Raw genomic sequence first — 129,423 nt, 5'->3', positions numbered from 1 at the left:
AAATACCCCAAATTCCGCGTCTTATCTTGCGGCCACGTTGAATCCCACACTAGTGACCAAAACTAGAGCAAACATAATTTCTCCATTTCACCCTCCATTATGTTTTTGTTGTCTAGTGTAGCTGCGGCAGTTGTTGCTCCTCATGGCGTAACGGTGAACAAAGAAAGGGGAGAAAAAAAAAAGTCAAAGAGACGTATATACAGACTCGTTAGTGACAGATGCGGGGGAACGTTATCGATTAGCTCTCAGAGGTCATTTGGAATTGATGTTGGCTGAAGCATAAAAATAGAGATCTACAAGCGTGAAACCTCACATCTGTCCATCATCATTCTGATCCCCCAATGGAAATGGATTATCGGAATCATATTGCTGATGGTGATGTGACGCACATTTTGGTAACTATGGGACAATTTTTATGACTATTGCAGATCCATTGGGAGGTGTTTGCGATGTACTTAGGGCTGTATAAAGGTATTCTCGTTATTGTTTGAAGATGAATGTGAAATAGGTGTTTCCAAATTGCTGTCATATCATGGAATTTTCGGGGGAAAATTGGTTCCAATGGGGAACTAAACTTTATGGAATAGTACTCACTCGTAATAGTTGTTGTGTAGGGGTTTGATTTTTAATGGAAGAGGATGATAGAGTGGGGTACTACAAAATTTAATAGGAATGTCTAGCGAATTTAGTGCACAACTCTAGTGAACTATTCAATCCGGGATATTTCGATTTTTCTTCTCGATTAAAAGGGTCGTAGTGAGGGTTGTGAAGAGCGAAATACCGGTCACAAGGTTTAAAATACAGATCAGGTCGGGAACTTTCTCATTATGTCATAAATTAAGGCTTCAAAGGGGATGATCGAAAACAAAATCTTACTAGGGGTGAAATATCGGTCCAAATAAGGGTCGGGAAGGGGAAAATAAGGGTCACTTTCTCATTATGTTATAACTTAAGGCTCCAACATGAAGAATGAGAAATTAAGGGCCAGAATATTCGTCCAAACAAAGGTCATAGACTCCGTGTGGTAAACGGTGAATTCCGCACCATGCCGCCCTCGTTTTTTAACCCTCAGACTCGTCAAAAAATAATTACCACCCTTGTGATGTAATATAGTGTTCCGTAGGGCTACATCCATTACTCACTGATGAACTAAATAGTCATTTTCTGGGCTCGCTAATCCTCATTCCAGTGTTGAATGTTCCATAAAAGGACCTTCAGCCTCTTGTTCATCCTGACAACCCCATGACAGTGACGACCGCGTGTATCACTGAATACGTTTTATGGATATTTTACTAAAGTTTAATATCTTCACGTTTGTACAGGTCAAGGCATATTGCTGATGTACTTTAACAGGAAATCCAATGCACCGTAGACTTGGGCATTATGCGACGTTAACTCTGCGTATAGACATTGGGTTTCAGGTCAGTGCATGTTGGTGCACAAAGGTCGGCAATTCACTAAGTCGTAAAACTGGTGTTAGTGGACGAAAGCAAATTCAGGGAGAGAATTAGTTGGATGGAGTGTTACCATTCGTATTCGTATTTCCACTGTTGTGGCTCGTTTTGACGAGAGAGAGGCGGACGAGAGCAGTAAAGGGGACGTTTATGGGGCCAACTCCTCATATGTGATGATGACGAGTGTGTATAGTTTAATAAATGCATTGGAATAGAATAAATTTAAGCTTGATGGCCAGGATTATACTTTGAAAATTGAGAATTTTCTTAATTTTTTGGCGCTGACATAGAATTTGAAATATAAATTATTTTGGATGGGACTATCAAGTTAATAATCGTGATCATATGTATATTATAGTGATCAATAATTATGATAATTAAGATGAACGACTCATTGAGGGGGGAATTAAGAACTGAAGGAGTTGTAGGAGAATATTTCGATAAAATAAAAAATTATGCAAATAGTTGCAAAATAAAAAATGTCAAAGAGAGAAAACGCATGTGGAGGCAACGCATTGCCAGCAATTTATTTGAACAATGAACAGTTTCCTGTACGAGAAGAAAAACTACGGGCAGTTTTTTTCGTAATTTAGCCGTCAATTAATAGAGTTAAAAAATAACAGTCATTTTGCAACTCTACATTGACCCAATTCTCGTCTCCAATGTCACCAGATGTTTCTCCGCAGATTTTTAGGGATTGATGGGTTGTTGGCCAACTGTCGAGGAAACCCCCCTCAGTCATCAAAATTCATTGGATTATGAATTTAAACTAATGAATACTTTGTATTCCAAATTATATTATTTATGAGATCCTGACAATTACTACACCGGAAGAAATTCTGGATAAAAATTATACAATATTCGGTAAAAATTACCAAACAGATACGCATTGTTTCAGTGAACTTTCAGGAAAAAGTCCAGAACGTTCCAGAAAAACAGGGGAATCCGTAATTTTTATTGAATATTATTTAAACTGGCAGATCACAGAACAGGTACGTCATTTTTAAAGAATTTTTTGAGAGATGGAAACTGAAAGATTAGCAAAGTAAATTTTTTTTGTATTTGGAGGAAACCTGAGGGATCAACAAAATTAAGGGGGATCGAATACTGCTATTGGCGGCATCAGGGGTATTCATTTAGTACTTATTATCATTCATTCATCGTTCTCATCCACAATTTTTACAAGGCAATGGTCGGCGTGTCCACATGCCCTGGAGAATCCTCTAGCATATGAAAAGGCGAAACTGAGACAGACAGAATGGCAACCAGCCGCTTGCTCTTGGCTATTCGTGCCACGTGTCGGCTGCGTGCCATTTTCCTCAGCATGACGCTCACCACTCAGCTCTCTATTTCTCTCTCACTCTTGCTGTCGCTCTTACACCCCTCGTTATGCTAATTTTTATGCAGCCCCGTAGAATTGGCGAGAACATGTGCAAACGACAGCCACTGAAAGGCGTGTACTCTGCGCAGAAGCTTTGCATGAGTTTGCGAATTCTCAGTGCGGTAAAGTATGTGCGGATGTATAAACACTTTTGTGAATCTAGATACATGTTTCGATGGCTATCGATGCCGGTAGTTAATGAATTGGATTTTATGGGGTTTTGAGAATGCAAATAGTTGAATTATGGTCATGATTTATGAATATTCATGCAATTAAAGAGGAGGCTCTAGCACTGGGAAAAAAATTATTCGTTAAAACCTTTTTTTTGAAAACGCCGGGTTTTTTTGAAATTTCATTTTTTTTGGTGTAATTTCTCATGACCATTGGGAACAGAGAAATTAACTGTTTGATTGCACTGGAAAGAAAAATTTATTAAAGAAAAATTCCCGATTTATTGATTTTCGAAACAATTCGAAATCGTTTCTGATGGAGTCAGAAATTTTTGGTTGTTACATTTTCAGAAACTTTCAGGAAAAAGTCCAGAACGTTCAGTAAAAAAATGAGTAACTGTTCCCTCATTTTTACTGAATACTGTTTTGACTGGCAGATTACGGAACAGACACGTAATTTTTCGAGCATTTTTTTCTCCGTGTAATTACGATAATTACACCAGAAGATCTGTTTTGTTATTCATATTTAGGGGTGAATTTGATGGATCCCATGGAGACAAAAATCTGAGATAAATTGCTCTGTTAACATAAAAAAACTGTTTTCCAAAAAATTTTCAAAGACTCTTTTTAAGTCATGACGACCATCTTCCGAAGATCTATCGATGATTCTTCTGAAGAGTTTTGGAAGTTCTTTGAGAGACAATAATTTTTCTACGCAGGAGCAAAACTTATATGCGAATAAATTATTTTTCACACGAATTTTGTCAATCGTTTCTCCACAATTTGATTGAAAAAAATCGTGAAAAAGGAGAAGATATCGGCACTAACCCCTTAATTCCATAATTTTATTCTCGTCTGGCTCGAAAATTTCGACCCGTGCCGGCTAGTTTCACGACTGTGTCTCGTGCACACACCAACAACAGGTTTCTAACCATGGTTCCGGTAACGACACATGAGGGGGCTCGTTTTACAACCCTGAAAAAACCGTAAGAGCCACCAATGGCCGAACGAAGCGAGCGAGAAAGATGATATCGAGTGAAGTAATACACAGAGGCAACATTTTTCGGCAGCTGTTGGCTGTTGTAGCCCATACCATCTGCTGTGCGGTGCCTACACACATCTTCGTCAGAGTAGAGGAGAAATAAAAAATACGAAGTGGAACGAGGGGCCCACCGAGATGTGCCGGGTGTCTTCCATCCACGCCCTGGCAACTACATTCGACTTTTCTGACGACCTCGTAAAGTTTGAAATTGAGATGTTTTTTTTATGAGTTGTAATTAATTTAGGAATTTTTCTTCTGTATCTTGTCGGAAATGTTTAAAAAGAGATTCGTCCTGACATAACTCTACTGAATAAACCTTTCAATAGAGTCTTTAATGGGTCGTCTGAGAAATTACTGGACGATCTTCACTTCCTTTAGAAGATCCTCAATTCCGAATTTTTCCATTGGGGGAGAGTGATCCGCAATGAGAAATTATGCTCCGGTGATTTTTATAAGATTTTATTACGATAAAAATGGAAGAGACCAAATCTGAAACGTTGAGTCAATTCCCACGTTTATCTGGGAATAAAATGCGAAATTGTCGTGTAATTTTTGCGGCAGAAGTGAAATTCAACAGAAAAATCGTGATTTATTTATTGTGTCTCCAAAACCAAAGATTCTTGAACGTTTAATAATTTTTATGGAGATCGCGAGTTATTTTCGCGTTCTGTTCTACAAAATTTTTCAATTATTGAGGAGCAATTACGAAAGTGCTAGAAAAAAATTAAGTTTCATGGACTATTACTTTTGAGAATTGACTAATAACAGTAAAAAGTAATAATTGTCTATTAATTTTCAGTTCAGATTTTACCTAAAAATTCGTAAAATTCCGAATTTCAGGGGACGTGAAGATGCAAATTCTGTAATTTATTTGAATCAACCGATGTAATACCAATATTCAATGTCAAATTACATTGAAATACCATTAATAAAATCGGAAATTTCACGATTTTTTCCACGGCAATAATCTCCCAGCGTTCGATAAAATGAAAAGAATTCGAGAGAATTTTTTATCGGCAATCAAATGCGCCGTAAAATAGCGTTCAAATGACCACACATTTTATCCCCCCGTCTTTATTATTCCCTTCATTTCGAGAAAAAAAACCGACAATTTGAACTTCTCCATAGAATTATATCAAGCCAAAGTTCAAACTAATTATGCAGTGGACAGTGGAAGACTATGAATATGACGTGCTCAAACATTTTCCCAAGTTCTTGATTAAATTAAAGTAAACTCATTATCAATTTACCCGGGATTTTAACAGTCACTTGGAATTCCGGTAGTTTTCATATTATTAAAGGTATACGTAGAGGTACTGGCAGCTGTGAAAGCACAGCAGCTGCCAGCAATGGCAATCCTCTCTTCCCCGGAATATTCACATGTTTATGATATTTCCTTTTTTTCATCTGGACCTATCGCCAGTTGAAATAATTTAATTGCGGCAATGGGTGAGTGATACTGTCCATGCAGAAGTAATAGGTTCCCCTGTGTGAGAGAGTGATTATCAAAGTTGTTCAAGTTAACGAGGATATTAATGAAATATTGTGATGTTAAAAGATATTAAATTTTGAAGGTAACCCCGAATGTCAATTTCAATTAATTCACGCACAATATGAAGGTTCATAATATTTCCACGACATTATGCAGAGAATAATAGGTGTTTTGTATCCTGGGTTAATCACGAGTATCGATGATTTTCCCACCAATCGACTATTATGTCGTCCGAGAATTCAGCATTAAAATTTTATCTGCGATCGTAATTCACAATGCGCTGTAATGACACTTGCTGGCTGTTGCTATGAATAGATTTAGTTAGTCATCGGCCAATATTAGTTTATCAAATAACTATTACTTTTCTGTGAAAATTTGGGTTTATATTTAGCTTATTTTATCTGAATTTATTCGGCATTTTTCAACGAAAAATTCCCTCCTGAAGCACTCGGTAGAATCACGGGAATTGGGTTAATGTGTTCATTATTATTTTCATTATTTTTATTATTTTTCATTCATGGATAGCGCACCCGCTAAAAGTAAATATTTAATTGAGTGCTCCAGAGCTAAACATAGTTAGGATGGAGATCCTGGGGATGAATGTAGATTATTTTCACTGTAATCATATATTACGACATTAGAGAATTAATATACAGACATTTTATCGACGATTGTAATTTCTAATATGGTACTATACCACTACTAACGCTCAATTTATTTGGATAGATTTAGTTATGCTCGATAAAGCGTGGACGATCCCAGCAACATGTTGCATTTTTTTTTCATTTAACCGCACGAACTTTGGATTAAAACCGAAATACCTGGTATACGGCACTACATTTAGGACACACGAGCGCTCATTTCCATTGATTTTAAACCATCGGAATTTGTTATTCAGAATTGCTATGATGGAGTGTAACAATTTATGGAACAGTAATTTATGTAACAACCTCAATAAGAGTGATCGCCACTGAGTTTTGAAATGTGAATGATTTTTATGGGATAATTTAATCGTAAATTGAAATGTCAAAATTTACATTCATTAAATCTGGTCAGCACTCATGACGTACAGTATTTTAAATATTTTTAGTGATTTATTCCCTCAATTTCATGTCACTGTACTGCAGAGGTGCATTCAGTGATAATTATTTTGTTATATAAACGATAATTACACTAAATATATATAATATAATGTAGTATATGAGGATAAAGTCAATGATATATTGATCGAGTATTCAGTTGACCACATGTTATCTCAATGCAAATATATCCGGAGTTGTGAATGAATAATTCGTTTATTATCTGAAAATGCTAAAAAATAAAAATAATCCAATGAAATTTCTCACATTAAAATTTTATATATCAATAGCGATTAGCACCGACGAACCTCTGATAATTTTAATTCCAAAACTCCCTTTGAACTCCCTCAAATTATTTTGACAATAATTAAATCTAAAATCAAGATCTTCCAAGTTCAGTCAAAATTTTACAAAAAATCCCTCATCAAATTTCAATAAAACTCGTCATTGTCGTTTCATCTTCCCTTAAATAAAGCTGCATCTGATAAATTCACATGACCACGCTGATCGCATGAATGATGAGAAGGGGAGAGAGGGGAGGGTAAGGGTTGTAAACCGGGATTTGCAAATTGCATGCAGAAAAAATAACAAGAGCTACATGTTTATTGTTCGCTGTGAGCACTGACAATGGCTCGTGGCAGGCAGCTGTTGCGATTTTTGACCCCCTCTCATTTCACTTTTTTTTCATTAATCCATCGCCCATAGGCCAGTTTAGCATGCAGACGTGTGCCCCATAGGAAATCATCAAAGGAAAAATCATTCATGGTTTTTGTTGTACTCAACTTGGCTGTTCAGGGACAAATCGTAGTATCAGAAATGCCGGCTTACCTTCTCATCGAAATATCGAATGGTGTGACCCTGAATTACTGGGGGTTGAACAACAATGAAGGGGTGGGAATGAGGGAGAGACCTCCTGGAGGCACGTGCCACCTATGGGAATAATGCGGCAACGGTCCACGTGCCCCGGCTGTGCTCATTGGGCATTGATGCTGGAAAAAAAAGGGGACCACTGGCGGCTGGCTCGATTCACTCGTTTCATTATTCGATAAATTCCACTTTTTTATTCACTAGTGGATTCTCTCCATTGGTTGAGTCTCCCGTGACGAGCATTATTGAGTTATTTGTTGTTAAATAATTACCTGAAATTTTTGAGTGGTACTTTTTGAGCGATTGATCAGTTCGGAAAAAATCCTAAATATAGGATTATATTTAGGATTGACAAATATTTTCTAGAGATGGTATTTTAATGGGCATAGTCATAAGCATTTCATTCTCTCAGCATCTCATTAATTTGATTTTCACACTCATTAACATTGATAATCCAATAATTTTGACTTACATTATTTTTTTCTCTTAAACAAAATTATTAAAACAATTATTAGGCGTATGTAACATCACAATTTCTCCGCATATGGCTCTGGTTTTCAGTGTTGAACCAGGACCTCGTATTCTCTGAAAGGAATCTCTCGTCCACTGTAAGGGATGTAGAGACTGCCATGGCTAGGGTGTACCTGCCACAGGAAGAGAACGGGATGTTATATTACAATGTCAAGACGTATCATGTTTTTTCGGGGACTTGTTATCAATTTTTTTACTCCGCCTGGGGACCTCTGTATCAACGACCCTCGTGCGAGTATGATATTACCTTTCCCACACATGGCACCCCATTGTGGATGGTTCGACCCACGTAGAGGGTCTCTCCTGTACTGGTTCGTCCACCCTCAACAGCGCCATGAGGAACCTGACCGTGTCTTGATGGTACCCATCTGAACTCCACTGGCATCAACACCTGATTCCCATGAGGACAAAAACCATTAATTCAGTAATTAGCAGCAATTATTCGTTTAATTTTCAACTACCAAATAGACGAATTAATTTGTCCTAACATTTATTTTCTCCTATTCCTTCAATTTAATTTCACATTAATTGAACTTTAAATATTCCAATGACTCCATAAATTTTCTTAAACGTGAAATTTCAATTTCTTCACATGAAAAGACTTAATTCCATATTAAAGTTGAATTGTTCCTTTAATCATAAAAAATGTAAGAAAAGGTGGAGGTAATAAAAGTCAGATATCACAGTACGGAAATAATAGAATTCACCGACAATGAAAATTATCTCACTTTCCCAGTGTTAATTAAATTCAATAAATCACCTCAAAATCGTGTTTCATAATTTCATTGCCTCCATAGGGAACATAAGCGATTCCGTGTTCAGGTTTAGCCTTGGCCGGTAGAATATCACCTTGATGATGTGCTCTGCCGACAACAAGACAGCTACCATCGAGGTCATGGCCCACTGTTACCATCCCAGGTACGACATAACGTGCACCTGAGTATCTCACCCACCTGTAACCACCTATCAGAGAAGACATCCAACCGATCCTTTGATTTTGGCATTACAATTCCATGCGGTGAATTTATATGAGGATGGGGAAATGGATGAATCCAAAGCGCTGTACTGTGAAACCAATTGTGACAAGCAGTGTGTAACTGGAAATGGATTTGCTCGGTGGATTACGTTTGCGGTGAGACAGTAAACTTGTGCATGAGAAATACCAACAGTTCACTGCTTATCAGTACTTGGCCACAATTATATTCTGAGGTTGAACATTAATATTCGAAACTGAGAAATTTAAGTTTTATTAAAATTACGTTTTCTTTTTCGTGATTCTGGAGCAAAGTGCTGGGTTTTTTAATTAATTAAAGTGTTGAAATGTGCACATAAGATTCACTTACACTGTCAATTTAATACTAAATTCATAACTTACGTTCCTTTGAATATTGACAAATTAGTTCTATGAACTCTATGAAAAGTCTGTTTCATCTGCAAATTTGTTCACTGTATATTCGAGCCGACATATTTGTCTTCGATTGGACCTCAAACTGAGTTTTAACGAGAGGCCTATGAGGCTATTGTGAGATCTGGGTATCGAGAAAATGCATTAGTTTTTGGGCCTCAGGAAGACCTGGAAATAGTGGGTATTTCCGTTCAATCATTCAAGAGGTCTAAGAGAGGCGATCGATTTTTACGGTCATTTTTACGGAATATTTCTCCCCGTAGAGAAGATGTTTTGTTGATCTCCATTCCAGAACGATTTCCGGCTGCCAGAGAGAGACGTATTCCGTAAAAATTACGGAAGTTCTGCAATTCCCGAGTGAAGATATAAAGATCCGATAAAAAAAGGCGAATATTGTCCGTTATTTTAGTGACAATTTACTGTAATTTCTAATACAAATTTAACCGAATCGTCGAAATAACGGAAAATCGTTCACAATTTTGGAGAAGAAAAAGATATAAAATTTACCGTTAATATCATTCGATCAAAAAGTTCTGCTGTTTGGGACATGACTGAGTAATAGAACCATCGAAGCACCAGATAAGGAACTGATACTAACCGCAATGTTATCGATTCCCAGACACAACAAACAATTCTATTCTCTGAACGAAACGACGACATTGCGTACTCCGAGTAAATATGAATCACTTTTCCACACTTTTTATCCAATTGGCATTCGTCAAATACAAACTTCTGAACATATTGACCGAACAATATTTACGATCCCCTGCATCGTATCTGTGTGCATTAATCGAGATTATTGACATTTTCGGCGCTTTTATTCGGCCTTTTGTGCTCGGTGAGCTTCTGAGCCCGTTAGGGGGCCCTAACTACGCTAGATTTTCATATTTAGATCGGAGTACCACCGTGATTACCATATATATCGCCGCATATCTCTACATAGGGTCCAGATTTATGTACACGAGAAAATAACTGGAGAATATTTCTGGCAACTGAGTATGACGGCGCTTATCGTTTTCCGATATCCGGAGCATTTTTATCAGTAAAGCCTCTTATCTAGCTCAGGTGGCGTCCTTCCTCGACTGTCGACTTACGGAATCGAACCGAATCGCGGCTTATTAGCGGGCTCTTGTGTTTTTTCCTCGGAATATTTAAAAAATGAGGACAAATCGGGGCGGAACAGCTGTCTAATGAATTCACTGTTTTTGCTGTTATTGTAGTATTTCCGCGGAAAACTCCGCTCATAAAACTAAATTTTCATTTGAATAAAATCATTTTTCAATTTTTCTTTGTTTTTATAATTTTTGAGAATTTTTGGGAAATAATTTAATGGAAAATTAATAGAATATTCGGATGATTCGTTACGTTTTTGTGAATAAAAATGTGGAATGAAAAATATTTTATCGGAAAAAGCAATAACTTTTAATTTCTCATTAAAATTTGATGGTGAAATAAAAAAAAATACTGGTTCATGAAATACTTCAACGAACAAAGTGAAATTTTTATTAGAATTTTGTGACCAATGAATTGCGACGAAAAATGTTAGGGGAAATGAGGTGAAAAATTTTTGAAGAAAATTGTTACAGACAACGTGTCAGTAAATAAAGTTGTCCTGAAAACTACAATTGTCACTGACATGTGTGGAAAATATTTTATAGTGTATAGATTCTGTAAAAGAAAAGACGCAGTAAAGCTTTGAAATTTTCTAACAAAATCGGTTTAAAATCGATTTTTCTATCGAATTTACGAGAATTTCTTCAATTTTAGAAGCATCACTGCTCTCCGCTCCGTCAGGAAAGTTACGTTTCAATACATAATAAAAACGTTTCACACCATAAAATTCTCAGAACTGAAGAGGGAAAATTTATTTTGCACTCGACATTTCTTTCGTGGTTTCACATAAGAATTCCCGAAAGAGCTTCTCACCTCTCTTTTACGTTCTGTAACGTAATTTTTTAAGTGAAAATTCCTGGGTATTTTCATTCGCAATCCTGATCAACGTTTTACAATTTAAACAATTGGAAAAATTATTGTTGGCTACCAGGAAAATTAAACTGCTGCGGAATAACTGTTCTGAGGATGTGTTGCTATATGAATTTTTCGAGAAGTTTTCCTCCACGCGGTTGCTGAAGGTTCTGCACTTCCGGATGCTCCAACCTCACACATCGCAATGAAAAATAATTGGAATTAGGCTATTCAATTATTATAATCAAAATTAATTACTGCCCAGAAATACCAGGCACAATTGCCATTTCTAAAAAATAAAAGAGTTGATTTTAAGATTTTCATTAGCTGATTAAATTATGTGAGGAAAATTATAAACAAACGAAGGTTAAATTCTTTGAATATGCTCTCTCCTAATTTAATAATAGAATTGATGATTAATTGTTCCTAAATTATTCCTGCCATTTTTTCACTAATGTTGTTTTTCAGTTTTTTCCACTGCACTTGCAATATTTCATTAAAACCTTCCGTTAAAATTTAAATAACAAAGTCACAGTGAAACGATAAAATTGTCAAAGAACTTTTGTTGTGGAGCGCAAAAAAAATTGTTTGCAAAAATATATTCTTGTCCAGATATTTTTCTCATGAATATATGTTTGAATGATATATTTATGGGAAATATTATCGCCCTCAACCGTATATTTCAGCTTCGACCCTATCAATTCCCTTCAGACATGCAGATCATACATTAAAATAACTCCGACAAGCCCAAAACTTTCTCCCGAAACTATAATCACGGGTTAATACACCAATTTGAATCAATTAAAAATGGCAATGATTGAGACGATTGAGTTTGAAGAGGGTTGGCCCACCAATCACGATCGATTATATCATTATGGGATGATTTAGTGAGGAAAAAATTTCTACCTGGCATTTTTGATTTTGAAATATTGCTGAGCCACCGAATCCCAAGGTTCTTCCTCTTCGATCTACTTCCTCGTCAGTGACCTGATCGCGGCGCAACTGCCAACTGCCAAGTGCTCGGTTATCGGTATATCCACTCGACACCGCCCACTGTGACGTAATTTTGATAACCAGGTGAAACAAGCGGAGGTGGTGAGTGAATAACATCCTTCATCGCAATTTTTCATCTTTCATCCCGTTTAATTTTTTAAATCTTTCATCGCTGACAGTCAATTAATGACAGGATTCTGAATTAAAAAAAAAAACACTGAAAGGCCTTGCCAGCACTGAAACAAAATTCTACCATTTAGTAAATATATTTTTTACAAAAAACCGATTTCACACAATCCAATTTCGGTTTCATTCAAACGCCTCGGATTTGGTAAGAAAAATCGCCCCAAATCCGAAGGGTTGAAATGAAAACAAATTGGATGGGATGAAATCCATTGGATCGCAAAAAACATTCACTAAATGATAGATTTTTTTTCTCAGTCTACTTTCATTTCTTGAAAAACTAATGTTTATGGACAGTTGACTATTGACTTTTTGTAATTATTTCTCAGAAACAAAGCGGTTCATCGATGCAATTTTTTTACGGTATCTAATAATGCGGTTTCTTCCCTGAATAACTTTTATTTTAAAAACTATCCAACCTCTGATTAACAAAACAATCTATTCCCTAACGTTCTATTTAAGCGCTGAAAAAGTGACTGGATATTTGAAAATTTCATTAAAAAATTTCTACAAAAACTGTCGACTAAATAATTTGCAGGAAAATCACTTTAAGTGAACTCATGAATGTCGTCATTTTTACCAAAGATTTCCCTCCCTGCAGTTGGATATTTATTCAAATAAAAAATTCTCAGATCGATTTTATCCACAACTAATAAAATATTCCTCCCGCCCACCTACAACTGTTGAACAAAATCTCTTTCTCCCCCCTCCCCTCGCTAGTTCGAGGTTTCAGGACAACAATGTCCTTTGTTCCACTTCACTGCAAACTAAATCGAGAGAATAAATATCAATCAGTGAATTTAATGGTAGGATTTACGCCCGGAATTACATTCTATCTTTACAGCAAACAGTTTACGACAATGTTCGGAAATGAAGTCTGAGGTTGTGAACAATTGCGTAATTATCCTGCTCAGCACAAAGGAAGAGCGTGGCATAGGGCAAAGCGTTGTTTGGTGTAAATAGTCAATTCCCCTCTAGCCACCCCCGTTAAAGCACTAGTGCGAAGCGAGTTTCATTCACACCACGGAGAAACGATAAATTACTTTTTCACGGACACTGATCAAATTTGCTCCGGGAAAAGCTGTTCCTGGAATTCTAGCCGGACAGATATCCAGAAGAAGTGTGTGAATGATAGTTTATGGAGTGTAGTATTTCTTTTAGAGAGCCATAAGGACATGCCAGATATTCAGACATTTTTTTATTGAAATTTTTACTGCGGTGACACGTATTTTTTGTGTAATAAAATTTTAACGAGGAAATTAGGAAAAAAAAATCGAAAGATATTTTTTGCGATGGGAATTTTTTCTCCGAAAAATATTGCGTTGACAATTTCCCTTTAGAAATGATTTATTGACATTGAAAAAAATTACATCCATCAGTTTTTTAGAAAATAATAATCAAGTTAGAAAAGTATAATATATGTCATTTTATTTTATAGCCCATATGTATCCCCTCTCGGTTTTTTATATTTTGTTTCTCTTCCCTCTAACCCCTTTTAGTACACATGTCGTGACATAGAATTAGAATTGTTTGCACCCATTATATCTCATTACTACTGACTGTCAGTCTTAATGTTAACTTGACATTGGCATGTATTTCTTTAGCATCACAGACAACAGATGAATAGAAAAAAGCAACCAAAAATTTTTGAACCTCATTTGGACAGCAGAAGTCAACTGAAGTTTACAATAAAGACCCCAGCTCATGGAATTTTTCACGAGAAGATTCAGAGACTTTGTTTGGGGTTGAGAGCGTGTCCATCATGGTTTCCACCACTCCCTTCACTGCTTCTCTACTGAAGACCCGTATATTCCATCCTACATTGTCTGATATTAATAAAATATCTTGACAAATATTGATAATGCCACATCTGGAATTGTTCTAAAGTTCAACTGATTATTTTTACAATCAATATCCCTAGCCAATGCTTTGACAAATTTCTGTCTGATGAATTCTGAAAGGGCTTTGACAGACAGTAAATATTCAATACAGGATTCTGATATAAAAAATCTGCTGCCCCTCATTATTGAATGAAGCGAAGATACTGTAAACTTCACACTTTCTGTCTGACGCAGAATCACATGAGTTGATATGAATGACGTACAATTTTTATTAATTGTTATCATCGATAACAGTTATCACCGCTATGGAATCGAGCGTCGAAGAGATGTTTTTTATGACGAAGTGGATTATTAATCGTCTGGAATTGATTAAAAACTTCGTATTCGAAAAATAGTTGTTTTGTTCCAATTAGGCATCCAGTGGTCGGCCGTCTTCAGATGTAATCCCACCATGGAAGGAAGATCTTAATTCTTTTCGACTAAGATCTCATAGCTCCTGGTGATATACTCCGTGTGGTAATAAGGATAATGCAGAAAACCTGTGCTATGAGGCACCTAATAAAAAACAGATAAAGCTCTTTGTCATTGACATTGATGACGTAATCCTAGTGTGCGCGTTCACGAGTTGAGAATATCAAAGTATTTTTCAGACTTCCAATTTTTAATCTATGAAATGAAATTTTTACGAAAAATTTTGTGAAATTATGAAAATTTTAGTTCAAAAATACGAAAAAACAAAATGAAGAATCTTTCAAAGAGTATACTGGAGGGCTTTTCGGTGGCCTAAACAGATCTTCTGAAAACACCGTATTTTGATGTTCGGGAGACATTTTTTCCATATCTATTCAAACCTGTTTTAATTTGAAGTTCTTGAAAATAATCTGTCGAAAATAATTGAGAAATAAATTGCCTCCGAGCGATTTTGTTTCCTGAAGATCTTGTTGGATGATCAAAATTTTTTTAAAAATCTTCAGAACATTTGTGCAAGATATTCCGGAGTGAGATTTTTTTCTAGGCGGGTCGCCTCGGCCCTTATCAGTGTAACCCAACTATTTTCTAAAAATAACATATTATTTGTTTATACTTCATCATTTGGTCAACATAATCCAGTAACGTTGGCTAGCCGGTACATCCCATATATACAACAATCACGCAATTATTAAATTTTTTGGAAATCATTTGGGGAATAAATTATTAACAATAAAAAAAATAGATAATTGTATGACGAAGGGTTAACAATTATTAATAGAATCATTACCTTTCCTGCAACATCAACGTCATTGTGAATGGTTCGACCAACGTAGAGGGGGTCGCTTTCTTTGGTTCGACCTACCACAATCGCGTTGTCCGGAATTTGGAGATTTTTCACTTTCACCCATTCGTAGTCATCCCTGTCCATCAGCAACACCTGGAGTAATTTGACTATTTGATAATGCTTCTCGATGAGGTAAATGTGCCCGCACAGAAATTTTATTTTGCGAAATATTCTGAAACAATTTGTTGTACACATACATTCAATCAAAAATAGCCTTCCAAGATCTTTCAAAGAATCTTTTCTTGGTCACCACGATCTTCCGAGGATCTTTCGCTGCTGTTTTGGAGGCTTCTAAGATTTTTGAAAATTTATCTAGTCAGTGGGTTCATAGAAAATCACTAATTACCTTATAACTATATTTGTTGATTTCCCTGTTGTTGTAAGCGCAGAAAGCGATCCCTTGAGTGGGTCTAGTCTTGCAGGGAATGATACTGTCTTCAACCCAACATCTACCAACGACGAGGGTTGATCCGTCGCTGTCAGAGCCCACTTTGACCATCTTACGTGTGATGGTACGTTTGTCGGACCAGTCCTCCCAACCTATGACCCAAATAAAAATACTGTAAACACGAGGTTGAATTTTAAAAAACGCGATAATTCTCAAAAAAGTTCCCGTGGCGCCCAACGAAATCGTTTGCTAAGAATTATTTTTAAAAAAATGTTGGTAACAAAATTCGGAAGTGTGTGTGTTTCCAATACTGGAAATTTTTATGGTAAAAGTGAAAGTAGATTTTGAAAAAAAATGTTATCTCCTATGTAAACAAAACATGAGAATTTTGTCAACTATTTCTTTGTTATTCACTGCAAATTAATGGCGATCTGTTCTAAGATAATTTTTTAAAAGGTGGTGTATCATTTTCGTTCAGTGATAGGATTTTTTTTTGTTAATTTAATTATTATCTAGCATTATAAATTACTATTAATATTATTGGTAATTATTAATACTAATTTTTTCTAGATGGAAAGATGAAAATGATGAAACCCTCGCTTATGATATTCTTTGATAGACCGACACGATAAATTGCGGCAATTTTTTAATAAAAAATTCCTTCTCTCCCGGTGGAATCAGAATATAATAAGTAAAATGTACATACGCATTATTTATCGCGAATAAATGCAACGGTCAGAATGCTTTAACAATTCTCGACTGACTGCACTTCACCCAGGCGTATCTGACTTCATGATTCTAAATTTAGCTATCTCCATTTACAATGACATTCTTATCATCATTCAACGGAGCTGTTCGGGTAACAGAAACGGTGAATCCCGAGAAAGAGAGACGTCAATGTGTGGCGGGAAAATACAAATCGATCGTGCGGTCATTTTATCTGAGTTTATCAGGAATTTTCTTCAATTTTTCGGTTCGCGAGGAAGCTATTGTGATAATTCTGTAGATAAGGAATGAATCAGCTTCAGGTGATTATACTTTTTTTAAAATTATTATTTGAAGTGTTGAAATCTGCACATAAGATTTATTTATACTGTCGATTTAATACTAAATTCTTAACTTACATTCCTTCAAATACTGATAAATTATTTCTATTCACTTAAAGTCTGTTCCATTTGCAAATTCGTTGCAAGTTATCAGAAGACACAGTTTTTTATTTAAAAACTAGATGTAAATTGTTATTGTCATCCTCCATTTCTTATTTATTCTCCCCATGACAATAATTTTCAAAGGAAAGATAAAATTAAATGGTAATCAACCCATTAACAATTTTTGAAAATAAACATTTACCAAGCGAAAGGGTACTTTTTACCAAATAGATAATCCTCAGCCCCCCCCCCCTCCCCTTCCATCAACCCTAGACATTGTCAACTATGAATAAAGCGCCCCTGCGTTACGCAAAATCTGCTCCGGAATAACCACCGTAACACAAAGATACACGAAATTAGAGTACCCCCCCCCCGGGCTTATATCACAGAGATGGGGATTAAACCGTGGAACACGTTTAGCAATGTCCACGTGCAAACAATTTGTTCAGCTCATTATTCTGTTCAAATACGAAGCGAAATTCGTAATTAACAAAAATCCATGAAATACAGTATCACCAGGGTAATTCAGATGTCAGCCATATTCACCAAAAATTGTTGCATATTGTTGCATTTCTACATCGTGTCAACAAATTTATCATGAAATGCATCTGGCACTCGCTTGCTATCGCATAATTAGCAAAACTTTTTCCCATGAGCAAACCAAACAATAACAACACAACGACAAAAACATATCTGACATTATATTCTACCACTGGGAATTCAATTAGCATGAAATTATCCGATATAGCTCATGGCATTCAATGAAAAGTTAACACGAGATAAAACACTGACACAGGAGTAATTACCACTTGGTGGATAAGGTTTACATAGTAAATCAGTTTTTATCGAGTTAAGATGTATGAATAATTCATTAAATTTGGGTAATTAGTAGTTCTCGGAGTTGTTTTAATACGATACAGAATGTGATTGTTTTATTTTGGAGGAATGTGGGAGGTCTCGAAGGGGATGAAAGCTTAAGCTATCTTCAACTGTTCAGTAAATTCAAATTCAAAGATTGAAATGTAAATTTTTAATCACTAGACGTAAGAAAATCGATAGAATCTACTCTTTGGGAGCCACATTTTGCTATTTCTTTATGAGACGAAAATGTACAAAAGATATCTACTCTTTTCGGAATTTAATTTGGATGATACTGACTGTGAAAAAAATAGTTGATAACAAAATATTCATCGAATATAACTTATAAAAAAATAGTCAGAGCCACCGTCAAGAGATACCTCCATCGTGCTCATATCGCATAACAAATTGTTAAATTTTTATTCTCCGGTTAATACACAATTTTATGATGTCGCGGTAATGAATCTCGAATTATTTAGCACGCGATGAGGTTTGAAGACCAGGGTCTCGTTGCAATTATACCATTTCTCCGTAGGTATAATTTTAACTTGCGTGCCAGGGAAACGTTCCTTCATTAGTCAAGAAAGGAAAATAAATGAAACGAATGAGACGTGATTAAAGAAAGAATTGTTGGGATATTGTTGTGGGGCTTTTGCAATACCGCAATGCGACATCCTCACTGCTTTCAACGATTTTACTGCATTCAATATGCATGAGATTTTGAGTAGATCACTACTTTGACGAATATTTGGATAGAGTGAATTGTAATTACGTAATGAAAATATTTTTTGATGGACGAGTTATCGCGCTTTGGATAATTGTACGATCATCCTTCTCGTATTCGTCCGTTACACGAAGACAAATAATGAATAAAACTAACTTATTGGTTTCTCTAACTCAGGGGCAAAATGGGGGTTGAGGAATGCAACAAAATTGTTACGGAATTTTTTTGGAATTTTGATTCGCATATTTTTCAATTTTTTAAATTGCAGTATAATATTATTGAGTTAAGAAAACATTTTCGACTGGTTAATTTCCTTGTTAATATTTATAATTAAATATCTGCTGTGTACTTATATAATCGTAATTTACTTTTCATTACAAATAAAAATAATGAGGATAAACATTCTCATTAAATTATTTAACTGCAGAAATCACATTTAGTACAGGAATAATCCTCTACTTGTCAAAATTAAAATTTCATAGCTGACAACAGCTGAATCTCTTCGGGGTCAGTATTTTCATTAGATTCAAACTAGAAAAATCCCAAAGACATAATTTTTCAATGGCCCATTCAGCAGCAGGTGCTCTCCCACTCTTCAATGCCAAAGTGGATGGCGTAACTCGGAATGTTTCAAGGTAAAAGCCGAGTTATTACACTGGATATCACATTGATTTAGACGTGGGGTAAATCGTAAAATTTTCTCGGGGAAAGTACATTGACGACATTGAGAGGCTCTGGGATACAGTGAGCCCCTGGATGTCCTAAGCTATGAAGCCAATTTATATGGGGTAGGTTGTAAACGAGGATGGAACATCGACCCGGTAATTCTTCGTGTTGATGACTTGTCCAGTGGTGACGGTTATCACGGTGTAAAAGGACAGTTAAAATATCCGAATTGGAGACAGTGAAAGGGTGGTTTAACAGTGAGATTTATGAATGCGAGGGAGATGGAGAAAAAAAATTGTTGGAGTTTCAGTTGGGGTTTAATATTTCAAGGATCAGGGAAATAGAGCGGAGAGGACTGGGCGCATGCATCAATGTCTCTCGGAGTGGATTCTCTTGCAATTCGAGAAATTGAAAATCATTGATTTCTTTACAGTTGATAAAATTTGACTGAATGTTTCGGAAAACGTTTTAAATTCGATTTAAACGACAGGGGTCAAAAGAATTTCGAATATCTTTGGAATTTTTGAGGGAAAGTTCAGTTTTTATCGATGGGCAGACGTGAAGAGCAATTTTTGAAAAAAGTTATCGTATCTTTTGTATTTTTTAAAAATGAAGATGAGTCATTGTAAAAAATCCTTAAATTTCGCGTCAATATTAATGTTTTTTTTTAATTATAAGTAAGTTGGTTAATGAAAACATGATGTGCCTTTATTTATGTCTTAATAGAAATGATTCGGCTCAAATAATAACGAGAGGCGTCTCAATAAATTCGAAAAAATGACTTAACAAAGATAATTTCACCAAAAGATCTTGAAAATAATATCGCAACAGTAGTTTAATCCTGATCACCCGATCCATTCTCACTCTTCCCCCAAAACATTGAAATCCTTCCCCCATATGTCCTTATGTAACCGCATTCATTCCTGGAAACCTGTCTATCCCCCTGAAATTTCATAATTAATGTTCAGTTTCCCCTGAATGAGTTGCGTTACACATTCTCTGACACGAGAAATTGATGAAATGAATTGGTTTTACGTGTCGTGTCTTTGTTAACAGGGGTTTCAAAAATATTATCGTTGAATTTTCCACGACTACCGGTAAGAAAACAGAAGAGTTGAGTGGCTCGTCGGTTCATGAACAGTTATTATTACATTATTTTGCTTTGTAAAGTTGTTTCAGGGGTTTTCCGCACCAAAGTATCATGTTAATTGGTGAATATCGCAGGAAAAAAATTTAGACCAGTGTAAACTATATCCTATTTTGTTTCCTCAATCATTACGGACAAATTAATGGCAAATTAATTAATGGACAAATTATTATGAAATTGTATTTCGATAATAATGAAAATTACTGGATTGAACATAATTGATCACATGTCAGACTAAAACTTTTCTAACATATGAGAAAAATAAATGATCGTTTATTGATTTTTGCCACAGCTGCCACGTTTAGCGCATTTTGAAACTTTTGTCAAAATTTCCGTGAGTCTCTCAACTTGAAGCCAACGTTCCCAAGCCAGTTTGCGACACTGAAATTAATTTAGCCACTGTACATGTATCAACTCGCCCCTCAATGAACGTAACATCATAACAAAAAATATAGTTTGTATACACGTGCGACGGAGAGTTTTAACTCATGTGATTGGTAGCCCTGGGCGTCGCCTCAAGCCACTACCTTCACCTTCATTATCACCCCGTCTCACTTAGATCAAAATATATTATTTTACCAGATGATCGACTTTATAAAACGGTAGTGTAATTAACAAAAAATCTCTCTATCCCATTCTCAAGTAATTTATTTTCTCACTGAAACAACAAAGTTTGAAAAATCCAAAAATCATATTTTTTTATGGTCCTCCGTAACATCTGCCAGCTCATGATAATTATGACGGGGAATAATGCCAGTACTGGCACTGGAAATTTTACTGAACGGAAAGAAATTTTACGCCTAAGTTGAACCTCCGGGGGATGAAATGTAAGATTTCGGTCACGTGCCATGACATTGTCCAAGATACTACTGGGAGCGTTCACAATTAATAGCTATAGTTTAACAAAATTCAACTGCTTGAAACCATGGGCTGCGAAAAAATTTGCAGACCAGTTGACCATAAAGTACATCGAAGAGATATGTAAATACCTAAAAGCTTGTAATTAAAAAACTTGATATACTTTATATTTTAAACTAAAATAATATACAATAATGTTATAAAATGAAGATAGTGTAAATAACCCAACTCTGGGGTTTCAGCACTTTAAACAAATACAAAAAACCAAATACAGAATACGAAAACAAATTTTTATAGAAAATGTGTACCTCGTGAAAATCTCCCTAAGTCAATCCACGAAATACCGAAACTCGAGGCCGAGTTTAGGGAGACTTCCCGTTATAATTATGAAATTAATTGGAATACCACAGCATCCCTTAACTGAAGCGAAATATCGAACCGATCCATCGAAGTACCACGTGGAACGTAGGTAATTGGGACAATAGTGTCATCAGGGCAGCTCAGAGTTGGTCCAATCAAACTTTGACGAGGAAAGGGTCTCTCCTTTGATGTATGAGATTCACCAGAACAAATACCCGTTCCTGCGTGAAACCTTCTAACGTGAGAAGCCCTTTGGACCGATACCCGCTTATTATTTCGTTGCATTTCACGTGCACACCAGACCTGTGTTATCCATGGTGTACATAAACCGGTGAAAACTTTTCCAAAAGTTTTCCAGCTGTGACGTCAGGGAGCAATGGAGAACTGGGAAAGTGATTTACTCGGATGATGGAGGGATGGCTTAAGTCGGCTTCGTGTTTAATCTCTGCTGCCAAAGTTGAGTGGCTGAATGGAGTTTTTCAATAACTTTTTTTCATTTTTAATTAGTGATTGGAATTTTCACAATTTAAGGAGAAATTTTCTGAATCCATAAATTGTCATGAATACTATTATTAATGATTAATCAATGATTAGTGATTTCAGGATGATTGAAGATATTTATTGTTTGAAAACAAGACATTTTATGTTTGTTATTTTTTTATTTATCGGCCAGGTTTACTACCCAAAAAATTCTTTGGGAGATTTTCGGAAGAAAATTCTTTTGTCTGTAGATCTTCTGAATCTGAATTTAGAAAATATTTTCTAGAAACTCTCTTCCGAAGATTTTTCAAAGAATCTTTTGGGGTCACCAGGGAGATCTTTTGGAGAACTTGCGATATCTTTTATGAAGCTTTCTGAAAGATCTTCGACAAACAGAAATTTTTCTCTCCGAGAGTGGTGAAGAAATTAGAGAAATCAGTGAAGTACGAAGAGCGAAATCTTTGGTAATAATTATCCTTCCGTTTGTAAACGTGTATTTAAAAACAATTATAATATCCAGAAATAATCGCTATAGATTTTCCGACTCAAATCTTGTCCTGGTGAGGATGAATAAAATTCTGGATCTACGATTATTACGAGGATCACCATTTTTTCCAGCGTTCCCGAGTCGACAAATTTGTCTTCGATTGGGCCCAAACTGAGTTCTAACGAGAGGCCTATGAAACTGTTGTGAGAGCGGAGCATCGAAGAAATATATTAATTTTGGAGCCTCAAATAGCCTGGAAATAGTCGTCATTTCCCTTTGATCATTCAAAATTCTAAATGGACTCTGAGGTCTGAACGAGAGTATTGAGGCCTAGTTAGAGGGAGTGATGTCGACTCAGGTTCATTCGGGAATTTTTTCAGAAAAATTCTCTTCGTGAGGAATATCCGACTTTGAACGATCAGAGTACTTCCGTTTGGAAGCGAAAAAATCGGTGAAAATAAAATGACAACACGAAAGTGAATGATTTCGTCACATCTTTGTGGATAAGAGTTGGGAATAAAAAATGAAGGGTCGAATGGATTGTGTATAAACCATGGGCCAAAATCCTGCACCACATCCTGCAGCACTTGGAAAGTTCACCGGGTGTTTCCCGTACATCACTTGTGAATAAATGTTTTACGATATACAATGTCGTAACGACACCGAGGGAAAGCCAAAGAGCCAGAACGTATTGCGACCTTCCGACCGGAAATTCGTGGTTGACTTCATACGTTGGACACGGAAATCCGATTTGGCTCGATTTCTCTTCACTCTTATTGTCACCAGATGCATCATGTGGTCTTGGTCACACTGTTGGATATTTCATTAGGTTTTCCATTTCACGGATATTTCACGAGAGAAGATTCAATTTCTGTTGAGAATTTGAAGAAAATTCTAGTTGTGGTTGAAGACGTAAAAAATTGATAGTTTGTTGGTAAATTATTAGTCATTTTAAAGAAAGCGGGATAAGATTTAATTCACAAGGAGCAATTTCTCGAATTTTAGTCGATTTCATTCATTTTTACGGACTTATTTTAGTAATTTTCATATTTTTTCTGTTTCTCTTCTGAAATTATCGTTCCACCGAAAAAAAAGGTGAAAAAAAATGTGGATCAGGTACGAACATACGACCAATTATTACCGAATTCTACGTCAAATTCACATAACAAAATTAATGAAATTTCTCTCTCTCTCTCTCGTAATTTTTGATAAACAATGGAAGTGCAAACTCCAATAATTTTGATGGAACATTCCTCTCCTTGTCGTATACCTGTACTTTCAATAAACAATGTGACAGTGTATTTTGAACACATGTCACATTGATGTTGAAACAAAATGAAGATTCGGAAACTAATGCTGATTAAAATCCCCCCGAGCAGCCCAGGTCAACCAGCTGTCACCCAATCCTTCAATGACAGCTATCTTCAAAAGAGAATACCTGGGAGCCTCCAGCATCCACCGACTGATTCCCGTAATGCATTTCCCTTGGGCGTCAGAATGGTTCATTGAAAACACGCAAATCCATTGTCAACGTCAAATCAAACAGAAAATCCTTCACTCGATTCAAGTTGATTAGCCAGTGTACCATGAATTCCTCTCCGCATCTACCTCGCATTACCCAGTTAGGCTGGTGTATGATCCAATTAGGATAGCCATTCCACTGTTGCATACTGAAATCATTGGTACTTGCGCATGTGCACCAGTTAAATTACCATTATCAAATCCAACGATGAGTGTCAGCCCCTGTTGATCCCACCCCTGGAGATAGGAACTGGCTCCATTACCATAAAATGCCAAATAGAAAAGTTATTGTCGTCGAAGATCCTTACGAAGGGTTTCCAACGATCATCTAAAGATCTTGGGAAGATGTCCCTGCTGATCACAAGATCGTTTCCTAAATCATTCCCAAAATAAAATTTTGTAAGGAAGTCATGAAAAGAGATAAATTGACATAACTTGGAGCCTAGTTTTTGAGTAATAACTCCGAATCTAAGAGAGATAGCAGAATTTTTATAATAACATTTGTTGTAGCACTTAAGTTGCTTCACAAATCTTGTTGGCTGACCAGAGAGATTTTCCGAAATTCTCTCGATGATTCGTGTGAAAATTTCTGGAAAATTTCACAGTACACAAATTTTCCTGCGCGGAAACACCAAAAGATTCTTTGGACGACCTTTGGATGACCTTTTTTGGTTGAAGTTATGTTCGGACAAAAGTTTTTTGACGTTTTTTTCCAAAGTCAAATTCAGAATCTCTTCAGAACAAAATATTATCTTCCGAAACTTTTCCAAAGAATTTTCGTGGTCACCAGAGAAATCTTCCGAAGATTTTCCATGACTCTTCTCAAAAATTCTGGTGAATCTTCAGTACACAGTAATTTTTCTGCGTGGGAGCTTTCACCCCACCACCTACTCACTGACAGCACCTCTGTTATTTGATATTCATCAAATCCAACCAAATTCCACCGAGAAGTTTTTTTTCCTCTCCACTTTTTCATTTTCCTGTGGAAAGGATTGTTACATTCACACGGTGAATGGGGCATGGCCAGCGGGTATTTCAGGAATGAAAAAAAAATCACTGTGGAAAATATCGTATAGGAGTTCACTGTACACTCAATAAAACCGGGAAACCTTTTAACAAGAGTTTCGAAATGTTTTTTAACTGGGAACTGAAAAACTGTTGGCGATGATTTGGATACAACAATGTATGCTGATTGCCAATACCCCAGGGTGGGGGGCGGGGGGTAGGAAGGGGGTGGAGAGTTTTTTTTGGGAGATTAAAATGGAAATTGACACACAATAATAGAGCTCGAAATGGGAGAGAGTAACTGAATTTAAATGAATGAATTCAATTCTAGTTTGATAATTTCAAATGGAACGTGAGGATCTTTGAAATCATTATGATGTCAAAGGGTAGCTTTTAATGGGGGTGACAATATCCTATAATAATAGAATAATTATTGAAATTTTTGCTCGTTTGACAGTTACCGTGAAATTTTGGAAAAATGTTTTGGTCAATTTCACGAGGTGAACGGGGGATGAGAACTCATTTCGAGAATTCATTTTTTTTCAACTCAGGGGTAAAAAGGTGGTAATGATGATTGAGGTAAAATACTGAATGCTGGCTGCCGACAGTCGAGGGAAAAATCATTGTTCGAAAATTCACGAAAATCATTCCTTTTTGGAAGTAAATGGTTATTTTTCGTGAGTTAAAAATAACAAAGATAATTACAAACACTGTAATAGGCTCCATTACCCAGCTGTAAACAAGTAATTATTTGGAAGAACATTGGGCACACATTGTGTGGAATACACTATACAATCGATTAGGCAGGATAGCTGATTATTGGTTTCAGATTTATATAATTAGGCTTTCGATGTGCGGTGGAACATTAATCGGAGGATTTGTAATTCATCCCCGAAGAAATTAAATGCCCGTGGGTTCATTACAATGCGCATGAATTAGACTAACTATCTGCATAATTATGCTTGGGGATGGGGACAATAGCACCTGGTCAATTACCGGTTCAGCTCGATTAGAATTATTAGGTGATCAACAAGCAACAATTGTATTCATTCATTGGCTAGGGGAAAAATTTGTTTGTAGCCGTAAATTTTCCGCTGAATTTCCATTTTACCGATGGCAATGCAACGTCACGATGTCGAAACAAGAGATATTATTCTCATTATTTCGATTTTACAAATGAGTTGGGGAAGATTTTCGGAAGATCCCTTTGGTACCCCAAAAAATCTTTTCGAAGACAACATTTTCTTCTGAAGATTTTCGGATTTCGACTCTCAAAAATATTTTTAAAATTATCTCTTCTGAACATACCGAACAATAATTATCCTCCGCAGATTTTGCAAATAATCTTTTAGGCCACCAAACAGTAAAAATTGGTATTTTGTAATAATTATTATCCATAAAAAAAAATTATCCGACTGTCGGGTAATTTTTCTCAACCGAGTAGATTAACTTCACCGCACTCGACAAATTTTACCGAGCGGTATGATAATTTCACCCCAAAGTAATCGTTGGTAAATTTTTCTCTCTGTGCCGAGAGATCCTCCGAAGATCCCTCGATGACTCTTCGGTTGATTTTCGGAAGAGCGACAGACCGAAATATTTCCACGTGTCATCCATTCCCCAAAACTACTCAAAGATGATCTTATCATGTTGATGCCCTCAGGGACTATGATTACTACCACTTCCGTTTATGATCTAAGTACGGTGGAGATGAAATTTTCAAGTGGTACGATAACCGTGAATAATGCGGATAGACCGTACGTTGAATCCCCAGGGAGTTCATGGGGTTTTGCAGAGAGCATAGGTGGGTGGGATCGAAGCGAAGCGGCTGTTTTTTTTTTCTTCCGTCAGTGAAATAGGTATATGTGTGGAAAGACGAGCATACACATCTCGGAATATGGACCGTAACTTTATTCGCCCCGGCATTCTGATTTTCACCCCGGTAAGCGCTATGACATTCCGAGTCTATATCGATTTTCAGAGATATGAATTAATATCGTGTTTCCGGGAAATTGCCATGGACTATTTGTCTGGGAATTCGTGGGGCTTGGGTCAGCACGAGAAATTCCATGGCTTTCGAATATTCAAGGAAGAGTTGTTTTTTAAGGAGTTATTTCCAGCGATGAATACCGAGGGGAAAAATACCATGAAAGAGTGGAAAATTCTTGGAGGAAAAGTGGTGAAGACATTGGAATTTTTCGGACAGTTTAGTACGTGGTGTGATACTTGGTGGAGAATTTTTTAGTAAAAAATTAACCCCTGTTTGGGTAACCGCACGGAGGGGTATTCAGTAAAAAATACGAAATGTCCAGGAAAACTAGCGAACGCTCCGTAAATATTGCACAACGAGTTACGTTATTTTTACGTACCTTCATTATTGGACCCTTCGTAATTTTCGTCAGACCTCAGTTCTCCCTCGGGAATGACGGAACTTCCGGGTAATTTTTATTGAACTATTTCCCCCTCCGTATCATCATCTTTCATCCTATATTTCACCCCGAAATTTAATGTTTCAGGAGCTTTTTAAGAACATTTTCTGTCGCGTTCAGAGCATCTTCAGAAGAAAATATTTCAAAGAATTTTTTCGAATCATCAGGGAGATCCTCCAGAGATCGTCCTCCAGAGAAAAATTCTGGACAATCTTTGGTAAAAAATAGCTTTTTCACGCAGGAGTCTGAGGCCACTTCCAAATTCATTCAAAAGACCCTCAATATTTTTTCCCCACTACCTTATCTAGTCACAACCACTCACAACAATCAATTCAAAATATCTAACAATATTATTCTCAACGAATTGACTGCAATAGTGCTACACGGAGAGAAAAATTCTTTAAAAATTACGTGTTCGTCCCGTAATCTGTCAGCCAAAACAATATTCCATCAAAATTACCGAACAGTTATGCACTTTTTCCGAAAATCCAAAACATGCCCCAGAAAGTATCAAACGTTCAGGGACAAAGTGCGTGACTCTTCCGTAATTTTTACTGAATACTATTTTAGCCGTCAGATTACTGAACAGGCGCGTAATTTTTAATCACCTTTTCCGCCCGCATAAGTACGATTTGACAAAAAAATTGTTTTTTCACCCAAGAGCCTGATCCCGTTTCTAAATCCCTTCAATATTTTTTTTCCCCACTATTTTATCTAATCCCAGCCACCCATAATGACCAATTCAAAGTAGCTAACTATATTGCTCTCAGTGAATTGAGTGGAATAGTGCTAAGCACGAGTTTCGTGCGATATCATTTGCGGAAATGGCCCTGGGTCGCCCCGTGTCTCCGGCCAATGAATGCTTTACGAATGGCTTTCCTATAGCTTTCTGATAAATTGCACTGTCGGCTGCAAACTCCATTGCTTTAGATATATATGTACAGCAGGGATATATCCCTTGCATCATCCAGATGTGTGCTCAGTGCAAGCCGCAAATTCGTGATTAAATTTTCCATACTGAATTATGTTTCCTACACGTTTATATAAATTTCAAGGGGATGGGGGAGGAGGGGGAGGGCCTTCTGTGTTGAATAATCAGTGCAACAGCTCGAGATACGTGAAACTGAATAAATTCCACTCAATTCAGGCTTTATTCGGCCATTGTTAAGAGAGTAATTTATATTCGAGTGAAATTAATAATAAAATTCAATGCCCCGAGTGGCTCTAGTGACCACAAAGTATTTCTTTCACACGATAATAAATTAATTGGAAAACAATAGACGCGAAAAAAATTCATAGAAATGACTCGCGTTTTTGTGGAAATACTCTGTACGCAGATATAAATGGTCGGTAGAAAATACGGAAATTAGGGGTAGTTCAGCGATTACGGAATCAACTCGAGGAATTTAGGGGATGATTCTGAAAACATTATTCTGTAAAAATTACGGAACAATTGCCCACATTTTCGAAAAAATGCGTAACTTTTCCGTAATTATTACTGAATACTATTTTCACCTGCAGATTACGGAAGGGGAATGTAATTTTTCCCTCCCTGTGATAACCCTAATTCAGAAATGTCATTACCTGCTTCTTGCGCATTACTCGTTCAATTGTTGATAAAATTTATGCTCCTGACGTGTAATCTACACGAACTAATAATAGACCGGAGATACGAGACAAAAAAAATAGAGATAGTGGAGTGAGCCTATAGTACTCTTCACAGAAACTACGAAGTGTGCTTTACGTTCTCGAAGCGATTACGAGGAAAAGGACTTTGGGTCCATGCCTGTGGTCTCGCACGGCACTTTGCACGAGAATATGCTTTCAAAGATAATGGCAGCACAAGCTACCTTCTAACTGTATATACTATGGGTGTTATTAAAGCCCAGTGGAACTAGGTGGTGCTCTCGTTCATTTGATACCATCGTCTCCCCACCCCCGTCGCATTCTCCACGGCCGTCTTTGCCCCGGTGTGTGTCGACTTAATAACCCCTGGACCCAGTGGGTTTTCCACATACGAAGTTGATTTCGTACTTTGCTCTGTTGTAAATTTGAAGATTTTCTATTCTTATCGTTAGAGAAAAGCTTCATAATCGCTCCTTCGGCACGAAGTGAAATTTTCGAAGAAGATTACCCGTCCGGTCTATGAAAGAATATCATGAGTCATCGTTATGTCATTTCTATCGTGATTTTTGTAAAGAATAATAGATGATGGGCACATTTTTTTTAGGTTAGAGAAGTTTTAGGTGGATTAACAAGAAAATGCTGATACCGGTAGAGTAACGGTTACTGTATTAACAGGGGATAATGTGCTATATGTGTAGCAAATTTTCCTACCCCCCACACGGGGAGAAATACTCAGTGAAAATTAGGGAACTTAAGTTCGGTTATCAATCACAAAATTGGCTGCGAAAATTTACGTAACATTATCGCAATGTTTCACAGAATTATCATGTGAAGTTATTAGCACTCCTCACAACCCTCCACCTCTCGTCCTGATGTCATAATCTGCTGTAAAATTTACTCGACCCTTGACCCTTTAATGTATCGCATAATTTGTATCGTATTATTTTCGCAACATCAGTCTATGAAACACTGTACTGGCACCTGGTACAAGCTGAGCAGGTGACACCTTGAATCATTTATTCCCGATTAATTACAACAATACCATCACAGTGATAAGATCTAGAGGTAGACGAGTTGAATGAACGACAGTGACACTGAGTGACGATCAATGTTTATGTACTCTGGCAAGAGAAATGACTCTTGACTGGTGTAATTGAGCGAATGGAACCAAATACCCTGGATGTTAACCTTTGGATCAACAAACGCCTGGAGTGACACATGTTACTTCAGTATCTCTCAAGCCATTCATGGACAATCACGGGAACACCTGAAACCACCACACGAGTCTTACGATGTGAAATAGATTGAGTGAGCATAAGGTTATGGTGGGATATCTGTACGTAACTCCATAAGAGCCACTAGAAGAATGCAATGTTAAGCCACTTGTTGCTGGGGTGCTTCGAAACGCGATTAAAAATTCAAGCCCTTTCCCACGCTCGATCACTCGCCCAGCTCGAGATTGTTATCGAACTGCGATGCATATATATTCCTCATTGATTGCCTTCCCCTTCCCTTCCCACCCTACGGGGTTACTATACTTTTCCTATTTCATTGGACGAATGGGAGTGGTCGGGGAGTGGATGGCATTGCTAAATTCTAGTGTATTTGTCTTCCGATATTTATTTGAAATTATTTTTGCCGACTTTCTCGAGTAGAACATGATCTTTCACGTTTGGAATATCTTTCAGAGGTTCTCAGAAAAAATTCCCAATGAAAATTCCGAAGGAGCTTTTTGGTGACAATTTATTCTTCGACTATTACCGGAAGACCGTTTTTTGAGGTCTTCAAGAGAGTAAATGGCGGTTTAGAAGTATTAGACTTTACATTTCAAACGATTTATCAAAAATTAATTTAGTCGGACTGAATAAGTCTTCGTATGATTTGTATTTCTTTTAATCTCGTGTTTCCACTTGAGATTGGAAAACTTTTTTATGGGGGAAAATTGTAAGAAATTTGGGGTATGATGTGTATCCTCTGTTTTCTAGGGTCATCAGGTCCAGGTCCAGGTCCATCTAGAGTCATCAGGTCATCAGGTCCAGGGTGTTGTGGCCCTTTAGTCTTTTTAATTAGTTCCTCTAAGGAAACGAACCAGAGCGGTTCTGCCGTTCAAGAGTATAGAATAAAACGGAATAAATGTGGGATGTGTGGGCCAAAGGAACTTTGTCACAAAGACACAAACGTTTAACAGATATATATTTTTATTAGCACTACTATAACGATTAAACACTTCTAAATACTACGTTTAAGTAATTATTATAAACACACGACTTGACACTACGTTTCTCTTTCCACACCTCGTCTATACTCTAACTATCTGATCTCAACTCTGACTACCTTCCACTCTGAACTCTGAACTCTGACTAACTAGGCCCTAGCAGCGTCACGTGATCCAAGCGTCTCTGGACCTCGCCGGCTGGGAACGATTTTCCTCTGTCACATCTGTAAACTCTCATAAACCCACAAAATATGACTGCCTAGGTGCTCTTATTGTACAGGCTCGCATCCCTGTATCATGTATGTCTATTTGCGGGGTTGCCCCATAAATAGTACCTATTTCTACATCTACAATGAAATCTTATAGCTACACTTGGGAGAACTTCATCTCCCGGTTCTTAATTCCACTCTAAAATACAACCATTCAGCTCGATAAAAATTCTCAATACTCCATAATTAACATTCACACGTTTAGAATCACTATAACTATCCCATTTCCAATAAGAAGTATTTGAAAAACAAATTGAGAAAATATTGTTCTAGACATCTATTAATTATTTCTTTATATGAAGTAATTTGTTTAGGGAATTGAATGACATTTTCTTTCGAATGAAGATAAGTTTCATTAATTTGATTTTAAAATCTTGAAGGGAGTAGGAAAAAGGGAAATAAAAGTTTCAGTTTGGGCCGGAGAAAAACCTGAAATATTAAGGATCCGGTGAACTCACCCTTTTCTTATTTGAATAAACTGAAACTAATAGATGACCCCGTGAATACGAATCTCCAGTTAACTGATAAATTGAAAAGTTGGCGAAGGAAACCCAAGAACTTTCCAATATGATACAAAGTTTGCCCAGCTATTGGCCCTCAGGAAGATGAGAATTTGAAACCCAATGGGAGGTTTCAAATTATCAGTTAATTGATTTTGTCAAAGGTTCGACAACTTCCGAGTCGAGTTTCATAACTCGTTGGACTTGAATTATATGTCCCCTGTCCCCGGAAATGGGTGAAGTGTCATGAGTGCTATGTAACACCGGTTTCAGTGCCTCTCAAACGTCTGCTTTCACTCTCGAACGTGATTTTAACCAGCGTAACAACTCCCTCAAAGTGCGATGATAGACCATCAGAAAATAAGAAAATTGATACCAGAGGCGTTTTGTAATCAGTGGAGTGTAAGACCTGGGAACATTCAGGGAAAATGGTCGCAACCTGGTGAAGTTTCGCGTAGAAAAATTCCTGTTGGTCGAAGATCATTCAGAAGAATAAATGAAAAAGCTTCGAAAGAACTTCCTGGTGATGCCAAAATATTTTTTAGAGGATCTTAGCAAGACTTTTCGATTTTCCAAAGACAAATACAAATTCAGAACATCTTCAGAAAATAAAATTATTGTCTTCGAAAGTTTTCAGAAAAATCTTTTTGGGTTCGAAGATCTTCCGAAGAAATTATTGGTAATTTTTACGGAACATTCAATACTTTTTTTTATTAGACTCTTCTTAATTTTTATGGTCGTTAGGTCAAGTTTGGTTGGAAAAAAAAATTTGGGAGGCATATTTTCCTGAAAAAACTAACCTTCGTCCCTCGTTCACCCCCTGGAGGTCTAATTTTTACCTAAAATTTCTTTCCATGCACCCAAACTAGAATTTTTATAGGAAATTTCTGGGTAATACTCTCAATCAAATTCAGAGCATCTTCAGAAGCAAATATTCTCTTCCAAAAACCTCCAACGAATCGTCTGGATCATCACAGAAAATTTCCACAGATCGTTCGACGATTCACCCCTCAAAATTCTGAAAGATCTTCGGCAGCTAATTATCCTACACGTAATCTGCCCAAAAAATCGCCCCTTTTTCTAAATTTCCTCCAAATCAATAAAGAAAATCCTAAAATACTATTTTTTCCAACTTCTCCTCCTCCATTTCTTCCATCACCCATCAAAAGCGAAACGCGAACGTTCGTGTTCCTCACAAAGGAGGGAAAATGTCATAATTTGAGTCAATAGTTTTTCGAGTACGTCTAGACAAATATATCTCGTTTCTCGTTGTGAGTCGCATTCCGCCGCAACTGCAGACTGTGGCTTTAGTCTGCAGGCTCACTCTGCCGCAGGTAGGTGGGCTCGATCGATCGTAATAACATCGATGCAGTTTCCCCGGCGAAGTGGGCCGGGGTCGGGAAAACAGAAATGAGAGAGGGCGGACGGATGGAAAAGTGGAAATTGAAATAAAAGAATGAGAGTGACAAACTAATTCCAGTTGTCCTTGGTTCTCTGGTGCTTATCATTCTACGTCTCTCACTTTATTCACCCAGTGGTTTTGTTACCAATTTTCCTGGAGCGGCTCATATGCATACCCATTTTCGCAATATCTCGGAGGAGAACAATGGCATTTCCGGGATTTTCCTGGGATATGAGGGTAAATTGCCGATGGAAAAATTTTATCTTTGCTGTGTCTATTCATTCAACTTTGCGGGATGTAAATCACGAGTGTTATTTGATGAGGGAGATAAGCGAGGATTTCGGATAAGATAATCAATCGGTGGACAAATGTTATGGATATGGGCTCAATGAAAGTACTGAAGTAGTACATTTCGGTTGTCTAGACAAATTGTTAAGGTAGTTGAACGACTGCAGGTTTAGAGATTATCTAATGATTCTTTAATGACGCGACTTTGGTATTGTTTTATTTGTAGTTGCGTTGATAATGAGAGCGGGGGGGACTATTGACAAATATCAAGAACACTTACAAATAAATATATGGATTAAAATATTTAGAGGGAGATAAATGGCGGGGTAAAATTCTGGTGCTAACATAGGGAAAGATGTGTCAAGTGGTGGTGAGAAGAAAATACTTTAGCTGGCACCGGAAATTTAGTGACTTAAGGATGAATTTTTCGCGGATTTCTGAACTTTTTTTAGATATTCTCGGAAATTTAGGCGGGAAACCCGCAAATTTGACTTTTTTCACTAAATTGTTCCACAACCGAGGGGTTGCAATTTTTTTTAATATTCAATAGCACGATATTGTGGGGCCAAAGTCTCCGACTATTGCCAATTATCATAATTGAATAAACGATGATCGTCAATATCAAATCTCCCAACATCCTCTCCCCTCTCTTTAGGTCCTCTAATAGCCCTCCAGTACACCTTAAACACCAAGTGCTTTCCTCCATTACAAAACTCATTTAATTGTAACAAGTCTTCGCCAGAAATGCTGAAGCGCTGAGTTCAGAGGTTCAGCCCCGAGTGATCTGCCCCCAAAAGTTTTCCCGAAATTCTAGAAAATCCGAAATAAGTCTAATTACAAGTTGACATAAGGTGAGATTTCCTGATGCATCCAACACCATTAAACAATTCCTCACGAAAGTTTGGTTTAACGTGAATTTACTTCGAGTGGATTTAATGGTTTTGGTAGCAATAAATCCACTGGATTTGGGAGAATTAATATTTCGTGTCCCACAAATCTGCTATGGAAGATGGATTGTACGTGGTATATCGCTCCCAATGGTGGACAATAAGAACGTTGAGAGGATTCCAGGGAGACATTAGACCAGTTTACGATGTATCGTAAAGGCGAAATAACTTTGAGAGAGGATAGAAGGGATCGTATAATTCCTAGGATATTTCTGCCTTGTTCGTTATCTCGGTACAATACAACGTCAACGAGAAGCTTCTGTGAATCATCCACTGCTCCAGAGAAATTATGTATTTGAAATTGAAAAAAAATTAACTGAAAGTTTCTCATACAATCCAAAAATGTTTGTGGCTGATCTATGGGAATTTAATGAATTTCTGTCCATCGAAGATCATTCAGAAATGTTCAGAAGAATGTCGACCCTACAATATTTTTTGGAAGATCTTCAAAGAGAATTACTGATCGAAAATTCATTCGGACGAGTTTTTTAACAATATTTTCTAAACATATGGACTTCCAATGAATCTTTTTGGGTCACCACGTCGACCTTCTGAAGATCTTTCGAAGATTCTTCTGAAGAATCCCAGAAGATCTTCGGAAGAGTTTCATAACTTGAGTGTATAAGACTGATTTAATTAATCATCATTAATCAATTTCATATGAAATATATTATTGATGCAACTGAAAATACGATAAAACATCTACACTAACTAGATGACAATTGACAAACTGACGTCTATTGGCAGTCGCTATCCAATTACGGAATTCATCTGGTGCAAGAGATATTGGGAACAGGGGTGTGAGCTCAAGACAATTACGATAGAGCTACTTTGAAGAGTTCGTCTTGTTTCTTCTGACATCCGATACTCGGAAAAGCAGCGGGAGAGAGCAATTTTTCTCGTAGTGGAAAATTGAAACGTGAGATCACGACGGAAGAATTAAGAGAAAAATAAAATGAAAGAATCCCGTAAACCGTATAACTCTGGCCTCTTAGCTTTCCGCCAGTGTAAAATGAATAAACAAATGAATGAGTGAATCCATTTCATTTTATCTGGGGTTTCAGGGACTTTTTTGCTGCCAGCTAGTCCCTGTTGTTTGGTCTTCCACTGCTTTTTTTTCTTGAGAGCCTCTTTCCCTTTAACGTGGGGGTAATACGAGCGATGGCAAATGGGTTCACGGGGGGATGCGCCTTGAGATGTGCCGGCATATTTCATTTGCGTTTCAACCCCCGCAACAGATGTCTATAGGACTTTGTTGTCTCCATTAAAGGAAAGAGATGAACTATTATCCGTGAGAATTGTGGGCCAATATTTGTCATCATCGCCGTTTCAACCGTCAAATTTGTTAGAGATTAACATATCGACATTTAGAACTGAATTTGCATTGATGAAATTAACGCTTCCGATGACCTAATGTGGAATTACAGGAGCGGAAGGGGATGCAGAGGATGTGCATATTCGTTGAAAAATTGATATTTAAGAAAGGCACAACCGCTCTGGTTCGTTTCCTTAGAGGAACTAACTAACTAAAAAGACTAAAGGGCCACAACACCCTGTACCTGATGACTCACATTATCACTCATGCACCTCTGTTTAGACTCAACAAAACAGAGCATCCACATCATACCCCAAACTTCTTAGAATTTTCACCCTAAAAAATGTTTTCCAATCTCAAGTGGCAACACGAGATTAAAAGAAATACAAATCGTACAAAAACTTGTTCAGTCCGACTGTAAATTAATTTTTAATAAATAGTTTGAAATGTAAAGTCTAATATAATTTGTAGTCACATTGTGATGTCCATCATATCTGATATCGATAGTTGTGTACTGAGTGCGATGCATCCAGGCACGAATTTCATTTTGTAAGCATATAGTGATAACCTGCTTTGATGATCTTAGAGGGGATGGGAAATGAGAACAACGAATCCGTATCGAAAGTTCAATCGTACAAACACGAGTTGAAAGCTGAACTTATCACGTACTTTATCAACTGAGTTGATAGTTTCGGGTTATTTTGTTGGTACACGGAAATAAATGTTCAGTAAAAATGATGGAACTTTTCGAGAAATTTTACGTGACAGTATCGTGATTCTCCGGAGATGATTAAGATACACATTACGGCGCCTTTCCGCTATTTCAATTACAAATTTATCGTCGATTTCAATCGGTTTGCCGAACTTGACGGCCATCTTGAGGGGAAAAAATGAGATTGTTGGTGAAATTGACTGGGGATTGGGATGTGTATCATGACGTCAATATGTCATGTATCTAGAACATGTCAACAGATGTGAAGCCCGGGTGACCGTACCCTGAGAGGTATAATCCGAGACTAGTGGCCATTCCATCGTCCATAAACGGAGTATACAATCAGCGAGAACCTCTCGAGGAACACACTATTAGGTCAAGCATTAATAAAGGAGATGATCATCCACTAGGGTCTTATCTACTAAGTTTTGGATTACTATTCAATATTGGGGTAGTTCAATTCAAACGGCGGTGATTAGTTCGAATGTTATCGGTGATTTTTCAAAACATTTGGAATATTGTCTGCAAACGTTTGCTTCAAGAGGAATGATTTTATTCGATACATAACTTAGGATACATTCTGTTGAATGGTAGCAGGATCAAACTGTTCTCACAGGTGATATGAATCTGAGTATAATTATTTCATGGCACTAAAGATTCGTCAACGGAGTCTCGTTAACTGGTGTTTTCACCCTCTGTTGATCCGTTTATTGGTCCTGGTCCCAATCGATCTTTCCGCTCACACCAATATGCCCTTCAGCACCACCTCCTTTACCCTTCGAGACTCCGGCTTCTGCGCCGACGCTTCCGTGAACATCACGGGGTTCAGGTTGGTCCCAGTCAATCTTGCCATGTACACCAACATGTCCTTCAGCACGACTGCCTTCACCCTTAGAGACTCCAGCTTCAGCGCCAACGCTTCCGTGAACATCACGAGGCTCAGGTTGGTCCCACTCGATCTTTCCGCTCACACCAACATGTCCTTTAGCACCACCGCCTTTACCCTTAGAGACTCCAGCCTCTGCACCGACGCTTCCGTGAACCTTACGGGGTTCAGGCTGGTCCCAATCGATCTTTCCGCTCACACCAACATGCCCTTCAACACCACTGCCTTCGCCCTTAGAGACTCCAGCCTCTGCACCGACGCTTCCGTGAACATCACGGGGTTCAGGTTGGTCCCAATCGATCTTTCCGCTCACACCAACATGCCCTTCAACACCACTGCCTTCACCCTTTGATACTCCAGCTTCAGCGCCGACGCTTCCGTGAACATCGCGGGCCTCTGGCTCATCCCAGTCGATCTTTCCATTGATGCCAACATGTCCTTCACCACGACTTCCCTTACCCTTTGATGCTCCGGCATTAACACTAACGCTTCCATGAACTTTACGTGGCTCTGGCTTAGCCTCGTCCCACTCAATCTTCCCCTTGACACCAACAAGGCCTTCAGTCTTGTTTCCTTCCACACAGATGATTCCGTGAACTTTGCGAGATTCAATGCATTTGACTCCATTGAGCTCCAGTTCGTCTTCATCCCAATCGATCTTGCCGTTGACACCAACATGTCCTTCGGCACGGCTTCCTTCCCCTTTCGACACACCAGCTGATGCACTGACGCTTCCGTGGACATCGCGGGCTTCGGGCTCATCTTCATCCCACTCGATGTGTCCACTGACATGAGGTTTGCCGTGTTTTCCAATGCCAATCTTGACATGTCCGTGAATCTTTCGGGCTTCGATCTCGTCGGCGGACTCCATCTCTGAGGCGTCATCTTCAGCAACACGGCCGAAACCATGGCCAGAGCTTGGCGGACGTGGACGATTCTGACGGAAACAATTTTTTTTAATGAATTCAGAAAAATATGAGAAAGTTGGTTGACGGCAGGTGCCAAATCATTGAAGCAGTCAATAATATCAGGAATGTATACTTACAATGTATTTAGGGGGGTCGTTGCGTCCCCTAGTCAGTACTGGTACAGCAGCTGCCACTGCCAAAAGCATGGCAAAAAGTGCAAGACTCTTCATTTTAATTTTTTCTTGTTGTCTGGAGCAGAAAGCTTTGACGACTGTGACTGACAGAACTCACCGCCGGTTTATATATCCGAATGTTTAAACACTCAAGCAGTTGAATATTGCTGGGGGAATCACCAATCTGCCAATGTTCGTTCGAGAAAGTGACGATCATCAGAGATATGACTGCAGGAATTAACAAGTGTCTCGTGCTCACTGGTGCGATATGGATACACTGATTTTCAGAAATCGATATCAGGAAAAAATCGTAAGGGCAGGAGAGTTAAAGGTCTTCATAGCTCGGATTGTATATCTCTAATTACCCGCGTTAAGGTACAGTTGATTATGCAAATGTCTACTCATGTGATCGGCAAAATTAGGGCATTGGGGATTTACCCAAATTTAAACACGACCTTGAGGACACCTGATAGCAGTATCAGTTGATGAAATCGGATTATCGCATCGATCTTTTGTGGATATAAACTCGCCGAAGAGCGAATCACAAAAGTTGCCGATGAATATTCTGATAATTATGAAGTGTTTTTTATGCAAAGCTGTTATTTTGTTATAATCTTAGTATTGATCGATACTTGGACAATATATCTGAATCCACAGATTCACTGGTGAATGGGGACTTAATTTGTATTCAGATTCTCATGTTGATTATGTCTGGTGTCGATGATTGTGTAGTGAACGCGATGCATCCAGGCAGAAATTTCACTCCGATACCCGAGTAACCTGTTTAAGTTTCTTGGAGAATGAGGAATGAGAACAAAGACGACCCAAATTGAAAATACAATCGAACAAACAAGCGTTGATAGGTGGAGTTGCCATGCACTTTGCAACAGTTTAATTATACAAACGATAACGGCCGAAGAAATTGCATCCAAAGTCGTCATAATGTCGAGTAAGTCGAGTAATTGTGACTATGTGGATTAATAGATTAATCGTATCATTTGTTGGAGTTCTAATGATCGATATTTACCTACACGAAGAAAAATATTGAATAAAAATTCATTGAATTTTCTGGAATTTCAAAGTGATAAGTGCAATGTAGTTTTATGGAATTGTCAAGGAGGTTTTCCTGAAACTTCCGTAATTTTTATCTGAATCGTCGGTAAAAATTACGACACGGTCACATCAAATTTGGCAGTCGATTCCGTAACCGGTGAGAGAATTGCGAATTCTGTAATTTTGCATTTTTGAACAATGCAATGCTGGAAAGACTGACTCACTAGTGTTTCAGCACTTGTGACGATATCTGAACTTGATTATAATTTATAGTGAACGATAAAATATCGGGTAGTTGATAAAAATAAATAAAAACGTTGAAATTGGCTGTATCGACGTATTAAAAAAAATATCTCAAGACTGAGATGAGAAATCAAAAATCTTCTAGGGAACTTTTTAAAGATAATCATTAGGGTTGTCTATGAAAAAAATTTTAGCAGTAAATATCGTAAATTCTCTTCACTCGACATGACCTTAAGGAAATTGATAGTTCCAGCATAAAGGGGCGGTATACGTAACTCATCTACGTGGATGAGTATTGAATTTGTCATACATTTTGGCAGGCAAAAAGGGAATGCGACTGATAACGAGATTGACTGACGATTGAATGTCCATCATGACATCAAAGTGTATCTGGAACATGTTAACAGGTATGAAGTTCAGTTGACCGTCCCTAAGAGATAGAATCCAATACTAGTTGCGATTCCATCGTGCATAAATGGGGTTGGCAGTTAGCAGGAACCTCACGAGAAACACCCCCGGGTCAAGCATTAATAATCGAGTTGGTTATCCGCTCAGGTCGAAGATACTCAGCTTTCGATTACTATTCAGTATTGGGAGTATTTGGATTTAAGAAGGTTTGTAGGGGTGGAGAGATTGTTATTGTTATTGAACTACGGTTCAATGGCTGAGTCCAAAATTTTTCAACTTTTCGTGGAACTCGTTAGAGAAAAACGTAACAACATTAGTGGAGTATTATTTCTATTAAAGAAAAATTATCGGATGTTTCTATATTTGATATTGAACAGTATCATACTGAACTAGGCAGTATTGGTAAATAGGTACATGGAGGAGTATCTATCAGCCTCGAGCTACATAATTTTCCACATGATTTGTTCCAATACGTTTCTTGGAAAATTTGAAAACAATATTCTGTAAACTCTCAAGAAAGATTTTAATTGTCATCCATTGGTTCTTCCTCAAGATTCTGGTTGTTTCTTCAGGTCATGAATATTTGTTGAGCTTGGGAAGGACTAGGGTGAGGGATTCGATCTGAAGAAGTTGTAAAATTATCTGAATCTAATCATTTTTTGGTTCAGATTGAGATATTAAAAAAAATGTATAAACATTCTCCATCATGCATTTTCAAATTTTTCGCTTCTTGAATGAAACAACTCAGGTCGGTAGGGGATCAACGAAGGGTTAATCAACAGAATTCGGAGTGGGGCAGACATATAGTTGTTTCCAAAGTAATGATTTTATTTCAAGAAATAAATTAGGGTACATTCTATAGAATATTGGCAGGAGCGAATTATTAAGTGCAACATTAAGTGCAAATGTCACATACATGAGTATAATTATTTTATGACACCAGAGATTTATCAATCTGAACACTTCACTGCGATCAGATCTACTATTTTAGTTCTAATTCAGATCTAGTTCTAATTCAGATCTAGTTTTATGGCAGTTCAATACCAACAGCTGCTTATTGCTCGGATTCAGCGGAACGACGGAATCTCCACGTTCCTTGGATTCCGACCTGTGGTTGAACCCTGGAACCGTGCTGACTTCCCACACCACCTGATGCACTGACATGCCCATTTTTACCCTCATAAATTTTGTGCTCGTAACCCAAGTTCCATGATCCATGACGATCAGGTCCACTCAGGGGTTTCTGTCCTTGAAGTACAATAGATCCTTGAGGTTCAGGTTCAGGGGAACGACGGAATCTCCACGTTCCTTGGATTCCAACATGTGGTTCTACTCTGGAACCGTGCTGACTTCCCATACCACCCGATGCGCTAACATGTCCATTTCTACCCTCATAAATTTTGTGTTGGTAATCCAAGTTCCACGAGCCATGACGATCAGGTCCACTCAGGGGTTTCTGTCCTTGAAGTACGATAGATCCTTGTGGCTCGGGTTCAGGAGAACGGCGGAATCTCCACGTTCCTTGGATTCCGACCTGTGGTTCCACCCTGGAACCGCGCTGACTTCCCATACCACCTGATGCGCTGATATGTCCATTTTTACCTTCATAAATTTTGTGTTGGTAACCCAAGTTCCATGATCCATGACGATCAGGTCCACTCAGGGGTTTCTGTCCTTGAAGTACAATAGATCCTTGAGGTTCAGGTTCAGGGGAACGACGGAATCTCCACGTTCCCTGGATTCCAACATGCGGTTCTACCCTGGAACCGTGCTGACTTCCCATACCACCTGATGCACTGACATGCCCATTTTTACCCTCATAAATTCTGTGTTGGTAATCCAAGTTCCACGATCCATGACGATCAGGTCCACTCAGGGGTTTCTGTCCTTGAAGTACGATAGATCCTTGAGGTTCAGGTTCAGGAGAACGGCGGAATCGCCACTCTCCTTGAATTTGAGCCTGGGGTCCAATCCTCTGACCGCGCTCACTGCCAACTCCACCTGATGCACTGACGTGTCCATTCTTACCCTCGTAGATTTTGTGTTGGTAACCCAAATTCCATGATGAGCGACGGTCAGGTCCATCCAGGGGCTTTTTTCCTTGGAAAACGATAGATCCTTGTGGCTCGGGTTCAGGAGAACGACGGAATCTCCACGTTCCCTGGATTCCAACATGCGGTTCCACTCTGGAACCGTGCTGACTTCCCATACCACCAGATGCGCTCACCTGTCCATTCTTACCCTCGTAGATATTGTGCTTGTAGTCCAAGCTCCACGATCCATGACGATCAGGTCCACTCAAGGGTTTCTCTCCTTGAAGTACGATAGATCCTTGTGGTTCAGGTTCGGGAGATCGACGGAAACGACTGCCGGTTCCAGTGGGGGGACGTGGGCGATTCTAGTCACCAAAAATTCAAAATTAATCATCACATCCAATCGTCGAAAAATATATTTCCGGACTAATTAGAGAATCATAGAAATACTCAACAGTCCCATGAATATTTACTCACAATGTATGGAGGAGGCCCAGCGTTTCCCCGACTGAGGCCCGGTTCGGCAGCTGTCACTGCCAAAATAATGGCAAATAATGCAATAGTCTTCATTGTACTTTTTCCTTGTTCTCTGCTCCAAGAGCTTTTCTCGACTGTGAATGACAGAGTCCATCGTCACTTTATATATACAAATTTTTAATGCACCGGAGCTATACAATATTCAAACGGGGAATCACCGAACTGCCAACTATCGTTCGAGAAACTGATGACATAGTGAATGGAAAGATATAGTCGTAGGAATCCCCAGCTGTCTCGCACTCGGCTGCGCTGAATTAACACAGTGACTTTCACAAGATTCGTATCGAGGAAATAGTGTGTTGGTGTGTGAATTATAGGTCGTGAGGTTAACGCTCCATTACCATACCACTAGTCATTGTATTTGAATTTTCATGCGTACGGCAAACATTGACTTTTTCGGTAATTAAAATTGGGACAAGGGGAATACCAGAACGGCTGAAGATGACCTTGACAACGGGTGGAATCATCAGTCGATTAAATGGTACTATCTCAGTGCTCTTGAGTGCATAAACTCGTTGGATTGCAGAATCACAGAAATCGCTGATTAATATTCCGATAATTATCGAGTGGTTTTGATGTTTAGATGTCATTGTATGATAATTACAGCATCGATTGAGAACTGAACCATCAGACCTGTGACATCAGCACCCACACGCACACAATCACCATCATAAAACATCTTTCATACCGCAAAACACAGCTGGGGATGCCCCGAGGCCTTATCATTCATCCGTTCGTGTGTAAAAGAATTTTATGACGCTGCGATAAGCTATTGACTCGGTAATTATTAGTCTGTTCCAGAGTAAAAATTATCTCGCGTGTCTTTTACAAATTCAAGTTGATGAAAACTTTGTCTTCACATTTTTCGCTGATGATTCAAATTATTTATAAATTGCTGAGAGGCCCTTGGGCTGTGGAAAATCGAGTAGGTATGTGATCCTGAACGAGTCACCGATGCGCAACCAAGTGGGGTTGCCGAGGTCAAGGTAACGGAGGGCGTTCACCAAGAACATTATCCTCTCCTGGGATCTTACTCCAATCTCGCTATCTCGATGGGAATGTACTTCAGGAAATCTGAAGACAAAATTACTACTTAATGTTTTTGTCTATCATGAGATGCTCCAGGTAATTCTAGGATAATTTATGAGCTTGCGGTCATCATTCCGTGAGCTCCATGATTTTTCCTGATTGATATGATAAAAGTGATGTCAATGGGGAATTATATTTTTTCGCGGATTTTTATTTATTCTTCCAAATAATATTTCGGCGAAAACGACTCATCGACGCAGTTTAATTCGCGTATTTTCTTTGAAATTGGCGCCTCGAAAGATAATCGCGAATGGGATTGTGACAGTAACTTGTAATGCATTATCGGTTATCACACGATCGATTATGAGGAACAGGAGATAATCGATTATCTCTGTGAATTTGATAGGTTCGATATATGAGCCATGTCTTTTTTGAACTAAAAAGTTCATAAACGGCCGACTATTTGTTCTGTCGCTGACCATATATCGATTATGGTCACCATTTTCGATTAATCGATTTTAGATGTCATGTTTTTTATCTAAGGACTAGCATAAGAAGGCACACGTCGCGTGTTAAGGACTTTGAAGATTCGACCAGATATGACGTTCATAAAGATCCATTATTTTCATAAATCGATCATAAAATAATCGATTCTCGAATATCGGAATTCGATAATTGGAGAAGACCGCATCTTCTTCTTTAGTAATATGGATTTTAGGTTAGACCACATTCGATATATTCTAGGTTAGACCGGATATGACGCGCACAGAAATCGATTATTTCCATAAATCGATAAAATGAAAATAGATTCTCGCAACTTCGAGAAAAACGATAACACCGTACCATCTCCACTAGCAATACAGAGACTGTAATTTATTTTATTAAAATATTAATATGTTATGTTTTAGCGACTTTGATTGTGTTGGATTTATTTGATTTATGATTTATTTATTAAAATGCCGAGTTGCAACATGAGTGAATTCTTATCCCGAGATATTTTTTTATTAAATTTTTTCGTCCACGCCTTCAAGAGAAATATTGTCAAAGTACTTTGATATTCTCAACACACATATGAGGGTAAAACTTCTCTCATGAGTTTGTAAAAGTCGATTAGAGTGGATGACGAGTGTATCATCAGTGACAGGGATTGATGTAGCCATCAGATTGTTTACACCGGGGAGTGATATTGACGGATATCGATGAAGTCCCTGAATATTGCGGTGGAATAATATCGAGTGGCAGGTGGAATACACGGGGAGTAGTATTTCTGAGTGATAAAATTCAGTGTTGCGCTTTCTATTCGGTCCTCTGTGTTGGCGTGTCTTTCGTTATTCATGGAAAAAATTGAGATTGAAACTTCACGTCTTGTCGCGATCTGGAGTAAATACAATGGAATGGAAAAATCAGGGAAAATAGGGAGGTGACTTTTCCACGATTTTTATATTTTTTTCTGTCGATTTTCTAGAGACGCAACGGCTTGGGTGATGGTATTGAGAGAATGTGGGCGGTGGAGGAGAAATATTGACAGATATTTTCATGGATTTTAGTTGATTGGTTTTTTTTAATGAAGTCATTACTCGTTTAGTCTATGTTTCAACGAATTTTAAACAATTTTAGTAATTCTTGGAAAGGTCTAAGAGGAGAAATCTCATCGAAAAATATAGGAAATTCTTGTTTAAAATTTAATTTTGTTTGAGTGCTCTTTTTCATAAAAATAAACATCTATCAGAATGAGAAAAATATGTGGAAAATTTCAGGTGAGAAATACTAATAAAAAATAATTGACTAAAATTGAATTTTGGGCCATTTGGGGAATTCATTCGGAATTGTAATAAATTTCTTCATATTCGGTATTTTAATAACAACCGATGACATACTTTAAACAACAATGTTTCTTAATGTTCAATTATTACAGTGGTTTATTTATCAGTAGAAAAAAATTATGTCTAACCGTGAAATTCCCCAGGTTTTTATAGGATATTTTTGAAAAAAAATACGAATTACATTTTTTTCATCCATAAAAACGTAAAATTTTCTCCATGCAAACTATTTTCAACTGAATTCCATCGGGCTCTGTGCAATCTCGGGTAAAAACACGTCTTCGTATTCTCAAATGGAACGGAGAAGATGCTATTATGGATTTATATGAAGTAACAAGGTGGAATGGTAGCGTCAGCAACGAGAAAATGCGAGGAAAACATTGTACACTCTCAGCGCATGGAAGAGAAACCCTCGGTACATTTGAGTGTCGCTCTTGTGTCGATAACATCTGTCGTGATAAGGCGAGGGGGAGAGTTCGGTGTTATCACGACCCACCGACGTTTTAATAATGACACCCTTATTCCGTGCCATTCTTTCTTTACTCGTCTTGTTTGCGCATCACCTGCCTCAGACAGACGATACTATTTTGTACGTCAGACGATTTTTCTCTTGTTCTTGATGTTGATTTTTATACTATCTCGAAAGGAACTCCAAGAAATTATGACAAACGAAATGGAGACAATTTTTGGTAACAATTACCCTCCTGCGAGGTAAACATTTATTTTCCAGAATTTATTACATACAAATAGAAAATTTTATTTTTTATACGAGTAACATTGCTCTGGTGAGAATAAATATTATATCCCCTACGTCAAATTTTAATCATCCAGTACAGTAACTTTTATCTAAATTTTAATAACAATTTTAGATCCCCTTACGGAGCGAAAAGGTTCAATAAAAATTCCGAGAAAGTTCCATAAATTGCAAGCGCGAATGAAGATCCGTTAAAAATTACGGAAAATTCAGTAAAAAGTACCCAACGCTCCGTAAATAATCCCAGCGACTTACGTAATTTTTCTCAGACCTTTGTTTTCACGTGAAACTTACAGAACTTTCACATAATTTTGTTCCCCGCAACTCTCAAGCGCAAAATAAATAAAGAGTCGATTTTTGTCCAAGAGTTTTGGAAAAATCGTTTCAATTATTTCTATCTTTAAAAAATATCATTTATCCATCACAAAATGAATAAGATATTATTTAACATCCCCCAGATGTCACCCCCATCGCACATATCATTTTTTATATTCCTTCAAGGGTGAGATACGAAATGAGTTATTTTAGAAATTCACATCTAAGTCGTAGGGATTTGGAAACGGAAACCTCTCAACTCTATATACGTTAATAATACATGTACTTCCGCATATTCCTTTGGGACACTGAAGCACTTAGGCCACGAGGGTTTCCAACCCTCGTGTAAAAGAGGAGGGAAAAAGAATAGGGGGTGGTGGCTGGTGAGGGGGAAAGAGGGGGTGAGTTGGCAGGGCAAAAGACAAAAGAAAAACGACAACCCGGAAACGAGGTACTCATTCCCTGTGGTTGAAAAATGGGACTAATAAGAAAGCCATGGATAGAAAAAGAAATATTACGGAAAAGTGAAGATGTGAGCTTTTTTTTTTTTGCATGAAATTCACGGTGTACTCCAGTGATTCATCATCCTTACTCGTACTTCTTCAATATTCTTTTTTTTTTGGTTTAATAAATTGAGATGATTGATCGTGGGACGTATCATGTGTAACTGCTGGATTTCGTCTTATTTAGTTGTCTTTATACATAATTGATGATTTCCCCATTTTCCAGTGATGATCATGATTTCTTATTGATTTTTTTTTTATTCAAAGTTGTATCGAGCTCCTGACTAAAATCCAAGATCCGTAATTTTTACTGAATATTTCTCGCCATACATTCATTTCCAGTCAACTCCAACAAACATCTATTGCACTCAAACGAATTAAAAAAAAATCAATCGAATTCATTCGCAACCACTATCCGAATTTTTTCATAACTGTAGAAACTCCGGGGACTCGTATCGAAAAAATTATGTGAAAAATTCACTAACAGTTTATTTGTTCCGCCATATTTCCGCGTGAGTGGAGCAATCTTCTGTATCATAACGTGAGAGGTGCAATCTGCAATTCTCAAACGCTTCACTTTCACCATCCACTGACCGCTTTCAAATGTAATTGCTATTATTTTTTCAATTGCCACGAAGAGGCTATCCCTCACACATTCAGCAATAATCAACGAGTGGAATTACCTAACACTCGAGGACTGTTGTTGAGACTGACAAATAAAGATTCATTCAAACTGTTCATTTCCACAATTTCCTCCAATACGAGTTCACCATAATATTTTTTTTTCCATTCTCCCTGAAATATTCTGGGAAGTAATGACTTTCTATTTCACCTTGGGCGCAGGGGGGGAGGGGGGGGGTGTTTGTGGTTGTTATTTGCACTTGTCCTGTTGAGGTAGGAGAAACATTTACCCCGGAAATCCTCGATCAATTATTATGACCCAGTCATCAAGGAGAACGTGGTTCAGACGCAGGTCATCTACTTTGTATAACCATCACCGACTGCTCATGTCCACAGTAACTTACCCGAATCTACTCAGTCACGTTTCATAAGGGGTGAGGGTGAGAGGGAGGTGGGCCACCTCAGGCTGCTTCCAAACCATTCCCCGAAATCCGTAGTTGGTATCACTTGATTATTCAGGATTGCGGTCACTCGATAACATGGACATCTGGTTTTCCGAAGAGATGTGGACATGCGACTCAAGACACAGAGGATAGTTGTTTGATGAACAATTAATGATGATCGATCCCTTGTGGGTGAATATTCATCGAATCCGATGGGAGGTGAGAGTTTTGGAAGTTGATTGGTAAATGCGAGAAAATTTCAATATTTTTTTTTAGGTATGAAGGTACAGTGAGATGGTAAATTCTGAGGAATTGAAATTCTGTGATTGATTTAAAATTGTATATCGATTGAATATATTGGCACCATAATTGGAAATTGAAAATGAAAATGGTGGTGTGGAATGTGAAGTAAGATTCGAGAAAAAATTACCACTATATGATAATGAAAGAATTGAGTTAAACCGAAAATTGGGACTTAAACAAGTCTTTCCACTGTAAAAAGTCTTTATTCTGTAAAAAAATTAAGATTAATGTATGACATACTCACCCATGTTAATTACGTATAGAGCAGGTAAGTGTCTAAAACAAATGAGAATTGGAAATTTTATAGCAGAGTAAACCAATTGGATTAAAAATGATTAAATAAATAAAATTTTTTTAAAAACTCTACTTTTGGGTTCCAGCACTGAAACAAATTTTTTCAAAACTAGTCTCTTATATTCTCCAAATTCTCAATTTTTTTAAATACTCCATGTTGAATTCCCTTTGTCACTCACTCCAGAATTAATTAGCACCGCGACCGTGACAAACAACTCAATTAATAACTTCCACTAAAGGTCACGCGGCTGTAATTCCCAAACCATTCCCTTTGTGATTTTCCTCCTTTGATGTTTAGAAAATCATGCTATCACTGAATAACATCTAGTTGCATAACAAGAGATGTCTAATTAGAGAATAACGAAGTGGTCTGACTGTGGACCATTGGTCCAGTCCCCTGGGCAGTATCACCCACCTCATCAATACTCAACATCACGAAAATCAACAATTTCGATGGAATATAATAAGGGCTTGAGTGTCATTATGCTGTATGTCTCAGTTCAATTGAGTCATTCCACTGGGATTTCTCATTACTCTCTTTATTCTCCACGACATAATTGGACTCGACGAGAGGGAATCCCAGCTGAGAGGTGGCTCTCCCGTACCGATGCTCTTTGTGTTCTTTGTGTATCCAGTGTCTTTCTCACTTGGCATTTCTCATCGTACACTTCACTTCATGGTTCACGAAGCATTCTCGGAACTGTGAGTTGTATCAATTGACTTGTTTACTTTGTTCATGTTGTCGGTGGGTGTAATTGTGATAATATTGGGGACGAAAGTCAGTGGGTGGAATTGTATTGCTGGAAAATGAAGAGAAATTTTTGGTAAACATTACCCTTCCCTTAGGTAATGTCATTTCATCTAATTTATGTCATTTGCATGAGAGTGGCCATTAGAAGTAGTTGATTACGTCGGAAAATTTATCTATTTTATTTTCGCATTTCAAAAAATTGTGTTGCACGCACAAAATTTTTGTTTAAATTAATTCAGTTCAATCAGGAAAAACCTTATACCTATATAAATTGGGTGATGCCAAATGGTATGACCGTTGTGGTATTTTATACGGAGAGAAAAATTATTGAAAAATTACGTGTCTGTTGTAATTTGTCAGTCAGAAAAATATTCAGTAAAAATTACGGAATAGTTACGCATTTTTTCACTGAACTTTCCGGAGTTTTTCGAACGTTTAGGACTTTTTCCTGAAAATTCATTGAAAATGTACGTAACTGTTCCCTAATTATTACCAAATATTATTTTAACTCGCAGATTACGGACCAGGGACGTAATTTTGAAAGAACTTTTCTCTCTGTGTAGAATTATATCGAGTCCTTGACTAGAAAGTAAATGTTAAAAACTGAATAAAGGTCTAGAAGTGAAATTAAATTGAAGGAGATAATTGTTTCCAATATACTTCCTTTAGGTACTACTTGTATATTTAAATCAACAAAACAGTCATGAATATTTATCGTTTTATTCAGCTGTTATAACTGAGAAGTTTCAGGACAAATCTCCGGAGGTCATGTCTGATAAATCGCCCCAGTCTGTGTCATTTCTCCACCTACCATCCCACCACACCATTCTGGCCTCCCTAAGTTCGCGATGTTAACCTCCAGTTATGCTTATAAATCATCAAGTTACTAGAGTTTCACGGTGACCCCGAGCTTCGCCGGAGGACTCCTCAAACGCTCATGTTTGACATTTACGCACTCAGTGTTTATTTACATCAACCACCCGGTGAATTTACCTTACTCGGTCAGTTTACACCCCTCTTTCCCTTTCAATAATGAAATTGCAGGTGGGATCCTGAGAGAAACATTCATAATAAATCAATAAACTCGAGAGCTCCGATGGTCACAATTTCCGTTGGCATAAAATCTCTATTTGAACTCTTCGCCGAATAAAAAAAATTTTGCGAACAAGTAAAACACCCCTGATAACAATTTTGAACGCTATTTATCGTTTTAATCTTGTCAAGCTGATGCAAAATACGATTCCTTTGTAAATATCATGAGTGGTTGAAAAATAGAGATGAGATATTTGAGTAAAATTACTCTTTAGATGAATATATTCATTGAAATATATCCGAATGAACCTTTTCCCCGAATTTAATTTAATTTTGAAATGTAATTTCATAAGTAGATATTTTTTAATAAATGATCTCTCCTTTATTCAAATGAATATTTAATGAGTCGGATATTACCTTGTTGTTGAGACAGCAAAGAGAACAGATTTAATCACAGCATACAATAATCCTTCGTTTGGGATTAATGTATCATTCATTTCACGAGAGTTAAATCTGTTTATGTGAATAAATCTGTGCATTTACTACTTTCAAGTAAAATTTTGATGAAAGGACTTAGAAAAACGCCAGATAAAATATTTTATTTCATGAAAAATAAAAATCTGCTGCATCATTCACACACACAATTTCTCATAGAAAAATATGACGAGATTTACAATAAATTATGGGCAAAGAAAAGCTGCTTTTCTGGTCATTTCTATTTGCAACACAGGAAAAATCGAAGAAAAAACCAAATAATAAATTGTTTATTTTTCGAAAACTACTTCATTTTCAGGTCATTTTTAATAACATAATATAATACAAATTGTATTATATTTTTTTACATTTTTCGAGAGACTTTATATCCATCTCTTTTCTCCTACAAATTCCGTGAATTCTGACTTTTCCAAAGTCTCCGAATCCTCCCACAATTTCATATTTTCCACCTATCCAACCCACCCCTTCATAAACGGTCGAGAACAAAGGAAAAATAATTCTGAACGCAATTCTGATGAATTACTCAACGACATAAAACACAGAGATATCACTTGGATCAGGGAAATCGTCTAGCGTCTTCGTAATAGCATTCAAATCAGGCAAAGGGAGGCACTCCCACGTCTTTCCTCAAGCTCAAGTTAAAAAACAAATTCAAAATAAAGTGCTTTACATCATCCAAATGGCCGACAGTTCAACCCACATTCTCAAAATTCTAGAAATTCAACATTTCCAGGTCTTCCAAATCCCTCGACAATTCCAGTTTCTTTTTTTTTTTGTTCATCCGGACCAGCAGTGAGCTGGAGGTCAAAGACAATGGAGGAATAATCCTGCAGGTGAAGGTAGCTCCAATGAATTACTCAGTGGCATAAAATACAGAGATATAACTCGGATTGAGCAAAACGTTTGAGTAATATCATCCTAATGGCAGTGACACGGCTAAGGAAACTGGAAAGTTATGGGGAATGGGGGAGGAGTTGAAAGGGTACTCCAGTGTTTTCTTGGTAACAGCCAAAAGGAACGGACAAGCTGGCAAAAGGATGAAGATGGTGGGTATGGGTAAACTAATGCATTTTAAATGAAAAGCAAGCGGAGTTGAGATGCAACCGTGGAAGCCGGATGAGATACCCGCAGATGCTGCGGCAAGGGTGAGGGGGAGAACGAGGGTGAAGTGGGTGGATGGGCTTAGAAAAGGAAGTAAACGTGGTTTTCCCTGGTAACCTGAGTTTGGGTTATCCTTATCGATTCATCGTACTCGAGGCTCCTTGAGCGACACTGATCCCCCGAGTTTAGACGATGTCAAAAAGCTTTTCCATCATCGGTTTATGAGGGTTGAAAAAACGAGTACAAAAGAAAATTTATTATTTTATTCAATGATATCCGGAAAAATGTGGAGAATAAAAGTTTTCAGTCGTGGGACATGAATGATTGTTTAAGTTTTTTATTTGAATGATGGGCTTTCGGGGAAAGGAGAAGTTTTGGTTACTTTGTGGAAGAGAATAAGTAGTTCTGGCCTATGTAAGTCAGACGGAGTGACAGTTGTTACGGTGAGTGACTTCAAGGTGAAGTGGAATCGTTGGGTTTATAGAGAGAGAGAGAGAGAGATGTATATACTCGATAAAAAATAACGGAAAGGAGACGAGGATTGTTTTTTAACAAATGACAAGAGGTTCATGATTTGAGAGGGCGGAGGGAAGGGATGATTATGTTTGTTGGTTATCTTTGTCATTGGGAGTCATAAGGGATGTCAATCCGTTTCCTCTGAGCAATTTTCAATACACGAAAAGGAAAATTCTTAAAAAATGGTATTAGTATTTACTAAAAATTACTGAACATGGTTTTTTTGATTATTTGAAGTGTTGAAATCTCTACATAAGATTTATTTATCTGTCTGTCTGATTTCGTCTGTCATATCTTTCATATGCTATCCACATGATCATTGTGAAGTTTTCCGATTAAGCCCGTAAGACTCATATACATCCATATGACCTTCGCATAACCTTTTCAAAACGGCTGAACCCTTCAAACATATAATCCTCCGTTGATCCTCGTCCAACCCTTTTGTGCTATTTTCTTTCGATTTCCTATAACTTTGTTATAGACTTCTCATAAATGGATAAACCGTACGACTTTCTTATGGTCCTCTCAGGGTCGTCTTATCGCCCTTTATGACCTCATAAGGATCCAATGATTTTCTTATATTTTTCTAAGACCAACGTGACCTTCTGATGCCATGATCATCGTCCCAACGATAAGTCAACATCATTCAGAGATCATTAAACAATCAGACGACCTCATTATACACTATCTAACATCATATGACCTTCTCATGACCTTGCACACATCAAAAAACCTTATCCTGATTGACAAACATCACATAACCTTTTTACAGTCTTGTTATTTCCCTAGAGGTGTCTCTTCATGAACCTTGTAAGGGCCGCATGACCTTCTTATGACCTTCGAAATCAAAATAACGTTCATAAGTCCGTATCTCGACCTTCAAAAAATAATAACGGAAAAATTTCCTCGAAAAATATTTCACTTCACAAGAAAAAATCTCTCTTATCTCCCTGTCCAGCCTAATCTCACCCCCAGAATTATTCTCAATTTAATATTTTTCTCTATTCTCCGTGTATATTGATTTTCTCATGTACCCTTATTTTTGTTTGTTACAAAGAACACGTATCAACCCAATGTATATGATTCGCCGTTGGCAACACACTTTTTCCCAGATCGGCTTATGTATTTATCGTAACAGCAACCGAAGGAGCTCCCCTCAGAATGCCTCAACCCTTACAAACCCCTCAACACATTCCACTCGCACACTAACTCACCCTGTAGAGAGGCCCTCCTACGACCCCTCTCCCTATTCCACCCCCACCCTTCCGCACCCCCGAATGATACTTACAGCGTGAACGAGCAGCGCGCCCGGAGACAACAAAGAGAACAAAGGGCGAGGCAAAGCAGACCGTACGACGACACAATGCTTTGTCGCGAGTTAAATATTTATCCGTGTGCCATTATTGCAAGTGCTCCCGCACGACTTTTACACTGTATCGTAAAGCACAGAGGGGAAAAACGAGCCAGTGAAAGCCATTCTCTTGTATTTCCATTTTCAATCCGTGTTAATTATACCCTTCAACAATTTTCCTAACGAGAAATTCAATGAGAGTGGAAGTATTTTTACATTTACGATATTATTCATTGGGGTGAGTTAATCAATTTTCATTCAATTCATTCGGATTTCATTGATTAATTGATGAAATTGATAATGGATTGGAGAAGTGTAGGGGCTTTTTTTATGGGGTGAGAGAGAGAGATTTTAGGGTACATTCAACGGGAAACCGTTATATGCATTTTTGAAAATTAAATCTTAACTGCGGTTCAATCGTTAATGACATTAATTTAATTGAATTGCAGGTGAAATCTTTTGTGGAATTTCTGAGGGAAGTTATTGCGGATATTTGGAATAAAGCTAAAATACTTAAATTTATTGTAGACCTTAAATATCATGAGAAACTGAAGTTTCAATGAATTCAAAATTCCGGGAGCTTCACGATTGTAAGAGCTTCTAAATTATTTAATATTCTCAAAATTAATACTTTTTTACTACCCCGGAAATTCCCTTTTTCCAATTCCGCCAACCTGCTACAATTCAAAATGTAAATCTGAACAATTCCAACGCTGTCATGCGGAAGGAAAAATAATCACCCCATCAGTTTTACCCTCGAAAACCCCAGAATGTTCGATCAACGACCTTCGCCGTTATCCACTTCTTCCTCAAAAGCTCGTAAAAGTGTGCGAAGTTTAACGAACTCAAACAAAGACGAAGTCCAATAACGTCTGCATGAGTGAGAGTGAAGAAAACACGGGACTGTCAAAGGAGGTGGAGGGTGTAAGGGTGGGCTCGGGGAGGAAGGGCAGGGAGGGGCGACGGGGTAAGAGAGAAGACGGAAAACCGGATGACGAATACGTTTGGACGTCGAAGTGGGGAGTCTGCATTACGCGCCATTGCCGTGAATACAACCCCCCATGTATCGCAGAGGCCGCACAGCCTCCCCCATAACACGACCCCTTGGGTGCTGTATCGATCCAAATGTACCAACCGTTGTTCCAACACTCTCACTCTCGCTACAGCATCCACCAATTGCTCTCGCTCCATCATCTCCCCGCCCCCCTTCTTCATCCCTCCCTCACTCCACCCCTCCGCCGCCAACGCTTTTACCACCCTCACCTCAGTCGAGTCGCGACGAGGGTAAACTGAATGTACCCGAGGTCGTACCACACAGTCCTGCGTGCGGACAAAGAAAAACGTGCCATCGACAAAGGATCTGGACCTTAGTCATCCCCATTTTGTCCTTTTTCATCGGTCGATTCACTCTTTTTGATTTCCACCCTCATGGTTTTATTGTGCCTGTTGGCGCTAACGGTGGGGGCTTGTATTGGGATAGAACTGATGATTCTGGTGACCTCGGATGATATGAATGAGGGGAGAATTGCCCAGGTCGGGTTTTTCACACTGTTGATACGTCGAGAGAAATTTTGGATTGAAATTATCATATGGTTTTGGAGAAATTGTTAGGAGTCGTCGTTGAAAATGTATGATGACGCACTTTTATTCGGACATTTGGAAGAAATTAATAAAGAGTGGTGACAGTTTATTGTAGGTTAGAGAAATTTTGAGTTAGTAAAGTAGAAATTTACCGTATCGGTGGAGTAAAAAATAGTTCATCGGTAGAGTGAAATAGAAATTTTAGGATTTGAAATTTATATGTGGAGAAATTTTATTCGAGGTTAGGAACGTTTTGTATTGGTAAATAGAAGAATTACTGTACCGATAGAGTAGAATTTACTGTACCGGTGGGTAAATTTCAGTAAATATTCGAGAATTGTTTTTAATTGCATAAAAAATAGTGGATTGGAAGGGAACAATTTATGGTACGCTAGAATAAAATTTCTCTACACTTGAATTCATGTAATTTATCATATATTAAATTTCAACAGGTTTTGAAATAGACAGATTCACAAGAAAAATTATCGGAAATTGTGAACAAAATGTTTCAATGTAGTAATCGTCAATTATGCAGTTGAAAAATTTCATCGTCCTCATCCTATTATATTTTTCTATCTCCGTTCAGAGTGGAAATTGACGTCATTTGAGAACCGATAGTCCAACTTATTGGTTCCCATTCTTAGATACTCCATCGAAGAACTTTTCTCAATAAGTACTAGAGCAGGTTAATCGCCTTTTGATTCAACTCGATGGATATAACGGTACTCTATATTGTCGAGCCCTCTCGAGCTTCGTGGAAGTTTGAGTTGCCCTCTATTCCTCGAGTTTTTTTCATTTTCAATCGCAAGATCAATTCCTAATGGAGCTATCATTTGAATTTCTCTGTTACTGAAGTAATTTGTGTAATTACAGAAACTACAACTGTATCAACTCCATTTTTCTTCGTATACTGTTGAAAAAAAAACAATTTCATCGACTGCTGACTATTAATTATCGGGACAATCGTCTTAATGCAATTTGATGGTAAAAAAGTTATGAAACTTCAGGTTTCCCTTCAAATTTGATCAAATTCCATAGTTTTATACGACATAAAAATGATAACCTCTCAATTTATTTAACTTTATCCTGAAATATGAATCGTCGGTGTTCAATTCCAATAAATTTTCGACGAAATAGACAATTTCCTGATCTTTTTCGTCTCAATCCCTTCAGTCCCCCAAAATTAACAACAAATTTATCAAACTATTTTTGTTTTCCAATTGATCTTCAATAAAACTAATGTAAGTCTACACTTTCACGAAATTTTCAATTTTTAAAATAAATAAAAGATGTCCGAAATGCAACCAAAAATTTCAACATCAGTGATCGAAAAAAATTGAAAAATTCATACTTTTTTTTCTCCAAATAAAACGATCAAATTCAATTGAATACATCTCCTGCCATTCGTGATATAATTCCAAATGAATTATCGATATCCAAAAAACTTTAATTCATTTAATGATCCCAATTATTCTCCAAAGAACAAAGAAAAAACTTTTCCAGCACTTTTGCATGACAAACTCATCCCACCCCTGATAACAGTAATTTGAATCGTAAAAGACAGTCCTTGTAAATTATAAGTCGACGTTCACTCGTAAAAAAAACAGCCCAGAGAAAACTTTCCCCTCGTTAGGTCGCCATTTTAGCCCGTAAAAATATATTCACCCTCTCGTGACAAAAGGGGCCGTACCACTCGCATTCACTGCGTTTCGCTTCCACACTTGTCCCTATTATATGGCATTATCCACCCCCTCAGTAACCCCTCAATGTACACCGATGACTGTTTCACAGGACTATATAGATTCCGTTTATACCCGTGCATTTCATCCCCTGCCCACCCGCTTCAGAGACTTCTCTGTGTCTGTGCATGCGTGATAAACCGGCCTTAGTCTCTCGCCACAGTCAGGTGGCCTATCATTGTGATCAGACAACGTCAGGTTAGATACCTTCCGCTTATACTGACTTGGCTCAGTCCAGTGGCAGGCACGAGATCTCCCGTCATATCGAATTTGTGAATAGGAGAATGCCGAGGGGATTTACGTGCGGAGGCATTCGATAACTGGATAAAGAGCATTTTCGAGTGTTTCACATTTTTCAGTAAATCCAATGGTCAATTTGAGCCTTTAATTCCCCCGTCAATTATTCTTTCATTCACAGGCGTGGAGATTTTTTCAGATCAGATATACTGAAAATTCACTGGAAATTTAAAAAACAAAAAAATGTTATAGGGATTTATTTTTACTAAATAAATTAGCGAAGAGTTTTTTTCGAATTATTACAGGGAGAGAAATATATTCAGTAAAAATTACGGAAACAAATTGGTAATTTCTATTGGATGTCTCTCTCTGTGTGGACAGTCATAGAAATTTGAGGAGTTTAGTTCTTTCTATGGTCAGACACCTTTGAATTTTTCAGATTAAATTGGTAAATTTGATTTTAATCAAAATCATGGTACCCTGAAATTCAAAGACATTCCATTCTTGAAATTAAAAAATTGACCGGAATGTTAACGCCAAAATAAATAATAATAATAAGAAGAAGAAAGTTTCGGATGAGAATTCAATACTCTTTAATTTTCAATGTAATACAAAGTTATTGTAAATTAGAATAGTTTTTGAACTGACTCATTCATATTCTATATTATGCAGAGGAAGAAAATAAAAAAGAGCGTTTCAGTAATTTAAAATATTATAATTTAGAGATGAATTTTTTTCATTTTAAATTCAGATAAGCTCGGGACATCTTGTCTTCTCGCAGTTCCAATTCTCTTAAATTTCCCTTAAAAATTGTGAGAAGTCACCTTGAGAATTTAATATCGCATTAATCATATTTTTATGGGCATATTAGAATAATTCCTATTCCGGTTCAAAGAGATACGAACATCTCGTATTTTTTAGTTAAACATTTAAAGTTGAATTTGACAATCGAACAAAATACAGTTAAAAGCAAGCGTTTCGCGTTTTTTAGTGATTTCAGTAACCAACTTCAAAATTTAATCTACCGTCAATCACTTTTCATTCTCCCATTTGAGTATTTAAAACGCTCAATCGGGGTTCGTTTGGATGACTGACAATTTTCGGATCGAGAGATATTTCGATATTTAATGCGATAATTAAATACCGCGAACCGTTCAGGAATTTTTTGACGGACGATGAGTAGTATGTTCGCTGCATATGACAGGTATCAAATGAGATATGTGGGGCAGTGCGCGGTAGTGCGTAATTCATTTGAATAAGTAGAGGGTGGTTTTACGAAATCGTAAATAAAGACTTTTGGAGTTTTTAAATTTTACAATTGCAAATAAAAAAATCAATCGATTAAAAAAGCGATTAATTCAAGATTTAAGTAGCTTTAGTGGTCCTTTTTTAACCGATTTAGTGAATTTTCTAGAGCTAGAGTGCTAAATTATTTAGAATCAATAAACTTTGCTGAATCAACCCCCTGACTTGTTTATTCGACTAATAATTCTATATTTGCATAATGCAAATCGTTTGACTGTTTGCGATGAAGTACTGATCTGGAATTAAACATTTTGATTGGAGCAAATATTTGATATTTGTTTATCAATTTGTTCCGAATACCAATCAGTAATATAGATCAAAGGAATGAATGGAATCGACTGAATTTGACCCGTCTGAAATAATAATAAAAGTCAAAATATAAAAATTCTATAATTTTGTTGGTAAATTTTACTCTTCCAAAACAGAAGCTCCAGAACCAGCAACTGGGGGTGAGATTCCTACCAAATCCTAAAATTGTCATTAAGACTAATATAAAAAAATCGTTCCTCAAATCTAGATAAAAATCATCATATCGAGGCTAAAATGTGAAATAAATGAGGTACTACTGCTATTCATTCTCATCAGGACAATATTTCCCAGATGAAACTCGTTGAAAGGACACGTACTACATCATAGAGCACTTTCATCTCGTCCTTTAGGTCTTGTCCTAAATGAAATATCGTCCTGATTAGATATTTACGGACGAGAAAATATCTGAAAAGACACGTTTTCCAAATGGAACTGTAGTTTTGCTGATTAGGTTTTGATATCAGACTTCGAAAAAAAATATTTCCCACTTTCACCTCTCTCTCACTTTTCCCCAAGGACACGGTAATTTTCCCGTTGATTTTCCTTTCCTTCAACCTTTCAAATGCAATTCAATAATAAATAAAAATCGGATCGAGCATTGACTATTTAGGAAATTATTAACGCCCAGTTATCTTTATCCAGTAAATTCAGTCATTTGTAGGACGACTTGTTGAAAGGACACGTACTACACTATAGAGCGCTTACATATCGTCCTTTAGGTCTTGCCACAATATACGTGAAATGCACGTTGCACAGTTTGTATGACTGCATTTGCACGTAGCAAGCCAACATGGCTGGACAAATATCTCACAACACACTTGTGCCGCATGCATTCGCCTGGATTCTCCTGTTGTGGAGAGGGTTACGTGAACGTGACAACGTGACACACGAGTGTCTGGAGTGTGTACGTGAGGGAAAATGTACACTGGGTGTATGAATAAGTTGCATATGCAGTGGGGTGGGACTATATACCTCGTTCATTTGACGGGGAAATTCACTTGGAAGACAATTAACGATCGGTTATTGCTGAATCTAACGTTTTGGGTTTGGAATTTGGAGCGGATGTTTTGGGGGATGAAGTGACGTTAGTGGATCCTGTCACTGATTTCTCCCCTAACGCACCGATATTTTTTTCAGATTGTTTACAAATTGTCTAACGGAGCCACAAGGTCACCTGAATTTTGTCGGTTGTGTAATTAATTAATCGATTTATTAGGGATTTTGTCGGTGAAAAAATGATCAACTGAATGACGAACGTTCAATCGAATCTTCAATAGATTAAACGCGTGCACTTTTAATTCCCAGAATTTTCATCATTTTCACGGCTTTTCCGGGTGTGAGGGACTAAAAATCCAGATCGACTATTTAATCCACTAACTCGCTCGTCAATAACGGATACAACGGATAATAACGGATACTGTAACTCTATCGTTGTTAAAACTCCCTTGAAATTCACGTGAAATTTGAACATATTTTTGATTTCTAAATTTCCAAAAACCCTAAATCTACAATACTCAATAAATCAGCGAAATTTTCACCCAGCATTAAATATATTGTCCTTAATTTACCATTTCTTAAATTTAAAAATATTAAAAATAAATAACTAAAACCCCTGCAATTAAAAGAATTAAAAAAAAAAAGAACAAAATTGTAGAAACTCATAAACTTTTCAAGAAATAAAATATTGTCATCAACTCAGCATCCATCGTCCATAAATTGAGCACCAGGAAAAATTTATTTCACGGTAATAACATCAAGTTCCCCAGGTCCTCTGGGTCCTCGCACACGAAAATGCGGCGGATAAAGGACGAGAGAAGTATCGCTAGACACATATTGTACCGACTGCATTACACAACTATGCATAAACGTAAAATCACTGGTATGTATGTCTAGTCGTCTCACTGCACCGGTGGGAACTCCACCAGGGGGATCCTGAATCCTCCGCTGATGGAGGTGTACACGAGATGGTACAAACCCTCGTCCTCGTCGTCTATCTCTTCCTCTTCCATTCTCACTCAGTCGCGAAAAGCGTTGAATGCGACGTAACACACGGGAGGAATATTCGGTGTGTACGTCGCGACTCTGTGCTTTCTCTTAACTATGCAGTTTCATTCTGGAAATTGCATTTCTGTTTGCACAATAAATCCCCACAGCTACTGCGGGGGTACGTGAGTGGCTGAAAATTTGTACGGCCGTTTCTACTGAATTTTCACGGCTTCCGCTTCACTCTGGAACTTATTACACTCGCACATTCGTCGTAGCCCACGGCCAGCGAATATGGGGAGACGGACCGGACGACTTATTCGAGGGGTAAAATAACGCCGATGGAAGGAAAGTAAATATTGAACGGAGAGAGATTTTTTTGTCGGTTGTGGGCAACGCGGAGGGATTAATTAGATTTTAGTCTCCGTGGGGAAGTGGGTTTCGGGCGATATGGGGTATCATCGGGATTCAAAGACATTTTTTAAGAGGGTGGAATTTAGGGGAAGAAATGGGCAGTGAAAATGACGTATCATTTGCGCGATTCCGAAATTTTTCGGAAATGTGATAGAATTTTTGCGGAATATTTCCGGTAATTTCGGGAATAAATGAAAAGGAAAAATCGAAAGTTTCATTTTTTATTGAAATGAAAATTAAAATTGTATACGGAGACAAAAATTCTGTCAAAATTACGTGCCACTTCCGTAATCTGCCAGTGAAAGGAATATTTGGACAGATTGGGTGTAAATAAATTCAAAGGTTCGAATAATTTTAATTTGGTAGACGGTTGGAAAACAGATCCAGAGATGCTGTAACATATGTTTATCACTAACGACAAGAGCGTCATAGAATTCTCTCCTCTTCATAGAAAAACTTACAAAGAAGACCCGACACATCTCCGACGAATCCCCAAACTTTTTCAATTCTATTTTCCTCTAATTAATATAACAAAAATGTCGTTGTATTGACAACTCTCCTTGAATGTTAACAACTCATGCGGAAGTTAAACCCTCCAAAAAGACATTATCCACCGAAAAACTTGGATCCCCAGTCTCACCCATAAACAAGTTTCTCCCTTGTTCTCGGATCCTCGGGAAAATGCCAAACAAGTTTGACACGAAAAACTTTTAATTGAGTAAAAATATTTACCCGAGAATGTGCCGTCTTTGAATTCAAAGAACCTGATGAAAGAATGAAAACATGATGAGCAGCGTGACGTAATATTCACTGAGATTTCCAGGGAAAAGTGCAGCACGATTTGCACTTGAGTGGAACACTAAAGTAAAATGTTTCAGTAAAAAAAATCCTATTTCAACATTAAACAAAATAATGACGGCACTATAATGTTTGTTTATTCTTTCTTAAGATAAATATTTATTATGAGCAATAAAATATGTCATAGATTGTTGTCTTTGAAATATTTTCCGAAAGTCTGAAAGAATTTTTCAAGAATGATTGTAAAGAGCTTTTCAGTGAATTAAAAAATCGTCAAAAGACAATTGATGTTCTAGATCTTCGGAAAAATATTGTTTCTCTGAAGTCTAGAAAATAAATCATTTCTGAATGAATCTGAGAGATGAATTAGGGAATTTTTGATGACCCAAAAAGATCTTCAGTCGTGAAATTCTTTCAGATACAAATTATTTTCGATATCTTGAGAAGAAAATATTTTTGTGACGATTTTCAGAGAAAAGAGGTTTTTCATAGATAAATTCAAGAAATTAGTTTTCTAAAATCTTCCCAATCATCTTTTGGGATCATTACACGCAGAAAATTTTTTTTTTTAATTACGTACCCTTCCCTAATTGATTAATGACTACAGTATTTAGTAATTTTTCAACATTTTTTCGCTGAACGTTCCATATATTTTCTTGAACGTTCTGAACTTTTTCCTGAGAGTTCACTGAAAATGGGCGTCACTATTCCGTAATTTTTACTAGGTACTATTTTAACTGACAAATTACGGAACAGACACGTAATTTTTAACGAATTTTTCTCTCCGTGCGAGGACATCTTCTGAAGATCTTTCGCTGATTCTTCTGGAGACTATCAATGGAAATTCCGGGCATCCGATTGTTCGAAACAAGTAGTGCACCAGCATGTACCCGAATGAATGTTCAATGGAACATGAATATTCAGTTCCACAATCACTTCCAACACAACCCGTCGACATTCCAACATGTTTCAATGCTCCTAAGACCCCACATTCAGTGAAACATGATGAACAACATGACACAACACTCAACCGCCGAGATTTCCACGTAAAATATTCTCCTGGTGACGCGATTTGCACTTGATCGTAACACAAAAGTAATTGTTTCGTGGGAAGAGCTGGAGTGGAATGAGGTAAAATTATCATTACGAGTCTCAAGGGTAAAGTGAACGAATGAAGGTGAATTGGTGTGGTTGAGCGAGACAGTGGAGTCATCAAAAAGCGATACAATTCCCTCTTCTGGAAGAGCACGAGAACCGGATGGATCGTGCTCCACGCTCTACCAACTCGCTAATTTTCTCCAGTACTGAGGAAGGGCGGCTTTGGTCTGATGTCACGGGTCAGAAACTCGGTGGAACGCTTCTTCGGTGGCTCCTTGTAATTCACGGCCATTCTCGTGTTCTCAGCGATCTCACATCGCTTACACTCAGCATTCTTCCTCTTGTTTACCGCACGTTGGAGGCACATAACGAGGGGGATTATGATTGATAGGAGAGTGAAGTCGATAGTTGCTGGTTTATTATGGGGAATTATTGAGGTTTCAAACCATGGACTCAGAGTGATGGATATGAATTATGAAATTCACGGGATAGGTGGAAGGTTGATGGAGTGAATCGTGAAGGATTTGATGGAAGAGGTGAATGATAATATTGACGAGTTTCAATGGAATTTTAATTTTTCGCTTCCGAATGAAAGTCAACGATGGAATTGATTTTTGGAATTTTATTTTTCCGGGGAATTGTGGGGAAGCATAAGAGTGATGTTAAACATGTGGAAGATTTTTAAAACATATTAATGGAAATCAAAATATTTTTAGACAGTAAAAAATAAAATTAGGGAAATTCTGGGAGAAATATATGTTTTGTTGAATCGAGAAATTCATAATGAAAATATTGATGGAGAAATAACAATTTGTTTATTTCTGCGATCTTAAACAAACTCAATTATATTGGAAGACGAATAGACACAAAGGATTTTCAAAGAGAAATATTTACTGCAATTGAAAGAAGACATTACGAATAATTTCGTTGAGTTAGAGTGTTAAGTAACTATTGTAATAGTTCACCCAAGCGTAACTCCACCAACGGAAATTGACGAGGGCTTTTGCTCAAAGAGAATTGTACAATGATAACCAAATTACCAAGAACCAGTTCAATATGGCTACCAGCGAGAGGGGAGGGGGTGTGTTATTAATGTCAGTGGTCTCGTCAATGGGGATTATTGATGGGAAAATCATACTTTTACTGCAAATTATCGCCCTATTTGAGTTAATTTTATTCCGGAGGTATTGAGAATCAGCAACGGTAACTCCTTCAAGAATTTAATCATCATAATTCAATTGTTGAAGATGCGAAGAATAGACTCACCGGACTTTATATTGCCAGGTAGTTTGACGCTCCATGCACTTGTGCCGAAGTTTTATAAAGTTTTGTTAAATCGTAAATTAGTTGTTAAATGTTCTTTCCCCAGTCTTTAAGTTCAGAAATTAATGATCTTGGGTGGATGTGGGGGAGGGAAAGAGTTTTCAGTGCGGCCTCTTAGCCACAAACTATCAGCAAAATGCTGTGGTTAACCAGAGGAAGAATAAATTTATGGGAACAATGGGAGATTATAAAACACGAGTATGATAAGGGGAACAAATTTTAAGAAGGCAATTAATGGGGAACTTTCTTTTTTATGATCCATGTAGTTGTGTAAAATCAGTTGTAATTAACATTTTTCATAAAGAGAAGTGCATTTACAATTGAATTTCATAACATTTTTTTTTGGTTTAAAGTGACTCGATTTTTTCGAGTTAAAGGACCCAGTAAATTTTGAGGTTTGTAATCGGGTTCATAAATAAGTGATTACATTGTTAGAAAAAAATGAAATTTCATGGACAGTTGGCTATTAATTTTCAAGACAGTGGCACTGAATGAGATTTAGCAATTAAAGTCATGAACTTTCAAACTTCAGAATTTTGAGGGACGTGAAGATGAGAATTCTGCAATTTATTTGCATTATTTGTAATATAAAATGAATCAATCGAGTTACAAATTTATGGTTCATGTTTCCCTGACAATAAATCGAGAACGAGAAATTTATTCGTAAATCCGGAGACTTGTGAACACTAAATGAGGAAACAAATAATGAAATTTTCAATAATAATTAGAAAAATAGTCAGTGAATATTGAGATTAGTCCGCAAACTCAAATAAATTGGGAGAATGTCATGTCTGTGCGACTTAATCGAACTTGACCGAATTCTCGGTAAAATTTCCGTGGAATTGTGGTAAGATAACAATTTTTAGAATTTACCTCAGGAAAATTCCGAAAAAAATTGTAACTACCCATGGAAGTCATCACCTGGAGTTCCTGGAAATCCGTAAATATTAGAACATTCCACAAAACATGATTTCTTTCGTGCAGGATAAACCCTAAAGCAACATCACTCACGAGGCTGGAAGGATCAAGTGACGTAGTTCTCGGATATGAGCGTGAAATGGGCGTCGAGGGCTAAGGGCTTTTTTTTTCATTGCCAAGTCCTTGCAGTAATCTCGACTTATGGATCCTTATGACTACACACTGTCACATTGTCACACACTGGCTGATGTGAATCCCTTCTCCAGGCGTGAAAAATCCTCTCAGCGTTCCCTGAATTCTGCGAAAATCTCCAGATTCCCGTCATTACCGATGTTCATACACTCGACGTGACGTTGAATAACAAATTTATTATTCATTTTTTGATTTCACCGTTCGCAGATAAGCTGGAGAAATTGAAGAGTGAAGAGGAATATTTTGCCTTGAGTTATTTCTCTCAATGTATACTGATGTAATGTAATTTAATCCCCTGCATTTTCCGCGTTTCCTCTCATTTTCCATTCCTCCCTGGGAGATGTGGAGTTTCCATGACATTTGGAGCTCGGAGAGAAAATGCGTAACAAAAGGGTAAACTGAGAATAAATATATTCGTCTCAATCCTACGGTACATTTCAATTTTTCAATAAAAATGAATTTATTCATTTCATTCTTCACAGAGAATTTCAAGAAAATAAAAAAATATGAGGTGAATTTGAGTGGGTGGGATTTGAGAATACTCTCCATATTTATACTGAATAAATCCAAGTCATAACTGTTGTTGAACGCACAGCATAAACATTCCTCAAGAAAATCGAAAGTCTGGGAGAAACAAATAGCTCTCACATTCCATAATTCATAAAATATTCCTTCACGGGACGAAGACTTAACAAATAGGAGAATCGCAAAACATAAGTTAACAGGATTTACCTTGGAAAATATTATTTTTTCTCTGTCAAAAATTAATTATTAGTCATGTGAAGAGTATCTCCGATAAAAATGTAATTATTAATTTATTAAGAATAGAATATATTTAACTACTTATTAAAATTCGGAAAAATATGAGAAATCGAATAGACGACCCTTTTTCCGGAAATAAATAATTACAGTGTTTTTTTTAATTTATTGTTGATGATTTAAATTTTAGTTTGACAGACAATTTTATCTGACATCTTAAGGAGACAGACTATCTCAGACTTCAGTAAATTAAAATAAATTTTAAAGCTTCAATACCTGGAAATCTGATGATCTGATGAGTTTTCAATTATTAATCACGTCCGTAATATCCTCGTCCAGAATTAAATGAAAAATAATGCTTTTAAATATTTATTGATCCAAGAATGTGCCTCAATAAATAGAATAGCAATAAATAAAATCCTTCCCTTAGAGAAAAAATGCATTTGATTTAAGAAGAATCAAATAAAAATTATAAACTCGAAATAAGTCGTGATCAATGATCCCTCAGCACACAATAAATTTCCGTGTCTCATCTAGTTTATCACAAGCTTCTCGGTGTAAGTAACGAGACAATGGGGGACTGGTGGAATGCGAGCTTATTGGAAAAGCTCGTTGTTCCCCTGAGCTTCTACCCGAGTAAAATTCCACAAGGGGTTTTGCCTCAATTGTTTTACTCTTGGAAGACCACTCGAGCTGGATCCATGCCTGCATACCTACTAAAGTCACTTACTAAGTGGTATTTACATACAACGTGTGCACTATCGTGCTGTATGAAATTACTTTTCTGCATTGTTCACCGTAATTGCGTTATGTTTCATCAGTTAATTCTTGAAGTAATGAGCACGATGCGAATGGATACAGCCATTGTACAAACTTGTATCTTTAAGATGTCCTAATTTGTAACGTTATATGGAGAGAAAAATTCTTGAAAAATTACGTGTCTGTTCCATAATCTGCCAGTCAAAACAGTATTCAGTAAAAATGACGGAACAATTACGTATTTTTTCACTGACCATTTCATAGTTTTTCTGGAACGTTCAGGATTTTTTCCTGAAAGTTCACTGAAAATTGCGTAACAGGTGCGTATTTTTTATTGAATATTGCCAGATTACAGAACAGGCACGTGATTATTCAAGAATTTTTGTGTCTGTGTAGGTACAAAGAAATGTTCCACTGAAGTTTTTAGAAGACAAAACATTTTTCAAGAACTTTTGAAAAGTTTAAAAAGGGCAGAGAATTTATTTGGAAGCTCGTACATCTTATATTTGAGAGAGTTTATTATGAAAATAGATCTTCAACGATTTTCGAGATTATACGTCCAGAAAAATGTCTTCTGAAGATCTTGGGAAAACAATTATGTTTTGAAGAACTTAGAAAAAATTACTTCCTGAGGATCTTAAGAAAAAATTGTTGTCACAGGATCTTGAAAAAAAAATTATTGTATGAAGATCTCGGGGAAAATTACTTTCTAAAGATTTTCAAGAAAAGTTGTCTTGTGAAAATTTTGTAGCCAAATTGTCATTCGAATATCTGCAACAAAAAAGTGTTTGCCGAAGCTCTTCTAACTAAAATCTCCTGAGATTTTTTGGCAAACAAATTTTGGAGTATTTTTCTCATTAAATTTCCGAACATGTAGACACCAAGATGCACTGGGAATCCTCCCCAAAACTGTGAGCAATAAGATGATTTGCCCTTTTCATCCAATACGATCGACTTTCATACAAAATAAATTAGACCTAAATTTGACAAGAAACATCCCCGTATTAATATTCCCCTGTGACACCCTAAAACGTCTTTAAGGACATCTCCGACATCTCCCCAAAAGACCCAAATTTATCCCGATTCCCGACCCAACTTTTTCCAGTGAATTACGAAGAAGATAATTTCCTCTTCTTATACACCACCGACAATATGGACGCTCCTGATTTTCTGTTCAGCTTCAGCGACAAATAGTTCATCTCTGGTCGTAAAAGCCACCCCTCGACTTTCTTTGTGTCGAATTGGAGGAAAATAGGAAGGGAACGAGAGGGGCAGGGTGAGCTGCCAGCTCTCTTATATCTCTGCCCCAGGAATCACCGGACAATTCACTGTAACGAGCTGTCTCCATCAGAACATGTGGTGATCTCTAATGAAAGTCATCAGTTGAACGAAATCATATCTTCTCCTTTGATGAATGACGCGATGACTGTCTCTAATTTAGGAAATTAATCGCCGAGGCGGGCACTATCGCCCAATATTCCTCTTCGTCCTTCAATGTCTCGACCTTATTATCAACTGGTGAAGTCAAAAGACAATTTTTATTCCAACTCACGTAGAACCTATGAACATGTGTTGGGATTTTTGAGATTTTTAGGGAATTCAAGGAGCGCTGAGAGACCATTTTTCACGCTCGGTGAAACGACTCCCCTCAGCCAACGTGTGACAATATGACGACCACGTGTAGTTATAAGGATCCATAAGTCGAGATCCCTCGAAGGATCCGACAAAAAAAATTCACCGCGTCGTCCCATCGTCCATTTGTCGCTGAAGTCTGAGATCTACGTCACTTGATCCTTTCGACCTTGCGAGGGAACTAAATTCTCTCTTGAATTATTTTCTATATAACATAATATTATATATCATTTCACACATATTTTTCCATAGACAATATAATATTTGACGTATTCCATATGACTTTTATATCGAATGTTCATAAAAAATGCGGTGAAATTTAATCCCAACAAAATCCGTATTTTCACGATGCATCGTCCTTCGGGCCACTGAAATTGCTAAACAAATAGCTGGCGAGCTTCAGGAGGATACAGTCCTGTCAGTGATGGCCCGATTGTATTTGTGGGTTCAACCATGCCCTCAGGAACCCCTTTGGAGTTCGATCAAAGCTTGCATACAGCCCTCCAACGTCAAAATTCCACGTAAACCATCCGCGTCTGCGTTTATTGTGTACCGACTGAGATATCGGTAATCACGCAGGCGCTGAATTCATCCCCTGTAATATTCAACCCCTCGGGGTTAACTACGGGACGCAGAAAACGTATTTGTAATGAACACGTAGTGGCATTTCGGATTTAACGTCTATTCATTACGGCCTTCAGGTGCTTCTACTTCGTCAGGAGAAAAATGTATGATTGGGCAGACAAAAAAATTATGATGAACGGAGGGAAAGATTTTTTTTGTCTCGATAGACTGGAAAAATGCATTCCCGAAGGAGTGGCGGAGGGGAGGAGAGGGGTTACGATGTCTTAGGGGAACTCCTCACACCCCAAATTTACGTGACCCACGATAAGAAATAATTTTCCGGGAAATTTATAGGAATTGGAGAGAAAAAATTTGCAACATTGAGTGATTTTTTATGTTCGTCAACGAACAAAGTACGTAATTACCATGAATTCGTCGAATCTATGAAGCTAATCAGTAGTTTACGATTAATTACAATTAATAAAAGTATTTATACGTAATTACTGTAAATTGTAGTCGCATTTTAAGTCGTTGAACGTCTCGTTATTAAAGAGCCCTTTTTTATGATAAATATCCTAAATTAGAACGTCCTAAAAAAATGTCCCAGAGCGTAATTATGAGCTTTGAATGAGCTCTCTAATTATCCGTCATTTGATAAAATTAAATTCAACAATGAGAATTGGAAAGAAGTCACTTCTGGAATCTCCTTGGAACTATTAATTACTTCTCTCGACCTAAATGAAGTTCCTCAATTCCCGAAAGTATCAATTGATCCACCAATTGAAAGAGACCGAGAAACCCACAAAAAGTGGAGTTTCAACTTTCCCAAAAAAAAAAACAGAGAATTTATTTAATTCCACAAGAAACCTTTCGCTGCTCCCGAGCGAGCACAATTTTACGGATTTCCTTTGAGAGCACGGGACGGGTGAAATCTCGGGGGATTTCCTCATCGGACGACTGCGGAGAACAAGTCACGTTGCATCGAATCTGAATAGTAATTGTCATTGGAGCAGAGAGTGTCAACTTCTTTTATCTCCTCGGATTCTCCGCTTCCCTTCGACTGCCTCTCAAATTTTATGAACAAGTGAAAACTTTGAAGGCGCAATTATCGAATGGTCACTTGTTATGCTAATTATAATCTTTAAAAAATTAAAATCCAATGAATTCACAGTTTAATTCCATAAAGGCAGTATCAAAATTGATATATGATCGATGAATTCTACAACAGGTTAGAGAAATTTTTTTCGAGGTTAGAGAGATATCCTGATAAAATAGAAAATGACTGTATCGGTCGGGTACAAGATAATATTATTTAAGATGAATTCGTGACTCTCTCAGGGGATACCTCATGCACTAAAAGCTCCGACACTTCCGAGAGAATGAAAAACGGAGAGAAAACTTCAATAAAAATTATCCGAAATATTCGCTACCCCTGGAAGAAGCCGTCATTCCGATAAAAATTACCAAATGACTTTAAATGTTTACATAACGTTCGAGGAAATCCATGCAAAAGTTCAATTAAAATTCATCCCTCCTGAACGGAGACCCTCGACAACCCTAAATTAATAAAAAATAATCACAGTATTATTCCACCCCCTCTATGGACATTTCCCTCCCAAATCACTGGATATCAGTTTCGCCCCGTAAATTGTCAAATTGGCCGAATCGAGTGAAAAAAAATCCGGTGCACGTTATTTTTAATTATAGGACTATCGAGCGAACGTCACCCAATCCTCGGCAATTTTTCACTCAGCTCCACGTTCCCGAGACCACGGAATTTTTCCCATCCTCCCTCTCAAATTACCCCCTCTCGATTACACCGAAACGCATGACAAAAGAAAAATCGATTTTACTGAAATTAATAATAATAATTCTGGCAGTTTTTTACATGACATTAATATTTATGATCAACCAGTGGTACACGCGGTTAAATAATTGTCATGTGATCGTCAAATAGTCAATTTTAATTACACAACTGTTGTTCCCAGGGCAGCAGTTGATGGCATACCGAGACCAATAACACGATGGTCCCCCTAGGACGACAAATGTATATGTGTGTGACGCATCTGTCGACGATCGTTCGTCCGTAAAAATTACCCCCCTCCCTCCTCCTCATCCTCATCCTCCCCAACCCTGTTCACCCTTTGCATTGCACAAACTGGCGATAAATAAACTAGATGGAGATGCATATATAATGATGTAATCGACTCACACGTGATAGAGAAATGCGATATAAATAATCACTGTTCATTTATTTTGTCACGATTGGAATTGATACGGAGGCAAAACTGATGGGGAGTGGACCGAGCAGTTCATTAACATTGATTTCGATCGGGTGTTTTCAGACAAAGGGGTGCATTTGAATTTAGTTGGATTGCTTCAGTGCAAAGTAATTGTAGAGCTTGTCGAGCTTATCGCAAAGTTTTTAATTGCATTGAGATGATGCGCTGAGTGAAGAGTTCGGTAAAAATTGTCTCGCATATCAGGATGAATTTTATGGAGAAAAATATTCAGGATAATTATGGAGAAGTTGTTTGTTTGGGATGAATTCGTTGGAAGATCGGAGGATGTTGTGGACGACAATTTTTGGGGTAAATATGGGGTGGGAAGAGAGCTTTTTAAGAATATTTTTTTAAGTTAAATTTAGAATATTTCCTCTTTAGAAAAAATTTTCTCCGAAAAAATATTACGAAGAGTTTTTTTGGGTCTTCGGGGAGATTCGTCAATGATTTGTCGATAATTTTTATGAAGAATTTTGGAAGATCTTTGGAAGAGAATAATTTTTCTACACGAAGATTCAGCCAGTGAATTACTATTCGTTTGATTATTGAATTAACCTTTCGCAGGAGAAGTTCCACTATTTTCTCAGGTGATAATTTTTGAATGAAAATTTTTCCACTGATCCGATTAAATGTTTATAGAAAATTCAGAGGGAGAATTTCTGTGCAACTATCTTAACATTTATTGTTGATTTTTTAGATCAAAAGAAGTGCTGGAGGAATCGTGAAGAATTGAATTGATCTTTCCCTCTGACTTGAATGAATTATTGAAGTCAATGGATGAATTCAACAATCCCTTTTTCTACTGTCTTCATTTATAAATGATACTAGATTGAATTTGAATAATCTGCTCACCGTACTCTCTTGTTCCAGTGCCAATAGTTATTTATCTCTTTGATGAATTAACCAACATTGAAAATTAAATTTTTCCTCGGCAGTTTCTAATGCTCTACCTCACTTAATATTTATTCAAAGTCTTTGAGCACTGGTTTTTCAATTATTTTCGACAACGGAATCCCTAACGGTGCTTGATACTTGATGTAGATATATTCCTCTTTAGTGAAGCTCTGGAGCGTTATTACCGAGGATTATCCTTTCAGCAAACTCACCCTCCCTTTCTTCCATCTCACTTTTATCATCTCCTCTGCTCTCACATTCTGTCCCAATATCTGTATTTTACAGTGGAAAATTTCGCTCCAGTGCATTGAAAGATTGTCGGACCGAGGATTTTTTACTCGTCCATTCGTCCACTATCTTTTCAACATTTGAATACATTTCAGTCATTTCGTATATTAAATTAAAATGACATTTTATCAGTTTTTGCCGATGGATTTCCATTAATCGTGAAGCACTGAGCATTCGATGGTATTCCATGGTCTTTTTCTGGAATCAATCGTAGGGATTTTAATCGATAATTGCTCTATGAAGAAAAAGTAGGCGATTTCAAGTTGAGCTTTGACTGAAATTTAATTCTGAATCGTTCCCTCGTTCCCGGAAGATTAAACAAATTAATATTTATGCAAATTTTAATTTGAGAAATAACGTATAACATTTGAAAATTCGTTTAAATTTTCTGCGATAAAGTCCAGATATTTTTACAGGATCAAAATTTTCCTGGAATTTCACTGCATTTTGGCACCGAAAATTTAAAATTTAGAGAAAAATCAAACAGAAGGGTAAATTTAATTGTTATTTCCACACCATCTTTCGGAATCACCCGAACATCTTTCGATGATTCTCCCGAAGGATTCTGAAAAATCTCCAGGGAACCAAACACGTCCTGTCCACAAACTGCTGTAAAATTCTCTCAACGGATTTCCAATAAAAGTTACACGAAATCCTTTAACAGAATTCTACTTCTCTTTGGAAGCCCGACGGAGGAGCTTTTAACGTAATCATCATTCAGGCAAATATTGAAAATTCTCTTCCGGGAATTGTTGAAAAAATAGTGCCCTAAGACCTTGAATAAATATTGAGTGAAGTAGCGGTTTAGAAACCATAGAGAGAAAATTCAATTTTCAATGTTAGCTAATTCATCAAAGGGATGTACGTATTGATGCTGGAACAAGAGCTTACGCTGAGTAGATAATTCCCATTCAATCTAACAGCATCCATAACTGAACGCGCAGGGGAAAATGGACTCTCGAATTTATCCATTGAGTTGAATCACTAACGAATTCAGTCCAGAAGATCATTTCAATTCCTCCCGTATCTCAAATCTATTAATAATCCTCGTATTCATCGTACACCAATTAACAACACTCACCTCCGCGTAGAACCAAAAACTTAATTTTCGAATTTTATTTCAAATTTTACCAGAATTTTCCCAGAAATCTCGAGAAATTTTACCTTAAGAGCTTTAGATTTTTGTGTATTTCTCCAGTATTTATACCAGATTTTTTATAAACAATTATTTTTTATCCATCACATCTTGGTCTGTTTAATTACCAGTAGTGTGATAACACTTTGAAAATCCTCTCTAGGAGTTTTTCCAATAGAGATTAACCGAATTCGATGATAGAATTTTGCTCTCAGCTGTAAGACTCCTCTTGCAACCGGGCTCTCAACGAAATCGTCGCCCAGATAAATAGAGTGCTTTCATCGACGGAATTGGCGCATGCCAGCTGCAAGGTAAGCAAGTTCAAGGACGTAACCACCGTCAAATTAACCGCTGTCTCATTGCATCAATTTACCACTTCGATTTTAATCATTCTGGGGATGGATATTAATTATCCGAATGACACTGGCTCGTGCCAAGAATACTAATAGCATTTTATCCAGTATTTGCATACAACACTTATTCAAATCGCTCATCAAACACTGGCCAACTCACCAGTCCACTCCGGAGCTCTTTAACATTCTAATTTAACGCTGGCACATCAATCATCCGGGATTCGCTTGTCCCGCGGAATTAAAGAATCATTGACGGCCGTTGAATTAATCATTGGGAAATTGTAAGGATTTCTTATTCCATCGTTGGGTACATAATGGTGGGCTCATTCATTAGTATTACGAGGCAGTTTTGATGGGGTCTATTCAATGTATTTTTTTTTTTCAATTTTCGATCGCTAACACACGATATTTTTGCTTTTTCAGGGGTGAATAAAAGGGGAAATATTGTTGATTCACTTGGAACATTATTCGGAGAGAAAGGTTGAGTAAAAATGGCCGCGAAAATGAGAACAACGCAATGAGAAAAAATGTTATTTTTGATCCATTTAAAAATTGCTGCGATTTTTTGGCAGAAAAATATTTGATCGGATAAATTATATTTAGTAGATTTATATAGCTAGTTATGTATTTCGTAAATGCGAATCATTTACAGTAAAAGATTAGGTGGAAAATTGAAAGAATATTTCAAGTCGAAGCAGAAATGTTAAAATGCGGAAAATTGGAAATATTCGGAATGGAAATTTTTTTAGAATAAAAACCTTTATATGAAAATGAGGTTAAAGCTGGAGGCTTTTATGTCTACGCATCGGTATTTCCATAGCACACAATTGCAATTAATTCGCGCAACCCCCGGCCTATGTGTTTAGGAATAAATGACGCGTAGAAAATAAATTTCAAATAAAGAAAAAAACGTTGTGAAATGATCGCCTCCGGCAAATGTTCAGCGGATTTACGTTGCGATGTGTGTGGATACCGTATTCCACGTGATTTCATTTTTTGCGCTATTGACAATCGTGAGTTTTACGCAACAAAACGCTTTTTTAAATTCATTACTACTCCGGTGGGAAACAAGAATAAAGTTCAAAAGTGGGTGATAAAATAAAGTGGTGAGGCTAGTTAGCTCGACACTACCGGTTCATAAATCAGATGGAGAGAAAATCTCCGTTCGATGAATATTTTTAATTAAGTATTGTAATTGAGCGAATGATTCATGGACCCTGATTGGAATTATAGACATTAACGATTGTGAGCAAGTGAAAAAATAGAATGAGACGTACCACATGCTACGTTTTTTTAATCGTAATTCTCGTTAATGTTATTTTTGTTGAGGAAGTGAAATCAATGGAATGAAATTTGCTGAAGTTTAGCTACAATTATTTTACAGAAAATTTGTTTGTTAATGTTTGTTATTTGTAAGAAACTACATGTATTTTTTTACTATTTGACAAATTAAACATGTAGAGAGGCAATTTAATTGATTGAAAATATAAATTGGTCACAAATTGATGGTCTGGATATGAAATTTTATTGAATGTTCTTGAAAAAGACGTCGACTTTGGTTGAAACATATCCTGAAAAATAGTCTCTCATTAACAACTATTTATCTACTGATTGCAAGGAGAATAATTAATACAATTGACTGCTTCATACAACAAAATACATTTCGTCCAGAAAATTAATTCACTGAATTTAAATTTATACAAACAATTCAGATCAAATCAAAATTTGTAAACGGTAAAAAATATTTCTTCAACTCGAACAACAACTTTTGTATTTGTTGGCAAATTAGAACCCAGCTCTTCTGTTTATCTTCAAAAATCACTCGACAAGGTTTATGACGTGTTTCAAAGAGTCTCCAGAAAAGGACTAATATATGATCTGTTGTGCTCCAACTTGAGAGCGTTGCAATCTTTACCATATGTGGTATTCAAAATCAAACTCTGTCCTCTGGAGTCATAGACGTTCTCTTGTTTTTTCCCTTAATAAAGGTTTTCCAAATAGTAAGAATTCAGTCTCTCGACACCGGTCCTCTAGCTCAGTCGTGCCTTCCTCATGTCAATAATAAAGAGTTCAAGTTAAAGTAATTCATTATGTTGCTACATTTATTTATATACTTTTACCCATATTCCAATGTTTAAAAAAAATAATTTGCCAGGTCACATTTTCCTGAATTAAGGAAAAAACAATTCTCCTAATATAATTCGTCCAAGAGATCCTCCACGTCCCATCTGTCACAATCGTTAAAATTCCCACTGAAGTCCCTTTCTAAATGCATTTGCAGACTGAAAACAGGATCCCAACGTAACAATTCAGTAGCAGTAAACCTGAAACTCCATGGTTGAAGCAAGCCAATTTGACACAAGTCTAAAGACGGAGTAATAATTTTGCTTGGTCTGTACGACAACGCCACTTGGCCCACTCACGCGAGTGATTCACATCGGATTTTGACAGCAACACCGAGTGGTATAACCCAGTGAGAGAGAAATCAGGCGATTGTAAACACTCACCGCTCCAAGACCAGTGAGTTTGTCTCTCTTTTATTAATAGACCGACTCCAACTGCATCTGGAGTTCGTCGAGTTCCAACAACTTTGGAATAACCATTTCACTCCCACTGTTTTAGTTCTCCACGCTTGTATAGCTGAGCAAGCGTAAGTAGTTGAGGTTCTTTCGGTTTTTTTCCTTTTTCGTGGTGCTGCCAAGTGCCAGAGGTGCAGTCAGGAATTAATGAGAGAACAAAAGAGCAGTCGTTCATCAGGTTGTCGCCACTCTGACCAGCATCATTTTCCTTGGTGAATTATACTGCCCATTCATGCTGGGACTACGCCAATGTGGGGAATTTTATGGAGTCAGAGGGGGTGGGATCGGCCGGCAAAAAGTCTTAATTCAATTAAATATTACACGGAGAGAAAATTTATTTAGAGATTACGTGGCCGTAATCTGCCAGTCACAATAATCTTCGGGAAAAATTAGGGAACAGTGACGCACTTTTTCAGTGAACTTTCGAGAAAAGTATGGAACATTCAATAAAAAAATGCGCAACTGTTCCATAATTTTTACTGAATATTGTTTCGACTGAACTTTCAATTTTTTACGAATTTTTCTCGCAGTGTATGGAGAGCGCAAAATTCTACAAAATTTATGAAAAAAACAGGACATTACGTTTCAAAGTAAAAAATCATCGAAATTTCATTTCTGATTTTTTTAATAAAAATGGAAGATGGAAGTGGAATTGTACGACTCGTCATGTCGATTCTACCATTTGCAAAAATGCCAAAAAGTTGTCACTGTGAAGAATTTTCTCGAATTGAGACGTCCATTTAAAAGAATCTGAGCAAAATGACTCCGAAGTTTTTTAGTGATCCAGATAGATCTTCAAAAGACAATCTATTTATCGATTATACTCTCAAGACCCTATTTATTTTAGGCTTTCGAGAATCTTCGTAAATATCTTTAGAAACCCATTGATTCCTCAATGTTTTGATACCCCAAAATGCTTCGACCCGCTCTCTCCAAAATTCATCAAAAATATATCAGAGACATCCCAAAAACATATATTCTATTTCTACCGAGTTAGTACTTATCGAGCACAAAAATTTACTGGAACCTCCCGAACTATTTAAACCCACCAATAAATGCATGAATTAATCATCAATAAATCAATATTAACAATCATCAATTACATCATTCAAATAATAATTACTACACCTTCATGATCGCGTTTCCTCCGCTGTCCGAATAAATTTCTATAAACTAATAATGTTCAGTTGGAGCAGCAGAACATTTGTTTATACCCATTTATTTGACGTCATTGGACATTCTATTTTGCTTCTCTCGTTCAGGCATGCATGACTGGCCGGCCCCGTCCACCAGTGTCACCGACCTGCATTCAAACGTTCAAATGCACTCCCATATTGCTCATAATTTCACAAACACGTTGAGATTCACGCAATTGGCCTGATCGATATGGAGATAGTTTTCAATCCACGAGAATCCCAGTGGAACTAGCCCTTGGTTGGGCAGACACACCGTGCAATACCAGAGCGAACAGACCAGACGCCGAAGATAAGGTGGGGTGTGATGCAATAGTCGCAATCATACGGGAGAAAGTAGTGGCCTTACGGTGGGATAAGCACTTCGGCTCTCTGCACGTCGCGGACAAATCTCTCAATGGCCGTAACTCCTGGCATACGTTTCGTAAAACCGAGGATTTCCAGTGCTCGGTGAGCGTCTCTGGTCATATCCGTTGGGCAAGATACATATCCGATTTTAGCTCGTCCACTTTTTCCCGAGAATCGTGATTTTTTTACTGTGAAGAATTGCTTCAGCATAATTTAGACCGTTGAAATGAGGAATGAAAATTGTGAAACTTTGGGGGAACACAATTTTCTCTCTCGTGGCTTGGGAGTATCTTTGGAAAATTGTCACACGGAGAGAAATGTTTAATACAAATTAGGTAACTTTTTCGGAATTCTGGAGCGATAGTGGTGGAATATTTTACGGAAGTGTTATGGAATTTTTTTGGAGCACTCCGTCATTTTTACATAGACGGAAAAATTCCGGAAAAATTACGTGCCTGGTCTGTAATTTCCCAGTCAAGACAGTATTGAGGAAAAATTACGGAACAGTTACGCACTTGTCCAGTGAACTCCCAGGAACAATTCCAGAACGTTCAGTGAAACAATAAGCAAGTGTTTCGTAGTTTTGACTGAATAGTATTTTGACTGGCAGAGTACGAAATAGGAAAGTAGTTTTTCGAGAATTTTCCTTTCCGTGTATTTTCCGTATTTTCACTAAATTGTCTTCCGAAGATGTCAAAAATGAAGTGTCTCTGGACGAATTGATTTTTTTTCAATTTTTTTCAATCATCAGAAGAGCTTTAATGCCCTTCAAAATTATCTTTGGAAGATTTTTTCGTCAAAAAGAAAGATTTTCCAAAGATAAATATTTTCTGCAGAGCCGCTGCCTTCAATAATTACTCAATGATTATGTCTTATTTAATCCAGAAGGGATGATTGTCTTATCAGGAACTTCCCTCGAACAAGCATTGTTCCCCATAAATTGGAGCGATTTTTTGCTTTATCACTTGGGAAATTGCAAAAATTTTCTTTATCCCCTTCGAGTTTCCACGCGCGCCGCCCGATAAACTCTTAACTGACTAAACTTTCGCAGCAGCCATCTAAATTTTAGATGCCTCATCTGTGAATTTTACGAGCGTTTATCTTCAACCGGTCGAGGCACTGCAGAATGTCTATGAAAATTTCCCTTTGTTTTACTCCTCTCCCTTCCATAACGTTGAAAAAATTTGATTTTCAAATACAATCAGATGTGTGTGGGAGCCCCGATTCGGTTAGATAATTCAAATGGCCGGGAAAAAAGTCTCATTCGAAGTCAAATAAGACGATTCGCAATGTTGAATCGAGTGATGAGAAGACTTTATTCGAAGTACAGTTCTAGATCGTGATAAAGCGAGGGTACGATGAACTCTCATCAACGATCGGGGGGGGGGGGGGGCTCTATTATTATTCCAAGAACTTGTGAATTCTCTTGTTCCCGATCTAAATTCATCGTGATCTCAATCGTCATTAAGTGGAGTCCATTTGTCTTGCTAATTCATTGGGAAATTATGGAAATGTCGGGAGGGAGGAGGGGACTGATATAAAAATCGGTGAATTATGGGACTCGAAACTGTCGGTTGGGGCTGAGAGAAAGCAAAATTATCGAATTCTGAAACAGTTTCTCTTCACATTTAATGACATTTTATGATGGTTCTTGACATTTTGGTAGCAAAATGTCATGATTATAATGATTCAAAGAAATACAAAGGATTTTATTCTCTTAATTTATCATTTGAGTCAGGAAATCGATGGGAAAGACTAATTTCATCTGAATTACTCCCTAGAAATTAATAAAAATCAAGAGCATTCTGGGAAATATAGCCGTCAATTCTTGGTCAATCAATAATTAATGTGACTATGCCTATAAATATTTAATGAGCAAATGGTAACAGGTTGCTGAATTTTTAAGTTCGTTGATCGCAAACAATTGAAATTCCACTAGCGGAAAATTATTTTAAAAATAAACAAAGCTCCAATATATTATTAAATTTTCTATTAAATAAAAATTCATGATAATTTACTTTGGAATATTTACGTACTGATAAGGTTCTAAAAATGAAAAATCTCTGTGACATTCCCATAAAATTTGAAATCAAAAAATTATCCATTTCCCCAGAAATAAATGAACTTTACATTTTGAGCTCAACAACTTCTGAAAGATCTTCAACCGACGAATTCTCTCCAACACAACTAGAATTTTTGATTCTAATTGTCAAACAAAACAAAAAACGGTTTCCCGAAAATATAAACAATCAATGAATAAAATTATCAACATATTAAATCACTTACTGTAGTTCTGAGTTCCCACACATTCTAAAATCACTAAAAAAATCATAAAAAATCTGTCAACGAAAGCATTTTTTCTCCTCGCAAACCCCGGAATTCCTCCCTTAAAACTTTCATGGAAAAATTGTTTCAGCCAAGTGCAGACATTGGCACAGCGGTAAGGGTCAGAAAGGAGGACAGGAGCAAGAGCCGTATAATGCTTGGAATGCTCGTTACTCCACCAGAGGAGAACGTCACCGTCGAATATGACGTAATCGGGGGCGAGAGAGGGCCTCGTACAGCAGTTGGATAGCCCCAGCAAATGATGAGATTCCACGTTGTCGTTCTCCCTCATCTCATCTCCTTCACTCCTCCCTCTCCTCACCCCCTTTTCCTCACTCTTCACACTCATCCACAACTGTAGGTTTCGTCTTGAAGTGCTCTGTCGGTCCGCTGACACGGATATATCCAGCGTCAACGAGCTCAACTTGTCTTGAATGTTTCGCATAATGCTCCCGTTTCCCTACCACTTGGAACTTCTCAGTTTGGATAAAAATTTTGACACTCCAAAACCACTTGTTATGCATTCTCCTGCATTGTTACGGGTCAAGTTGGCTATTCACTTGACTTCCGGTGGGGTAAGGGGTGTGTTTCATGGTAATTAAACATCGCTTTGAAGTACTGGATTGAGTAATAAGTAATTAAACATAATTTTTCTGTTTCTTTTTCAAATTTAATTAATGCTTACTTTTTTCCTGTTTTATTTGTTGAAGAATGTTTATTAACGTCGACATGAGAGGTGCGGAGATGTTTGTAACGTGCAATATTTTTATTATCATTATTTACAGAGTGGAGAAATTATTGCGTGATGAAGATCTTCCGGAGTTGAGAAGAATTATCGGAAGAGGTTTGAAAGAGGTCTTTGGTGATTCAAATAAATAATATTCGGAAAGTTGTTTCAAAAAAATGTGGAAGATATTTCAAAAATATATTTTTTTGGAGTACTTGGTCAATTTTTGCGAAACGTTTGTTGAATTATTTTTTGATTGGCTCAATTGAATGACAAATTGTGGATTATTATGTTCTTGTGGTGATATCTTCTGGGTGGAAATCATCGCAGGGGAAATCTATCATCCAGGATATGCCATGAACATGCCTTCATTTTTCAACCGCACGTCTAGACGACTTCCCAATGTTTATCGAGATATTTCAAGTGCGAGTGGTGCATTCATCTTCAACCAAAATGCGTGATGTTCCCACATTACCCTTTGGCATTTTTTTTTTTGATGATTATTTATCGAGTTGCGCGGAATAATGAAGAGTCCATTTGCACGCGATCTTAGCGAGGAAATCCAATTATTGTGAGTGAAACAGTTTTTCATTTATTTGTATCGATAAATCTCTATCGAGTGTTATTCCCTTTTTGAAACATTAGAAAACATCGCGATTTCAACATTATCGCAATGATGATCATCGCAATAACGAAAAACATGGGATTGAAATTGTAGAAAGAAGATTTATTTATGGAAAATCGCAAACGATCTCGGAATAATTGGTAAACACCATGGGAATCGCGGAAGATGAGGCTGGAGATGTTCATTGAACCGGCAAATATTTATCCAGTTCTTTTGCGCAGAAATTTTATGGAAATATTTCATAGAAAATTACCAACAAAAAATGTAGAAAATCTGAAAATTGTGAGTCAGAACTGAAATTTTATCTAGACAATCCCTTGGCCTCTCAATTAACAACTAAATACCCGTGTCGACATATTTGTCATCGATGGGACCTCAAACTGAGCCCCAACGCGAGGCCTATGAGGCTATCGTCAGATCTGGGCATCGAAGAAATACGTTAGTTTTTGAGCCTCACAAAGACCTGGAAATAGTAGCTATTTCCCTTTTATCATTCGACAGATCTAAGCGAGGCAATTCATTGGCACTCAGGGAGCCCTCGTAGGTCTCAAACTTCATTATCCGGATAGTCCTCAATTTAGCCTCGCCAATCGCGACTATTGCAGGAAAGAGTGTGCCAAAATGGGTCGACGGGGTAAGATGAAACAATGAAAAGTAATTACTTGACATAAATCAAACGGAAAGAAAAACATTTTTTTCACATCTCATTTTAATGAACTTCTGATCTATTGTCTCGTTTATTTATTCTGTTTTGGCATTTGTAATACAATTTTATTATAATTTACGAATTGACGGAGACTAAAATCGAAGTCCTAACCCCTTAAGGGCCCATTAGATTCTCGTATTTGAGTTCCAAATCGGCTCGAAGGCCTAAACGAAAGTATTGAGGCCCAATGAGGGGCAGAGAGGTCGACTCTGGTATCCAGCAGAGGACTCAGGAAGTTCCGGACTTTGTGTTGGGGAATTTTCCTACCTCTTGTGTTTGGCAATCATCGGAGGGGATGGGTGATGAGAGGAAGGAGGTAAGTAAGCAGAATTGAATTCATAACCCTCCGGTGAATTCAAGTGCTTATGACGGGGCGTCACCCTATACTCAGTTATTTATTGTTGTCGGGCAGTCACGATCACGATGTTACCCGTTCGTATCCTAGTCCACCATTGACTTCCGCGTTCTTTCCGCGTCGAACGTGAATTCAGTGGAGAAGAGGTCATGCTGGGGGTCAGAAGAGAAAAAAATTACAATTGCTTTGACACGGAAGGGGGTGGCTCCAGATGGGGGAGGGGGCTGAGATACATGTCGAGGTGGAATAGAGTTAATTAAACAGGGGTAAAAATTCCTACGAATCGGTATTTTAATGAATAGCGTATTCGTTGTTAACTGAATCATTTGTATTTCATATGTTTGCTAATTAATTAGAAATATATTAATTGAGATGCTTTTAATATTCCCTTCCAATTGACAATTTCTTGTATTATTACCTGATTTTTTTTTCAATTTCCATCGATAATTTTTAAAACTAGTGACTAAAAAAATTATTCCCATCAATCAAAGTCCCTAAATCCAGTCATTAAAAATAGAACTAAATTAAAAATAAAAATAATAATTGAATAAAAATAAATTTTACTCCATTGAAATGAAGCCTCTCGCCAGACATTTATCTCAGCCGATAATTACCTCCTCCTCACTTAACCGAAGAATTAAAAATACCATTCGTTTTTTTATTAATCTCCATCTCCATTCAGTCTTCCAGAGCATCAAAGAACGTCAAGGAGATTGGCTATGCTTTATGAGCACATAAGACATATCAGAAATTCATTAGCCACTGAAGTACCGAGGGAAGATGGGTAAGGGGTATTGCTGCTGATGCTGGAGTAGTTGAAGCGCTTTAGCCGAAAGATGCATCTGTTAGTTTGATAAGTGAAGGGTAAAGGGGGGGATGTTCATAAGGCATGTGGCCTCTTTGTCGAGGTGGGCACCCTCCACGGGCTAATGCACTTAGCGGTAGAATCAATAACGCGAGGTTAGCAGGCGAGGCTCGTTGCTTCCGAGTGTACCAAGTAGCTATCCTAGTTGGTACTCGAGCTATCCCACTCACTAAACTCTCGAGAGCCACCACCGGGGCTTATATTACTTGCTGCTGATTTTCGTGATGGTCTCCCCGGTTCTTAAGAATCATCCCCAACCGCAGAGTTCCATTTTTTGTGCTAGAATATTGCGTGTAATTCCGTATGATATGATAATTTTTACTGATAAAGTATAATATTGGGTTTATCGTCTGTTTTAGTGTTCAATATGTTCAAAGTTGATTGTATTGTATTATTTTGGGGATAAAGTACGCCCGACATTGGGCCAATATTGAGCCAACCTTCTACCGACATTAAGGATAACGCAATAATGAAGACACTCACTTTCAGTTATGAACGGGTATGTTTTTCCTCCCCAAAACATGTTCCCTCGAAATTATTTAGTATTTCTAAGAATTGAGGGGATGAATGATTAATCGTAATTGTAGGAATTGCAGTTTTTCATAAACAATTCATGTATTAGTTGAAAAGAACTCTGCATGGTTTCACGATGGTAAATAACAATTGTTTGATTGTTCATATGGTTCTAACTTAAAAATATAAATGAAAATAATTGAATGGAAATGCGAAACGAAAATGAAATTTATCATTGAAAAAAACGATGAATAACGCGACAATATTTCATACGGAGAATGTTACAAATTATAGAACAGAATTAAACCCACTTCTCCTGAAAAATACTCGCAAACTCAATCTCAAAAAGCAACTCATCAAACTGTCACCCTTTTTCTCTCCATTTCTTCTCGCCTAAGCTTTGACATTCATTCCAGATTCCCTCTGAAATTCATGAGAATATGCAAAAGGGGGAGGAAAATGTTAGACCGTAAAGTCAGGATCTCCTTCACTGGTGCATTATATCTCCCTCTGTCTGACTAAAAGTTCCAACTGATGTGTCAGGTGTAAGTGTAATTCTGACAGTGGGAAAATGTTGGCACAGGGAGAAAGAGATGAGACCGGGATTGTTGATAATACCCATCCGCTTCACTCGTATTTGCATTTTCCCACTGTATATTTCCATTCCAGCAGCTAAGTTTTTACCCTTGTTTACCACTGCACCAGCGTAAATTAGGGGTTAATGCAACTAATGACCTGATTTCTCGACAAATTCTTCACTATTTTTGAGGAAAATATACCTTTGCGCTGAGTTGAAGAAAAAATCTGGCCAGGATCTACCAGGTGAGCGGGTCAAGCATTTACTAATTTTATTAATTACTCAGTGAAGACTGTCCTGAAATTGCATTATATTTTATATTAATTCTGACTATCTGCAATCACTTTGTTAAAGACATATTTATATTCTCGTAAAGGAATAAACCTGTAAACTAACTGCAAATCTTAAATCTTCATTTATATGTTAACTGAAAAAAAATATCGGTTTCCATTTACCACACACACATTAAAAAATTCTATTTGTGATTTTTTCTGCGAAATAAACCGCATGATTTTTCTCTCGAGTCAATAAAATCACTTTTCGTTTTTCATTTTACATTAGATATTTTTTATCGCAAAATGAGTTCATGGAATTGACTCATTCAATGAGAACAGGGACAAGGTGATTGGTGACAGATACAGTACTGTTATGCATCGATAATAGGTTATCGGACTATATATGGCGAACTGAATACCTCATCAGGCGCCTCGATATGGGCACACATTCGCTGATGAAAACGCTAATCGATGATGAGGAAAGAAAAAAAACGAGTGTTATCGGGTCTCTAGATGGAAAATGTGGGCACCAAGGTTGCACTCAAGATTGCTTTACTATTGTGCGGGGATTTCATAGTGTCCGAGACGCTTTAAACCTCCTGTCATGGGTACATATGCACTTTGACGTTTTGACAGTGCGCAAAGTAATCGGAGGGACGTGAATAAAAATATGGGGATTAATTTTTATGATGCTCGGTGGGGTTGAGAGTTCATGGCTTCACAGGAGTAATTGACTTTCTAATTTTCTCATTCAATCTGGTAGAATTCATCTGACGAATGGTCTGACGAATAGTGAAATGACTTCAGGATTTTTTTATTCCTGACGGATTATGGGAATGACTGCACTGACAGAATGACTCAGTCATTCCAAAGACGATAAGTTCAGTATCAACAAATGGTAGAGTTGCATATGATGAAATTAATATTTCATGTATATTTTAATTGTTGAGGAATAGCGAAAGTGGAGTGGAGGTACACATAGAAAAAAATGAAGTTTCATGAGCAGTTGATCATTAATTTTCGGGACGATGAAACAGAATGCGATTTAGGAGGTGATTAATCATGGAATTTCACGGGAAATTCAGGAAATCTCAGAATTTTTGATACCATGAAGACGAGAATTCCACAGTCCATCAAAATTTCCGAGAGAAACGTGTATTTTCCGAAATTTGTTATCCTCGCGGAGAGAAAAATTGTTAAAAAATTACGTTCCATAATCTGTCAGTCAAATCGTATTTCAGGGAACTTTCATGAAACAGTCCAAAACGTTCCAGGAAAAGTGTGGAATGTTCAGTGAAAAAATGCATAAATGTTCTGTCATTTTTACAGAATACTATTTTTACTGGCAGATTACGGAACAAGCACGTCATTTTTTAAGAATTTTTGTCTTCGTTTATAAGAATGAAATCGAAATATTTTGGTGAAGAAATATTCTTCTGGTCAGAATAAATGATGTCATAATAAAGGAATTCAATGAGCGAAGAGGTGACAGTCCTATAATTTGTCATAGTAAATCTCTTTTATTCTGCAAAAATAGTTTTTCAATCAATTTTTCCTCTTAATTAATCAATTGATAATATTAACTAAACTATGATGAAGTCATCAATCCATATTTAAATGAATGGACTAAGTAATTATATTAATAAATTCATTAATGTTTTAGTCGATTTGAATTTCGAAAAATCTACCAATAAATTAAAAAAATCTGAAATAACAAAATTTATTTAATTCAAATGCATCATATTTACAAGTTCTACAAGTTCAGGTCATGATTTCCCGACCGCATTCCACTTATCCGCATTGAAATTTCGCCCTGCAGCAAATCCCCAACTGCATCCACCTGGACTTTAGGCATTAATTAGCTGCTTCCCCACATTAACAGAAGTTACCTCGACTGCAGTGGTTTCTGTTTTAAAGTAAATGGGTTAGTTTCCCATACAAGTCCAACCATGAAAGCAGTCACCACCAGTGCCTCCGAGGGTGGAATATCCATGTGCACTATCCACTGTTTAAAGTTAGTTTACAATATGCGTGGAGGGTGCATTGAGTATAATTTTCCTCCACACTCACTGCAAAATTGACGATATACTCTGGATCTCCGGTAATTTAGCTGCTCCGCAGTCTCGGGTTTTGATCCTACAAGTGGTTGACCCTGGCCCACAGTCTGACACGGAGAGAGCCCCCGATTCCACTGGGCTGACGCATACTCCCCCTTCTCGGGTTAGAGTGGGTGCATGTGTACCTCCTTCTCCTTCCCCTTTAGCCCCTTCAATGCAGAAGAGTCCTTCCACGGATGTCATTGGTTTGTTCTCGCGCCAAATTCCAATAGTGTCGCATTATTGCAACGGCCGTGGCCCTCATCCACAGATGCCAACGGATTTTATCCGGTGAGAGATAAAATATCAGGTAAATTGCAGTAAAATGTGGACTACAATGTGAAGAAGGTAATTTTGGGGTGATTTTTACTAGGGGATGAAAGCCAAATTCTGGAGAATTTGCACAAGGATAAATTTTTGAGAAAAATTCACCTTCTGTTTGATAAATAAGTATTTGCAGAAATTTTTTATGCCTCATTATCTGATCCGATTCAAATGATTGAAATCAATTAAGTAAATAATTATATTGATTAATTCATCAATGATTTAGTAGACATTAGATTTTTGAGAATAAATTTCTTTCTCTTTGCTGAATAAGTATTTTCAATCATTTTTTATATATCAATATCAATTTCTGTTTTTCGTTGAAGAAATATTGATGTTAGAAATAAATATTATCGAGTGATATTTATGGTATTTTTCTCTCCATTTAATGATGCGATTATCCGTCTTTTTCAAGTCCTTCTCGCATCACGAGATAAATTTACAAAAAAAATTCGAGTACACGATAAATTGGTTTCTCTCACTCCTCCAAAAATATTGACTTACGATGAAGGAAAACTCATTCGTAAATATCTCTTCTCCGAGACTTTAAAATAGTTACGATTTCAACTCTTTACAGCCTAAAGGCACTTGCCCCATATTTACAGTACTATCCGTTTCTAGTACCTTATTGGGTGTAATTATGCAGCTGTCATTTAATTTAATTGGTTTCTCAAGGAGTCTGAGTCTTCAAAATTCCTCAAAATGATTGCCAATGATTTCAAACGATTGAAATGTATATTAAAACGATAAAACGTCAAGATGTCGTTGACATTTCCCCTTCATTTCTCCATTAAATATCAAATAATTTCTCATTATTATTGTTTCAATTGAGTGCCGAAGAATGTCGTCAGTTGAGTAAATAAATGTTCACCTATTAATTGGGTTCAATAATTGAAACGTCAATTGAAACATTCGTCCACTAGTAATTTGTATTGATTATTTTCTCATTAATTTGAGAAATTCGTTGTGCAACATTTGATGAGATTCGTAACAGCACCTTACAAAATACAAATGTTTATTGATCGCATTATTAAATTCACTTGACCCGAATAACGAGACAAAGGACCCCTTACCACCCTTCTCCCCCCCCCCTCCCCTTCCCGCCTGGTGAATGGGAAAATAATTATTTGTGGATTTATCTGAAAAGCTTCACTCCAGGGCTTATAAATAATAATCATCACGTTATTACGTATAAATTGTAGAGATTCTCGAAACACTGGCTCGATGGATTTACACGATAATAGAAATTTATCACGTTGCATGTGCTAACGAATTTCAATAGCGTTACCAGAACAGAAATAGACGATTTGTTCGTTGAATTGACATCAGTTGGCTCTTTAGTCGAGCGGAAATTGCGATGGTTTTGCGGCTATGTCCTATGGGGGTTGAGTAGCAACTGGGGTGGGATGCGGGGGGAGAAGTGAGGGGGATGGAGAAACGACCTCAAAGCCCTCCCTCCCCCGCCCCGCGGATTTTCAGATAAATGAGCTGAGAATAATGAACGAAATCCGGACAACTTTTCGCTACTCTCGACAAATCCTTCTCCCGAGGGGGGACCAAGTAGATGACTCTACTTCGTTATTTCGGTTGGATCTGCTGGGATTCTGGTGAATGTTAAAGTTCCTCGGTGATATTTGACGAGGAGAGGAGGTGAGAGTGAAGAGAACATACCGGTGGGAGTTTAACTCGATTTAAGGGGACGAAATCATGAAAGTGGTGATTTAATTAAGAATTTTGGGAAATTCTAGTTTATTGAGGGTTAGAGAGGGAGAGGGATTCTGTTGGGGGAGATAGTTTTGATGAATGTGAGCCTATCGGGCTGTAGAAGTGGATCATGAGGCGATGGTATCTCATGGGCTGGTGTAATTGATGAGTGTTCATGTTCCGCGCGGGAAATTCAAATAGAGCGTGGAGAGGGCGCTTTTAGTCTCGTCCTGTTGAAAAACAGGAGCACGTAAATTAAGTGGTCACTGAGATGGGTGCGGTGAGTTCATGGGTAAGACTGATTGGTCAGTGGTCAATGCAGTGGCTGTATATTCTCTGTGGAGGCGGGAAATTTGAATGGGGGCACGAACGGTACAGTATTTTGTACAAAAAAATTAAATCAATTTTGACTTATTGAAAGGCTTACTATGCAATTCAATTCCGAAACAATAATAATGAATATATCATTATCAAATGTCCATAATTTTAATTGAAAGTTGAAAAAATCATATTCAATGTATATTCAAGCGATAAAATATGTATATCGTATCATTATTATTTTATAAATATTTTTTATAGTCATAGTTTACAGTTATGAAGGGAACATTTTCATTTATTTATCCGTAAGAATAAAATAGAAACATTCTTATGCCTATCATATGCTTGACGAAATAAATTGATAATCCAATGTTTCACCGTTTTCTTTTGCAAAAATAAAATCCTCTCGGTATGGAATTCGCTGAAAAATCTCACGACCGCTGCGAATAAAACCAATTGACTCAGTGATGTTTATTCAAATCGAAAAGCCATCGTAAACGATAATCATCGCTGGATAAAAATCTTTACGATCATCGTGCTTACCCCCTAGACACCCAGCAATGGTAATTACCAGGTTGTAAAATTGGATTACTGGTCTTAAGTCGTAACGTTGCAGTTTGGTGTTGTGGCGCCACTTTAAAAGCCAGACTACACACCCGGTGCACACACACACATACACACACACGACGGAAACGAGACTTTATCGCGGATAGAAAATGCGGGCGAGTTGAGCTCACTCGTTGACATTTATTTTTATTGTTATTTGGGTGATAAACGGGTAACGATCATTGTTCTTTGTTATTAAAATGTTGCAATTCATTAGTGCTGAATGAGGAAAATTGATAAAAACCATTGACATATCGTGATCAATTTGTTATTAAATTTTTGTTGTTGAAATGCAGTTCGTTCCTGTTTGTTTATTTATCAGCATTTAATTTCGAGATATTTTGGTATTTAAATATTGTTCAGGATTTTAATTATTTCAAATTCATTTGAAACAGGGGGAATTAATGAATGTTGTTTTGTTATTTAATATATCTTTTACATTATTCATAAAATAATCGTGGACATTGAAAAATTATCATCACGAGATCGCAGATTGCAGTTGAATGAAATATATTTCTCCTCTATTCATTTTTTGAATACATCGTTACTGAAGGAAAATGAATACCCCCAGGCATTTACTATTACCTGTTGTATTATAATTTCACACCCCATGAGAACACGAGACCGGAAATTGAGAATAAACGATTTTTTTTTCAATTCTTTTGGGAAAATTCATTTAATTAAAATACTGTTTACTCACTCGTCTACATATTTATCTTCATTTCATTTGTTTTTATTTACACATTCTGTACTAGTTGGAAAAAATAATTTTGAAAATATTAAATTTATAGTCACTACAATTGTTAGTAGCACTTGTATAAAATATATCATTCGTTGGATTTTTTTAACATCTAGGAAGTTCCTTTCAGATGTCTCATTTACTTCATTTATTTTTATACTCATTTGTTGATCGATATTAGTCGTATTTAGTAATTCATCTGCATTTTATTCTTTTTCAATTTAAAATATCGTTATCACTCAGTATTTTTTTTTGCTTAATTTAGAAAATAATTTACCAAGTTGACAAATTGAAATATTGTGTTGTAAAATATATTTATCTGGTTTTCCTTCTTTCTAACAACATCTTGTTGCAGTTGTTGAAGGGAAATGAAAGCCTTGAGAAGAGAAAATTTTCCACAATCTCTGTAGTTCCTCAATCTCTGCTTTTCCATTCTTCAGAAGATTTACTACCTGAGAGTTACTACCTGAGGTATTTTCAAGTAATTGTTCCCTTACAATTTTGCACCTGACGAGTATTCAATGAAAAAAGTCTCAAAAATAAATTCTTCGTCAAAAATATTTTCACAATTTACAATCAATTTATAAACTGATTCACCTATTCATTTCCTTTTATATCTCAATATTTTACCACTTCATTATTCAAAAAATAATATCGAAAGTACAAAAGTTATCATCACAAATTCGACGATAGGATTTACGTCAAAAATTATTTTGTTTTAATTTTTTCAAAGATATTTTGACTTCATGACTTTTCACTAACAAAAATGATAAAATCATTATCCTTTTGAATTTTCATTCAAAAATTATTTTAAAAATACAGTTTATTTATAAACTTATTTACACATTCGTTCCCATTTTATTTCCTTCGCAACTTGATTGTTCAAAAAATAATTGTCAGTATTGAAAAATTATGACCATGAGATTGACCATAGCTCTTGCGCAAAAACCTTTTTTTTTCAAGATATTTTATTGCAGTCACTGGAGGGTAGTTAAAACATTGAGAAAATAAAGTTTTCCACGAGTTCCTCAATCCCGTCAGTCCCATTCTCCACACCACTGGGAAGATTTACTACCTGAGGTATTTACAAGAACTTGTTTGAGGGTGAATTGGCACCTTTTGGGGGAACGATAAAATCAATAGAAGCATATCGATCCGAGGGGGCTAGTATCCTCGGGCACGACTAAAGCGCATTCCATTCATTCAAATGTTCGTCAAATGACTCTCCAGTCGGTCCATCATTCGCTCGAAGGTATCGTGTCGTTAGGGTTTACTTATTCATCTCGAACTTGCTCATGGTTATTTGTTTCCTGGACCCTTTCCATCCCCATAACAACGGTTTTTCTACTTCATTAATCTTGCTCAAAAATATACCACACTTTACGTTTATCCTCTCGATGTGGGAATGAGAAAAATCGGAACATTTTTCATTCGTCGGTTCTGAGGACTCATCTTGGGTTATCGAATTCATCGGGAGTGATTGTAAAGATCTACTCGGAGCGAATGAGCATCGGAAGATTTTATGAAGATTGAATTTTCTTTCGATTCTAAGTGACTTTCAGATTTTCAGTAGTTTATCTTAAATTTATTCAAAGGACTTTTATTATTTATCCGCAAGAAGGGAGCATCAGGGACGAAATCACGGAAGTCGAGCTTTGAATGAGAATTCAATGACTTCCGAAATTATGGAGCCGCAAGAAGACGAGAGTTTCTTCATTTACTTTGATTTAGAATTGAAATTAAACCCCAGAGAGACCGTTTAAATTGCACAGCCCCAACATATTCAATATTTATTGATCTGGCGGTTCAAAATACGAACTTATCGTGACCATTAAGTGTTTCAATTACGATACTTTAGGACAAAAAAAATTCAAAAAATTTAAAAACACAAAATCTCCAAATCAACTCACAACAATTCCTTCCTAAAAAAAAAATATTTATCCACAAACCCCTCCCATTTCCCCTCTCATTTTAAGACACAAGCAAACCCGGTCTATAAAACGTCACAATTAAGCCATTTTCATAAAGAAATTTACCCAACAAATTTAATAATTCAAAATCTCCAAATCCACTCCCTCGAAAAAACCCCAGCATTTTCTTCTCTGAAAGCAACACCATAATTTCCGAAAGCCGGTGCTCCCCACACAGACAATACATAATATAAGAACTTCCTGATGGATCCACCGAGCTCAATCTCTCTCCTCCCCCTTCACCCCCTGAAACAAAGAAAACGTAATTATCCGGATCTACTACAACTGCGGTTCCCGGTTCAACGACTCTCGACCGAGTTGTGACGTCTTCGAGGGGTGAGAGAGGGAGAAAAAACGGCCGGAGAAAAGTGCCATTAGGGGACGAGGGAGAAATGTTGCTCCATTCTCTCCCACTTTTTTTTTTTCCACCCACCAACCTGTTTCCGTGAAATCTCCACTGGTGTGACATCCACTCATACAGCCATCTCCTGTCCCTAATCAAATTTCCACGGTGTTAATCCCGGGCGTTCCTCCTCACACCGTAACCTCACGACCACCCTCGACCCCGAGCGATCTTTCCTGGTGAAATCATTTATCTTCATCCCATGGCCAATCGTATTTCTTCATCGAATAGCGAGCAATTCCGTCGAAATAGCGAGGAAACCTCTTCCTTATTGGGTTTGTGAGACAAACGTTTGAATGTGTACATTGGCTAATCGACTTGGCCCCACCCACTTTCCGGAAGTTGGTTATTTTCATTCGCTTTGATAATATGTGAGGGTCGTTTGAAGGGGGGTGCACCCTTTTGTTGATAAGCGGCTGAATCAACTTCATCAGATGGAGGAGAATCAAATATTTTTTGTTTGTGTTGGGTTTATTATTGGAGATTTCCCAATGTCTCGGGGAAAAATATTGCGAAGAAATGGAAAATCTGGGAGAAATGAAAACAATCAATAGTCGCAAGAGACATTGATATAGTGAGGTAATAATATTGATTTTATTTTAATGGATGTGATTAGATCAGTTTGCTGAACATTTTTTGCTGCGACGAGAACGAAATTAATTTTTTTTTTCGTAGGGGATTATGTAGTTTTTAGTTATGTAAATCAACGTCTATTATCAGATATCTTCGATTGCAACGTGTAATTATTCGATTTATCAGCGTCGCGATATCGCAAAAAATGTCTGTTCGATTGAAAGTGGAATTCGCGGGTGCAATAAAATATTCATTTGGTCTTTGAGAAACGTATTATTGTTGGATAGTTATTGAGGCGAGACGTTTGTGGTTAATAGTTTATTGTTTATGACGAATGGTTAGTTTACTGTTTTCTTGATATTATCCCACGGGTCGAAAAATTAAAATCGGATTTTTACGTTTTTGCCTCGTTTTATTAACGTGTTTGACCTATCGGTTATTGTCCTTTATAACAAGTTTTTGTTGCGTTTTAGTTCTCTTTTTATAATTAAAATTAATTTTACAATATTTTTTAATTCGAGAAACGACTGGATTTGATGTATTAAATTTCTTTTTCATGAAGGAGTGACTGTGGGAGAATTCAAATAAAAATTTGTCCTTCACCAATTTCGAAAAAGCAGTTTGAGAAAAAAAATGTAGTCGATTCTCTGTCTAAACAATGATTTTATTGGTAACTAGTAAAGTTTTATGTAAATCAAGGGCGCATTGGTTTATCTTGAAACGCGGTTAATTTGAATTTTTACTGGTATTTTTATTCACACAAAAAATTGGGGGAAAAGTTTTACGACTGTATCAAATATTTTCTGGTGGTACGGGCTCCGCTATTGAAGATTTCGCACTATCTCTGGTAACTACCTCCGTCAAACCGTTTTTATGCAGTTTTTTTTATGAAGTCGTATAGAGACAGTCAACGTTGATGTTTTGTCTGCTTTTGATACATCCCTTAGCAATATTATTTTCTATTGTAAGAAACCTGCCTCAACTTTACGAAATAAATCAATAAATGCTCATTCATCGGTTATCAAAAGTTCCCAAAATCAGAAAAAAAGAGAATTAAGTTTTTGAAAACGTCCGATTGAAAAATTGAAAAAAATCCATTATTCGCATCCTACCAATGGTTTTCTTTATATCTATAATCAAGTGATAAAAAATTAATCGATTATAATCACTGACTCGCAATTGCACTATTTTTTTCGCATTTAGCATTCAACTAAATTAAAAACCTAAGAATTAAGCGCAATAAATAATTGAAAAACCCCAACAGTCGCTTAACAAATTTCTCCCCCAATTTGATAACGGAAACTGGTTAAATGCACAGTGTGATCTGCACTAGACTAAAAAAATCTGGTTATCCTTAATCCCAATTTAATCTCCTGGTCTTCGTCCTTCGAAAATACCATTAAATTTCCGACTATCATCGACAAGTTGTTACACAACGGGGTATAACCGTTTATCGCCACCTCTTCCGTGAAATCGAACGTAAATATTTGTCCCCCAAGTTGACGAAAAAGGATAAAAAAAAAATTGTAATCCACGAGATAGCGAGACTCCAATGATTTGCTCTAGAATCTTCTCGGCATCTCCGATACCGGATATTCTCCCCTGAACTAGTGCCAGTGGGAGGGTGAATACAAAGTGGAGGTGGAAGCAAAATGTTGGCAGTGGGGAAACACCCGAGTCTCACCGAGTTGCATTTTTTTTTTATTTCTCAGAGCAGAAAACCAGTTTTCATCGCTACAACTCTGCGCCTCTCTTTTATTCTCTGGGCCTCACGATACGTTTTAACCACGAGCCTCGGGTCCCAGGTAAATGCGAACGAGAGAGCCGGATCCATGGTAATCACTCCTGAGGGAGGCCAGCACGGGGCCCGAGAAATATCCTGTACTGGTTGGGCCTATGGGCCCCCCCTAGCCTGCATCTAACGGTCTCTATTGTCTGGGAGAATTCTCCCTCCACTTCGTGGTACCGTCGGGGAGAGACCCCGGGTACACCCGCTGCGCCCCCACTCTGACACGTTCTCTCACGTACTGTCTGCCCTCTGAGGAAACGACAATCACGTAAAGGTGATCTTGAATCGATATGTCGTGACACGAACTAACGATTTTTTTTATTCGCTTTTGTTATTTATTGCAGGAGCAACGGTTCCAGGGGAGGTTTTTTGGATTGATTTTAATGGTTGGGAAGGGGCAGAAAATGTTGATGTAAAATCACTTAAATTGAAGGATTTTCATTCGTTCTCTAGTGAATGGACTGATATTATACAAATCGATTATCAATGGGAGTCCGGCATTAAAGGGCCAATCAATCCGCCAAATAAATGGATCAATTAATCCAAATATTTGAAATGTAAATGGGTTTTTAAATTAATTTTTATCGAGAAAGTAGTGGACGAATGAAAATGGAATATCAAATAATAATTCTACACCGAGTAAATTTTTTAAAAATTTGTTTAAAGTGCTGAAACGACAGAGTTGGATTATTTACACTATCATTCATTTTATAATTTATGTACATTGTTTCTGTTGAAAATATTGAGTATTTCAAATTTTTTAATTACAAACTTTTACATATTTACATATCTCTTCGATGTACTTATGGTCAGCGACCTCCGCAGATTTTTTCGTACTCTGAATGTTGAATTTTGTATAAAATTGTTTATAAAGAATTGTGAATGGAGAAATTTCCAGTAGAATTTCTCGAACATTTTAAAGTTTTTACGTAAAAAAAATGTTACGTTTTTGAAAAATTTTTTCTAAAATTTGTGTTTAAAGCAAAAAAATTTGCACACCAGCGCTGGATTTTTTTTTGCTATGACTTCATCTCTCTTTTCTTGTGTTGGTAACAGAATTTTCCTTAGAAAATTTCTGTTCGTATATTTCATGGAAATAACTCATTTCTACGCGCGTACCAGATCCTCTCCATGCATTTCTATTTCTGTAATTGTATACATTGCGCATCTCAGCGGCATTCGATCACACCTATGCAGCCGAAGAAGCCATGTGGGATATGGTGAATAACCCAGGCGATGTAGCCAACCTCTGATGAGGTTTACGATCCGCGTGTTTCCTTAGGGCGGGCACTGCGCTGGGGATGCGGTCCAGGTGTGTCTAGGGAGCATCGGAAAAACGTAGATGACTCCGCGAGGGATCATATATCACGATCGTGAGATTGCTGTTTTTTATTTTCAGTCGGTTATTTCTTGCGGACCAACTGCTCTTTTAATATTCAGGGAATGAGGTTTCAGAAAAAAAAAACAATAGATTTTCAGGTTAAATTCGCCTCATTTATCCGATCGAGGAGAGAATTTTTCAATAAAAATTGTCAAAAAAGCGTGAAAATTGTAATTATCCAAATTAGTGGGTGGAAACGAATTATACAAATGGCATATTAAATAAAACAATCGATCATTGGATCATCCCCTACCGATCATCGGCAGCCACTCGCCAATATTGTTCGTCGTAACAACAATATCCTTCCCAATTTTTTCCCAGAAATTGTCCCGAAAATCACAAACATTAATGTAGATCAACTGGTGGTAACTGAAAATATCCGGCAACAAAAAAAAAATTCTCAAATTAAGACCCATCAACATTAAAATTTAAAAAACGGAACATCAAATAAAAACCTCCAGAGCCTGTTATACATCGGCTAAAAATAAAAATAAATGTAAGAAATTGCAAACTACTTTTCCAAAAACCGTAAAATAACCTCAATTTGTTATAAAAGATTTCTTCATTCCCCAGAAAATTAACCAATTGATTACATCATTTTAAATAAAAAATGTATCTCGTTAACCGGATAAACTCAGCCGCTTTGATTTGTAAGCAAGATTTAATCAACGTCGAAACGCGAAAGCCATCGAGGGGTGTTCATCTACTACCCTAGTAAACCAACAAATTTCATTTACCATAGAGAACATCGGCGATGAGATTAGACTGTGAAAATACAGAACGAGGATCAGAATGAGGATGAGGATGAGACTGAGACGATATAAAAAATGAAAGATTCCGGAGCCGACAGACCGGCTCGGAGAGCTTTGTTCATGACCAGAGGGGGATGGTCGAGGGCATATACCTGGTGCAGTATCTGTGTGTGTTTATATGCAAGCTGTAGCTGCTTCGGGATCTCAATGGAATGTAGATGGTTGGATGCAATGGTGGAGGAGAGAGAGAGAGAGAGAGCGAGAGCGATAGAGGGAGAGACCCTCTGGCAGGTCGTGGAGTCAGCGGTGTGCGAGATACATCGCCCTCGGAAACAACTGAGAACAAAAAATATTAAAAAAAACAATAAATAGTATAAAACAGGCAAAATGAAACAAAGACAGGGAAATAAACTCGGGGTATACGTGTGGGTGAGGAGAACAGGGTGGACGAGTCACTGGGAATAAAAGAAAAAAAAGGAAAATTGTCGGTGTATGATGTGGAAAATAAAATGAAATTTTCAAAAGTGGAGGAACAAAAAGAAATACGAAAATGGCTGGGGTTACGGGGGAAATAAAGGAAGAAGCACATGGAGACGGTTTGTGCTGATATGGCGGCGGGGGGTTGAGGTGGGGGAGGTGGCGGTGGGAGGGGGTGAGGGATAATGGAGTGAGAGCAGACGGAGGAGAGTGGGTGCTGAGCCAGAAAACGAAGAAGAAGGAAGTCGTGGCCACAGCCCCGGACGTGTGAGACTCTTCCACGAAGTGGATATACCTGGCCTCGGGTTCATTCTCTTGGCTTTTTTATTACTTCTCTTTTTGGTTTATGGCTGGCGGAATTCGCTGACGATATTGTGGACTTGACTTCCAGTTATTACGGAGAGTTTTAGGGGATTTCGGTGGATTTTTATGCATTTTTTGGGCGGTCAGAAGGGGTGATATATTTTTCCACTAATTAAATTTTGTTAAGAGATGAGAAATGCTGGGAGAACAATATTTTGCATTTTGGAATACTTTGGGCCTTTTGGAATAATGTTGGATGTATCCACGGTGACAATTTTCCAGCGTTTCTGCTTTTGAGTGGAAATAAAAATAACAAAATTGAAGGAAAATCGTAGGAAAATTGTCGACACTTCGTCAGTCATTAAATAATGATAAAAATCAAAAACGTATTTTTTTCGCGTTAATCAGATCTTTGATTTGCCTGCCTTAATTTCAAATTCACGGAGAGAAAAATTCTTGAAAAATGACACGCCTATCCCGTAATTTGCCAGTGGAAACAGTATTCGGTAAAAATTACGGAACAGTTACGCACTTTTTCCGTGAACTTTCAGGAGAAAGTCCAGAACGTTCGCGAAAAAGTATGGAATGTTCAGTGAAAAAAATGCGCAACTGTTCCATCATTTTGACTGAATACTGTTTTGACTGGCAGATTACGCATCGGGCACGTAATTTTTCTCTCTCCGGGAAATCTATTCTATTTTATGGTTTGATTAGCAAAAAAATGAAACAATGCATCTGTCAATTTGCAATTAATTAGACGGCAATTATTTTATTCCTCATTAAGATCGCTTAATTTTGCTCACTGCCTATTTCGATGATTCCTCAATGGGTGCGGAGATATTTCTAGTGGCACTCGTGCATTTATTTGGATGTAAAATGCATGCGGTCTACATCGCTATCGTTGTTTTCTCGTTCCTGTGGCGGGGTTTTTGCATCCCATCTGCTTTCATGTTATTCAAAATTTATGCGAGGTGAATGAGAATTATTGCGCAGATGGGGTTAATGGTGTCATTTAAATTGTAATGATATGTGGGCTTTTAAAACGTGACGGGTGTGTTTGTTTCAACAGGTCCTGGATAATTCCCTCCCGGCTTTTAATGGTTTGATGTTTTTTTTTTCAAGTGTGGGCGAGGACTTCCAGCTCCCCTGTATAGACCAATTTATATAATCAGGGGTAATTATGCTTTGACATTAATGTATTTGGTACTCGAGAATATCGGTTTTGGGCAGCCGGATAATTAATGCCCTGGTCTCTGTGTGTCAATTTTTTATCAATGTCAAGGGGCCGAGTTATGTCTGCACTCGTTCGGATTAAGAGTCAAACCACTCTGATCCCATGTGTTTTTGGAGTGCAGAAGGAGGATTGGCGAAAGCCAGTGATATTAATTCTTTAATATTATATACAATATGAATTTTAAACTTGTAGTAGTAGAATTTGGAGAGCATGAGGCAAAAGGCCTTTAATCCATCCATCAAACTAGACGCCTTCAATGGTCCACAACTTGGAAATCGGTGAGTTGTATTAAATGATTTTTTTCTATGTCAAATCTTAGAAACAAAGCTACAGAATGAAAAAAAAATCGTTGACTTTCACTCTACCGATCCCGAGTTATTGATTGATTAACGTCGTTCCAGGTCGCTCCATTCTCCTTTCTTAAAAATTAAATTTAATTGGAATGATGAGACAATTTGATATGAATTTTTAATATTGTGAGTTTGAGCCTAATTTCCATTGAAAACGTTCCCCAAATTTCTCATTTATTTTGAACAATTCAACAAATGAGATTCTTGAAGTTAAATAATTCCGTAAAAAATTCTGATCGGAAGCTACACGAATTTCTCACCCTAAGTTACCGAAAAAATCCATTACTATCGCATGATTTTCCTGACTCCGGCGAAATAAACTCCGCCATCCCGTCGTAGCTCGGTAATATTTGCCGGATGTTTTTTTGTCACATATTCCACACAAAGAGGAATTTTTTAGAAATATCCTACTGCTAGTAGTCGAAAACATGTCACCCCCTCGGTTGCCCAAAAATCACCTGCTGCTGAGGCCAAATTCCCCAATATTTTTGGTAAAAGTTCTCGGAAGTTTTGAGAAATTATTACCCCCATATTTACCCCATAATTTAATTAAATGAAAGAGAAAAAAAAGGTCGCTTTATCACACCCGAGGTTCGAACCACCCAGTTTATTTCCTCTTAAATTCATTGCAAACTCCGCTATAGCCTCCCCCCGCCCCCCTCCATACTCCCATCGACCAATTATCCAAACAAATGATTAAATAACTACAATTAACGAAAAAAAACCCGCCTCTAACACCGAAAAATTTCTCACCAATTATTCCCGAATAACTTTAAAACTTCACCTTGAATTTCCAAACAAAACAATATAATTCCTATCACTTATTAATTATCTATAAATATCAAGTTGTTACATCACAACAATAACACGTGTAACGGAAATTTCGAAACAACCACTCGAAATGTATTTCACACGAGTCCATAAATAGTTCAGATTTACGTGCCATATGTTGTCTCAAGTAGGGCTGAGAAAATTCCCCAAGAAATTGAAAGGGAAAGTGGCTATGAAATTTGAGGAAGTGGGCGGGCTATTTGCCGCGTGCCCTTCAGTAGCCCTCCCCCGCCCTTCCAATGGATACCGCCGTCATCCACCAACTCCGTCGGTATGTCCATGTGCCCCAACACACCTACCCCATGCACAAGTTACCAACAGATTCGTGGTGTGGCCTCATGGCCAGTGCTGATGCACAAGTGACCTCGAACAACCACTGGTTGCTTTCAGCTACACCAGGGTCTTTTGGTCGTGCGTTCAAACGACTTAAAAATTTCAAATGCCACCTCGAAAAGTCAACCTCAAAGCAATTTAGGAATGTACATTAACCGGGTAGAAGTTGACCTCAGTCATTAATCGTCATCGCGTTTAATATATTTGCGGTTCTCAAAGGGCTGAGAGGGATGTTCTTGGTACGCTGGGGATAAATTTATTGCTCTTCTGGTGTTTTAATTACCGCTAGCATATTCGCGTGTGGAGGTGGGGGGAGGAGTTATCTGTGAGTTTAATTGAGATATCTGGATGGTTAGAGAAATTGTATATTGTGGATCAAGAGGGGAAAGTTATGTTTTCCTGCGGGAGGTGCACATTTATGGGATTTTCCGCGCTACTCTGCCCTTCTCAGTGGCCCTTCCTCGAAGTGGGAAATACGAAAATCATTATGGGATAGTACCAATGCCACGTGACTAAAAATCCCTAGGGTACGCGGAGAAAAAAAATATTTTTGCCAAATATTCATTTAGTTGGGAGAAATATTTATTTTTTCAAAATTGTATTTCTCTGGTGTAATTATTGCCAAGGGGGAGCGAGCTGGGTTTAAATTACGATAATCATATTACTCTAGGAGATGAGTATCTTGTAAGTGACCCTGAATGAACTCTATGAATAATTATTTAGTTTTTATAAATTACGGAGCATCTGCGCACTATTTCAGTGAACTTTCAGGAAAAAGTTCAGAACGTTCTAGAAAAAATATGGAAAGTTTACTAAAAAAATACGTAACTGTTCCGTAATTTTTACTGTTGTGAGTGGCAGATTGCGGGATAAGCCTGTAATTTTTAAATAATTTTTCTCTCCATGTGAGGACTTTCCATTCGCGAGGGGAAGAACTCAGTTTCTTCTCGCTTCTCGAGAGGTAAAGTATGAAATTTCTGGGCAGATGTGTTGAAATATTCGTATTTTGCGAGCTCAACAATGAGAGGAAAGTGAGTGAGTGGTTTCCGTTCTAGAGGAAAAACATTTTGTCTGGGGAAAAGTCTTGATTTTCCGGGTAACAGCCTCGATTTATTTTTTTATTCATTTATTTGAAACATTGGAAATCAAAGTTGGTCTGCACTTACTCGCCTTGTTTGGTAATTTTCCTTCGTGTAATTTTGGGTAAACGTATTTTATTTCTACCAGGGGGTGTTTATATGTAGTATATACAATTAATTACTAATTAAAGGTTGCGTAACATTTGACAATTGGCCCAATTTCCTTGATAATTTTTATCTCACCTCTGGTAAAAACCGAGGGCTGGTAAAATGCAGCAACTTTATCCCAACTTGGATAATTTTCAATCGAAATTTCTCGCCGTATAAGGACTGCTGACAACATTACTGAGGATTTAATTAACGACGATAAACCCAATAACATCAGAGTTCCTGCTCCCCTCATGATTCCATAATCACGAGCGAAGGTGAACTGCTCTCGTTTCATGTTTATCCAGACCTCAATCAAAGCCATAATTTATTTAATAACTGTAAAAAACGAATTATGATTCAAAATCGATCCTTTCATATCGCGATTAATCGTTGACATTTTATCACGATTTCCATCGATTTATTTATTGAACTTTAAATTGTTAATGAAGAAATTCCTTGACATTCCAGTCCATTAAATATTATTTGATAAAAATTTACAGCCCACGATATTACGGTTTCATATCAACAAATTAAGACATGCGTCACAAATTTTAAGCCAAATGACGTCGCATCTACAATAAAAATAGTTTCAGGAAATTGATAAATCCCTCAATTACAAATTTCTTCAATTTTCAACGAAGAAATTTCTTAAAGTTCCACTAGAATATAACGCGATAGAAACTCAGAACCAATTATTAGTGTTTTACATTAACAAATTAAGGTCTGCATCTACGGTATTTTATTTCTAATTTTTCAACTAATTTTCCAATGACGTCTCATCCCATTCCCACTAATTTCCGGAAATTATAAAACTCCTCCATTTTAAGACGTCATTCACCTCAATTATCGGCGATAAAACCGATAACACAAGAGTTCCTGTTCCCCTCATGATTCCATAATCATGAACGAAGGTGAACTGCTCTCCTTTCATATTCATCCATACCTCAATCAGAGCGACAATTTATTCAGCAATAATAAAAAATAATAATTATTATTCAAAATTGATACCCTCATGCGATGATTAATCGTTGACATTCTATCACCAAGTTTGGAGGATATTTCAGTCTTCGATCGACTCATTAAAATCATATAAAATTCAGTAAATACTCGTTACACTTCCGGCAAGTTGCACAAGTCAAGTGCTCGCCACCGATTGCCTCTGGGCCCTTGCGCCATAGAATTCAATACTCTCCAACCGGAGGAGTGAGAAAGTAACGGTTACGGAAGTTGTGCTAATTTTAAATTGCCCACGCTCCACCATATAACCATCCGCCATTGTAATTTCACTTGAACTATTCATCCAATTCTAAATATACCATATACAATTTTCCGGAAATTGTACTTTGTAACGGATAATCGAGGGCGGCGTAATACCGCAATTTCACTTCCTTTTTTTTTACTCCAACTGACATTGCCAAGGACGCGAATTAATAGACGAAAATGTCAATGGTTTTTTATTAAATCGCAGTGCTTGGAAATTATGGAACATAAATTATCACCGGATAATGCATAATTAATGGCCGATGAGGGGTATAATTTTCCCGCAAATGTCCGCTCTCACAGTTTTCCAATAAAACGCATTGACTAATTGATATCACACGGATGCGCGCCGTAAATCACACGGGGATAGTCAATCGACATATTCACGTGGAATATTTTATTTCAAATCCGTTGAGGGCATGTATCATGCATCGCTACATGCATCGCCGCACGTTACGTACTGGTTTTTTTTTTATTTTCTTTTATTGAAAATTGCTGGGCATTTCGTGGGGCTAATTAATTATGAGATTCCACCGTGAATTAGTTTAATGGGGATTTTATAATAAGATTTGTTTTCTAGTTGTTATGAGAGGGGAAGCGATAGTTCAGAGAATTTTAATGACTCAGAGAACGGAGACGGGGAGGGAAATTTTCGGTAAAAATTACCCTACCATTGTGCGCGGGAAGAAATTTTTGATATAGAATGTATTATTTCGGAAGTAAAGACTCTGAACAAATTACTTGGGGTAAAATTTCCTCCCCGGAAGCCATACTGAGAGAAAAATATCATTTTGTCGATTATAATTGTTTTGGGTAAACAAATGCCAAAAATTTCTATTGAAATTACTGTCAGAAAAATGTTTAATTGGCAAAATTATATTTTTCTTTCAGTGCACACCTCCAATTTTTGTTGAAATCGAAATGGCAATGACAATACCACAAGGGAAATATTTCTCAAACAAAAAATAAAATTATGTTTACTCATAAAAAATTGTGCAACCGCGATCATTAAGGGAAACGGTAATTTCTCCAAAAATTTTCTCTCCGTGTACCGGTTTATAAAAGTGTATCGTGACTCATCATTAGCTCATTTGTATACTGACGTAATTAATGAGCTTATTTGTTGTCCAGATCCGCGGACTATTTTTCACCTATTTTGAGAAAATATTTTTTTTTATCTTCAATGAAAAGGGGCCTTTCAAAAATATTTGAAAGAACCTCTTTTCCGAAAAACTTGAAAAAAAAATTGTCGTTATAAGAATTATATTCTCCTGAAGATTGATTGACTCTTGGGAATCGTCTTTGGAAGATTCTCCCGAATATTTACGAAAATATTCCGAAGTCATCCAGATGGAAGGGAAATTTATTCAAAAACCAAAAAATCTTGTGCAAATACGATATTTATCCTTTGATTACACGATTAAAATTTGTCTTGTAATTTTCACCCTTTTTGGGGGTACGTTTCATCCATTTTTATGTCGTCCCTAGACACCACCTCATCCCCAAAAATTTCAAAATTTCCAGAGACACTAAAATGAGTTATGTGGACATGACAGGCGGAGCCGCATGACGCATCGCCGGATTATAGTATTATTCATGAACCCTGAAAGAATCAAATTTTCCGCATCACCGTTGGTGCATGATTTTCAAAAAAAAATATTCCTATCTGTCGTGCAGCCTTTGTTGTGTCACAGGGGAGGGGACATCCATCAACGTTTTCATTGCAATTTTCACCCCGCAGCCCCTGATTATTTCATGGTGAATTGATCGATGGACGCATATCGCCTAAAATTCTCGATGAAGGATCAGCCGCAGAATTTTTTTTTTTCGAAAAAAAAAATCAGGGGGTGAGAGTCACTAGCACACCCTCTGCTTAAAATTCCCCCTTTGACGAGGATTTCGAACCCAAGACCGGACCAAATCTGACACGTTCTGGGGGCTCAGAAATTGGGGAATTAGAACGCTGAGCACGTTTTAGGGGATTATTTATTCTGAGTTTATTCGCTTGATGATGTAGATAGCAAAAAGGTTTGAACAGTTTGACGTTGATTGCATCATTTTGGATGATTTTGTCGCCCCGAGTGATATCATCTCAACGTTATTGCTGTCGCCTAATAATGAAGGGTCAATGAATGTTTAAAAAAATATATTTCTGACGCAGAACATTAGTGAATTTTTCTTTTAAATTTTTTCACGTAATTCACAATTTGACAAAATGAATTACCATCATGAAATTTGTCAACTTTCATTGCATAGAATTCTGAGAAAGTAAGAGTTTTTTTCAGAAGGTAAATGTAGCTGTATAACAAAATTATGGCTCAACATTACCGAACGCATACAAAAATTATGTTAAAAAACTTAATTTAATTCCTAAGACACTTTATATTTGTCCTGAAAATAAGAACAATTCATTTGTTTAAAAAAAGTGTTCAAATCAATTCAGGTGAGTTTAGTACATAAATAATTTACAAGATTAAAAATTACCCGTCAACATTCAACTGAACTATTTCCTCGATTTTTTCTTACCCAACGATTGTAAAATACAACACATCTGCGAATCGCCTATCGCACCATTTTTCCCCGCCATCTCACAATTTACATTCTAGAAATTTAATAACAATTGAAATAAGCATTGGAGTTCAGGTTATTGCACCCACAACTATTATCATAGAATCGTTTACAAATTTTCTACCACTTTTGCCACAAATAAAATCACTCCAAGTGAAATTTTCATCTCTGCAATGACATAATTCTCCATCTTCCACGTAATGGTAATTTCAAACCGGAAGAATATTTCTCAAATCAAGAGGAATATTCTTAATGACAAAAAGATGATTTCTCAGAAGAATGAGAATGTAAAATTATCACGATTTAATGGGATGGAGGGGCCCCAGTGTAATAGCTCAGCAATATACAAAGCAACTTGGTCATGTCCATTATCATAATAGCACGTCGAGACACCGAATATGGTGGAATAAATTAATAGACATTCAAACGCCAAGTGGGTAAAAAAAGAGAGACAGTTGGGAGTAGAAAGTGAAGTTATAAGCGGTTGCGTCAGTCATGATTTCCTGCTCCTCGATGACCAGAGGAATTTACACATTATTCTGGGGTACATCATGTAATCGAGCGAAAGACCGGAATTACAGTCAAGTGGAGATGGTTTGAATTGCTATTGATCATTGTTATGGATTGATTGTTGTCCTGGAGATTCTGGGAATGGTCAGTCTGGGCGATTTTGTCAGGTCATTGTCATCATTGGGGATCGATAAATCACACTAGGTGATGAATGATGGTGTTGATTACGAAAAGAATAATTTAACTGATCGAAATCATTTTACGGTCTCACGTGAAATGTGAAATCTCCTATTTCTTCGAATCTAGGAATTAAAAAATTGGTAAATTATGGAGGTGGGGAGGTGTTCGATGAAACTGAAATTTTGTTTGAAAAGCAAATTATTAAGTTTGATGAAATTATAATGAGAAGAGATAGAGGGGTTAAACAACCAATAAAAATGAAAGGTCCAAGGCCATTTATTATTCATTGACTCGTTGTTCTTGAAAGACTAGAACTCGTAAAAATTATCCGGAGTTTATCAGAACTAATCACATCAAAATATGAAATACTGAATAATTACGGTCTCTGTATATCATCAATGATTGTGGATAACCCATTGCCGGTTAATATATTATCAATAAAAAAACCAGGAAGATCTTATTTTTAGGAAATTTTGAAGACAATAAATAGTCGTATCTCTCATTCAAGTTTTCGACAAGATTTTTCAGCGATATCTTCAAATCCAAGAGAGATAGCGTAATTTTTGTCATAACATTCATTATAGTACGCAATTTACTCCACAAAAAAGGTTATAATAACAATTTCGCTACCTCCCCTACGTTCCGAGATATTCAGCAAAAACCGACCACTAGTCAAAAACTATCTCCATCCACCACTTCACTACTGAATTTCAGTTTATGATTTTTATGTCTTTTAATGATAAAAAAAATTCTCAATTGTTTTTCCGATTTATGGGGGGTGGTACACCTCTCGGGGGATCCCCCAAGGGTCATCTCCGACCATTGCCATTTTTTTTCAAAGTTCATCTAACCTTTAATCATTTCTATTAAATGCAAGAAAATAATCTCAATTGACTTCTGCAATTCTGAGGGATGAAAAAATTCTAAGGGGATTACAGCTGCACCTGAATATTCTCCCCATTCGAAAGAGAATTGATCTTGAAATATGCAAAAGTCTCAATTCCCCCAGTTCCGTCAGTCCATTAAATAAAAATGATATTATTAAATCATATCAATCGACAATTCCTATTGGAAAATTCATTCTCCACAAAGCGGTACCTCCTCGGTGGGCCTTTCGCCGAGCCAAGCCGGATTATTTCAGGTCACGGCGCCCGGGTAATATTTATGACATCACTCTCGCGACTGAACGAGAATTCAAACGAAAGTAGCGAGATTACTCTCACTCTCGGTTGAAGCGCACCGCGACTGAGACTGTATTCGAAGGGAAAAACTGTTTGGCGGAAGGGCGGGGGGAGGGAGAGGAGAGAAACGAGTTTGAGCGCTTGTATGTGCTACCTACACAAGCATTTGTATGTGTAGAAACAGTTTTATTGTCCACGTGTGTATAAATATTACGTGGTGAATGTAAATCTGTGTTGTTTGGTACGCATTTGTTGAATCAAGCGATGAAATGAAATTGAGTGAAAATTGAATGATAACAACTCAGGGGATATGTAAAATTGGGGGAAAAAAGTCGCTTGTTTTTAGGAATAAAATGAAAATATTGGTGCGGTAACGCCTGTTCAAGAATCAATTTTTTTTCAATTTTAGTTTTTAGATTTCGATGCGTTGTAATTCCATTTTTGCACAGGATAAGAGAAAAAAAATCATTAATTGAATGAAGTATTTACAAAATTCAATTGAAGAACTGCGGGGGGAAATTATTTCCACGAACTGCTGGTAATTTATGGAGGAATTATTTCCCTAATTTCCTCGAACTTAGAAGGAGTTCTATATATTTCTGTAGAAAATGCGGAAAAATTCTTTATCTTATGATAATTTATAGAAAAACTGATTCTAATCGTCAGACATGTCCTCACAATTTTTCGAATATTTCGATAATGCAGTCATGTGCATATCAATAATAATAATATTTTATTTTCTCCGGTCTAACATGACATGTGTTTTACACCTTCTCCGCTTGCTTCATTCTTAATTTATATATTCCAACCACCTTATAGTTCTATTAATTTATTAATTTTACTGATTTTCTTATCACAAATGAGGGGGGTTGCGAGGGAGGGGGGGGGGGTAAGGTACAATCCCATTCTCCCTGACCCCAAATTTCATGTGCATATTATTTTTTAATCTTTTTTCAGAATTTTTTTTATTTTATCGAAGTAGCATGCATAAGCGTTCGGCGGCAAGTTCAAGTATCTTGTTTAAATTCTGCAACTCGACGGAAAAGAGAAATATAACGGAGAGCGAAGGTACTCGTGCGATTTTTAAATGCTGCAAATCGCTCACAGTGTTCCTTAACGCATTAACTATTCTCATGTAAACCTCGCTCAAATGATCCGTGGTGCTCCAACACTTTAGGGTGAGTTGAGAGAGTGGGGGGAATTTCAATCGGGCGTTAAATCGAGGAACAGTTGCGTTTAAATTGGAACTGGAGTATCGTTCAAGAGAATGGGAAACTTCTCAGTGACAAAGAGAGAGAGAGAGAGTGACTATTGAGGGTTTAGGTTACGATGATGAATATCTGTTTTAGAGGGAATTGAGGGATCTACTGAAACGATCGACTTTACAGTGAGTTTAATATTGTTTAAAATCAATCATTGAAAACATTTTCGAGCGCATACCATCACGTCTTCCCGCAGAAAATTATACGAATTTTTCCTCATTTTTTGGGATATTTTTTAAGCCAACACGGAATTCATCTCTTTGTAGATAGTATTTATCCTATAGTATTTATCTACCGTATGTAGAGATAATATTTATCCTCACCAAAATAATAGTTTTTAGACAAAAAAATAAAATTAGATGTTTATAAATAAAAATTTTTGGAAAATACACTTTTACCAAACGGAAGTGTAATTTTTACCAAAAACTTCACTTCAACGACTTTTCACTCATTCTCAAAAGGTCTCCATTAACATCGACTCATTTCTCTCTAATCCCGCGGCAAAATAAATGTTGAAACAATAAAAAAAATTGTCCCTCCAAAAAAATGAAGAGCTATTACTGTATTTCATATAAAATTCATTCCGTGACCCATTTTAACATCAACGTCACCCAAACCGCTTAATAATTCCCTCGAACGTTTGAAGTACTTACCACTAATATCATATCCAGCTACTTCTGATGCCCGAAGGAAACGAGATGTCGTTAGAGGGACCATTAGAAGCTTTTTCGACGCTCGAATAAATACCGCGGTCGTTGTACCGCATTATCCCGGTGCCGGTGGACCTCTTCCACAGGAAGTATTACACCAGCTTCTTGTGTTCTCCCCCCTGTCCACTTTTTCAATCCAAAAGTGTCCAAAAAAATGTTAAAACACACCAACTCAGCAATTACAAAAGTTTTTCACTCGACAAGTTGCCACTGTTTCAGTGCTAATGGGTGACTACGAACGCCATTGACTCCCAGGTCATCGCCTTCCTCTCAATAATCCCTAGGAAAAGCGCAAAAAAATATGAGTATTAATTAAAAAATAATTACAATTTTAATTTGGCTCTTTTAATTGGAAAGAAAAATCATTTGCGGAGAAAACGGACATTCGTATTTTCTCTCCCTCAGTCCGACCCTTTGTGCTACTCCCATTTCCTCCCTTTCGTTATCAATAGAGAAAAAAAAAACAACCAGAACCATTTGTGTTTTGCGGTAAAACAATTTATAGGTGGAATCGTAAAAATTTTATTGAATAACTCATGCAAATTAATCCTCAAAATTTACCTATCTGTTCTGTCTGTTTTCTCCTCTTGTCCTATCACAACTTCAACTATTTTCGTCGGGGGAAAAAATAAATTCTTTGTTTATGTTCATTCTGGTACGACTCGTCCAGTGAATATGTGATTGATATATTTTTTTCCGCTCTCATTCGTCGTTATAACAGACTGTACCCGCACCCGTACGTGCGCCAGTGACATTTCGAGGGAGGAGATACGAGAAAAAAATACAGGGGTTTTCAGAATAAATTTTCCACGGATTTGCCGGGCTCTGAGTACACGGAGAGAAATATTCCATCAAAATTACGTATCTCTTTCGGAATCCCGAAGCGAGATCTAGCGGAGAAAAATTTTGGGGAAATGTCATACAATTTTTTCGGAGCGTTTCGTACTTTTTATCTAAATTTTTTGCGAAAAATTGCATCCCAGAAAATTTTCTTTGTCACTTTTGTAATCAGTAAGCGAACTTACATTCCGTAAATTTCAGAGAATATTTTTCTTCGTGCAATGGTGAGTTAAGAGCGCCAAGCGCTCTATTACCATGCCCTTACAGACCATATGTGGGATTCATGGCGTCAGTCTCTGGCGTCTATCCTTTTTTAAAGTATGGCCATATTTTTTTTTCTATTCTGAGCATCCCACGACGATGATGCGGTTGTGTCGCCCCATTATTTTTTAGACATCGAGACATCCACAGAAGTTAATTTCTTCAACATGGGCGCGAGGGAGCTTAGTTTTGACGGACTGGGATTTTTGGTCTGGGGAATTGACGAGGATCAGAATGAAGGGGAATAGGGGATTTAAATAATCCCCGGGTGTCATAATATGAATGTACATTTGAAGAAGAGATGCAGACTTGTGTTATTTTTAAAATCGCACAATTCATTGGAAAAATTGCGAAAAGTGACCGCCGTCGCGAAAAATTGGCCTCGATAACGGCAATTGTATCGGTTCAGATGATCTCTCTTTAACATTTATTTTACTTTGAAAGTATTTGCATGACTTTCATTAATAATTATTGATAAATTTAGAAGAAATCCAGGACCTGCTCCTGGAAATTACGAACATGTTCCAGAAATAATCGATAAGTTTCTGAAAATGAAACCAATTTTTCTATTTTCTTCCTTTTTTATTTCTTAAATTGATGAAAAATTGGGTCGAGTGAATGATTATTAAAAAATTACAGATCTTTCATTCAATATTTCCAGATTAATCCTACAACAATATAATAACAATAGCTCGAATCTCGTCTAAAATAAGTAAATCATTCTACCAAGTCAAAATTATTCCAATCAGTGTTTAGTATCGCCTACAATTATTCATAAATTGCGAAAAAAATCCGTGACATGTCCCTGCAAATCACGAACATGTACCTCACAATGATCAACATGTTTATACAAATGACAACAATTTTTCTGTCTCCACATCTGCTAGCAATACGTCAATATCGACGCACCGTAAATCTATGGAATATACGATTTTACGTATTTACTCTGTTACTAGACGAGAAAATGGATTTGCCCGTTCTCCAGTGATGTCCGGATGTTGAAAATGGCCTCCGGGGGTAGATGAAATAGGTAATGGGAAAGAGGCTGGTGGAATAGGGGTAACCAGGAGGCGGAGGGGCGGGGGGCAGCGCAGAGACAGCCACTTTTACGCTCGCTTTAGTTCCACGTTATTCTCAAGAATACGGTAACTCGTTTGGTGGATAATGAGATTTTATTAAGAGAGAAAAAGAAAAATGTGGAAATGAGAGTAAATGAGGAAAAATGTTCGGTTCGGGGGAGTGAATAATGAGCATCGCAGCTGGTAATGGGGATTAATAATATCATTGAAATATTCCGTGATTGAATGTTTCAACGTAATTGAGTAATGAAGGGAAGGTTGAAAAAATTATTGATTTCTTCAATATTTTTTTCTCTCTTTTCACTTAATGGAATGACGTCACAGGTCCAGGTGGGAGGAGTGTGTGTATCTCATGAGTATGATTAATTATGGCATTTCACCTGGCTTGTAAAGGGACGAGGGCACTCGGAAGCTCCTGAACCCATCGGAGGATTATATCTCTCGATTAATCGATACTAGGGAAACTCGTGGCTTCAACGTGCTCCAGCAGTTGAAGGGAAATCGCACCCGAGTGCGAGAGTCTGAGGGCATTCAGTCGTCAAGGACCGATTGAATCATTCGAATGCCGGGGAATTTACTTCCGTTAGAACTTGAATTTTTTTTGTGATTCTTGATGAAATTTTAAAGGGAATAGTGCGATTTTTTTCGAGATATTGACTTCTAGAAATTTTTCCCATCACAATTCAGTGGTGAAGGTGAATCGAAGTCTGTCGCTCTTGACTGTTGATCGGTTTTTGCTGAATATGTGGAAATCTAAGGAAGATAGCAAAATTTTTATAATGACCTTTTTTATGGAGCGGATTACGTGCTATAGAAAATGTAATTACAAAAATTTCGCTATCCATCTTAGATTCGAAGATATTCCTCAAAAACTCATCTCATTATCAGACATAAGTCAACTTATTTCCCAGTCACGTTCCTGCTGAGTTGTCTCCATTGAAAAATTTATTTAAAATTCTAAATAAATACTAAAAAATATCTTAAATGAATTTAGAATCTCTGAAAGGTCAAATATACGTTTGAGAGCGGAATATTAACAGAGAAAATTTCTATCAGTGTGAAAAATTTGTTTTTACACTAGATCTAATGATAATAATGTTGCTCACATCCTGTTCACTGCCCTCATTTTATATATTTCCATGTGCTCTTTGCTTTTTCATTAATTATTCACTTAACATATCTCTGTATTTACTTTATTTAAATTCCTAAAAAATAAACACCACATGTACGTAGATTTTTTCAAAGAAACATAATATAGAGCGCCCAAAAGGCAAAATGAATTCACTCACTGTTAAATAATAATTATAATAATAACAATAATCGATGAATATACTTATGGTTTTATGAGGCCAACCAAAAACATTGACACGAAAATTAAAATTCGGTCGATTGTATTTACCATAGCCCCACCCAGTGGCCTTTTGAAAAAGAGAAAAGAATCGCAAGTGAAAATTTATTATCTTCCAAAATTGGTGGCCCCGAACAAAATGGAGAATTAAAACTCTCATTTTGTCGTAAATAAATACCATCTTTGTTGCAACATCTCTCACCATGGTACACAATGTAGTCGGCCAGTTTTCACGTGCGTAATTTCTACAAACTTTTATTTTCGGGGCCAATCGGGGTCAAGCATTTGTCCTCGGTACATACCAACGCCCCGAACATTATCCAGTGTATAAATACACGAAGAAAGGGGAATTTATTTATTGAACACCATTCGCAATTTATGGGGATATTTATTCTTCCGGTTAATCGAAGAAATGAGGGCATACATGTGCGAGTCGAGGGTAGAGTTTCATTGGTACGATGATAATTTTTTGATTTTTTTTTACTTCAATATTTTGACCTCGATAAAGTGCTATCGAACATTTTTCGATCATTGATAGATATTTTATCATGAATTTTTGGTATTTTAAATGGCTTTTGGAATGACCTTAGTTTGAAGGAATATTATCATCTTGTAAATGATAAAATTTCAATTTGATAATAATTAATTTAACACAGAAACAAACTATCTTTAACATTTAATTTTTTTACGATTACACATCTGGAATATCACGTGCAAGTGTCACGGAAAATTTCCTCTTAAACTGAAATGAAATCAAAGTACTTCTCGAGTAAATAAAAGCAGATAAAATAATCAATAAACCATTAATGAACATCTGTCATCCATTGAATAAGTAATTTCTCGATTCTCCTGGAGGAAAATAAAAAATTGGGTCTCATGAAAAAATGAAACAATAAATTATATTCGATAAATTATATCTCGACAGATATTCCCCCCTCGATTCTTCGAGATTTTCGCTCGTCGGATCGAAAAAAAAAACAGATGTTGTAGAGATAGAGTACGGGACAACCCAAAGAAGGAAGAAGACACGGGAAAATGAGGTCGAGTGGCCACTCCTGGGATATAGGGCCCCGCGCGTTTTCACCACGAGACTTGAATAAATGCCTCAGTGTTATAGATATATAGCCTATCGTTTTTTCTCACTCACACTTTGCGTTCAATTCCCTTTTCACTCATTTTTGCATTTTACTTTTTATTTCATCCGCTGAAATAAAAAGTCCTCGATTATTCTTCCCCCCGACACTCGTTTCTTTCAACTCGTGTGGGCGAGCCAGAGGTGAGAAATAAAAAGATGAGTTTAAGGAGGACAAAGAGGAGCACTCAATTTTTTCATTCTTCTGGGAATGTGTTGGAAATTTCAAATTGCACTGAGTTATCCGAATAGGGAGTCGGGGTGAGCCCGGTAATTAATGAGCGGTTGAGGTATTTCCGGGGAGAAGTCGAAAATATAAAGAAAAAATTAGAAAATTCACAGGAGAAACGTTCGAGGACATTGACAGGAGAATTTTGTTGATACGCCAAATGAGGTAATTGATAGACTTTTTGATAATTAGTAGGCTCAATGATGAGGGTCTTAACCCTCGAACCGTCACGTCATGACGCGAGAGTTGTTGGTTTTCCTATTTTCATAATATCTCGAATTTTTATAAAATATTGTAGATATTTTTTCGATTATTTGCATCATTTTGGGTTTTTTAACTTTAATTATTTGCCCTGATAAATGATAAATATGAATCCAAATAATGAGTTTAGGATCGAATTTCGTCCGGAGTTAGCGTTACTCATTATTTATCTAATTTTATTAAATTAAATTAGACAGGACTTGGACTGGGGCTACACACAGAGGACTTTGTTGGCCTTATGATGAAAAGCATGATTATTACCTCGCAATCATTTGGTCTGAGAGAGGCTCACAATATTATGCCACAGGAAGAGTAAATTGTCGAGGAAAAAATATAGTATTCGATAAAAAAACTTGTTTCCCCGAAAGTATTTAATTGCCCCAATAATTTAGTTTTTGGGATAAAAAATTTTACTTTCCTCATCGGTAGAGGGAGAACTAGTCACTCAAAGGAGGGACCACGCACCGATCACGTGCTGGAAGCCGAGTGATTTGGGCTTTTTTACCGAGGCTGTTTTTTTCTTCAATTTTTTTCGTAGATACTTTCTCGTGAACGTATCGCTCCTCCATGAAAATTCTAAATTTTTGATGCTGGAAATTTGTATATGAGAATATTCACAATTTGGGCATTTTTAAATACCCACTGAGTGACCAAAATTTGGACGGACTCAATTATTAGTTTAAAGAAAATATAAAAATGATTTATATAATTTCAATCTCCACATACAAAATCCGGAGTTAAGACGACAGCAGAATGGAGGAAAATATTTTTCAATATTTTCCTTTGATGACATTATTATTTATAAAAAATATGTGATAATCAAATTTTATTCTGAATCCCGGAATTTAGACAAAAAAATTGAATAAAATATAAAACATTTTGTGAAATTTTGTAAAATTTATTGGTCGCTGAAATATAATTTTTCCAACTCAAAATAAAAACTAATTATCAACAATTTTGATCGATTAATTATGATTAATTAATTATATGAATTTTTCCTGAATTTCGAGAGATAAATGCGGAAATCCTGACTGATGATCCACTTCCATAAACCGATAGGATAATTTCTATGAAAAATTTCCCTCCACTCAATGTTCACGAAAGGAACCCGAAAAATCTCGTGAGAAAGATTACAAATTGGGGTGCGTGTTGTCTACCTGCACCCCATAAATATCGACACACAGTCCTTATATCTCCACATGAATTATTTTTCGTTTTTCTCGACTGGTGAGGCAACAGTTACGTTTACTTTTCACGTGGGAAAATCAACGACTGTTCACTTCCGCTCCCGTAACGATCCTTGGGAATTACCTGCATGATTTTTTTATACCGTACCACAGGAGAGAAACAGCCAAGTATTTTCATAATTTCGTTCTCCGCTCATTGAATAGTCAATTTGTTATTTTTGTTGAATTATCTTTCCCTCGCGTTTCCCATTTTCATGTGGTTTTTTTTTCCGCTTCTTGCTGGACGAAAATTGGGGATAATTTTAAAGTGAATTTAATGCTGCCACCGAGAGGAATTGGTTATCGGTTTTAAATCAGTATTTATGGCCCTCTAGGCTCGCACAGTCAGTTACGATATATTATCATTTTCTCGCGGTACAATTTGTATCAATATAAAGTACCGGAGTAACAACAGACTCTCAGGGACCCTCGCTCCAATTTAACGTGATATCCCCGGGTTGGAGCTGTACTGGGTGGGTTATTTCAGATTCTATTGAAGTGAAATGAGGAAGACAGACTGATACTGTTGAAAATTTTCAGGACATCCAAGCATTGTTTACTGTTTTCCTATCCTCGTATTCTATCCGGTAGAACTCTGCCTTTCCCAGTTTGCTGCAGAGGTAGGTGAGGTATGGGGCAAAATGGAACGATGGAAAAAGATGAATATAAAGGAAACGTCAGACGACGTGTTTTTTCTATTATTTTTCAGATTTTGTTTTGGAATTTCGTGTAAAAATTTACTGAGAATGTAGACAAATTTTTTAACAGTGATAACACTTCTTCGACCATTGAATAATAATAATACAGATTTATCAATCGTTTCTCAGAGAATTGTAAAAAAAATCAAACAACGACAAAATAATAATTGAGTTCAATTAATCCCCTTAAAAAAATAATATTTTTTTCATGTTCTAGGGCAAAAGAAATCGTTTAGGGTAAAATTAAATTCTATAAACGATTTTCACAAATTGTGCATTAATCTGAAAAGAGATAGACTATGTAAATAAACAAATTATTAAACAATTGTAAAATTCGAGAGCCTCTACTGATCTGTTACACCGAATGAAGTATATAAAATATCATTTTTTACACTAATTTTGCAGATACTATAAATACTTTTCTTTCTGAATGGGAAAACCTTTGTTAAGCAAAAAAACTAACACACCTACCACAATATTCTGTAGACACCGAAGGACATTTTAGGAGTAAAATTCGGAAATGTAACCCATTTTTTTTTGTTGTGATTTCTGGTTTCCCTTTTCGTTGTGGCATTGTGCAAAGCAATCGCCCTGGCCAGACGATCGGGGCATGCACCAGTGGGTTTTGAGGTACACCAGGCCTCCAGGTATGGACTTGCATGTGCACTCGGTTTGACGGTGTATTGGGGGAAGGGGGCTAGTGAGGACCGGACGAGGGAATACCGGCCCTAGGGCCAGCTGCCGATTGAACACGAAAAAGCATCGAGTCAGCTGTTTTACTACGTGGCACACGACCAGCATTGGTGACTCGTTATTTTCCTCTTTCTCACACCAATGTAGATGGCAAAGCCTAACAGAGGGGTAACAAAATTCTCGAGGGCTGGGGGAGCGAGTGGAGGTGAACTCCATGGAATTTTCCGTTTGGTGGAGATTGTTTATTTGGATAAACTCCCGGTTTATGCCGCCAAATGGGATTATTTCGACGGTTGAGGGAGATGTTGTTATAAATTATCAGTTTTCAAACATTTTTTCTTCGTTAGAACCGACAACTGAATGGATTAAAACTGAAAACGTTGAATTTTTTTTTGGTAAAACGACTGAACAGAAAAATTAACCAGACGTGAACTACTGGTGTGATTATGGTTGATAAATTATTAATAAAAATAATATTTTTAGTTATGGAGAATGAATGTTATCCGATAGTTTTGGGGAATGCACAATTAATATTACAATAAATAATTGAAATCTATTTTATAAATGTACAAATGATAATCGCAAATTGGCTTGTTGATGAAAAAGATGTTGAATTCATATTCTAAAAAGGATTAAAAATGGCTGATTATATCGATAGATTTTTAGATTTTTTTATTATCGCCAATATTCACAGAATGAAATGAACAAACAGAAAAAATGAAAAGATCCCATTTCCACTTTGTGATTTTATCACTTGAAAAAAAGTAGAATTGAAGTTTGAGGCTAAATATGAATTTTTCAACCCGGGGTTGAGAGTTGAGAGTCCCTGAACTGTATCCGTTCAGAGCGGAACGTACCGGGAAATACGCAGCGGTTTGAATACATAACGTCCCTCGGCTCGCCCTCAGGCAGGTGCCCGGGTCCCTCCTCAAAGTACCTCACTTTTATATTATTGCGTAATAAATATGCTTCCATCCAGCGTGTGTCCTGGATCCGTTGAGGAATGAACTGATACGAAGCAGTGAATCGGACAGCAATAGAAATTGAATTCGATTAAATTGTTTAAGGGCAGTCTGGAGGGCAGGGTAAAATGCGGCCAATTTTTTCATTTTTTTCCCACATATTGCTATGTTTATGGAGGAGGCATGTACCAAGTTTCAGACTGATCCTGGGCCTGATCAATTTATTATGGAATTTTAAATAAGTGCGCAGAGAGATATTTTCGATAAAAAGTCATTTTTACGCCACCAACAGGGTAATTTTCCTCTTTATCGGTATAAAATTGCTCTAACCTACAATGAAATTTCTCTAACCTACCAAAAAAAATGTAATCATGATAGATGAATTATTAATGAGTGTCAGGATAAAAATGAGGTAACGATGGCGGATGATAGACTTTTACAAAATGTCAGGGTAATTTTGACGGAATGTTTTCTCCGTGCGGAAAGTAAATAAATTTGGTCAGGTGAATCAGCACTTTCCATTTCCATAAATTATTGATAGATGCAATTTTCTATCAAATATACCAATTTCAGGAATAAATACATATTTACAGATAACATTTAAAGATAAATTAACGGATAAATAAATTTGTCTCGAGAATCCCTCGATTTTCTGCAAACATACAGTAGATCGTCTTCCACCTCATCTCCTACATTTCCTCGTCACCCGATTATCCTTAATCTAGCTAAAAATACTGAATAAATATTCATTCTCCTAATGAAAACATCGGATTCTCGGAATCTCTTTGGTATTCGTTAACGGCACGTACGCGTGAGTAAATACATTTTCATACCATGGAAATGCGAAGTGTGCACAGCAAAATTCATACACAAGAGTGAAGGTTGTTGTATCATATGTGTGACTCGAATGCACGCCCGAGTCTTCAGTGCATAATGCATGCATTATATGTGTCACAAATATTGATATATTCCTCGAAAAAAATAAAGTGGGACATCGAAATGGAATTCACTTGGGGACTTTTCGGAGGAGATTGGGAGATAGATCCACGTGAATTCGACGACAAGTCACGAGGATTTTTCGAATAAGTAACGTTTGGAGATGTCAATATTTTGTAATACCCTTGGGAGTCCCTGGGGAAACCCGAGATACCTCGGAGTTGTAAATTTACGAGCGCTGAAGTGCAGTAAATTTGATGAGCTCGATACAAATTATGCGTTTTTCGGTAGATGCAGAAATAATAAATTACGTGAGTGATTGAATAAACCATCATGCTGTGTCAAAATCATCCAGATGTTAAAAACATTACAAATATAATATAATATAATATAATATGTATTTTTTTGGAGCGAATAGGAGCGAAGTGAGACATTATTTGAGAAATATCTTCAAATCTATGAAAGTTACCGAATTTTTTGTCATGACCTTTCGTGTAGAGCAAATTCAGGAGTATAAAAAATGTTATGAAAAAAATTTGGCTTTTGGCGTTAGATTCTGAGATATTTAATAAAAACTGGTTGGCTGTCAATCAACCTGAGAGAATATTTAGGCACCCTATTGGATTTTTCATCTAAAATTTTATTCTCATTCACTAACTTTTGTAGAGATACTATTCTAGAAGGGTCGATGTACTTCACCCCACGGGTACAGTTTTTTTTTACTCTGTTGGTAAAGTAGTTGTCGTCCTTATCAAAATAAAATTTCTTTAACCTAGAATAAAATGTGATCATCGTACGTTATTTTTTATTGAGTTTAGGAATAGAAATCAGATAACAATCACTCATGTTGCGATTTTATAGAACATTAGGGTGATTTTGATAAGAACTATCCCTCGGGGTAGACTGCAGGTTTGAAAATAAAATTATTGGGGTCAACCTGCAGCATTTGAAGAAAATAAAAAGTGAAATATGTGAAAATTGTTTGGTCGCTAACACACATATTTACTCAAATACTAGAATTTTTATTTCCTCAGCTCCGAAAATACAAAAGAAAATCCCTCAAAATTATGAAGAAATTGTGTAAATCAAAGCAATAATTTTCTATTTTCAAAGGTACATAAAAGTGACCAAACTTTTGTGAAATAAGGACCTGGTTATTTCGATATATTTCTATATAAAACCTTCATGACCAGAATAATCTTTTCCGGGAAAGATGGGATTGAGTTTTTCGGTCTTTGCCGAGGGAATCGGGGAAATTTTAACTCAACTTTTTCAATTTATTTCGCATCTCACTCTCGACTGATCCCCGTGTGGACTCGAACGTTCAAACAGATAACGACAGCTGAGTAAAATGAAAAAAAAAATATATATATCCCGAAGTTTCTGAGAGGAAATCTCGACCGGATGTTGCCGATGAGACATTTTTATTCTGTCGATTATTTACTCTGTCCTCGCTAGAACCACTCGATCCTTCCAGTAGTTTATTTTTTTATTTTTTTCCTCACCCTCCGCTGGTCGGAGGAGATACAAACCAGAAGGTGAAGGAGGAACTGGCTAGCGGGTAATACGATTGCTTGATAATGCTCTCTAAGCACTTTTTGGGGAAACTCGAGAGCTATGTCCGACCCATTGAACCTGTCTGCTTTCATTCCTTCGGGGAGGCTTTTTCACTCGTTGAACTACCGGGTTTTTATCTATTTTACTGGTGCATCAGTGAGGGAGCACGGGATGCCACTCAGCAAAGTGCTACATGATGTTTTTCGTGGTAAATGGAATAAAAAAAAGATCGGAAATTTTCAACTTCTCGCGATAATTATTGGAAATCACTCGGGGATTTTCCTTTTCTCTTCATATTTCTTTATAACTGATTGGTTCGAATAAAATTAGCTGGGATAATGCAATTACCCTGTCCAACAAAATGAACACTTTGATTCTTTCATCACTTGCATTTCGGTTTTATTCTTATTGCTTTGGAAGACTTATTTTATTTTTGAAAATTTTAATTCCATTTCTTCACAATAATTCGCGAAACGTTTAGTTCATCGACTGATTTAATTCTTAAAATCAGAATAAATAAATACGACTGATCCACTCAAATATCCTATACATTCCTAATGTTCCAACTTATTTTATTTTACGTCGACTTATACGACTTATTTTATTTTTGAAAATTTTAATTCCATTTCTTCACAATAATTCGCGAAACGTTTAGTTCATCGACTGATTTAATTCTTAAAATCAGAATAAATAAATACGACTGATCCACTCAAATATCCTATACATTCCTAATGTTCCAAAATAACCCATTATTTATTGATCAAAAACTATCATTTGAAGTGAACGAAAATCTTTGTCAGTTAAATACACTGAAAGTTGTCGAAAAAACCTTGAAAATGATGTCTGATTTCCAAATGAACAAATTAAAAAATTCTTTCAAATACTTTCCCTATGTATAAATCCTTATGTACTTATTCTCCATTCATAATACTTCTGATATTGACAAATAAAAATGGAGTATAAAATACTCTTGAACTTCCCAACAATAAAAGAGACCAAAAATCTGAAACTGTCATTTTCCTCCATCAATATTAAAAAAAACTTCTCAACAATTTTCAACCTCCAAATAAATGCCTCAAGAAATGCATTTGAATACTCCCGAAAGGAGAAAAAAAATCACCCCAGGAATCCATGTACTTGAGACTCTCAGACGGTCCATTCGAGTGGCTGCGGGTTCCCATTCAAAAAGGTCTGTTTCTTTATTATCCCAAAGCCCCGTCGGCGGGCCAAGACTGCTGGTTGGGGTTATATTTTGCTCGTTGCACTCCCAAGAGACACAGTACTGGTTGTATATTTTTTTTTATTCCAGAAACAACTGGTGCAACGTTAGTTTCTCATTCCTCTGCACTATAAGACTCTTCGTGTTCTCCTTCGTTTACCCATTCTCTAAACATCTCGGCGCTTTTTTTTTTCTCCAGAGTTTTAGTTTTTTCGTCCACTAGGAAAACTGATGAAGGGATTCTTCAAGGGAGCTTGTTTACCATTTTTTCCTTCATGTTTAATTAGACAAATATCTCTCCTCCCCTCGTTTGGTAATCCAGTTCTTGGATTTCTTTGGTGCTTCGTTTTTTTTCCCCACCTTTTTTCTTCTCATTTTGCTTCTTGCAAAAGAGTTTTCGTATATACTGAGCTCGTTATGTACCTCGGTAAGACGCTTTCTTAGCACGTGAAAGTCGAATGAAAAGAGCGAGAGACGCGAGAATAGAGGAAGCACTGGGTGAGAACGATGTTCAAGGGGTTGCGCGCGGATAAAAAAAATGGAGAACGAGGAGACACTCAAAAGAAACGACGAAAGATGTTCGTCCTCTCATTTTTTTACCTGGCCCTCTACTCCTGGAAATTTCCAACTCAAGTCAGGCCTGAGAATGTTTTTTCTTCTTCTGTTCTTTCATTATTATTTTTTTTTTTTTATTTTCTTGTGCAGTTTTTTTATTCTGGCGCTCGAGTCGAGGCCGTTGGAAGTCTGAATTTCTTTTTTTTTCTGCACTGGGCTCTCCCTCTTGGGTTGTCGCTGGCTCAACCCCTGCACTGGGCGGCTCACCCTGGTCGTTACCCTTCGAGCCAACGTCGACGGAATTAAGATCGGGGCGGAGGGAAAGTTTCTTCGACTCTGACTCTCAACCCCATGCGAGACTTGTTAGGGACTTATTGGCTCGTTACTAAGGCAACACATTTGGGGGGAAGGGAGTGGATTTAATTGTTGGTTTTGCTGGGCGAATTGCACGTGCATTCAATTTTTCGGTAATTGGGAAAATGATTTGGTGGATTTTATTAGTGGGCCTTGCTTTTTTGGCGGGAGGAATTATCATCTGTGTTGTGTTATTACGAGGATCAGAGCGTGAAATATTTTATAAAAATTGTGTATCTTTTCCGCAATTTCGAAGTGACATTTAATGGAAGAAAATTTTACGGAATTTTGCTGAAACGTTTGATTGGTTTTATTTAAATCTTCGAGGAAAAATTGTAATATCATCTCGCGAATTTTCTTAGCCACTTTTGTAATCGGAAAGCGAACTCAAGTGCCTTAATTTATAATCAATTTCGTCGAGCAAAGTAATTATGGAAATTATAGAAAAATTACACAACTCACGGCTCGCTTGGAGATTGCGAAATTAACTAAAGAAATTCATGTAAAAATTATAACGTATTTTTTAATAGGCGATTCGGACAAGAATTACGAAAGACTCCGGAGAAAGCACAAAACAAAAAAAAACCTCGACGATATGGAAAATTTTGAGCAAAAAGCTATTTTTTACTGAAGACGTTTTCACACGTAATTTTTACACTTATAACAATGACATTTACAAATTTTCGTTTTTTGGGAATTTTTCTTGATTCATTTTTATCTGTACTAGTCTCCATCAATTTCTACATTCCCATGAAAAACGTAATAATTATCTTTTTATTTTGAGGAGGAAGAGGAAATGAGAAAACTGTCTCGAGCACAATTTTCGTGGTTCCATATACCCCGTTGATTCGCTCGGAATCGACTGGCAGAGGTCACCTCTAACCCCCTCCCCCATACCATGTACAATATCCGGAAGTGTGTGACAGTGAACAACGGCCCAATGGGTAATAAAAAGAAAGAGAGAGGAAAAAATCGAGAGAGGGACAATGAAGTCCAACTTCCTGATGGCTCCTTACGCTCGAAAACCCCCTTCGCAGAAAAAGCTCACGTTGTACATATATATATATATATATACGTATATACACATAACCGGCTTGATACCATGACGACCGTCACGGCCTGTGTATGTATGTGTGTTATACTTCTCATCGAAATTTATATCATCCCCCAAGTGATGACCCATGAGGAATCTGCCGAGGTACCTACTCTGCCTTATTTTTCCCACCCTCCCAATCGATTTTTTTTTTCGTACCGGAAATTTTTTCGAAGGGGAAATATCATAAAAGAAATGCACTCCATTTTTTCAGAAATTTTTTCGCAATTTCTTCGTTTTATTTTGACAGTTACGGAGAGGCAACTTGTTTGTTAAGTAACAGAAATGAGTTTGTATTGAATTCGGGTCTTTATAGTTAACACTGTGATCATCAGACTCTTTGCAGGAAATTCAAATAAATAATTAAAAACCATTAAAATAATTAAATTTTCATGTGAAATAAATAAAAAACACTTGGAAAATCCTGGGTTAAGTCAAAATATCCGCGAAAAAAATTATATCTGTCGAAGATAATCAGAAGTCTTCAGAAGAATCATCGAAAGATCTGCGGAAGATCTCTTTGATGACCCCACAAAATTCTTTAGACGATCTTCGGAAACAATTTTTGTTTTTTTTTATTTTCAAAAAAAAAATACTGTCCTTCGAAAATGTTCTAAAGAATATTTTTGGGTCACCAGAGAGATCTTCAGAAGATCATTCGATGATCCTTATGGTGAATTTGGGAAGATAAGGAGAGGAATCAGAAAAGACAATTTGATATGAACTGCAAATATTCTCTTCTCACTTCTCAATAAAATAAATATTGAGACAAAAATCGACGAGGAGTGACGAAGGAAATAATAAACGACTCCAGGATATTTGTATGGTGAGCACAGGGGATGAAAAAATTACCGAAATAAAACGCGAATAGAAAGAAAAAACTCAATTGCCCAAATGTACACGGGTGTCCACGTGGGTACAATTTTGCGGGCGTCATTCGTTGGAAAAATAAACCAAATCAACTGGTCCCCCTGGGGTGTATATGCCTGGCTTTTGCTGGCGTTGTATTATATATATACAAGTTGGGTACCGCAGTGCCTTTGAAGCATTCAGAATTTCGCAACCCCGAGTGTCTGCAGCACGGGTGGAATTGTGTTTTGAATTAAAAATGATACGGGCGTGAGATACAAAGGACGAAAGAATCCACATTACGGTTATATATGTGTAGCACTGCACCCTCACCCTCTTGGGGAGAATGAGGCAGAAGTGAAATTGGGAGATGGGGAAGAACATTTTTGGTCCAGTGAATTTCTGGTATTTTCATGATTTTTTTTTCGGTGGCCGATGCGGTTCGAAGTCATAATGAGATTAACTTTCTCGCGGAGAAGTGGTCAATGAAAGATGAATCACTGATCGTGTAGAAAGTTTGATTTTTGTTACAAAAATTTTGAGTGAAAATAATTTGTCAGACACTGCAGCGGGAAAAAGCATTTGAATTGTTTTGTGGGTGTTGTGATAACAGATCAATTTTATTTTAATTATGCGTCGATGATTGATAATTTTTTAGTCGAGTGATTTTTCTAAATCAAATTTTACAATATCCAAAGCCCATGATACACGGAAAAAAATTACAATGGAAATTACCCTACCCTTAGCACAAATAATATACAAATATAAGGGAGGCAAACTTAATTTTAGGTTAGAGAAAGTTTATCGCGATAGAAATGAAAATTACTGTACCGGTAGAGTAAAATTTCTCTAACCTCGAATAAACATTGATTATTATATATTGATTTGTACCAAGTTTCGGGGTGGAAATGGGATGACGATGACTCACGATCCACTTTTCTAGAACAGAAGGGTAATTTATATGAAAAAAATTCCCTCGCTGTAATCAACTGTAAAAAAAACTCATATGAATTTCTAAAAGTCAGTCCACTTTCCATCTTACTCACCCATTTTTGATCGCCTCCAAAATATTTACAACCATCCATATTTTTCAGACATGAAACCCATTTCCCCGCCATAAATTTTCATCGCTCAAACATTTCAATCGAACCTCTAATTTCAATGTTGACCCCAGTGTCGACCTTCAGTTATTAATTCACCATCAACACATATTTGGTCAAAAATATCTCAACACTCGTCCGCCAACGATTTTTTTCATAAAGTACAATTGCACTTTATACATCAAATATTTATAAACCTCCCTCCCCATTTATCCCCCCCTTTTTTTCCGCCTCCAAAAAGAGTGACAGTCACGTTTCATGCCAACGTGAGAGCCGTTGTTCTCGGTACTAGTTACGTGTCTGAAAACGATCCCTTTATCCCCCCCGTTGTTCCACTCAATATTTAATTTTACAATCCAGTGAATATTCAACTAAATACCTGAAAAAAAGTAACAAAAAAAAATCCCGGTGTTATGCATTTACCCGGAGGCAGAATTTTTAATACCACTGTGAAACTTTCGTACGACTCATGTGACACTAAACTGAATGAAACTGTCGAGTATTTTCCGTGTAATTGAAACAAAAATATATATATATATTTTTTCAATTTTTTTTACTCGTGGAATGCGGAGGATTAAAGAGATGAGTGAGAATGTGTTTCACTTGGAGTGCGAAATTGGCATAATCAGAGACGCAATAATCATCAAGTGATTATTTTCATCACTGGGAGAAAATAAAAATGGTAAATTATTTTCTCAACTGAGTACGAGGCGCATCGTAATGGAAGTTCCAATTACGTTTGAAGGATCGCCGGGGGAAATCAAGTGATTGCGCGATAAAAATCTCTTCTCTTCTCACCCCCGCATCTATCCTCAAATGTGCTACACATGTTCTCTCACGAATAATGAGGGAGGCTGTGTGAATATTTGAACATGCTCATTAAATTCCCTCACGAGTTTTGAATAGTTAAATTGTCGACTGAGGGAATTACTCGCTCGGTATTGCAGTCTCCGGGTGGTGGTAAAATTTTTAACCCCTTTTTTATTGTCATCGGTTACTATTTACATATTTATAGATTTTTTAGAATAGTCCGGGAAGACTTTTCTGGAATATAATATTAATTGGAATAACTTTTGGAGAAAAGGGGAGGCTTGAATTTTTTTTTAATGGAGAGTTAATTTTTTTTTTATGATTAGGGTATAATATTATAATATTCAGTAATAGTATGTCTACGATTAATGTGGAGTATTGTGCTGGAAGTCGTTGGGTGCGACTACCATTTGTTATTTAATTTTTTTGTGGTTGAAAAAATGTAAAGAGTTTGGTGTTTGTGTAAAAAAACTGGATTATTTGCATAATCGGCGACGCTACACAACTGTCACTTCGGGGTCTATGGGCTCAACTCCTCGAAAATGTCTCGATGAAAGGGGTCAAACTTTTTTCCACTGAGGGTAGTAGAAGTTTCAAAGAAGTAATAAATGTCAGTGGCACAATTTTATTTGAGTGAAAGAGTTTTCTCCTTTTTTTTATTCAAGTTGATAACTTTAGTTTTTGCCTTATTATCTGCTTTTTGTAGAATAGATGCACAGCCTTTTTTTGCAATCGAAAATATTTTTTAGATATTATTTGCAGATATGTAATTGAAAGGGGCCAAATTAATTCGAGGGATGTCAACAAGGTTTTAAAATATTGTTAACTGCTAAACTAATTGGGATTTACAGGCAT

The 129,423-nt window shown here is 37.0% G+C and overlaps 4 protein-coding genes and 1 long non-coding RNA gene across 6 annotated transcripts; 1 reads left to right on the top strand and 4 right to left on the bottom strand.

Moving 5' to 3' along the window:
- Positions 1-7,843: 7,843 nt before the first annotated feature.
- On the bottom strand, positions 7,844-12,450 carry LOC135164153 (natterin-3-like). Of its 2 annotated transcripts, none has more exons than XM_064124242.1 (4): positions 12,293-12,450; positions 8,777-8,979; positions 8,264-8,407; positions 7,844-8,129 (listed from the first exon to the last, which is right to left on the bottom strand). In XM_064124242.1, exons 1-4 carry the CDS (start codon positions 12,297-12,299, stop codon positions 8,043-8,045), a joined length of 441 nt encoding a protein of 146 aa, XP_063980312.1. In that variant the 5' UTR covers positions 12,300-12,450; the 3' UTR covers positions 7,844-8,042. The 2 variants fall into 2 exon arrangements, with proteins under 2 accessions (XP_063980312.1, XP_063980313.1); XM_064124243.1 differs by lacking the exon at positions 12,293-12,450 and adding an exon at positions 9,392-9,814.
- A 1,441-nt stretch (positions 12,451-13,891) lies between these two features.
- Positions 13,892-16,941, bottom strand: LOC135164154 (uncharacterized). The gene is made up of 4 exons (XM_064124244.1): positions 16,813-16,941; positions 16,065-16,258; positions 15,662-15,811; positions 13,892-14,958 (listed from the first exon to the last, which is right to left on the bottom strand). The coding sequence occupies exons 1-4, from the start codon at positions 16,814-16,816 to the stop codon at positions 14,869-14,871; spliced, it is 438 nt and encodes a 145-aa protein (XP_063980314.1). The 5' UTR covers positions 16,817-16,941; the 3' UTR covers positions 13,892-14,868.
- A 20,653-nt stretch (positions 16,942-37,594) lies between these two features.
- Positions 37,595-39,155, bottom strand: LOC135164146 (uncharacterized PE-PGRS family protein PE_PGRS20-like). The gene is made up of 2 exons (XM_064124234.1): positions 38,995-39,155; positions 37,595-38,886 (listed from the first exon to the last, which is right to left on the bottom strand). The coding sequence occupies exons 1-2, from the start codon at positions 39,085-39,087 to the stop codon at positions 37,771-37,773; spliced, it is 1,209 nt and encodes a 402-aa protein (XP_063980304.1). The 5' UTR covers positions 39,088-39,155; the 3' UTR covers positions 37,595-37,770.
- Positions 39,156-39,482: 327 nt separating this feature from the next.
- On the top strand, positions 39,483-79,145 carry LOC135164147 (uncharacterized). Its single transcript, XR_010299233.1, has 3 exons — positions 39,483-39,979; positions 77,477-77,715; positions 77,818-79,145. It is a non-coding gene; the product is annotated as an uncharacterized LOC135164147 (long non-coding RNA).
- LOC135164145 (uncharacterized) lies at positions 41,539-43,404 on the bottom strand. Its single transcript, XM_064124233.1, has 2 exons — positions 43,245-43,404; positions 41,539-43,132 (listed from the first exon to the last, which is right to left on the bottom strand). The coding sequence occupies exons 1-2, from the start codon at positions 43,335-43,337 to the stop codon at positions 41,789-41,791; spliced, it is 1,437 nt and encodes a 478-aa protein (XP_063980303.1). The 5' UTR covers positions 43,338-43,404; the 3' UTR covers positions 41,539-41,788.
- Positions 79,146-129,423: the final 50,278 nt, after the last annotated feature.

The sequence above is a fragment of the Diachasmimorpha longicaudata genome, chromosome 6 (assembly GCF_034640455.1).
Source record: "Diachasmimorpha longicaudata isolate KC_UGA_2023 chromosome 6, iyDiaLong2, whole genome shotgun sequence".
NCBI lineage: Eukaryota > Metazoa > Arthropoda > Insecta > Hymenoptera > Braconidae > Diachasmimorpha > Diachasmimorpha longicaudata.
The sequence above is the reverse complement of the archived record's forward strand: the minus strand, read 5'-3'. Positions and strand labels throughout refer to the sequence as shown.

Bases quoted from the DNA above. Each gene is read 5' to 3' on its own strand.
- LOC135164153 (XM_064124242.1), bottom strand. The intron at 8,408-8,776 runs GTGATTTATTGA...CATGGGAATCAG, and splicing joins TTATGAAACACGATTTTGAG to GTGTTGATGCCAGTGGAGTT. The intron at 8,130-8,263 runs GTAATATCATAC...TTCCTGTGGCAG, and splicing joins GGGTGCCATGTGTGGGAAAG to GTACACCCTAGCCATGGCAG.
- LOC135164146 (XM_064124234.1), bottom strand. From the start codon at position 39,087: ATGAAGAGTCTTGCACTTTTTGCCATGCTTTTGGCAGTGGCAGCTGCT. The intron at 38,887-38,994 runs GTAAGTATACAT...TGTTTCCGTCAG, and splicing joins ACGACCCCCCTAAATACATT to AATCGTCCACGTCCGCCAAG.
- LOC135164154 (XM_064124244.1), bottom strand. The intron at 15,812-16,064 runs GTAATTAGTGAT...AAATTACTCCAG, and splicing joins TCAACAAATATAGTTATAAG to GTGTTGCTGATGGACAGGGA. The intron at 14,959-15,661 runs GTAATGATTCTA...GTTTTTTATTAG, and splicing joins ACGTTGATGTTGCAGGAAAG to GTGCCTCATAGCACAGGTTT.
- LOC135164145 (XM_064124233.1), bottom strand. From the start codon at position 43,337: ATGAAGACTATTGCATTATTTGCCATTATTTTGGCAGTGACAGCTGCC. The intron at 43,133-43,244 runs GTGAGTAAATAT...TTTGGTGACTAG, and splicing joins CTGGGCCTCCTCCATACATT to AATCGCCCACGTCCCCCCAC.